Here is a 144,179-nt window from a genome sequence, read left to right on the forward strand (position 1 = left end):
GATATTCTCTACATACGTATATGTGTGTGTGTATATAAATACGTGCATATATACGCATATGTGTACGTATGTGTCTGTAGGTGTGTGTATATATATTTATGCATCTATATACATATACTAGAGAGCTGGACATACACACATGCTAACTGTATATAGACGCTCCTTTTTTTCTTTTTATGAAACTTAGATTTACCTCAGACCCATGCCACCAAACATCTCCCACTGTACTCGGTGGGATTTGCAGGGACTTCTCTGGGAGAACTTAGAGGCCCCACAGTTAACTGCGAACGAAGCAATATACCACTAACTGCAGAGACACAAAACCAGAAACAGTCTCCAGAAGTTGTGGCCTTCCAGAACAGTCTGCCCCTCAAGGAAGGGTGGGGCAGGCGGTACCCCCAAGCAGGCTGCTCCTAAAGGTGGGGGGACCCTTCATAGAAAACCCTCCATACACCCCCAGAGACCCTGCCCTGTCATCTGGAGGCCAAAGGTCAACCTAAAAGGCACAGGGGAGGTTGGTGTGAAGACCCTTGGGTTTGTATGCAGAATCCAGGTGGTGAGATGCTATGTCCCATTCTAGCACAGCATTACCTGTGGTTAGGGAAAAAAAGAACAACAAAAAACCCACAAAAACCAAACAGTAGTATGGAGTATTTCACACCCTAGACATACTGAAGGGATAAATCTGTGGTGACTATGGAAGTTTACTTCTCAATATTTCATGTTTTTCTTCTTCCTCTTTCTACTAATTATGCTATGTCAGGTTTGGAATGAAATGGGCGAGGAGGTGTTGAATCACATCATTTCTTTTGAAATTAGGCCACAGCACACTGTGCTTCCCACCAGAGCCTCCGGTGCCCAGTCAACCCTTGGCCTCCGTCCTAGGAGGGTTGTGCTAGGAAACACCATAGGGCAAGATTTTATGAAAGTGGAAGTGCTCTCCACCCTCCCTCCCTTCCCTCCTCTTCCTCCATTTCTTCTAAAGCAGTTAATGTAGACAAAACGTGGTGGTAGAATCAAGGTTTGTGATTGCAATAGGACAAAAAAGCCTTCTGCATGGCTCTTTTTTTTGTTCCATTTTACCTGCACTTTTGTTGTCTCCATTTTCCAGATAATTCCAGATTTTCTGGTAATGCATCACAGGCAAATCTAATCCTGATGGGACCATTTCTGCTCTTCCTCCTTATATCAAACCAAGGATCTCCCTGTTCTCTCTCTCTCTCTCTCTCTCTCTCTCTCTCTCTCTCTCTCTCTCTCTCTCTCTCTCTCTCTCACACACACACACACACACACACACACACACACACACATATACATGGACCCCTTCTGGATGGCTCTCTGCCTGTCTCAGTTTTACAGTACAAAACCCAGAATTTGAGTCACAGCTCCCACCAGATAGGATCTGTGTGACCCTTGAATACAGCACTCCTGTAAACTACAGACACTTTGAAATGTCATCCTTGGCTTTTCTTCCCATTGGGCTTGCTTCTACCATCTCTTGGGTCCTCCATTAAAAGGCAATTTGCCCTCTTTCCCAGGGAGGGAACCTAGTGTGTCACTGGTACTTGGGTGTGGGGAGAATCACTTTCTGCTTTGCCTGTAAGGTCAGCACTGGGTAGAATATGGAATCAAAAATGGGCACAAAATGAAAATGTCAGGGAGAGGCCAAGCCACCAAGCCTTCCTTCCCTCTCAACTATTGCTATAATGGGCCCTCTGTCTTTGAGCACATAAAGAACTCTCCATTTTATAGTTGAAGAGAGTAAGGCCTGGGGGTGGGCTGGAACCTGTGCAAGATATGTCAGATGGCTTAGTGGGCTTCATCAGGTCAGGTTCTGGAAGCCCTCATTTCCAAGTGTCTGCTATCTCTGCTATGCACCCAGGAGATAAGATGTCTCTTTTGTATCCCAGGGCTATCCCCAGATTTTTAAGTCCATTTACCTCCCAGGCAAAATGCAACATTGGCTGCCTGAATACTGGATAAAAGCAAAATTGAGTTTACAAATCTATTACCTGACACACCTAATGCCAGTTATGCTGTGCAGATTCGTCTCTGGGTTGACTTATTTCATTTTTCCTTGCTGCTTCTCCCCAAATGTCCCAAGAGCAGAGCCTCAGCTGTTTTCCTTAAGCATCTATTTTTCCCCCATCGGCAAGTGGCTGATGAGTTCACATTTAGGGAAGCGCACGCACAGATGGCAGACGAGTCCCCAACTCCTCCAACCCCCAACCTGAGCTTCGATGCAGAACAAATGGAAAAACACTGTCCACCCCCATCCCCGACACACACTTCATCTGGTCCCCTGCATGTCTCAGCCACCCCCAGGCCCCAACTCAGTCCCATCCGTGTCTATCGAGTGTGAGCATCTCCCTTCCAACTCCTGCCTGTTTTTAGTCCACTATATATTGCTGTATTTGTTAAATGCTGGAAAGTAACTGTTAAAATGTGAAACTGTAATTTTTTAAAAGAAGGCTACAATTGCATTATAGCCAATGCCACTCACCAAATCTTTGCACCTAGTAGATAGATCAATGTAAAAACAAATACCAGAAACCTAATTGTACAGTGATTGGGGTGGGGGGTGTAGTGACATAGTTAGTAGCCCTCAATATAGCCAAGCGTACGAGGGGAAGTGGTGTCTATCAATGTTCATCACCATTATTGAAAGCTGTGCTGATCAGTTAGTTGATAACGGGCATTTAAAAAAATTATTTTGGCTTCACAGAATGATTTCTTAACTTCCAACTCATCCGAGGTCAAGCCTTTTGTCTTTATGTATAACCGGTGTTCAGTCTGTTTTAGGAATGAACCAGCAAGATGTTCATTTAATTAAAACTGACCAAAGACAATTAATTCCTGGTCTAGTTTCCTGGGCACTGTGTGGCCCAGCTGCCACTAAAGACCTTTCTCCGATCAATTTGAGAACAAGCTGAGCTTCCGACCCCACTCGCCCTCCCTGCCCTCCCTTCCCTTTTCCTCATCGAGCTGCTCTGAGCTGTGGGATCCTGTGAACAAATGTCACCTTTCCTTGTTTTCAGTGCTAACTTTTCACCTTGAAGCGCCTTTTGAACCCCGCCGGACAGAGCACACAACTGGAGGGAATTGTGGGCTTGGGAGTTAAGACTAGAGAGTCTTTTCTCTGAAGTCACTAAACCAGGGGTCAGGAGGGAAATGGATTCCTAAGGAACAGAAAGGTTTATATCCAGTGAAGAAATCAAATCGGAGTGGGAAGAGACACAGGGAAATGGAGCCGTCCATTGGCTACTGGCTGGAACCAGCAGTTCAGAGATCTGCCTTATAAACACTTAAAACATTTGTGGTACACAAGGTGGGGAGCTGGTGGGAGAGAAACCTGTACATGGGGCTCCCTTCGTTGGCATCTCCTGGAGTGCCTTGTTGGGTGCATTCCTTTCTTATTCAGGAGTCATGGATGCAGAGGACATCTCGTGACCTGGTACCTGGTCATCGTTGAGTGGCCAGTGCACATACATTTGAAACAATTGATGGAAAACCCTGAGGACTCACACAATGGCCTCCCTCTTAAGCCTCTCTATTTCCAAATTCTCATCTTCCAGATGGCTCCACACTAGAGCGAAGGCCTCATTCTCTTGAGAAACCCAGAAAGGGGTGGAGGGGGCTGGTGCTTCTAGCTGTGGTAATGAGTCCTGCTGGGCTGGAAGGGAAAGGAGTGATGGAGGAAAGGCAGGAAGGGGTGAGCTGAGACATTGCTTAGCTGATTTTTTGCTATGCTAATGCGGACAGTGCAGGTCAACTTCCCTGGTTCTCTGGGGTCTCTTCTCCACTGAGCTGAATTGCAAGTGGAGACTTCCACATACTCAAAGCTGCCCAGGGAAACTGCCAGAAGGACTTCACTGTCAGTCTGAGACCTCCTGGCCTCTCTGAGGTTGATCTGCCAGCATTCTATTGTCCCATCATCTGGGACTGGCCAAAGGGCCATTGCTGCCCTTTGCTGACACCTCCTTTCTGTGCAAACTGTCCCGGGCAAATCAAAGCTGTTCCTTGAAGTGGAACTGCCAGAGTGCACTTTCCTTCCCTAGATGGAAGGGGGTTGAGGCTAGCTCTGCTGCCCAGGCCCTCATTCCAGGCAGTGTGACTGTTTACATGGTTTGGCAATAGGTTTGCTTCTGATTGCTTCAGAGTGGCTGGTCTATTTTGTTTTCTTTGCTTTTATTCTCCCCTCAAATTGTGACAGGAAAAACAAACTGAAACCACCCTAAGAAATTGCTGGTTGCCTGTCCCCATGTGATGCTGTGTTGCCCTCTTCTGGGTATCATTTCTCTACCTTATGACCAAATGCCCGTCCTATAGAGTGTCTGATTGGATCCTCTGTTGCGTATTCTGATGGTGCCTGCTGGTTTGATGTGGAGCTATCCTGTGAAATAAAACAGCTTAACTTTTTTCTCAAACCTACTCTGTGGTTGTTTGCAAGGGTAACTTGACCATTGTGGGTAGAGGGCCCAGCGTGGCATTTCTACCCTTCTGTCTATTCTGTCTGCGTGTTTCCTCCATCAGCGACCCTGAAATATGCTTTAGCTGAAAGTTAAAGTTGCAAGAAGGACTGAATGCTTCAAATGTAGAGAGCTAAGAACACAGCTAGAAACAGGATGAGGCAGTGGAAAACTAAGACCGGGGGTAGCAGGAGCTATTTGACATTTCAAGAAGTGTCCTAAAAATTTAAGGACAAATTTCCAGAGTTACAGAGCGCTGATGTCTAATATTAAGGCATATGCAAAATTTTAGCATTTGTAGTCTCTTGGACCTTTAAGATAGGTGTAGGTATGGATGTGTACATATATGTGTACCATTAACCACTAATTTCTATCCCAAACACTAGATTACGCCTCCCCCCCACCCGGAAATTTCTCATCTAATTTTTAAAACAGCCATTGCAGGTAGTTACTATCAGACTCTATCCTTCAAGAGGTAAAGCAGAGGCTCCTGGAGGCTAATTGGCTTGCCTAACCAAGGTTTGCATAGAAAGTGTGAAAGCAAGGATTTGAACCATCTGTTTACCAAGCCCTGTGCTTTCTCTATGTATTCGGCCCCAAACTGGGTCCAGGATCTTTAGAAAGTGTCTTGTAGCCACCTGCTGCAGTCAAGGAAGACTTCAGGGCTGGAAGCTCCCCTGGCTGGAGGGTTCCCCCGATCCCTCCCCGTCCCTGTGGGTCTTCATGTAACCGTCTCTGTGCCAAAGAGAATGGGTCTTTTCCACATTCCCAGAGCCTACCATACCTACTCATATCCCACTCTGCATGGTGGCCTCTTGCTGAGCCAGACTCTTTGGCTATGGAACATGTCTATATGCATTCCACAATCCATTTACTTGTCATAGCAACCGTGCTCATCCAGGAGCCCCAAATCAGAAGCCTTTCATCCGATGAGTATCTTTTTATGTGCCTGGCCCCAAGTTAGCTGTCAGGGACACAGATGGATGAGACCCGGTTTCTATCCTCCAGCTCTCAAGCTGCTCACAGCCTAATTGCACAAAACAATCACCCCAATCAATTCGGACTCAACAATTCACAGAACTGTGCCTGTAACTCTGAGACACAAAATTTGAACAAAGGGCAAAATTTAATTGTCCGGCTGCTTTGCCGCCAAGTACACACTTGGGAGCCGAAATATTTGCTTCCTGCTCAGATCTGCTGAAAAATTTTTGGTTTATGAATGACAAACTCCCCAACTCAAGCAACCTCAAGCAAGAGAGAATTGGCTACCACATTAGACACCCCAGACTGGAGCTGTCTTCAAGTTTGGGAGGAGACAAGGATGAAATGGGCAGCGTCTTGGGCTATTTCATTAGCACACCCCAGTCTGTCTCATATAGTGCCTACTCAGTGATGCTAAAAGCTTCTACTACCTCCACCTCTTCAGCCTCAGGAGAACAAACATCTTGGGCCTGATTCTCCATCCTTAGAACTGAGCCACAGGCCCACTCCTAAAGTAACTCAAGAGTGGGAATAGACCACTGTAAGCAGGAGTAGACAGTCCCCTAGATACAAGGGTACTGTCACCTCTATTCAGACTGTACCAACATAGAATAGCCTCCCATAGGAGATCCTGAGAGCTGCCTTATCCTGTAGGTGAGACAGTAATAAGAAACAGCAATGGTTTTCAGTCCCACTCAATGATACATTACAAAATGCTCAATCAAATATGCTAACGTTTCCATCTACCAATGATGATATCCATCAAGCATGTGTTCTATGCAGAGTGCTTCACATGCTGTCTTGGCAAGGGTTTTTATTGCTGTGAAGAGACACCATGATCATGGCAACTCCTATAAAGGAAAACATTTAATTGGGGCTGGCTTACAGTTTCAGAGGTTCAGTCCATTATCATTATGGAGGGGAGCATGACAGTGCGCAGGCAGACATGGTGCTGGCTACATCTTGATCAAAAGATAACAGGAAGTAGACCGGCACTGGATATGGCTTGAGCATATATGAGACCTTGAAGCTTGCCTCCACAGTGATACACCTCCTCCAACAAAGCCACACCTTGTAATAGTGCCACTCCCTTTGGGGGCCATTTTCTTTCAAACCACCACACATGCCTTCCCTCCTTGTGTCCATACAAGCACTCATGGAGGTAAATTCTGTATCCCTGCTTTACAACTGAGGAAACTGAATCTCACAGCTAGTACTCCACAGTGTCATTTCCGCTACCCTGCTTGCTGTAGGACATAGTTCCCAGGGTTCTGTGGTCACCAAGTGCCCGCTTGTTGGGAGGGTGGGTTACTCTGACAATCACTTACTGAGTTAAGTGTGCTGCAGCTTCTTCTGGGGAATAGATCGATCCTTTATTAATTTCCTTTAAATTCTGATATTAGGGATAATTCTAATTGATTCTCTGCATTTGTACCATGTTGGTCTTTACTATTATAAGAACACTTTCTGTTCTCTCTCTTTTTTGTCCACCTTAGCTCTCCACAGAGCATATATATGGGTTTGCATTAGGTAGGTTATTGAATATAAGAGAGGGGAAGCTGAAGACAGGAGAGGTTTCAGACCCAAGTCTCAAGTCCAGATGGAGGAAGTGGCCTAGCGCAACTACTTTTCTTCTAAAACCTAGGACCGTATCTCCCACAGTGCCCTGGGCCCTCCTACAACAACCATTAATCAAGAAATCAAGAAAATAACTCACAGACTTGCCGACGGGTCAACTCAGTTGACTTCCCTCTTCCCAAAGAACAGCAAATGCTGACAAACGTTGACCAAAACAAACAAACAAAAAACTAACTGGAACAGGGAGAAAAGAGGCCTCTGGTTATCCTGACAAAGCCTTGCTCCCCACCCCTCACCACTCTTCCACACACACCAAGCATTCCCACTCCAGTCTTCTATAGCTCCTGCATTCAGATTTGACAAGCTTCCATCATGAGTGTATATGCAAAGGTTCTGAGGTCACCCAGACCTGAATGCAGATCTCAGCTTTGATTGACATCAATAAATGACCTTGGCAAGTGTCACAACCCAAGGAGCCTCCCTTTGTTAGGATACATGAGGCTAAGAAGAGGCTGTGTCTTAACACAGTAGTTTTGAAAGGAAGACCTGTAACACACATATAGACCACCCAAGTCCTGCGGCCACAGGCCCTGGTGACACTGTCACTTGCTTCATCTCTGTGCTTTGTGGAAAGGAAGAGCAAGCTTTTGGGCTTCTAATGACTGCTTGTATCAAACTTGCTTCAAGGGAAAAGCTTTAGTTCAAATTCCACCATTCACTGGCCACTAACCGGAAGAAGTCTCTCTCACAGGCTAGCTGTCTCCTTATCTCTAAGAGAGGGGGCTAGGGAAGCTGATTTTATATCTTCCTGCTCTGAGTGCCTACTTGCCGTATGGTCAGAGTCTGCAGAATCATAGAGGGACTGTTCTTCATCCCTGCTCTGTCCACCGTGCTTGTTGAAGGAAGTAGCCTGATGCTCGATGACTTTAGAAAACACTGTTGGTACCAACTTTATCTCCTTGCTCCAGTGGACTGAGGCATAGATGGCCACTGACCCAACAGGAAGTGTGGTTAATAGTAGTAACTCTGGCCCTTAGTGAGTTGGGCCAATAGATGACTTTTTTTTTTTTTCAGGAAGTTTGAGCATAAGTTACAAAATGTTGTGTGGTTAGTGGGAGGAGCAAAAGACAAAAAGGCCACACTGATGAGGTTAGATGTGGAGAGAGGTGGTACTTATGAACAACAGGAAACTGAAGTTATGAGGGTGAGATGTAGTGAACAAAGCCAATGGTTGGTTGTAGGAAGGTCGTGAAGGAGACCCGAGCCTCCAAGAGCAAAGTCATATGGACCTGACATCAGAACAACCTGTGTGTATCCACCCCACTGCCATGAAATCACTGAGAGACCTCCCCTTCCCCTTGGTATAACTTGAGTAGTTCTTGTTATCTTGTAATTGGAAGGACGAAGAAGATCTAAAACAGTGGCTCATCAGGAGAAGATGATGGCACCCAAACCTGACGATGATGGCACCCAAACCTGACTACCTTAGTATGAGCCACAGGACCCGCATGGCAGAAAAAGAAAGTCATGACTCCCCAAAGTTGTCCTTTGACATCTAGGTACATACTGTGGCACACCAAGCCACACTCCAATACATAATTAAGTAATAATTAAAATGGCAAAGGAAAAAAGGAAGGGAATGGTTACAGCTGAGATTCTGAGCCTTACTGTGTTTTTTTAGTTCTCCTGTCTATCCAGTCAATGAATAAACAGCCTGGAGAGGTTCTAAGGCCTGCAATAGGGCCACTGCTAAGAAGAGCAGGGTTGGGGACTGATTCAGAGCATTACCCTGCAACCCAGTCTTTGCCCTTGTCCCTCAGAGCTGGGACCAAAATAGGGTCACGTAATCAGAATATAGTCGAGGGTACAACTCTCAGTTTTGCTTCTTGGACTAAAGATACATGTGTTGGATAGTTTTATGTCAACTTGACACACAATAGACTCATTTGGAAAGAGGGACCCTCGATTGAGAAGATGCCCCCACCAGATTGGCCTGTGGACAAGCCTATGGTGCATTTTCTTGATTCATGATTGATATGGGCAGTTCTATTCCTGGTCTGATTGATGGTCCTGGGTGTTGTAATAAAGCAGGCTGAACAAGCCACAGGGAGAAAGCCAGTCAGCAGCATGCTTCCATGGCCTCTGCATCAGGCTCTGCCTCTAGGTTCCTGCCATTAGTTCCTGCCTTGACTTCCCTCTATTTCCTCTCCAAGTTGCTTTTGGTCATGGCATTTATCACAGCAATAGAAACCCTAATCAAAACAGCCTATCTTTTTAGCCTCTCTGCCTCCTCCAGCCATTCTCCACTCCCTTGGCTACGTAAGTCTTTGTCCCTCTGAGCTCAGATAGCCTCTGTCCTGGCTCAGTCCTCTGTCTAGAACACTCTTTCCCAGGCTCTCTGCCTGCCTCCCCCTTCCTTCAGTCTCTAGTAACTGCCTCAGATAGCCTCAGTTGACTACTTTGCCTAGAGAGGGCCCTTCCCTAGTCACTACCAGATGACAGGCTCTATTCTCTTTCTCACAGTTACCATCAGAATTACTGTGTTTTTATTGTTTTTTCCTCCAAACTAGAAGCTAAGTTCTAGAAAGTGGGGATTTTCCTGTTTTTTTCCACACTGTCGCTGTTTCCAGGTAGTAATCTGTAGTAGTACTTTCTTGTTGGGCTTTTTTGTTTGTTTGGTTGGTTTTGGATCACTAGTCCCCAAATAATGACATGGAGACTTATTAATTATGAACAGTTGGCCTTTAGCTTAGGCTTATCATTTAAATTAACCTATTTCTATTAATCTATGTTCTACCATGTGGCATTTTTCTGATTTATCTGACTTCTTCAGTGTCTCACTGGCATCTCTTCCCATGCCAGAGTCTATCCCTGAGTTCTCTCTCTGCCTGGAAATCCCACCTATTCTCTCCTGTCTAGCTAGCTATTGGCTATTCAACTCTTTATTAAACCAATCAGGTGCCTAAGACAGGTGAGTCAAAACACAGACACATCTTCATACAGGGTAAACAAATATCCTGAAAAGGAAATCTGGTGCCCAGCACATAGGAGAGGCTTAATAAATGCTGAGGGATGAAGTATCTGTCCACTGTGAGGGACCAAATGCTGTTTCTGAATGGAGTCATGGTTGTTACTATTGATCACAGGTTTCGAAGATAGTTTCTGAGAGCCCATTGTATGCCAGATTAGTTTTCTTTCCTTGTTTCTGTGATAAAATACCCAGCAAAAGCCTATTGAAGGTTTATCTTTGCTCACAGTTGAAGGCTATAATCAATCATGGCAGGGAAATCATGGTGACAACAGTTTGAAGTCACATTGCCTCCATAGTCATGGGGTAGGCAGTGATGAATAGTAAAGCTCAGCTAGTTGTCAACTTTCTATTGCCCCAAGACCCAACTCTATAGGACAGTGATGCCCAAGTTAATGGACTATACACTTCAATTAATGGAATCTAAGTATTTCCTCACAGGTATACCCCAGTGGTTCATCTGTGTAATTCAAGATCTTGTCATGTTGACAATATTAACCACCATATGTTCCAGGCGTGCATGGGTTGGGGAACACAGCTATGAGCAAAGTGGATCAAAATGCCTATCCACTGGGCCAAATGCTGGTGGTCAAATGGTGCCATCAACAACAAGAAACAACAAAGGTGTAGGAGAAAGTTGACAACTAGCTGAGCTTTACTATTCATCACTGCCTACCCCATGACTATGGAGACAATGTGACTTCAAACTGTTGTCACCATGATTTCCCTGCCATGATTGATTATAGTCTTCAACTGTGAGCAAAGATAAACCTTCAATAGGCTTTTGCTGGGTATTTTATCACAGAAACAAGGAAAGAAAACTAATCTGGCAGATATTGAGCTCAGCTCTAAGCTGAGAGGTTGAGGCTGCCACTTTGAGAAGAGGAATCTTCTTTTGTTTGTTTGTTTGTTTGTTTGTTTGTTTGAGACAGGGTTTCTCCATGAAATAGTCCTAGCTGTCCTGCAACTCTCTGTGTAGACCAGGCTGGCTTTGAACTCACAGAGATCCACCTGCCTCTGCCTCCTGAGTGCTGGGATTAAAGTTGTTCGCCACCACTTCCTGGCCAGAGAAGAGGAATCTTAAGATGGGTGGGGCCACTGGAGGGATGCACAGGCGAGTGAATGTTAAAAGAGCCTACTGTGTGGAAAGAACGGAAAAAGCCAAAGAAGCTAGAGCAGAGGCAAAAAGATGCAACAGACTTGGAAGTGGGGGGCAGGGAGTGCCCGGGGCTTTCAAGCCAGGGTGAGGATTGTGAAATTATTCTGAAAGTGAGAAGTCCTTGGAAGGTTATAGTAAGAGTATTTATCCTCTTTATTGTTGTTAAAAGATTATTGGTAGGTGCTGAAGAGATGGCTCAGCAGTAAAGAGCACCTGTTGCTCTCAAAGAGGACCTGAGTTTGGTTCCCAACACCCACATGGTGGTTCACAACCATCTTTAACTCCAGTTCCAGGGACCCATCTTCTTCTCACCTCCATGGGTACCAGGAATGTAGGTAGTATATGTACATACATGCAGGCAAAATACATACACAATTGGAAAAAAAAAGCCCTAAAAGTAAAAACATTATTGCTAAGGCTGGGTGTGTCAGGCAATCTCAAGTTCAAGGACAGAGTGGTCTACATAGTGACCTTGTCTCAAAAAGACCCCAAACAGCCAGGCTTTGGTGGCGCTCGCCTTTAATCCCAGCCCTAGGGAGGCAGAGGCAGGCGGATCTCTGTGAGTTCCAGGCCAGCCTGGTCTACAGAGCGAGTGATAGGCTAGGCTCCAAAGCTACACAGAGAAACCCTATCTCAGAAAAAAACAAAACAAAACAAAAAGCAAATGAACAAACAAAAATCCCATCTTCTAGACCTCAGCTAATCTTTAGAAATGGAAGGAAAGTTGCTGAGGATTTGGGTGTAGCGTGAGGCGTGGATCCTGTATTACAAAGGAAGAGCTTCTTCTTAACTGAAGAATGAAGAAGGGAGTATCCAGGAGTGCTAGCTCACACTTGAAATTTGAGCACTTGAGAAACAGAGGGAGGAAAAGGATTCCCTCAAGCTCGAGGCCAGTGCTCTAGTCATGCCTAAACTGCGCAGAGAGACCCGGTCTCACACAGCTAACCAACCGACAACCAATAATCAAGAAAAACATACACTTATCACACACAATCACACACCACACACACACACACACACACACACACACACTGGGGGTGGGGATTATCTTCTAGTCTCTTAGTGTTGCTTCTCTGATGACTGTAGACATATCTTGCCCTCCAAGGAACTGATTCACCCTCCTCACTGTGGAAGCCAGTGGCTCTCTGAAAGGACTGGAGCTGGCACGGGACACACCAAGACTGGGTTCTCAACACAAAGGAGATTTGTTCACCCCAGAGGGACAAAGGGCAGGAATAAGTGACAAAGACAGGAGACAGAGGATGAATGAGGAGGGAAAAGGATCAAGGGAGAGGGGGAGGGATATTTGCCCTCGAGGGACAAAGGACTGTGTTGTTTTTATATAAATTGTTCTATTTACCATAAAGACTCAGGAGTCAGATGTTGGGGTGAAAACCTGCCTAGATCAGAGAAGCTGAGAAGCAACCAGATGACCTTCCTTTTTGTCAGGAGACCCAGCAAGAGAGCTTTTCTCCACTGGTCCCAAACCCAAAAGGCCTCAGAATGTCTAGGTCCCTTCCTGCTCCTTCCTGTGCTTCTCGCTATCCATATTCCTGGATTATGGGGCTATCCATATTCCTCCTTACTCTCTATGGCTAATTCTTGTCAAGTAGTCACTGGCTCCACCCCGATTCAAGATTAATTTTTATTAGCAGTCTTGGAGTTTCACAGTGTGATCAAATATACCACAACAGGACGACCTCTAGATAGAGAGGAGACAGATGTGACCCATAGGCAAATGGCAGTTCATAAAGAGAAAAGGGGAAACCCCATGTTAAGATGAGTTGGTTTGTTTTGATTGGCCATATTTATTAAGTGAGCCTAAGGGGGCTTTTTTTTTTTTGCTGGACTTCAATACTTTGATAGCTGGACCTTGGTGGTCAGCCTCAGGAGGAGAAAGTGAACAACTAAGGGAATAGGCCTTGGTGGACAGCGCTAGGAATGTAATCTAAGTGTTTGCAGCAATGCACACACCTACTAGAACCCTTCACCTACATGTGGCAAAGCTGCAGACCTTCTTTCAGATTCCCTGTCATATATGAAATAAGATTTTCTTTCCTCATTTTAAATTCTATCTGGACTGACATTCACAGGTCTTTCATCCACTGACAATAGCTTGGTCCTTGCTGCCTTAAAGCTGTTGAAAAATGCGTTAATTAGGACTCCAGTTCAAAGTGACAGAAGCCTCCATGGCCTGGCGTAAGCAAAAAAGGACATTTGGTGCCACCTCCCCCCACCCAATGCCAAGGGGTAGAAATGGATGGAGGATGGGAAGGTGAGATCCAAGATGTCAAGTTCCAGCTGTCTGTCTTTCAGATCTTCCTCTTTCTCACGGTCCACTTACCCATCCTCCTTATTCCCAAGTAGTGACAAAGATGGCCCCAAGGAATCCCTGCCTTAAACCTTAGCACTTAGCCACCTTAGCTGGAAAAAGTTTATTGCTTCCTCAACTCAAGAGTACAAGTCCCAGGATTGTCTCTGATTGGTCTATCTTGAGTCACATGCTTGTATGGACCAATCATTAAGTATGACTATTGCTAATTTAGTCAGATTACATGCCCAATCTGTCTTTCTTGGCCATACCAAGATAACTAGGGATAATTTTTCAAGAACGATAGTTTTTGTTGTTTTTTTGTTTTTTGGTCCTTGGAACTGTGATGCCAGGACAAACACCAAGGAGCCTACCAACAACTCCACCTACAGGGAGAGGACACACTTTGTCCCATAATTTTTTTCTATTGATTCTTTGTGAATTTAACAACATGTACCCCAATCCCACTCATTTCCATGTCCTTCCATATCCACTCCCACCAAAACAAAATAGAAAATAAAAATTTTAAAAAGTGTCACTGTAGAAGCTGTGGCATGTTACAGTGAGTCACACAGTATACCCCTTTGTCCAACCAGCTTTACTTGCAAATGTTCATTACAATGAGACGTTGGTTTGATTTGAGGCTTCGGGCTTCTGCTTCACCATCAATACTGGACCCTCACCAAGATTCCTCTCAGCTATCTTATGTCATGGAGATCCTGCAGCCTTGGTTTTGCAGGACGGGCTCCTTCACACACTCCAGCAGCTCATAGATAGGTGTAGGGGTAGGTGTTGGGGTGGGCCAGATAAAAGCCCTGGATCTGGACTTGGTTGGTAGATGAGTTGGTCAACCGGCCAGCTCTCCCATGCCAACACCACTGGGGGCCAGATCTCTCACCCTGCCCAAATGAGGAGTGGGGCCTGCTCTCCCACACCCATGCCCACGGCCAGCTCTCCCATGCTGCCCAGGCCAGCACACCTGCACCTCAAGCTCTTTTGCATCCACATCACCACTGGTGCCACTACTGAGTGGTCTCAGTACTCAGACAGGGCCTCAGATGGCAGCCCAGACGAAGGAGGCACATGGTCTTTGGTGGTGACATGGGCCATGGACATTGACACAGTCCCCTGCTGCAGAAAGGCCATGGACCCAGACATTGTTTTCCTTGGTGGCAGCACAGGTCTGGGTCAGATATCACCGTGGCCTCAGGTGACAGTGCAGGCCTCTCACACCAGACTGTTCTTCATCGCGTTTGAGTCTGCAATTCCACCTCGCTTCATAGTGCACAAACTATTATGCTTCTCTTTCTCTCCCATCTCTCCACCGCATCCTTGCTCATGCACACCTCAGCCCATGCTGGTGCAGCAGTGGGCTAGTCACCCTAGTGTATCTCTGAGGCCTGACTGCTTGTATTTAGGTCCTAGATTCCTTCCTTCCTGGGAAGCCACAAGGAAGTCTTTTTTTTTTTTTTTAAAGAATTTTTATTCTTTTAAGAATTTCATGCAGGCAGCCTAATGTAATCATATTCACACCCTCAGCCCTCCCCCTTACTCTTTCCAGATCCATCCCCCTCCTCACTACCCCCTTCCAACTTCCTGTCTTCTCTCTCTTTTAAAAAACAACCTACCAAGTCCAATTTGTGCTGTACTCATGGGTGGGACCATTCTCTGGAGGTTGATTGACCTACCAGAGGCTACATCCATAAATAAGACTTGCCTGTCCCTGCTCTCAAAGCTGTCTACTGTCTCTAGCTCCTCACTCGGGAGACCTCTCCAGACTGGAAGGCTGGCTGTCTTGATCTTGTGCAGCCAACTACAGCTGCTGCGCATTCCCTAGTACAATAGACATTTCCTCTTCAGAGGACTGTTTTGCTCCAATCTTTCCCAATCTCTGGCTCTTATAGTCTTTCTAGCCCCTCTTCGCCAGGAACTACCTCTGATGAGGAAAGGACTTAAATTTCCCAGGATCCTCATCTCTAAAGGAGGAACAGCAATAGTGCCTGCCTCATGGGCTTATCATTAGGTTAGTGGTGGCACAGAGAAAACCCTCAATGAATACAACAGTTACAATTATATCTTGCCTTTAAAGAAGCTTAATTCTAGGGTCCCACTCTTAAAGACCTGGGATCTTCTGTGGCTTGCTTCTGTCTCATAGCTCTAGGTGGGGACATTCAGAAATGTAAATGTTTCTCCGGAGGAAGCTACACCTGTTATAAGGAACGTGGGGGACCTTGGTGGATTCCATGGCAGGCGAGGGACAAACACACCAGGCAGACAGAGCTTAAGTGGAAGGTTTTGTTGGGAGGAAGAGAAGGAAATGGAGAAAGGGAAGGGAGAAGGGGGAGAGAAGAGAAAGGGGAGAGAGGAAGATAGGAGGAGGAGGAGGAGGAGGAGGAGGAGGAGGAGGAGGAGAGAAAGAAGAAGAAGAAGAGGAGGAGGAGAGGAAGAGAGACAGAAAAAGTCCTGTCTGCCCTTCAGAGGAACAGAGGGAAAGAGAAGGAGGTGATGGAAGTGGGTGGAGTTTTTTCTCTTAAAGGGTTCTTTATACCTTTGTGCAGACTACATGGTGATGTAGTAGCCATAGGACCCTGGCCAGGGTATTGCTTGAGTGCATCCTGCTAGGAGACGGGGCAAGCCAGCATAATGCCTGAATCCTAACAACCCCTGGTCAGGTACTGCTCCAAGATGGTGGGTTTGTTTGGTTTGGTTCCTTGTTTGAGATTGGATCTAGACTCACTATACTGGTGATGCCTAGTGCTATGGTGCTAGAGTTTGAAATCTGGGCTTTGTGCCTGCTAAATAGGCACTCCACCAACAGAGCTGAGCCAGGCTGTAGAGAGTCTTTCTCGGTCCTGTCAGCCAACTCCCAAATAACCACATGGAGAATTAATTACGAAAGCTCAGCCTATATCTCAGGCTTGTTTCTATTTCTACCTAGCTCTTAGAACTTACATTAGCCTATGTCTTTTAATTTATGTTCTTTTACATGGTTTGGTTACCTTTACTTTGTAATGCCCATGTTGCTTGCTCTGCACCCCTGGTGTCTCTCTTCCACTCTTCCCTTCTTCCTAGAATTCTCTGGGCCCAGAAATCCTGCCTAATTATTGGCCATTAAGCTTTTTATGAAACCAATCAGAATCACACATCTTCACAGTGTACAAAAAATACCAGGCACTTAAAATTTTATTGTTTATTTATTACTTATATTTTACTGCGTGCATGTATGTAAGTGCATTTTGTTAATGCCTTGTACCCTCGGGGGCCAGAGGAGGGCATCTGAGACTGGAGTTAGTGGGTGTTGTGGATTGAACCTGGGCCATCTCTCCAGATTCTGCAGGCACTGTTCTAAAAGTCTCATGGACTGTCTTGTTCTCACCCAAGGGGGAATCTATAAAGTCAAACTACTTTTAGCACCAGATTCAGAGAGGTAGGGTAACTTTCCTGAAACCATGCTTGATAAGCAGTAACCTGACATCAGGAGGTCCACTCACAGTGACCAGCTGTCTTTGCTTCTCAGAATAATTTGTTTCTTTCCAAAATGCCTGGCCATATCTCTATTCCAAACAGACACCAGTACTTCCACAAATCCAGGCCGAACCTCCTAGTAACAGCCCCCTTCCTGTCTTTCAGAAACTACACACAAGGCCTCAGAAAGGCAGGGGTGAGGCAGGGGGATCCTTATTTCATTTCTTTCTTCCCTTCCAATGATTCCCCCCCCTTTTTTTTTAATGCTTTCTTGACTGGGTCTCATTATGTAGCAGTAGCTTACTTGGACTCCTAGAGATCTGCCTGCTTCTGCCTCCTGGGGGCTGGGATTAAAGGTGATTGTCACCACGCCCTGATTCTTTTTCTTCTATAGGTTCAGGAAAGGATCCAGAACTTACTCAGAACTCGTTAAAATCAATAAAATGAAAAGACAATATATAAATGAATTGTGGATTAATGGGGAGATTGGCCATCTGTTTCAGCCTGTTTGAGCTCTGCTCTTGTATAGTACTCTGTGGCCCCCATGTGGCCACTTGTAAGATGACAGGCAATAAATTTAGTAATTTTGATGGAAAATTTCAAAACTTTAAAATAATGCGGGGAGTGATATAGTTAATTTTTTAGATCTATCACTCAGATTTTAAGATCATGTATGTTTTCTATGTTTGATTTTCATTTGAATTCCAAATATCTTTGCAATGCATTAGCATGCATCTTAAAAGTCCCATTCAAGCAAATTCTATGATCAGCTCGTTTTACAGATGAGAAAACTGAGGCACAGAGAGGCTCAACAACTTGCTCAAGTTAACATGCACTGAAATCCAGATACCTTGTGGAGGCCAGGAACTTCTCATCCTAGGTTTTAACATGGCTGCCTGTACCTTTTCCAAAATGATTCACTATGCACATGTTACCTTCTATAGGAGACTTTCCAGGTCATCTAATTCATGATGTCTTCCACTGGACCATCAGCTTTTGTTGTATTGACACCCGTTTTCCATGTTAGGAAATTCGTGTTCATTCACTGTTTTGTTTTGTTTTTTGTACTCCCTTGTCTATATTGTCTCCACTCCCATTCCCTGCTCCTCAAGATCAGGGACCACATCTGATTTGTCCTCTTCTGCAGTTCATGCCCTGGCAAAGATGCGGGAAAGGGGGCAGGGCTGGAAACATTTAGCAAAATGAATGGAGGGGCTGGGTCATGTAGTGTCCAACAGCTTGGAGTATTAGAAATTGAGAAGTAAAAGCAGATACTCTGGGTTTCATAGTTAGGCCTTGCCTTAAAAACCAAAAGGCTGAGGCTTGGAAAGATAACTCAGTGGTTAAGAGTATTTACTGCTCTTCCATAGGACCCAGATTCAAATTCCATCATCTATAGGGTAGTTCACAATCATCTATAACTCCAGATCCAGGGGATTCAGCGCCCTCTTTCAGCCTCTGTAAACACCAGATAGTCAAGTGATTCACAGACAGACCTGTTGGCAAAATACTCAAACACAAAATAACTAAACCTTCAAGGAGTGTGTGTTGGGGGCAGGGAGGAGGAACTGAGGATGTAGCACTGTGGTAGAGTGACTGCCTAGTTTACTCAAGGCCCTGTGTTTGATCACGAGTACCGCAAACAGACAGACAGACAGACAATAAAATCAAGAATGGAAGAAAGGAGGGGAGAGAGAAGGAAGATAGGAAGGAAGGGTTAGCTCTTTAAGAGAGTGAAAAGCAGGTCCTAGAAGGAGAGGGGAATGGAGGGCAGAGGGGAATGCAAGATTGGCAGGTGCTCAGGGCCATGAAACATTAAGGGTGAGTGGGTGAGTCCAAGACAGGCCCCCGCTTGGTGGGGAGGACTTTGCTCTGATTCGAGTTGTCAAATTTGGCAAATAAAAGCACAGGATGACCAGGTTAAAAATTAATTTCAGATACACAGGGAATACTTTTTAAACTATAAGTATGTTATGTGCAATGTTTATAACATACTATACTTTAAAATTATTTGCTGTGTATCTGAAATTCAAGTTTACTGGGCACTTGTCTTTTATGGAGCTATCCTATCTTGGCTCTTCGCTTGCTGCTAAGCGTTGAGGGTGTTCCTGCTGACTCTAGTCTGCAGTTTAAATTCAGAATATTTTATTTTGGTTTTGCTCCTGAATAAGAAGCACAAACTCTTGATTAATCTAAAAGAAGGACGAATTTCTCAGAGACAGATGGCAGCTTGTTACAGAAGAATGGTTCTTGAGGCTTAAGGGAGGGAAAGCTGGAGGCATCGATGTATTGTTCTGAGCCCATGGTGGCCTTCTGGAACCTGCTTGTCTCCTGGAACTTTCCTCCCCAGGTCCAGAGGTGACTTGGAGTAGTGCTTAGCTCCTGGTTGCTGCTAAAGAGGACAGGAGAGAAATACTCAGCTCAGGAAGAAAAGACAGCATAGGAAAGTGAGCTCCCTGGTGATTTGTCCATTGGTTCCAGCTCACCAAGTGGCTGGTAGCAAGGCTTCTGACATGAATGGCATGGGGCGTGGCCTTGAGGCTCTGCAGAGAAGGGAGTGCCACCTCACCCCCCACACCCTTTTCCTATCCTCCTCCCTTCCTTCCCCAGTCTTACCTCTTTTCTCATTTTTTTTTTTACATTTTTTTTACTTCCCCAGCCATTTGTCAACTTAATTACCCAGCATCCAAAGAGGACTCTAAAGGAATAACTGATGCACAGGTTTTAATGTATGGCCCTACCTTTGCACAGATATTTGCTCCTGATGCATTCACAACTATACAACAGCATCCAACTCAACCTAGTTTATTTGCACACTCTTCTCTGATTGGTTGGTACAAATCCACCAGGCACTTAAACCTCCACTTATCCTCTGTGTGCCGACTTGCTCAATCCAGTGTCCTGGGATTCTTAGACTTGGCGCTGCTCTGTGTGCCCTTGTCTGCTCAATATAGTGTCTCCGGTGATCTCTTTGGGTTGAAGTTAAAAATCTGGATCAAGCCTGAGTATTGCCGTTGACAAAATTATGTGACCGTGATGAATCATTTTGTTGTTCTGATACTCTGTTCTTACGTCTGTCAGTGAGAAGAATTGCTTTGACTGGATTTTTACAAGAATATTCTGTAGCAGTTAGTATATTTTCAAAAGCCAGACAGCCTGAGTTCAAACTCTGCTTCTACTTACCTGCAAAATGCCCTGCACCCAATGACCTATTTCTCTTTCATCTGAATAATAAATAAAGAAGCCAAATAAGTGCATGGATATAAGAACACTTACAATAGTGCTTTTGAACATAGACCGTCTAATATGTGTTAGCATGTTACTATGATAGATATAAACATCTATTGTCTAAATATTGTTCATGTCATTATTGCCCAATCCATATGTGAGTGTAGGCTAGGAAAAATTAATTGGCTCAGAGTACAGAGGTCCCTTGATGAAGAAAACTCAAAAGAACAAAGCCCTAACCTGTTGGGCCTCAGGACTCACATTTGTAAAGTGTCTATGACAATCTCTGCCCATTTCCCAGGAGACCTCACACGTCTGGCCCATTGTAAGCCTTCAAAACAAACATGTTGCATGAGTGAATGCATGGGGCCACATGGGTGTCAGTGACACGGCAAGTTGCAGCGTTCTGTCTTGGGTGGCAGCTGGACTAACTTGTGGCCCCTGCGACTTTTTGAAGAGGAGGCCCAAGGAAGACAGGGGATGAATACCAAGCTGGCTAGTCAGGGTGGTTATGTGCTGGTCAGCATCCCACATCTAGATGATGGGATTCTGGTTAAAGCAGCCTAAAGGGATTCTTGCTGGAGACAGGTCAGGATGGGAGATGGATGAGGATGAGGAACCAAGCCAGTAGTGGGAGTGATTTGATATGAGGAATGTAGGTTCCTGTTTAAACTGACTGAGCAATCCTCTTTACCAAAACTGGGCCTTATGAGTCGGATTAGCTAGGAGATGATGGTTCAAAAGCCAGACTGAAGTTTGGTCAAGGAGAAACTCTTCCTCAGACTGAATGGGAAACACAGTGGTTATCTCTGGAGAATAGAAGTAATTTTAAATTAAAACTTTAGAGGTGGTGTGTGTGTGTGTGTGTGTGTGTGTGTGTGTGTGTGTGTGTGTGTGTGTGTGTGTGTGTGTGTGTTGCGGGGGAGGTAGTTAAGTGGTAGAGTGCGTGCTTAGTGGGGATAAGACTGCTTTTGACTCTTCCCCCCTACTTAAAACAAGAGTTCCTATTTGGATCATGTAGCCTCTATGTGGCTCTGGTGGATGCCACTATCTCTCACAGAAAGCGGAGTTGAGACAGAAGTGTAACTTTAGATGTTTGCAAGGAAAAGGACAGATCTCTATAACAAGACAGTGCGACCTGAGGGGAAGACAAGAGCCTAGACTTTGAAAGATCTATCAAGGCTTAGGCTTCGTTTGATCACTGACTTTTTCCTAATAATCAGTCACCTTCGGGAATCTTTTGTTCATTCATTTTCTAAGACAGAGACAAACTGCCCTCCATCTTCCAATCATCCTCTTGTCTCCCGGGGTCTAAGGACTACACCGCTCCAGGTTGCGCCCTGGAATTCTCACTTTTCCTCTGCGGGCGTCCACAAACGCTGAAGCGTGACGCCTGCTAACTACAGCTCCCAGCATGCTGTGCGCTCGCCTCGAGCGCGTCGCGCATTGCTGACGTATGCTGTAGCGCGGGGAATTTCGAGTAAAGGAGCTTCGCGGCAGGCCGGTAGCTGGCGGGCTTGTCAGGTGCGACCATGGAGGCCCTGGCCGAACCGCGGTGGCCTCCGGGGCTGGCGATGATGAAGGTGAGTGTCCCGGGAAGGCCGGGGCGCGGACGGCAGTGGTGCGAGCGGGGCGGCCCTGGCCGCGCGCATCCGCCTCGGCCCTACCCTGGCCGGCCTCGAGACGCCGCGCCTCCGTTTCCAACTCCCGAGACGGTCCGGGACACGCTGCGGCCGTCCGTCGGGAGGCCAGGATGGCCGCCCTAACGAACTCGATGGTCTGGGTTTCCGTCACAACCACCTCGTCGTCAGCATAAAGTCACTGTAATGCAGTGTCAACAATGGTGACAGCTCATCCTCCGAGGATTTCCTGTGTTAACAGTGACATCACGCGTGGACGTTGCATCGATGACTTTTTTTTTTTTTTTTTTAAATTTTTATAATCCTGTAGCAAAGCAGGAGATCTGCTTACCATGGCTTTCCATTTCTCGCTAAGGCTCCTCGTTCTTGGCACGCTTGCAACCGGTTTCTCCCTGATGTGCCCTGCCTTACTCAATAACGGCACAGCTGTCTTTTATTTATTTATTTTATTAATTTATGAGACACCTTGCCTGGCCAGTAGTCCAGGTCAAAGAGCTACCTGCTCAAGCATCCTGAGCGCCGGGTTTAAAGTCATGGGTCACTTGCCATCCCCCGACACACATCTTTTTAAAACAGAGATCAGGACCTAGGCCCAGCACTTAGCCTTTTATTTTAAGGAATTATTGCACACTGAATTATTTCATTTAAGTAACATTTCCTTGGGTGGATATTTTTTGGTTTTGGTTTTTTGACTAAGAATCATTGGGTAGTCCTTCTGCCTCTGCCCTTGAGTGCAGGCTTTTTCTTACTTTTCCTAAGAACAATGCATTTTTCTTCGACAATTGATTATTCTTTGCAAGCAGGTTTTTTGTTTGTTTTGTTTTGTTTTGTTTTTGAGACAGGGTTTCTCCTGTGTATCCCTGGCTGTTCTGGAACTCCCTCTATAGACCAGGCTGGCCTTGAACTCAGCCTCCAAGCACTGGAATTAAAGGTGTGTGCCACCACTGCCCAACACAAGCAGGCTTTTAATAGCTACATAATATTTCACATACGGATTGTTAATGACAACTTTTTTTGTTTGTGTTTGATTTTGAGACAGGCTCCCTATGTAGTATAGGCAAGCTTAGAGCTTGCTACCTAGCCCAAGCTGGCATCTAGCTTTGGATCCTCCTGCTCCTGTCTCTGAAGTGCTAGGTGTAAAAGTATGTGCCACCATAATGGTATTTGCTTATGTTTAAATTGCTTATTCTAAATAATTACTTATTTTATTTTGTGCATTGAGTGTTTTGCCTGCATGTTATGTATGCTCTACATGCATACCTGGGGCTTGTAGAGGTCAGAAGAGGGTTGGAACTGGAATCATAGATGGTCGTGAGCCATGGTATGGGTGCCAGGAATCCAAACAAGGTCCTCTGTAAGAGCAACTGGTGCTCTTAACTGCTAAGACATCTCTTCAGTCTCTGCATTTATTTTTTTCCCTTGACAGGGTTCCTCTTGTCCTTGGCTGTCCTAGAGTTCTCTCTGTAGACCAGGCTAGCTGAGAACTCAAAGAGATCTGCCTGCCTCTGTCTCCTAAGTGCTGGGACTAAAGGCGTGCACCACCACTGCCAGGCCAGTCTCTACATTTTTAAAGTAATAGATTCATATGGTTTAGGAAATACATAAAATGAAACAGACCTCCTTCCTTCCAGTTCCCTCATTGTCCAGTTCCCTGATCTTAGTAACTATGATTTATCACTTGGTTGTATCTTTTCAGAAGTTTTTCATATATGGAATACATTCTACTTTTGCAGCTTTTTTTTTTTTTTTTTTTGAGTAGGTTCTCACTGCATAGTTCTGGCTGTCCTGAAACTATGTAGGTCAGACTGGTCTTGAACTCAGAGATCCTCCTGCCTCTGCCTCCCAAGTGTTGGGAAACACGTGCCACTATCCCTGATTATAGTCTACATTTTTAATTCAGTGTGTGTGTGTGTGTGTGTGTGTGTGTGTGTGTGTGTGTGTGTGTGTATATGTGTATAGCTCAGGGTGGCAGCCAGGGCCACTTCCATGTCAGACAAAGATTCTGCCCTTCAGGTACCCCTTTAGCTTCTCACACATAGATTTCTTGAGAATAAAGCAGCCTACCATAGTTACTATCAGTACCTTTCTTAAACAGATTAAAAGATTTTAAGTTGCAAAAATAAATCCTGCTCTGCTTAGCTTGTTGTCTGAGTTGACACTGACTGTAGTTAGCTATTTTGAAGGCTTCCTCATTCGGCTGCGCTGTGGTATATCATGCAGAAAGTATTGGACTACCATGAGGAGGATGGCGATTTCAGTCTCAGAATCCTACCTCAGCCTCCGAAGGCTAGGAATACAGGTGCATGTGACCATACACTACTAGAGACATTTTAATGGTTGGCTTTACTAGTCTCCAGCTTCCTTCTTAAGCTGTGTGGAGACTCATTGTTGATACTTTCCACCAAGTGGTGACCTTTTGCCAGAGGCTGGGGTCTGAAGAGCTGGAAACATGGGAGAAGAGTAGGAATGCGGGAGCCCTTTGTGAAGGGCTAACAACAGTATGGCAAAGGAACCTGCAGCATCAGCTGTCCAAAGCAACTGGGATAACCTAAAGTTTGAATTTTTTAATATTTATTTAATTTTGGTTTTTCAAGACTGGGTTTCTCTGTGTAACAGTTCTGGCTTTCCTGGCACTCACTCTGTAGACCAGGTTGGCCTCAGACTCTCAGAGATCCACCTGCCTCTGCCTCCTGAGTTCTAGGATTAAAGGTGTACACCACACACCCAGCAAATTTGAATAATTATCGGGGCATTTTTCTCTATTTGTCATGATACTTTGTTGTTTATCTGTAGTTAGATTTTTGAATATGTATAACTCACAAATAAGTGCTATGAAATTAATTTTAGGGGAATAAAGGGAAAGTTGTGTGCCAGGTATTGATTCTGCTGTTGCTGACACATGTTTTTATATTTCAGACAATAGATGATTTGCTTCGCTGTGGGATTTGCTTTGAGTATTTCAACATTGCAGTGATAATCCCCCAGTGCTCTCACAACTGTAAGTACGTTTTGCTTGTGTTAGTAAAAGCATAATGTAGTTTTCATTAATACAGAAGATTCATTCACATTTATTTTTATCTTTCATTCTTCTATCTTGTACTTTTAGGATCTATGCTATCACCTTATCTTGAGTATGGCAGTTTCTTACCAGGTTCTTATATTTTCTACCACCTCCCCCTTTGGATATTTTTATGTCTTTTGTAGAATTTACAGCACTAAAGATTTTGGTAACAGTATATGGTTATTTGCTGAGCCCTTTAATATGTTAAGCTTCTGGATGTTTTTAGCAGAACAACAAATAAATGGTTCAACCACTTGGTGTGGAATTATAAATCTTAAACTTCAAGACAATAGAAATACAGATGCTTTTCAATATGGGATTATATTCCAGTAAACCTGTCAGGAGTTGAAAATACTGTGAACATTTTGTTAATGCACCTAACCTATTTCCTGTTGTAGCACAGTACAGGTAGAATGAACTGACACTCCTGACCAACGGGCTGATGGGGAGCTGTGCCTACTACCTCTATCTGGCATTTAAAAGTGTCGTACTGTATATTGCTAGTGGAAGGTTGTGGGGAGCAGGACCGAGGAAATCAAAATGTAAAATATAGTTTCTATTCAGTGAATGCTGTTTTTGTATTCTGGTACAGTGGGAAAATTGTCAAACAATCATAATTCAAGGACCATCTGGATTCCCTCAGAATTCTCTCATTGAAGAGTATTGCAGATCATTTTATCACTTTGCAGCTGTGTGATACTGAAAAGAGTAATACAGTAGAATTGCTTATCCTCTATGAGAAGTATGTTTTAAGTGCTTAGTGGATAAGCTTATTCCTTTGATTACCTATTTGTTAGGTGATGTGGATTTAACCACGCCCTCATACTTAACTTAGGCAAGTGCTCTGCTATGCTCCTAAGTATTTTAATAGCTTTTGTTTTGGAGGTTAGTTAACCTGTCATTTAGCTTATTGAATGTTTAGATTTTATGATCCTTTTTTGTTCTCTGCTTTAAGTTGATATTTGTCTTGGAAAGTTAAAAGTCAGTTCAGTTTGGCTTAAATGATGGTTTTATTGGGAAAAAGCTTTGACAAAAAGTTCTGTGAAGTCATAATAAGATGTTGGCAAATGTCAGCTTTACAGATACACCTACGCTGACTGTTAAGTGCCACTTACCAAGTAGATGAGTTTGTAATTATTGACCAACATTCCTCTAAATGTAAAAGACTGTTGAGTAATTTTTACTTCAGATGATAGTTCTGAGAATTAATATACAGAACTTGAGGCTGTGGAGTATGGTTTAGTGGGTAAAGAGAGGATATGAGTTCTGCTCTCTACTACCCACAAAAAAGACAAGGGTCGTGTACATCTGTAACAATAAGTCTTTACTCCAAAACCGCCTAAGCCCTGCTTCCATGTGGGCACTTTCTGCTAGGCCGCCCAAGTTCTGCCTGCTGCCATGTTAAGGTTCCAGGTAACACATAGAGATGTATATTAGGTACAAATGCTACTTGGCCAATGACTAGGATTTCTCATTTGGTAGCTCAGTCTTAATTATCACAAATCTATATATTTTATAAGACTTATCGGACACCAGTGGAAGTGTTCTGTCTTCCCGGGGTTAAATGGTGACTCCACAGAGAGGAGAAGGAAGAGAGAAAAGGAGGACTTCCTTCTTGCCCTTGCTTATATATGAGTCTCCCTGCTATGTCATTTCCTGCCTGGATCACCACTTCTTTACTGCATTTCCCAGACTCCTCCTTGACTTCTAGTCCCGCCTAACTTGTTGCCTCATTGGCCAAACAGTACTTTATTTATCATCCAGTAAGACAAACATACACAGAAGCACTTCCCCCATCTTCTCCTCTTTTCTGTCTAAATAGCCTTAGTACTGTGGACAGAGATAGATGAATCCTGGGAGCTCACTCTAGTCAGCCTACTTGGAAAAACAATAGAAACAAGAGTGAATTTCAGGTTCAGTGAGAGACCTTGTCTCTAAAATACAATGGAGGGTGATTGGCTTCCATGTGTGCATATCCAGGCAAATGCTTCCACATATACCAAAACCAAAACAAAACAAAAAACCCCTCACTGCCTGGCAGTCTATGGAAGGAATCAAGTTGTGGAGAGGGAGGAGGGATGAGCAAAGGAGCCAAGACGGTGCTGCAGAAACCTGATCTAGTGAGAACTTGAGGACCCTAGTCATAAAGGTGCAGAAACAGCATTGGACCAAACCAAGCCCTCTGAATGTGGGTGCCAGCTAGGAGGCCAGGACAGTCTATGGAACCTCTAACAGTGGAGCCAGTCTTTAACCCTAGAGCACAAATGGACTTTGGGAGCCCATTCCCTATGGAGGGATACTATTGCAGCCCAGATACAACAAGGAGGGCCTAGGCTCTCCCCCAAATGATATGACAGATGTTGAAGGTCCCTGGTGGAGGGCCTCACTATCCTTGGGGAGGAGTTGGGGGATTGGTTGGAGGGGGTTGGTGGGGAACATGGGAGGATGGGAGGGTGAGGGAATGGGGGGGTGGATATGCAAATAGGAGTAGTAATTAAAGAATTTAAATAAAATTAAAAAAATGAGCATGTTCGCTGGGCGGTGGTGGCACACAACTTTAATCCCAGCACTTGGGAGGCAGAGGCAGGCGGATCTCTGTGAGTTCAGCCTGGTCTACAAGAGCTAGTTCCAGGACAGCCTCCAAAGCCACAAAGAAACCCTGTCTGGAAAAAAACCAAAAAAAAAAAAAAAAAAAAAAAAAAGAAATTGAGCATGTTCAATGAGGTCTGACAGATATGTCATGTAACAAGTACAGTTAAGAATCGTCAGATAAAATTCTTCCCATTTCAGTTAATGTGGTCTTTGGAATACACATAGATGTATCTATAGCTAGATTCATCATGTGTTATTGTCTTGGATTGATAGGATTGAGTCCTAGTTATTTATTGCTTGTTACTCCTTAACCATTTCAGGATTCATTGTTGTAAATCACTTGATTCGGTTTCACTCTGCTTGTTTGTTTGTTTGTAAACAAGCAATAAACATTATGTTTGCATTTAGTTATTAAAGTTAGAATGAGTTAAGAAGCAGGTTAGTTAAACTGGACCCCAAGTCATTGTGTTGTTATTCCAGATGAAGGTCACAAAGTTATGCAGAGCTGCACTCCTGGACATTCTGGAGTGCTTGTCCTTAGTTGGATGGATGGTGTTTTCTTTTTCTTTCTTTTTTATTTTTCATTTATTCTATCTATCTATCTATCTATCTATCTATCTATCTATCTATCTATCTATCTATCTATCTATCATTCTCTATTATTCTTTGGTTTTTCGAGGCAGGGTTTCTCTGTGTAACAGCTCTGGATGTCTTGGCACTCGCTCTGGAGACTAGGCTGGACTCATGGAGATCCACCTGCCTCTGCCTCCTGAGTGCTGGGATTAAAGGTGGGAGCTGCTACCACCACCCAGCCTAGTGCTTTCCTTTGTTTTTAGCAGGAGAAAATTCCTTAGGCATTGCTGAATGGGGTTTTGCTGTGAGTGCACCTCTCCCTATATTCTGTTGTATAACAGGTCTTTCTTTAATCTTCTCATCTCTTTCAGCACAGGCCTTGGCTCTGACATTAAATTTTCTGCTGTTCTTTTTCTCCTCAAACTCTATTTTGCATTCCTTTTTGCCCCACTTGTTCTTTTTCATTGTAGACCCACAGAAGAGTGATTGCTAAGAACCACTTGAGTGTCAGTGTTCAGCTGTCTTAAAATTTCCTTTACCAAGGAAATTAATCCATTGTTTTCAATTTAGGACAAGTGTGGAAAAGCAGCCACATTCTTTGCCAAAATATCACAAGAATGTTTTCTATTTCAGTGGCTAATATTGTTCCCTTCTGAAACCTTTTGAGCTGGGCCTTCATAGCCCACACTGCTCTTAGCATTGCTGTCGTCCACACTCCTACTAGGATGGCCTGTTAAGCCCCACTTCACCTGCTTTCCTAGTCCAAAGTCTCAGAGACTGCTGTATTCCTCCAAAAACCAGCATGGTCAGGCCTATCAGAGCAATATCCCATTCCTGGCACCAACTTGGCCATCTTTCAGGTGTTCTCTTTGGTGCTGGCTCCAGTACAGGTTTCTTTTCTGGCTCTTGAGGTGCTTTCTGATTGTGGGCTCTCCTCCCTATAGAGCTGCTTGTCTAGTTTTTTGGGGAGAGGGGTAGCAGTTTAGCCTGTGACCTTGTTTTTCTGAGGAGAGTTGTTGGTTTTTCAGCTAGTTCACAACTGAATGGCAACTTCCAGCTTCTTTGCAATACCCAAAAGAGCTCAACCTGTTTTTTTGCCTATCCTAAGCCATAATATGTCCCTTCCTTTTCCCCCTTGTGGTACTGTTGTTGGAGGTGACAATACTGTATTTGTGAATATTTCCACCATCAAAATAATACTGGTTTTGCTTCCTCAACTAAATGGATTGGTTTTTAATAAGGCTCCTTAATTCAGCTGAACTTAGGTTCATGTAAAGGAGCCACCAGTGAGGTGTTACACCAGATAGTTTTCTTTGGAAGTGCATCTTACTCTGCCTCAGCTATGAAGAATTTAGTGGACACTTTCTGCTTGAGTTGTAATGTAGTTAACCTGTACTTTGTTGGCTCTTTGTGGTTAAAAAAAACCAAACCAAAACAACAAAAAACTCCCTTAGCTCTGTGTGTTGTTTTGGCACCTGCCACCCAAGTACTTGTTAAGCATAGGGTGTAGGCATCACGGGGTAGGGTGTAGGTATCTGGCACATGTATAAATTAAGCCTAGGGCTTCTGTGTGTTTCTGTGGTTCATAAATGGAGAAAAGAGGGAGTGGCATGTGCTTAGAGTTGTGAGAACATAGAAATTCATTGTACTGGATGCATTTCCTTAACAGTGCTTTTAGTTGCACATGTAAATAACTTGTGGGGCAAGAAGGCACTAGAAAATTAAAATTAAAATTATAATGATACAATGATGGTAGTATTCTAGTCTTAGGCCAAAATTTTGTTAAAAGTCAGATTCCTGCATTACTAAATAGCATAACTTTCTGTGTTGCATTTTGTGTTTTTTTGCAGATTGTTCTCTCTGTATAAGAAAATTTTTGTCCTATAAAACTCAGTGCCCAACTTGTTGTGTGGTAAGTTTTTATTTTTCTTTTAAAAAATTTTGTTGAATGGGACAGCTTTTTTGCTTTCTGTATCCACAAAAATTCATGGGCTCATATGTAGTCACTGAATTAAACCACTTGACAGTTTCCAGGAAAGACTTATCAAGTACACGTAAGAGACTTGGGTTTTGTTCCATTTCTCATCAGGACTTTTGATGCCCTAAATGTATTTTGTAAAGTAAAAGGCTGTAGTACTCTTTGACTCAATTTATATTTTTATGGTTTCTAACTTTTTCTAATTTCTTACTCTGGATGAAAACTACTGGTGGGATTCTTTATGAAGGACTGGTGTTTGTATTTGTAGAGGAGGCAAGAGATCGATGGCAACTGGGCTCACCCAAGCCTCCCTGGTCTCTTACCGCCCTCCCAGACCAGCCCTTTAGAACAAACATCAGCAAGTGTGCTGGCCGTTCCTGAGACTTTGTCTTGAGGTGAAAACGGAGAAAGGGAGCTAGAATGGGAAATCAAACCTGTGTCCGGGTAAAGGAAGAAGAGACCTGGCTCTCTTGAACAGGTCACTGCAGGGAGTGGAGGGATGACTGCTCTGACTGGTACATTGGGTCAGGATGTCATTGAACTTGTCTAAACTGTTTCCCTGTGCCATAAACAATGCAGCTGCCTCCCATCTCAGAGGTCTTTGCCCTTGCTGTGCTGCCTTTGCTCAGATGGTAGCACCAAGACATACCAGACCACATCTGCGCTGCAGTGCTGGCTAGTGCTTCTGGAGTTTTGAGTTACTGTTTTTAACCTTTTTTGAACACTTAGTGCCTCTTGCAGTGTTATTACTTAGAAGCATCTCTCCTTTGTTTCTGAGTAATTTAGGGAAAGCTAGAGGTTGGTATTTTGAAGAAAAATCCTTTTTCATAATGGGTTTTGTCTTAGTTTGTGCAGAGAAAATAGCAGATAGTTTTAACATGCCTTTGAGAGCTGTTATCAGGCTCCAGTTAGCAGGTCCTGATTCACTGGCTAAAATTCTGAGTTAGTATGTGATGAATTCACTTTATTTTGAGGCTTTCCTGGAAGATGTGTGGGACAGAAGGCCCCAGGAGGAGAGGTCAGATATTTTCAAAAACTGACCTTTTCCATCTGTTGTTTTTCTTTTCTAGGCAGTAACAGAACCAGACCTGAGAAATAACCGTCTTTTAGATGAACTGGTAAAAAGCATGAATTTTGCACGGTATGATTCAGTTTTGTGACTAACTTCTAACTGCCTTTGCCTTTTATGTGTTCTTCCTCCCCATCTCCATTCAGTTAGGGAGTGCAGGCTTACATACTGGAGCAGAAGGGAAGTGATGAAAGCCACTGCACACATGATAAAGCTCTAATATGTAGTCATAGGATTTTCCCTATTTGATAGAAAGTCTCCTCTTTGGGACAGTTAAGGGTTAAAGTTTGGATTAATTGGCTCTTTATTTATAGTTGATGTTGTATTGCTACTGTGTTAGGCTTTGAGGCTTCTTAATGGACAGCTCTAAGGAATACATGTGTCTATGCAGTTGTGTATACTAACACTTTTGTGTACACATATCTGTAATTGGTTCTATTTGTATGTTTTAACCTATTAATTCTTAATCATATTTACTCAGCATGTGTAATATGGTATGCTGTGTGAGACATGTAACTAACTGCTTCTCTGCAAAGCTCTCATACATAGCTTTGATCCTTAACTGTCAAATGCATGAATGTGTGAATATGACTTTGGTCACCGAAAGATATAAGAAAGCATGTTTTACCAAACATATCTTGCATTGTTTTAATCATGTTATTAGTTCACATATTCATGTATAGGAGGACTTCTTGGCTTGTTGGAGCATTCTTTGAGATACCTTGCCTCTAAAAATGTCATCAGAGTGCTATTAGAATTGCACATTTATTCATAGGTTTGTGTACTAAAGATGATCACGTTTGGTACTCTGGACTCTCCTAATGTTCATTACAGTAACTACTTTCTTAGTGAGACCACATAAGGGTGGTGTGTTTTTCTAAAGAAACTATGTGGTTCTGATTCTCCCAGTGAAGTCATTGCTTTCTTACTGTAAAGTCTCTTGTCTATTAGGGCTTTTTTTTGGTGGGGGAATTTATGTGTGGGTGTGACGTGTTCTTGTTAATGTCTGTGCACTTTCATGTGTGTGAGGGTATGGAAGGTAGGGATCAGTACACATGTGTGTGAGGGTATGGAATCTAGGGATCAGTACACATGTGTGTGGGTACACTTTCATGTGTGTGAGGCTATGGAAGCTAGAGATCAGTATTGGGTGTCTTTGGGGAGTGTTTCTCACTGACTTGAAGTTTGAAAATTTGGATAGGTCAACTAGCTAATGAGTTTCAAGGGTCTGCCTATCTCTGCCTGGCTAGCCCCAGCTTTTTTTTTTTTAATAATTCATTTATTCTTTTAAATTTCATTTTACGTTCCAACCATAGTTCTCCCCCCCCCCCCCCAGTCTACCCACAGTCCATTCCTCCTCATGGGTAAAGGCTTCCGTGATGAGTGAATGAAGTCCGCCATAGTAGGTTGGGGTAGGTCCAAGCCCCACTTCCATGCATCAACAGTCTCAGCTTTTTATGGGGGTCCTGGGGCTTAAACTCGGGTCCTCTTGTTACCACCAAAGTCACTTTCGACTGAACCATCCCCTCAACTTGTTTTAGTTTTGTTTTATTTTGCTTTTTAAGATTTATTTTTATTTGTCTGTGTATTTCAAGATCCCCAGATAGATTTTGTCATTCTCTTGGTGCTTGCCTTCTTTGGCATTACCATTGTTAGCATCATCCTTGAAGTGCTCATTTCTTGGATGCTCACCTTGGGCTGTGCTAGTACTTCATCTGTAAAATTAGTAGGGATGAAATAGAAGTTAATCGATATCAATACTTGTTTGAACTCTGGTCTAAGATTGATGAGGGAAGAAGTTTAATCTTATGATTAAAATGTAAGGTATTTATGTTGCTTGTTGATTTTATTTCTTGTCTTTCTCATCTGCTATTACCATTTTATATGCCATTTTGATTTTTAAAAATTTAATATTCTAAATTGAATAATAACAAGATATGGGAAATAATTTAAGAAGTTTCAGATACAGGATGACGTGGATCTTTTACATTTTCTTTTGGCCTTTGGTGTTCATTTTCAAAGAGCATGCTTTTTCTTGACTTATTTATTTATATATTTAAATTTTTTCTGCATTTTTTAAATTTAAATTAGAAACAAGATTGTTTTACATGTCAATCCCAGTTCCTTCTCTTTCCCCTCTTCCCCTGCCTCCCCCCCAACTAACACCCTACCTGTCCCATAACCTTTCTGCTCCCCGGGGAGGGCGAGGCCTTCCATAGGGGGTCTTCAGAGTCTGTCTAATCCTTTGGGATAGGGCCTAGGCCCACCCGCTTGTGTCTAGGCTCAGGGAGTATCCCTCTATGTGGAATGGGCTCCCAAAGTCCATTCCTATGCTAGGGATAAGTACTGATCTACTATAAGAGGTCCCATAGATTTCTGAGGTCTTGGCTCATTTTAATTTAAAGTAATGTTCTTGCCAGGTGTGGTGGCTAACTTTCATCCTAGCATTTGGGAAGCTGAGGCTAGAGGATAATGAGTTTGAGGTTAGCTTGGGTTACATAACAAGACCCTGTGTTTTAGGGAAGAAATTCTTAATCTACTGTTTTGAACAAAAGTTTAGTTAGATTTTTTTATTGTTGTGTTTTGTAAGGAGAGCATTATTACTGCCTTAAGTGTTAAAGTATTATTTCTTCGTTTTTTAAATGGAGGTCAGTCTCCATCTATAGCATTGGTTTTATGAGTTCTTTGGGTTGGTCAAATTTGGGGTTTTCTTTAGATATTCCAAATGTAAGAATATAAATATTTTAGTCCCACCCCTCCCTAAGTTAGTTGATGGCTCTTAGGGGATGAGGAGTCATCTTCCTTCCTTCCTTCTACCCCTCCTCTTTTCCTCCTCTCACTTTCCCTCCCCCTTTTCTGAGACAGGTATTCTCTGTGTGGCACTTGCTCTGCAGACCAGGCTGGCCTTGAACTCAGAGCTCTGCTTGCCTCTGCCTCCCGAGTGTGCTGGGATTAAAGGTATGTAAACTGCCTCTGCTACCACTACATCTTTAGTGATGTAGCCATTTATAAGTTGACTCTGCTCTAGTAAGTAAACCCAGACCTTTTCTCATACAAGCAACCCTAAGTAAACTCAGTAGGGATTGAAGAGAGAGAGAGAGAGAGAGAGAGAGAGAGAGAGAGAGAGAGAGAGGGAGAGGATGAAAATAGGATGATAGGACCAGGGCTTTTTGGGAGAAGAGTTCTGATGGAGTGGGAGGGGGTAATAGAGGGCAAGGGAGGTGAATATGGTCAGAATACAGTTTTATATGTTTGAAATTGTCAGAGAATTTACCAAAACATCTTAGGTAACAATAATAGAGATAATGCTCTTAGTATCTCACAAATAGGATGTGAGTTCCCCTGTGATTGTGGTTGTGTCATTTATAGCAAGCTATAATTACTTACATTCAGGTGGCACTAGGCTCTAGTTGTGGTTCTCCTATTATGATTGCAATCAAGAGATTTACCCCTTTGACTCCTGTGTCTTCATCTGAAAAGATAAATGGTGCTGTTTATGGGAGTACAGATGAGAGTTATGTAAAGGTCATTGTGATTACTTAGTACTTAGTACATTTACTTAGTACTTGGTACAGAGGAATTCGAAACCAGATTCTATTATTACTGTGCATTTCCATCTTACATACTGATGCTCTAAGGTGCTACTAAGAGTGTGCTGTAGGGGCTGGAGAAAGCACTCCAGAGGCCTGGGGTTTGATTTTTAGCACCCACATGGCAGCTTACAAAGGTCTCTAACTCCAGGCTCAGTGACTTCTTCTGGCCTCTGCAGGCACTGCATACATGCAGATAAAAACTCATACACATAAAATAAAAAGAAAAAAAAAAAGAATGTGCTTTAGTAGCCTCTGTCTTCATCAGATGATTCTAAACTGCTCTTTGCATGTTTCAGATCAGAGCAAATATTTGCAGGGGCTCTAGTAGTGTAGCTAAATTTATTATATGGCTCAATGACTTATGCACCTAGATGCATAGTGTGAGTTTTGATTCTTGGCCACAGGTGGGGCTGGCAGGCAGGCAGAGAGAATATATAGAAGGAGAGCAAGAGAGAAAGGATAGAGAAGGAGAAAAGGAGAGGAGGACATCAGGGGCCAGCCACTCATCTACTAGCCAGAAACAGAATAAGAAGGAAAGAAAAGATACACAGAAATAGAGAAAGGTAAAAGCCCGGAGGCAAAAGGTATATGGGATAATTTAAGAAAAGCTGGCTAGAAATAAGTCAAGCTAAGGCCCGGTATTCATAAGAAAGAATAAGTCTCTGTGTGATTATTTGGGAGTAAAACAAAAAAGCAAAAAACCAACCACATGAAGATCATAGGACAGTCACCAAGTATCATTCTTTGCTTTTCCACTTTGTTTGAGATGGGATCTCTTTGTGTGGCCCCTGAGCATCTGGAGTTTGTCTTATTTCTGTCTCCCCTCTCTCCACGGGGTTACTCTAGAATTACAGATGCTTGTGCTGCTACATCTGGCTTGTACATGACTTCTGGGGACCCAAACTCGGGTTGTGGAGCTTGTATGGTAAGCACTTTTACCTACTGTCTCCTCAGCCCCACACTGGAACTATCCTTTTAACTACTCTAGCAAAAGACTGGCGTCTTCCTGAACTCCGTTTTATTACCACTTAATTTGTTGATCCATTGAGTCCTACTTGTTCTGTGTTGACAATGCTTCCCAAGGCTGAGTCTGTCATCTCTTTATTGTCTAGAATCTGGTCCAAGTCATTGCTGTCCTACTAGACCTTGACCATTGCTAATTGTATTCTTATGTTTACTTTGGCTTTCCTAAAATCTGTCCTGATGCTGATAACTAAAGTGATTCCTTTAAAGCAGAGTCAGGTTATGTGTAAAAGCCCATTAGTGGCAGTTCTTTGTGTTAGGCAGGCTTATGGTGCTATAATAAAGTGCCCAAGCTGTGTACCTTATAAAGAGAAAAGATGTCTTTGTTCCTTCTAGAGCTTCCAGTCCAAGATTGGGCCTTATGGGCTTACACCTTTTGTGACGATGGCACATTATAGTAAAAGGATTCCTGCATTCCAGGAAGGGGACAAAGGACAAAGAATGTGCCCACAATCCTGTGTTATGACATGCTCCAGTGGCCTAAGGACCTCCCATAGTGACCCATTTTTAAAATTAGATCCACAGCAACTCCTAAACATGCCATTTTAGCACTTAAGCCTTCAGGGAACATTTAACATCCAAACATTTGAGTTCTCCATCTCACTGGAGCAGGAGCCCAAGTCCTTTCTGAGTTAGTCCTCTGGTTGCCCTGCCATCTTGCTCCCTCTTAGACTTCTTGTTTGCCCTTTATTATTCAGTTGCCTGCCTTCTTGTTTCTCCTCTACGTGCTTGCTGTAGTTTGTAGGTGAAGCAGTGTTTTCCCAGGTGACCACTTTCCTACTTTCTCTGAACTCTGTTCTCATAGGTTACCTTCTATGAGGCTTTCTGACCAGCTATAAAGAATACTTACCTCATCTTCTCATGCTTGGCCGCAGTTTATTTTATTTTATTTTTTCTTGTGTGGGACTGGTACCCTGAGCCTTCCTCATGCTAGGGAATCTCTCTTATCGTTGAGCTGTTTTCTTAGCCCTTTGGCTGCATTGTATTTGGCTTCAATATATATATATATGTACAATAAGCCTGTTTTACCCCTTATTTCATGAGTAGAGGCTTTGCTTTCTATTGTGCTTCTCTGGCAAGAGTAGGTGGTACTGGAATAGGTTAATGGATTTTAATTTTAGCTTCGAGAATAGTTTATTGTGTGACCTTGCTGCTACTGTCTGCTGTAGTCTTTATTGACATGCCTTGAAATAAGAGAGCCAATTGGAATTCAGTTCATCTGAATTGTGGAATAAAGGGAAATTATCACTAGTGTGCTGAAAGGATCAGTGGTGTCTCATCTGTGGTTGAATACCGACTGTCTTCTCTCCTTTGTCATTATGAGAGGAAAGCTTTTCTCAGAACCTTCTTTGTACTAAATCAGAGACTGGAAGGAAAAGAGACTATTGAAGATGATGGTTCTCTCTCTCTATTTTTAAAAATTTGTTTCCTCTCTAAGACCAAGGTCCCTAGGTATTTCTTTTAACCTTCCTATGTTTCTCTCCTTCTGACTTCCTCTTCTTCCCTTCTTCCTTCCCCCCATCTCCCTCTTTCCTTTTCTTGATTTTTGTTAGACATGGCATCACTATGTATCTGAAATTGGACTTGAATTAGAACCTTCTGCTTCAGCCTCCTGAATGTTGAGATTCTAGGCATGTGCCACCACCTTAGCTTACTTTATTTTTAATCTTTTCTTAAATTGTGGAAGAATCTAAATATATATAAAAGTAGGGAAGATAGTATAATGAACCCCCCCTTGTATCTAACTTTTCCTGTGAAAGTGAAAATTTTTTTGCCTTTAGAAAAATTTATTGTTTTTGTTTTTACCTTTAGCTCAGGATATTTTCTGCAGTTTTAAGAGAAATGGCGGTGGTGGACATCTGTGTCTTGGTCAGTCTTGGGGGATGTCTCATTTGTTATCACCAATGATTGATTCTAGTTGTGTTTTTTTTTTTTTTTAAGTAACATTTTATCAGATTGATGAGTTCTCGGCCTGCCAGGGCTGCATAATGAGACCTGTACAGAAAGAAAAGAAGAGAAAAGAAAGGAAGGAGGGAGGTAAAGAAAGAAGAGAGTCTTGATAAATGCAGACGGGCAGGAAAGGAAAACTACTCCAATAATCTTTCACAAGCAGTCACAAAAATCATTGTTGAAACAGTAAAACCTAGGCATAAAAATTTAAGATACATTGAAAAATCAGCAAATGTAACTATATTAACAAAGTAGAAAAATATATATAATCATAATGAATGCAGAAAATGCATTTGATACAATTCAGTACTAATTCATAATAAAAATAAAGTTCTCATCTGTTTCTTTTGAGTATTTTATGGCTTGATTAGTAGCTATTTTCTTTCTTCTTTATGAACATTGTAGACCAAATGTTGTAGAAGCTGCAAAATCTTTCTTTGAAAGATAGTGTATTTGTTCTGACAAACAATTAAATTACCAGCTCTTTGTTTTTGACCCACTAAGGGTTGGTGCAATGTATTATTAGATTCAATATTAGTTTTACACACACATATGTATACACATGAGTTTTATACATATAGAAGTAAAAACACACACGCATGAATAAATATTTGTGTGAACATACACACTGTGCACCTAATGGTCCCCTTTCCTAAGGTACAGCCTCTATGACATCTCACCTCTATCCTTATGGTCTTCATGAGGGTATTTCCACTTTGGCTGGGCTAAGCTAACGATCTTTCCACCATTGGCCTTTGGCATCTCTTTACCAATGTCTGTTTCCTACTAGACCCCCATGTGTTTTTTGTCCTTGTGTACCCTGGAGGTGATTGCAGATGGGTAAGAGGTTTCCTTCTTATGACTCCCACATGCCAAGCACCCTGTGTCCCTAGTCCTCATCACCTCTGCCCAGAATTGTGCTCTCTTCTCTCTAGACAGATTACTTTTCCTGCTTAGATGTCAGTTCAACATACAAATCCTAGAAAATGCTTCCAAGTGAAGGAAGATCTTGGGGCAGTGTTGGGTACTTCATATATCTCTCTTCTCCCAAGTATCAAACTTCTGTGTCGATTGTGTGGTAGTGATACTAACTGTTGCTTCATGTATTTCTCCAGATTTTACTTAGCCATTGTAGAGTAAGTCTCATATCAGCAGCTAGAACCTAATATACTTGAAGTCTTAAAAACTGCCTCTTAATTCTGATTTAGTCCTCTGTTTTTGTGATTGTGGCATAAATTCTGTGTTTTAGAGAAACAAGTGTTAATTGGGAAGATCCCAGTTTACATAATAAATGCAATGAATTACATAATAAATGTCTAATTTGACATCTTAATTTCCTGTCTTCCCCCCCCCCTTTTTTTGTATGTTTTTCAAGGACTCGCCTGTTGCAGTTTGCCTTAGAGTCACCACCCATATCTCCTGTGTCTTCCACCTCAAAGAATGTTGCTGTTAAAGTACATAATGCTGAAGCCATTAAACATCCTGTTAAACAGGGGAACAGGTTAATGGACAAGTTCCTGGTTAGAGAAACTGGTGGTTGTGTATCAGAGTTGTTGGGAAAAGAAAATGACAGGAAATTCAGCCCTCAAAAGGAGATAAATACCTCTGCTGAGATTAAAGAGACAAGTCTCATAGGAAAGACTGTACTTGGTCTTTCAGATGCTAATGGTCCTGTGACACCCTCTACATCCACCATGAAACTGGACTCTAAAGGTAGGAAGTGATTTTTATATATGCCTCTTTATACTTAAGGAAATTTCATCCATGTGGTATAAGATTAATAGACAGCACTTTTGGCGGGCGGGTAAGAAGGAATAGACATTGTCTTAGATATTGACGTTTTCAGTGCTTACAGGTAGGTTCCTTGTATTTATCATAGACTTGGAATCAGGATGATTCTTGCAGAAGTGAAACAGTTAATGCTTTTCGAGGTAGCTTTCTATTTTTAGATTGGAACACTCTCACATTATCTGGTTCCAGTGAGAGGCCTCCATTTTATACCACTGGTTGGGCACTTCCTTGATCTTCTGCCTGTGGCTTAATGCCCTTTGGCATATGACATGAACTTCAGTAACCCTGCCTTATTTCCTAGCTCTCCCTCCCAAATATCTCTTCCTACAATGTACCCATAGACTGACAGTAACTGGAAACCAGAGCTGGCATGCACCTGTATGGTAAATACAGGTTTACTGGAACATACACTTCTCCTTTGTTTACGTGTTATCTCTGATGTTTTCATGCTGCAGTGGTGCAGAGTGGCCTAATGGTGACAGAGCCAGGATTATGGCAGGGAAGGTGATTTGGAAAGCCCAAAACCAATCTCTGTGTCCTCATATTTTACTAGGACTGTGTGTGTCTTTAGCAAACCTATACAAACCCACAGTTGAAGGCCAGTAATGGGAAGGTTTTTTGTTTGTTTACTTAGTTTTTGGTTATGTGCATCTCCTACCACATCTCAACCTGCATCATTCCTTCTATGGTTTCTGCTGTTGTGTTTTTAGTTTCATAGGGAGATGTTTTCAACTCTTGTAGAACTTTTTTCCCCCCCAAATGAAATCTTAGGATGAAGCATGACATAAAGAGTAGATATAATTCTCTGTGTCCTATTAAAAAATAGGAGCAAAGAGCCTGGAGATTGTGGTGCCACAAGTCTCCCTTGCTTGGCCACTGCTTTTTACCCATGGTGGGTTCTGGTACCTTCACATTCACTGCAACTCCACAAAGATGCAGCTGTAATAAGGCATACCTGGCCCTCTGGGGAGCCGGGAGCTCAGGAGGTTCTTCCAGATTAAACCAAGCCAGCCAAGCCTTGCTTTCACTCATAGTTTTAACTTCATTACAGAGTTGTTGGGATTGCTTCTGTCCTGTGTAAGATGGTCCTAGGGCCTGGGAAAACTCATTGTTATAGTTTGCTGGTACCTTGGTAGAAAAGTTATAACTGAAGATTTTCTGATTAGCTAACTTCCAAACTTACTTGCAGTCTCTAGACCTAGGATTCTGATTATGTAACTTCCCACAAAGTAGCCAGTTACTAGTAACCGGTTTGCCTACTCTCCTTGTTCTGTGGGCTTTTCTAAGAGCAGATTAGCTGGAGTTCTCTCTTTTCTCTTAATTACTCAAAGATACCAGCTTGTTAATTTTTCTCCTTTCTTTGGCTAATAAAGTCTCTCTCTCTCTTTTTTAATGCAGTGTCTTGTCCTGTTTGTGGGGTCAACATTCCAGAAAATCACATCAACAAGCATTTAGACAGTTGCTTGTCACGTGAAGAGAAGAAGGAGAGCCTTAGAAGGTAAGAAAGCTGGGCTTAGTTGCTGACCTTCTTTGGCTGAGTCCTTTTGTGCTTTATAGCCATGAATTAAAACCAGGACTCCTTTTGCCCTGGTGACTCGTACTCCTGTTTTCTTTCCTGCTTGATTTTTCCTTCAACACTGGCTACCTTTCCATTCCCCCACTCTTGTTCTTCTTTAGCTCACACTCTGCCAAATGTCAGTAGTGGATCAGTGCTTGCTCATAGTATGACTTAGAAAAAATACTGACTTAGAATTACTTGTCTTTTTGTTGTTGTTGTTTGTTTTGAGACAGGATTTCTTTGTGTATCCCTGGCTGTCCTGGAACTTGATCTGTAGACCAGGCTGACCTCAAACTCACAGAGATCTGCCTAGGATGCACCACTACCACCAGGCTAATTCACTTATCTTTTAAATGTACTTTCTTTTTAGAATTCTCAAACTATCATGCAAAGGTCTTGCCCCAAAGAAATCAAGGACAGCTTGAATTTGGAACATGTAAAATCTTTCATAATTCTTAGGATGTTTTAATATTTTAAATAAATCTTTAAAGAATTAAAAATTTAATATTTTAAATATTAAATCAAACTTACTGTATATGTGTCTGTCTGTATTTAAATGGTGCTGAGAATTAATTCAAAGCCTACTACCTAGTGAGCTTCTTCAAAAATTAGTTTTTGAATAGGCTGTTGTATTAACATAAATGAAAATGATGCAGAAGAATATTTTTATCAGGGTATAGTGGTGTATGCCTGCAATCCTAGCATTCAGGAGGCTGAGACAGGAGAATCAAGGGCAGCATAGACTACTGAAAAGTAGGTCAGCCTAGGCTACACAGTTACATTCCAGCCCCATGTCTCTATTTTCTCCTTCCTTGCCAGAGAGTATGTATGGAATATAAAAAACTTCTCCAAAACACTGAGAGATGACACTACTAATAAGTTGTGAGATTAGTATTTGTACTCAAACTACTGTGCTACTTTGCTTCCTTTGTGTATCAAAGTCACCAAATCTAAAACTGGTCCACTTGTGTGTTCATGGAGTGATGTTTTAATTGAAGTTAATTTCAGGGCTTCAGGAATCTGGCTGGTAGAGACAATAAGGAAGAAGAAGTATCCTGTTTGAGGCTGGTGATGGTAGAGAGACGTAGTTGGAAGAGGCATGGTCAGCAAGGGAAGATTTTATTTTTAAAAGTAGGGTACAGACCTCAATCTTCTTGCCATTGTCAGATAAGTACAATAATGGTGAGCACAGGGAATGAAGCTGGGGAAAGTTGGAGAGAATAGGTTGGACTACAGAGAGCTGTGTAAGAGAGAAGGAGGCTGACAATATATATTAGAGATGCCTGGAAAGTGGGAGGAAGAGAATGATTGGCTCATGTTTCATCTGTTGTGAAGGGCATTTTCCCAAAAGCTTTCTCTCCAAAGATAGGACCATCTTACTGATTTGATTATTAAAATTAAAATGGTGCCACTCAATTCTTTGAGTAAGTTTGGAGTGAATGCAGGTTTCAAGGAATAGGCTATACTGCTGTAACTTACTAAGGCTGATGTTGAAGTGTTGCTAACTCACAGCACAAGCTGTACTTGACTCCAAGCCTGGGCAGTCCTGTGCTCACAAGGACTGCCTTCTTGTACCCACAAGTTTGTTGATGGGAATAGAATTTAGATGTTTATGTTGCTTAGTTAGGGGGAATTTGGAATACAAATCAGTAGCTCCCAGGATAACTTCTAAGCCATTAGTATCGCATGACTTGCTTTTTTACTTCTGTTTCTCCCAAGAGAATGAGTTAGAAGTAGAAAATCTGAATATTTTCTCCCTGAAGAGTAAGAAATTGGCACTGATTATCTTGTTTAGATTATTCTCTTTCTAGGCATATCTGTTGTATTTTTCTAATGCTTTTAACTCTGTCTAATGGTATTCCAAATCTGGTTGCACAGGGAGTCCTGCCAGTTGGTTCCCAGTGCAACTTAGAACTTAGAACTGTGTATCTCTTAGTAGACTGAAGGTCCTGAGAAGTCCTACACTCAAGATAACTGCTGGAGTTTGTTTTGTTTGATAATTCCTAAATTTGCTTTACTCCAAGGTTTTTCTTTTTCTTCTCACAAGTCATTTGTTTACAAAATTATTCAGTCACACTTAGGGAAACAAGGAGCTGAATATTTTAGTTATATCCTCACCTGGGGTTTGGTCACATAAGAGTCCCTATGCTTTACAGTTTCCCCCCCCTCTGTCTCTCTCTCTCTCTCTCTCTCTCCCTCTCTCTCTCTCTCTCTCTCTCTTTTCGAGACAGGGTTTCTGTGGCTTTGGAGACTGTCCTGGAACTAGCTCTTGTAGACCAGGCTGGTCTCGAACTCACAGAGATCCTCCTGCTTCTGCCTCCCGAGTGCTGGGACTAAAGGCGTGCACCACCACTGTCCTGCTTACAGTCTCTTTTTACAATACTAAAAGGTCAACTGCTGGGTGTGACTAATAACCCTTACCCAACCCTATGTGGAACTGTCAGTTGGTTCAGAGATTGATGTCCTGGTTCTGGGACCCCTGTCATGTGATTTAGGTTCACTGAGTCAGCATAGAAAAAACTCAGTGTCATGCCATGCTTGGGGAAATGCTTCTCTGGCTTCATAATCTCAAATTCTTACTTATTTTTATTTTGTAATAATTGGTATTTTGCCTGTATGTATGTCTGTGTAAGGGTGTCAGAAACTCTGGAACTGGAGTTACAGACAGGTGTGAGCTGTTATGTGGGCACTGGGAATTAAACCTGGGTCCTCTGGAAGAACAGCCAGCCAGTGCTCTTAGCTCCTGAGTCATCTCTCCAGTCCCCATAGTTTCAAATTCTTGACAGAGATGGTTGATGTCTGGTGTTGCTTTCATTGTGAATGCCAGTGGACACTACAGATCTTTATTAGAATTTCATAGTTGTAAATGTAATTGTCTGTCCTTGATAAAATAAATGTTTTAGTTAGAGACTTAATAAATTGCTCCTCTCTTTGTGCTTGTCATAAACACTGCAGAATGATTCAGTTGATACTACCTACTGTGATTTTATTTTACCGTAATGTCATCAATCTTGTAGAGCCCAATTGGATGCCATTATAAGAAGAACAATTTTGGAAACATATACTCTGTTAAGTTTTCCAGGTCCTTTTTTAACTAAGTAGTTATTTCTGGCTTTCAGGCTTTACTAACAGAGCATAAAGAGATAATTCAGCCAGAAAACGATCCTTGTGTGAGTAGAATTGTTTTAGCTATTCTACTGTAGTAGTGCTCTCAATGTGACCTTAGGACCACTGTATCAAATTTACCTTAGGAAACTGGAAAATAAATATTTTCGGTTTCTGCTTCTGGCCTGCACCATGTGGATGGGTCCTGTAGAGAAAGTAACTGAGCATCTGCATTTAAAACATGCTCTCCTGGTAGTTCTGTGGTCCCTGGAGTTTGGAAAGCACAGTCTTTTTGAAGTCTCCTTGCTTATCTTTTTAAAAGCTTTATTTTAAACCCTGTTACTTTTAGGATCTTATTAATTTGCTGTTGTTATTTTGAAATGATTGCAATTGTAAAGACCACTTTGAAAACTGCTTATTATGCGCCTAATAGTCCACAGAGCTGAAACCTCTACTCGGAGTGCATATGGTGCCCCCATCTATCTAGCTTTGTGTGGGTATGCATGTTCATGTGTAAGGGGTGCATGTGTATATTAGCATGTGTGTGAAAGACAGGTCAACCGTGGATATCATACTCAGGGGTATATTCTACCTTCTTTGAGACAGAGCCTCTCACTGTGACCTGGTCTTGCTGGTTTGTTAGGCTATCTGACCAGTAAGCTCTAGAGATGCCTTTGTTTTCACCTTCCCAACTTTTTAAATGGATGCCAGAGGTCAAACTCATGTTTGTGAGGCAAGCACTTCATTGACTAAACTATCTCCTTATCCTCTTCTTTTTTTATCTTAATGGCATAACTAATTTTCTAATCATTCAGTTGTTGGGAAGGTAAGTCGGTATTTTATTGAGAGTATTTGGTAATTCACAGTAATCCTCAGATCACCCTCTCTTTTTTCTCCATTTTAGTTCTGCTCACAAAAGGAAGCCGCTGCCCAAAACTGTATATAACTTGCTCTCTGATCGTGATTTAAAGAAAAAGATGAAACAGCATGGCTTATCTACTCACGGAAACAAACAGCAGCTTATCAAAAGGCACCAAGAATTTGTACACATGTACAATGCCCAGTGTGACGCTTTGCATCCTAAATCAGGTAAAGTAATACTTCTTTGCTCATCTTTGGATAAAGCAAGTGTGTAGCTCAGAGATAATCAAGCACAGGAAGAATTTTAATAAGTACCTATTTGGCAGTAAGTAAGGTATATAAATGAATCCCTTCAAGAGTTACCTAGAGAACACTATGCCAAGGCCATCTTCCTCTCAGGCTATCTCATAGCCCCAGTTCCTCTGCAGAGTAGTCATCGTTGCCAATTTTTTGAGTATCTTTACAGAGATGGCATGGTGGTAAAGAGTGATCTAGAGTCCTACAGTCCTCCTACTTTATGTTGAGTGACAATGAACAAGTCATGTCCCTGTACTTTAGTTTTCTCATCCATAAAATGAGGATTATAATCCTACATCTGTCTAATGTCTTTGAGGTGAATAGGATGCATCTAAACCATCTAGTGCAGTACAGTACCTCAGCAAGTACTTAGAACTTCATGGATGTTTCCATTATGATTATTATACATAAACAAGCATCCTTAGTTGGGACTGACTCATGAAAATGTCAGTATTCTCCACATAATTTTCACTTGCCCATGCATACATTTTCAAATTCTTTATAGGTAAGAACATTAAGAATTGCCTTATGTCTAAAAAATATGAAGTGATATAAAAACTGAAAAGTTCATGTGTGGTAATTTTTCGTAACATGAAAATGCCCCATGAGATTACTGTCAGTACCCTGGAATCCCCCTCCCACATATGCTTGTCTCCATACATCTGACCACTGTGTTTTTCACTCTGCCTCCTTGAGCTAAATGAGTTGGGTAGCACAAGTTCATTCCTGGTTTCACTGCCTTCATGGTTAACGCTCTTTTCTGCTATACTGCTTTTCTGTCTACTACTTCGTCCAGGCTCAGGCTCCTTTTCTTTTCAAATTACACATTTTTAATATTTTCCTGCTCTTGTTTTCTGTGAATTAGGGTAAGTACATTGAGCATTAGCATGCCATAGCCTGAATGTTGTATTATTGTAAGATTTCCTCAACCAAACATATTAGTCCATTATTTTTTAATTTAGCCTCACTGACATAGTCAGGACATGGGCAGAATGCAGTCATATTCTTTGTGAGAGTATAACACAAATGGCCTTGCTATAGTTCTTTGTAGAGCTCTTGCTGCCCTTTGAAACCCATTGAGTACAATCTTCGTTGTCCACATTTCAGCTTTCTGGTCTTCCTCTTTCCCACCACACTGGCCTGTCAAGCTGCACTTAGAGTATTCTAGGACTCTAGCCTGCAGCCTCACACTCTTCCACAGTTACTTGCATGTTACTTTAAAGGCCTGGGAACCACATGACCAGGCTTGTCACAATGACTCCATTTTCTGTACTGATTTGTTTGTTTGTTTTTGTTTTTCAACACAGGGTTTCTCTGTGTAGCCCTGGCTATCCTGGAACTCACTCTGTAGACCAGGCTGGCCTTGAACTCTGCCAGAGATCCATCTGCCTCTGCCTCCCAAGAGCTGGCATTAAAGGCATGTGCTACCAAGGCCAGCTTGTTTTGTATTAATTTTTTTGTATCCCAGTTACTTTTCTTATTGGTGTGATCAAATGCCTGAGAAGAAGCAACTTGAAGAAGGGACGATTTATTTTGACTCATTGATTGAGTTGATACATGAGTGGAAAGGCATGGCAGAGTCTATGATGCTGAGTGTGCAGCTGAGACTCCTACTATCTCAGAGTGCTAGGAAGCAGAAAAATGAAAGTACTGGCATTCTGTAGAAATAGCTTGCAATTGATGTTCTGGTGTGTGTGAGCTTCTCAGTTGTGTTTTTTGTTGTCGTTTTGTTTTTATGGTTTCTTGGTAGCCGCCCTTGGCCTTTTGCAATCTTACCAAAAAGTTTAGCTGTGATCTTACTCAGATGAAGGGTCATTGTAGACTAGCTCTTGGACATTGCTTTTTGTCACCTGATACTCATGATTTCTTTCAAGCTTGCTACCTGTCTTTTGGGTTTTATGACATGTAGTTGCTGTTTGACTTTAACTCTGATAGAGTCAAGAAAAAAATTACAGTTGGATAGATTGTCTAGTTTTTCTTTGTCATTATAGTGAGGGTGATGCTGTTGTTAGCTCTCTACACCCTAAACACAATTAGAAGTCTTTCTTTGAAATAGCTTAAACCCTTAACTTGTACCCACCCTAATATAATTTTCTAACTACTGTGGAGTGTGCCAGATGTCTTGAATGGCACTTGTGTTAATGCATTGGATAGAATGTAAATGCTATTTCCTTCTATTATACCATGACTCAGTAAGTAAGCTCACAAGGAGATAAACAGTTCTTGTCACAGATGTTACTGTTTACATTGTTTCTACCAGCTTTACAATATTAAGGAGGCAGATACATCTCAGTGCCTGGAAAAGAAAATCTTCTGTTTAAGTGAAACAGTTGCTTTGAATTTAAAAACATAAATAGTAGGATTATTTGAAGTAGATGTGAAGGGGAGATTGAGGTGGGTATAGAGTGGAGACTGACCAAGAAGTATTCTCATTTCCCCCATGTATCTACCTTACAGTGAAACCAATTATCAAGCCATGTGAGTTTTTCATCTACCATTAAAAGCCTCACCATAGAATATTTTCAAGTAAATTACAGACTTAGTACCTTTTATTTATAAACGAGTATAAATGATTGTCAGTTCTTATTCTATACCTCACACACTTAAAGAGATTGACTTTTGATACCAAAAGACAGCATTTGCAAAATCTTCACAGTTTATGTTTAAAGAAAGGCATTTAATGTGTGACAGAGCATTCCCTTGATCTCCCTGCTGTGGGTGGTTTGAAACTGTCTACAGATACTGGTTTTGGAGGCAAGGGCATTTTCCTTCGTATTTGTAGATCTTTTTCTCTCCTTGGCAAGTTTCACTACATTTAATGTATCAGAGTTTGAGTGGATATCCTCTAAGAATGTAACTCATAGTAGTAAATTAGTTCTCATATTTCATTGGAATTGCTGCTTATATATTCAAGAGAGAAGGCAAAAATGACATGGTATTTCTTACAGTTTTATTTTGATACATAGAAGAGTTGAATGTTAAAATCCACATTTCTTCTTGTAATGTATTATGTTGAAATATTGTTAGACTTACTGTTTTAATTACTGTTCTGTTGTTGTGATGAAACACCAAGACCCAGGCAACTTTAAGGAAACACTTAATTGGAGGTTTGCTTATAGTTTCAGAGGGTGAGTCCATGACCATTATGGAAAGGGGTGGGTAGGTGTGGCAGGCCAGTAGCTTGGCATTGGAGTAGTACCTGAGAGCTCAAATCTGATGTCTAGGTTTCAGGCAAAGAGAGGGAGGAGGGAGAGAGGAGACTAAGTCTAAGTGGGCTTTTGAAACCTTAAAGCCAGCTCCAGTGACACACCTCTTCCAACAAAGCCACACCTCCATTAATTAGGGACCTAGCATTCAAATTTGTGAGTCAGTGGAGGCCATTCTCCTTCAAACCACCACACTTATTTTTGAAAAGTTGCAAAAAAGAGACAGGAATCCACATGTATATACACTTGTCTTTCTTTATCTTAAAACTTCATATAGGCATAGAGTAATGATCAAGCACTATAATTGAGTTTTTTTTTTTCCTTATTTTAATAGCTGCTGAAATCGTCCAAGAAATTGAAAACATGGAGAAGACCAGGATGCGCCTTGAAGCGAGTAAACTCAATGAAAATGTATGTTGAATCTTCCAGTGTCTGTGTAGTAGTTCAGGAAGGAAAGGTTGAGTTGAATTTTTAAAATTAAAAGCCAGTCTTTGTAAGTTCTTTTCAGTAGAAAATGTAATGGAACACATTGCTGTTTAGAGTATTAAGATTGCCTTACAGCTCATGTTTCTGGACAGTATTTGTGTTTAACAGACTTACAACATAAAGTACAGCCCCAAGTAGAGTTTTCTTATCAATTGGAGTCTCGTAGACAGAGCCCTTGTAGCTGATTCCTGTCTGCCATGCAGTAAAGACACTTCTCACCTCTTACTCCTGCCACTGTGGTGTTCTGCTCAGGTTCCTGGGGTCAAACAGCCATGGTCTGGACACTGAACCACCATGTGAACTAACAATTAGGAAGATGAGTATGTCACTAGGACACATTGGAAAAAAGAAACAGCTAAAGAAAAATAAAATTCTGGGGTGTGGTGGCATATACCTTTAGTCCTAGCCCTTGGGAAACAGGGGCAGGTGAGTTCAAGTCCAGCCTGGTCTACAAATTGAGTTCTAGGACAAAACAAAAAAACAAAAAAGAAAAATAAGAATATTGGGATTTGTAATCTGTGCATAAGTGTTAAACATCTTCATAAGTGTTTAGAATGAGTTGTGGGTTTACTCTGCTATCTTAGGAGAGATAATAGGACCAGGATTCACATTCAGCAGCAGTGTATTTTTTTTTATAGTTCCTTCCCCAAGCTTCTGTGAATCATGGTTCAATTTTTAATAATCTGATTTAAAGAAAATAGGGAGTTATATAGCTGTAACACAATTGCGTGCTATCAGTTTTTTTTTTTTTTTTTTTTTTTTTTTTTGATTTTTCGAGACAGGGTTTCTCTGTGTAGCTTTGGAGCCTATCCTGGCACTCGCTCTGGAGACCAGGCTGGCCTTAACTCACAGAGATCCTCCTGAGAGCTGGGATTAAGGCATGCGCCACCAACGCCCGGCTATCAGTTTTAATATATTCTTTTTTTACGATTATACTTTTATTACATGTGTATATCTTTATGAATATATGCCGTGTGTGTGTGTGTGTGTGTGTGTGTGTGTGTGTGTGTGTGTGTGTGTGTGTGTATGTGTGTGTGTGCTCGTGCTCATGCTCAAGTGTGTGCCTGTTGGAGTCCCTACAATGGTGTTGGATCCCCCGAAACTGGAGTTAGAGGCTTTTGTGAGCTGATAAGGGTGCTGGGAACTAAACTTAGATCTTCTGAGATAGGGTCTCACTTTGTAGCTTTGGCTGGCCCTGAACTCACTATATAGATCAGGCTGGCCTCTAACTCACAGGAATCTATTTACCTGCCTCTGCTTCCCAAGTACTGGGATTAAAGGTGTGTACCAGCACTCCCAGTTACTTTAATACTCTTGTTTTTTTTTTTTTTTAAATTATTTAAAAAATGTTTCTCATAGAATATAGTTTAATCATACTGTTTTTCCTCCCCCAACTCCTCCTACTTCTTAACCCACTCAGCTTCATGTTTTCTTTCTCCAATAACAACAAAAATTCCAAGAAACAACAACAAAAATTGGAAAAATAAAAGAATAAGACAAAAAAAAATAAGAAAATAGTGCACCAAAAGAAAAGAAACTACAAGGCATGAGTGGTGTTGATATACCCAGTGACACTCTATTGGTGAAAAATGGTATTCCCTTTGCCAGGAGGTATCAGTTACAAATAGCTTCTTGTTTAGGGGCAAGACTTTGTGTTCACTTCCCCTTCCCAATGTTGGGAATTTTGTCTGGTTTGAATTTGTGCAGGTCTTGTGCATGCTGTCACAGCCTCTGAATTCAAATGTGTATCAGTCCTGATGTGTCTGGAAGACCCTGTTTCCTTGGAGTCATCTACTACCACCTTCGGCTCCTGAAGTCTTTCCACTTTCTCTTCTATGTAGGGTTTGATAAAGACATCCCATTTAGGGCTGAGTGTTCCAAAGTCTCTCACTCTGTGGACATTGTCCAGATGTTATCTTTTGTTAATTACCATCTACTTCAAGAAGCTTCTCTGATGAAAGTCAATCAATGCTCTGATATATGGATATAGCAGTATGTCATTAGAAATCATTGTATTGCTGTTTTCCATGAACAGAATAATAGGTTTTTTCCTAGGCCTATGGCTAGCTAGTCTCAGGTTCTTGACACTTGAACAGTGTCAGGTGTGGGTTCTGGCTCATGGAGTGGGCTTTAAATCCAATAAAATAAAAGTAGTTGGTTATTCCTATAACATTGTGCCTCTATTGTACCAGTATATCATGTACGTAGGTGTCTGTTTGTAGGTTGCAGGGTTTGTATCTGAGTGATATTAATAATTGCTTTCTTACTTTAGTAGTATGCAAGAATATCATCCAGTACTATGAACACTCATTAATAGGGGTAAAGCTTCTAGTTGGACACCAGCTCAGTTTCTCCATGTTTGATGACATCAGTAATAGGGCCTTACCACCAGATTGTAGAGAATAGCCAATAGGCTTGGCAATAGGTTGCCAATGATTCAACAGATGTAGACTATTCCTGTCACTGGAGGTTTTACTTGGTGACATAAGATGTCTAATTAGGGCATTGACGCCATTTAAATTTCTTTCATATGTGTATATTTTAGGAAACTTCTGTAGTGGTAGATTTCCATATGGCTTTTCAAAAAGCCTTTAGTGTGAGGTTTCCCTCTCTCTAATCACACCTTTATTGTACCCTTTCATTCCCCTTCCCATTTAGTCTTCCTGATTTCTCCGTGTCCTATTTCCTTTTCTTTGGAATATCACACCCCTCCCTGGTCTCTTACTAGGTACCTAACCTCTGTGTTATTCGGGTCAAAATACGTATGTCTAAAGCTTAAAAGTTGACATCCATATACAAAAGACAACATGGAATACTTTTCTTTTAGGTCTAAGTTAACCTCACTCAGGATGATTGCTTCTAGCTCAATCTATTTACCTTCAAATTTCATTATTTCATTTATCTTAACAGCTGAATAATCCATTTATCAGTTGTTGGACATCTAGGCTATCTGCAATTTAAGGCCATTATGACTAGAACAGCAATGAACATTATTGCTGCCTGTGTGGCCAGCCTCCAGCAGTGCAGGTATAAATGGTGAATTACCAATATTTAACCAGATAAGATTAGAGTATATTTATTAGGGAATATGCCTTACTTACAGAACACCTAGCCAGCCGCTAGGAAACATAGTAAGCAGAGCACACTGATGAAGCAGTGAAAAAGAACTACTATGTGCATCCCCTAACTCTTAAAAACTCTCCCAAGTCACCCTGACATCACCTTGACCATGCCCCGATGGGTGTGGTCGGGCACACCTGTAGCCAGCCCCTACGAGGCATGGTTATGGTGTCCCCCTGCATGCAGGGCTTGAAAGGAATCCACAGCATGGCACATGATAGACTTTGCTATATGGGGGAGTTAGGGGAAAAGACATTCACACTCTCTCTTGATGGTTGCTTTATTTTCTCTTCTTCTGTATTCTTTCCATGTTCTTTTTACTGTATACTTTTTTTTTTTATCCTACAGCTTATATATCCCAACAAAGATGTTCAGGCAATATAGGAATTAAAATGTGGTTACATTCTATTTTTCAAGTGAATGATTATAATGAATACAGGTAAAACATGTTTTTTTTTTTCATTTCTTTCAGATGATTAGACATTTTACATATTAAGGTGAAAAACAAATTATCCCAAGAACCCACTTACAGTCATATCCAAGCAACTTGTTATAGATTAACTGTAGACAAGCAAGATATTCTTCTCAGTCAGGTCTTTTGCTGGCAGGCTGTGTTTCATAGTTACAGAGAAAGTACCAATTACTTTATTACTAATCTTGAAAGGTAATCTTATAAGGAATCTTTAAAGGAATGACAAACCTAAACTTTTTTTTTATGAAAAAGAATTAGTTAACTCTACTTTAAACCTTTAGGGTGTATACCCACTTATCAATAGTTTCTTATATCTGGAGATTGAGGGCAGATATTAACTATCACTTTTGGTCATCAACCAATCCTAGCAGGGAAGACACATCAGCTAATAATAATTGGACTGCTTTCTTCTTCTTTCCCAACATTAATGAGTTCCTCATTCAACTATGTGTCTTTACAAAACCTTAGATTATCTTCTTGTCTTTTTTACCTCAAAGCTATTTGACAAAAACACCTTAGTCTAACTTTAAGTTATTTTCAAAGCCTTCTTTTAGCTATGCACCCAGAAACCTGTGAACACATCTCCCAACATTAAGATGAAAAGAATTTAAGCTAGCTGGGCTACTGGAACTCAGTTGTTTTTCTTAACTTAAGCCACAGTCTATACTGCTCCTCAATAGAAACTCATGTATTCTAGCTGTGTGACACTTCCTTGTATAAATTTTTATTCACCAAAACTCTGCATAAACTAACATTATTATTAACAATCAGGTAGTATAGCTTAGGAAGGAGTCATCTTCATAATAATCCACAGGTAAAAATGCCCAGTAGAACGGGATGTTTCCATGAGATAAACACACTAAGTTACAGGCAGTAGGGATCTCCCCACATGCATTCACACCATGCCAAAGACCAGAGAAAGATAGCAGCAGCAAGAAGGCACAGCAGAAGCAAAAGACATCTCAGGGTCTGTGGTCTCGGGGCCTTGCATATCTGAGATTCCCCATCAGGGAGCTGCTTCCTGGTGAGATGACATCTTGAACTTCATTTGTCACCTGCTGCTCCTCTGACATAGCTGGCAGAACATGGATGAACAAGTTTCTCAGTAGTAGGATATGGAGTCTTTTGGATATATACTCAAGATGGGTATAGCTAGATCTTGAGATAAATTGATTTTTGGCTTCTTGAGGACCCACCACATTGATTTCCATAGTGACTGTACCAGTTTACACTCCCACCAGCAGTGAGTTAAGTATTCCCTTTCCCTGCATCCTCATCAGCATATGTTGTCATTTGTTTACTGATTTTGGCCATTCTGACCGGGGTGAGATGAAATGTCAAAGCAGTTTTAATTTCCTTGTTGTCTAAGGATATTGAACATTTTAAATATGTTTCTCAGCCAGTTGTGTTTCATCTTTTGAAAACTGTTTAATTCTGTACCCCATTTTAAAATTGGGTTATTTTGTTTTCTTTATATTCGGATTTTTTTATTCCTTATATATTGTAGATACTAACCCTCTATCAGATTTCCTATTCTGTAGGCTGACACTTTGCTTGAATGATGGTGTCCTTTGCTATACAGAAGCTTTTAGCTTTATGAGGTCCCATTTGTTAATTGTTAGTCTTATTGCCTGTGTTGTTGATGTCCTGTCTGGAAATTCCCTTTCTGGGTCAATGAATTCAAGCCTATTCTCTACTTTTTCTTCTATAAGATTCAGTATATCTAGTTGTACATTGAGGTCCTTGGTCCATCTAGAGTTGAGTTTTGAGCAGGGCGATGGCTCTGGATCTATTTTTATTCTTCTACATGCAGCTATCCAGTTTGACCAGCACCATTTGTTGGAGATACTGCATTACTCCAATGTGTATGTTTAGTTTCTTTGTCAAAAATTAGGTGTTATAGGTGTGTGGAATTATGTCTGGGTCTTAAGTTCTATTCCACTGATCAACATGTCTTCTTATGTCAATATCATGTTTTTTCAAATGATTGTAGCTCTATAATATAATTTGAAATCTGGGATGGTGGTACCTTCAGCAGTTCTTTTATAGCTCAGGAGTGTTTAGGCTATCTTGGGTTTTGTGTGTCTAACTTAATATTCTTAATATGGAAATAAACTTTAATTTACAAAATGTACTTCAAGAATTAGAAAAGAGGACGGGTGGTGGTGGTGGTGCATGCCTTTAATCCCAGCACTCAGGAGGCAGAAGCAGGTGGATCTCTCTGAGTTTGAGGCCAGACTGGTCTACATAGTGAGTTCCAGGACAGCCAGGACTACACAAAAAGAAACTCTGTCTCAAAAAGCAAAACAAACAAAAAAATTAGCAAAGAGATTCCTGCAAGTTTCAAAGCAGAAAGAGGAAATGACATCTACAACTAAAAAATCAGACTGGCTTAGAAATTTGTCTTTGTTTTCTTAATATATTTTAATTGCTTTTAGTAACCACAGAAACAGTGGATTTCTTTATGGTGTTTTCATACATTTATATAATTTTACTTTGCTCATATTGACCCCATCCATCCCTTGTATTGGCTCCCTTCCTTTACCAAATATTTCCCCATAATATTTTACTTGAAAAACCTTATATATGCAGAAAGATGGAGAAATGGTACTACCCTTTGCTGTCAAAGGTTTATTGCCTGACAGGATTTTCCTCCCTTGTTTGTCTTCTAGATACAGGTTTATATGTGTTTTGATTTTTGGTAATTTTTTTTCTCAACTACTTGGAGTTGGATACTGATAACTTTACACATTTTATTTGGATGTTTCTATTTATGGGAAGAACCAAAACTTTAAATCTCTTCACAAGTGAATCTCACCTTTGCCTAAAATCCATAACTACTGCCAAGCTACTTATTATACCATGAACATTTGTCAAATTATGTAAACAACTGGGGCTGTAGATGGCTCATCAGGTAAAATCAGTTGCTGTATTAGCATCAGAGCTTGAGTTCAGATCTCCAGCACTCTTGTAAAAAGTCAGGCATGGCTATGTATGCCTGTAACTCCATTGATGTGGGAGTGGGAACAGGAGGATTGCTAGGGCTTGCTGCTCATCAACCTTGCCCTAGGTTCAGTGAGAAGCCCTGTCTCAAGAAAATAAGACAGATGGTGTTCATATGTGCACAAGCATGCACATCCATGCATACTTGGACATATACCACATACACACTTGAGCACATACATAAAATTATGTAAACAACCTCTCAGATTTCACTGTGATATTGTTAAAGAAGAAAACAGTATTTAATCATGGTTCGATTTCCTTCTTGGATGCCATTTAGTTTGAGGGAAAAGTTGGTTTTCCTTTTCTGTTGATTAAAAAAAAATCTGTTGATGAGAGACAAATAATAAGACTATACTGTCTATGATAGTTGGAGGAAATGTGCAAGTTACTCAGAAAGCAGATTGTCTTGTTCTGTTTTAGCAGCCACATTTGAGACCTTGAAACTTCTGCACTGATTTCTATTTTTGTCATTTTGGATGGAATTCTAAAGACTTTTTAATTATTCTTTTAGGTCATGGTTTTTACAAAGGACCAAACAGAGAAGGAAATAGATGAAATTCACAGTAAATATCGTAAGTTGTACAACATGTCCTTATTGTAAAGAATCTTAGTTGCTGTTTTATGTCTTAAGTAATTAAAAAATGATATTAGTGTGCAAAATAATCTTGTTAATGTTGCTTCAGAGATTGGGATTTAGTGGGTGTCTGCGTTTTTAAGATCTGTGACTAACATTCTGCATTGAGCTCATCGTCACCAAGTACTGGCAATATGAATTTGTTCTCAGAAACCGTTCTGTGAGAAGATGGGGGGACATAGAAGCATTCAGGTCGCATCAAGTCTCAGGCTTTCAGTAACAGTTTTACTGTAAGGAGGTACAACACTTCTTTGGCTTGAGGTTTGTGTCAGAATTTGATTTCCTTCTCTTGTTAGCGTTCTTTCACACTTTATGATTTTCTTTTCTGTAAGTGGTCTGATGGGGATGTCCTTCTATATATATGTTTCTCATATTGGTTGATGAATAGAACACTGTCTGGCCAATAAGCTAGGAAGATAGGCGGGTCTAGGATTAGGAGAATTCTGGGACAGGTAGGCAGAGAGAACTCACCAAATACAGTCACCATGTAGGCCGCCAGAGGAGTAACAGGTCCAGGCATTCTCCAGTAAGCCAAGACCATGTGGAAATACATAGATTTATAGAAATGTGTTAATAATTAAGACAGAGCCAATAAGAGGCCCTGGTTATTGGCCAACAGTTTAATAACTAATATCACATCTGTGTGTTTATTTGGGGCTAACAGCTGCAGGACCAGGCTGGGGGAAAGAACTACCAGCAACAGTGGTCTGCTTATATATCTTTGCCAGATCACACCTTATTGTTTTTGTTAACTAGGTAGTTGTTATTTCTTATTTACTTAGCTAATTGGCTTTTCCCTCCCTCCCTCCCTCCTTCCCTCTTCTCTCTCTCTCTCTCTCTCTCTCTCTCTCTCTCTCTCTCTCTTTCTTTCTTTCTTTCTTTCTTTCTTTCTTTCTTTCTTTCTTTCTTTCTTTCTTTCTTTCGAGACAGGGTCTCTTTGTGTAGCCCTGGCTATTCTGGAGCTTGCTGTAGTCTTGGCTGGCTGGTTTTGAACCCACAGAGATCTGACTGCCTCTACTTTTTAATTTTAATTTTGTTTTATTTTTGAAGCACTGAGGATTGAATTCAAGGCCTTGCATACAGTAGACTAGCATTCTTGGAAGAGTTAAGTCTCTAGCCTCAAATTTAATGAGGACTGAAATCCTATTCTTCCTGGTTCTGGCTGAATCTCCTCATTCTCCCCATTCTTCCTCTCTCTCCTCCTCCCTCTTTCTCTCAGTCTCCCTCTCTTTCTCTGTCTCTCTTTGTTTATTGAATCTGGGTCTTGCCCAGTAGCCCAAGCTGTCCTCAGCCTTCCAAGTGCTGTGTATGTAAGTGAGCACCATTATACTAGTTAAGGGCCAGCAAGTAGCACATAATGAATGTTGGTTGAGTGTTCCAGTTATGGTATGATTTCATTGTGCTCAGATAAAGTTTTCTTTCTTCCTTCCATTCTTACTTTGGAGGGCAGATTCAGCAGCAGGGAAGGAGACTGAAACACTCACATAGTCCCAGTTTGGTTTTTATGCCCTGATACACACCATGACCAAAAGCAACTCAGGGAGGAAAGTGTACTATCTGTCATGGAGGGAAGTCAGGCAGGGGCCTGGAGGCAGGAACTGATGCAGACTCCAAGCAGAAACAGGCTTGCTCAGCCTGTTTGCTTATGCAACCCAGGACCTGCCCATGGGTAGCACTGCCCACAGTGGGCTGGGTCATCCCTTATCAATTATTAATCAAGAAAATGCCCCACAGGCTTGCCTACAGGTCAGAATGATGGGGCATTGTCTTACCTGAGGTTTCCTCTTCCCAAAAGACCCTAGCTTGTGTCAGCTGACAAAAAACTACCTTCCCCCAGGAGATGTAGTTACTACAGTATGTGTCTGGTGGAGTACATGTTTACGATGTATTTGATCAGATTAACCTACTCATTTTCTTCTTGTCTGTGTTCGTGTGCCTCAGTGAGTTGAATTAGAATTGTTCACAGCAGTGTGGGTGAGTGGTTATTTACAGGAGCACTGGCACCTTACTATTGTTTATACAACTGATGAAAACTATAACTACCTATTGATTCTCAGGGCTTGGGGGCTCATGAGGGCCCTGTCAGAATGTTAACAGGGCCTCTATTGTGCCATAATTGTAGCTGCTGTAAGTTCAAGGGTGCAGCCCTATATAAGGTTCAGAAGACAGCCTTCCAATGGTGTAGGTGTCTCTTTTACAGCTGCCCATTGAACAGTCACTCTCAATACTTTGAGCCAATTCTGAGTTTCTGCAGTAAATGCCACCACTGCAGAGAGTAGTTTCTCTCACCAAACTGGCAGCAAGCATGAACATAAATATTAGAAAGCATTTTAATGGTCATAGCATGTTCATTTGACAAAACAGCAGTAATAGCTTCCATGTATTCTACCGCCACTAGCTTACAGTAATGGGCACAGATACTGTCCTGTAGAGTGGGCCTCAAATCTTGGCAGGTCAGCAATGTAGCAAAATTTTCTCTCTATCCAATTTTCTCCCTCTCCAAAATGTAAAAATAAGTGTACAGTTCTACTTTGAGGCAGATGGAGTAATGGACTTGACTGACTTTCCTCCATCGTTCCCTCCCCAAATTTATCTGGTGAAATATATGTTAATGTTTGTCTTAGATGTTGGCAAACAGGTGGCACAGGACTGTGAGGGGAAAACAAGATGGAAAACACTGTAGTCTGGTAGCAGTTTTCAGGCAATACCATGCGAAACCTGTTGCTACCATTGAGCTGAGACAGACATCATAGTTCTTGGCAGCCAAGGTAGCCAGAATTTGTGGCATAGTACCAGTGAGAAGGCAACTGTGGAGAGAAGACAGCTCCAGACATCTGTGAAAGAAGCCAGTTAGTTACTCCTGGTTGTCTGAAAGGACAGGCAGAACAATTTCTGGAGTCCACACCAGAAGAGTGGCTTGCATCCCTATCAGACCAGGCAGGAAAGCCTCATAAAATACGGGACCTCAAGCAGAATCCCCAGATAATGCCTCAAAAGCAAAGCCAATTCACCTGCCAGTGTTAGGGCTTCTATTGCTGTACTAAATCCCATGACCAAAAGCAACCTGAGGAGGAAAGTGTATTTCATCTTACTGTGTGTAGTCTATGGTCTAGGAAAGTCTGGCAGGAACTCTAGGCAGGAGTTGATACAGGGACCACTGAGGAGTGTTACTTACTTCTTCTCATATCTTGCTCAGTCTGCTTTTTAAAAGCAATCAGGACCACCAGCCCAAGAGTGGCACCACCCTGAGTGATCTGGGCCCTCCCACATTAGTCATCGATCACAGGCCAATCTTGTGGTTGTCCCTTGCAATTCCCTCTCCCAAATGACTCTAGTTTGTGTCTAATTAACATAAAACTAGCTAGCACATCACCTCAGAGCCAGGGAATGAGCAATTTAGGCTCTTCAGGCTGCATGTGCTTTGCCACATCCTCTTTACTTTTTTATATTATTTTAATTGTTATATATGTACATGGCTATTTTGCCCATATGCATGTTTGTACATCATGTGCAGCCCTGGTCAGAAGAGGGTGGCTGACCCACTGGAACAGGAGTTACAGACAGGTCAGAGCCATCAGAAGAGGTAGGAATTAGGAAACTGTCACACTCACAGTGTCATATGTAATTTTCCTAACATTCTAATATCTATGTCCTAATTTTCTCCTGTCAGAAATACTTTTGTTCATCTTTTTTTGACATTCCTGTTCTGTCATCCATTTCTGAGAATATGTGTATCAGAATTCAAGATCGATTGGCTATACTTTTTGTGCTTTCACTTAAAAATGATATCTTAAGCCAGGTATGGTAGCAATCAGGAAGCTGAGGCAAGGGATTGTATGTTTGAGGTTAGCCTGATATATATTCCAGGACCTGTCTCCAAAAGAAAAGTCTTTGAAGGAAGAATTTCAGGAATCTTTAGCTGTGCTGTACTCTGAAATACCCTGTTTTAGAATATAGGGAAGAGGAGCCCACCTACAAAGAAAACTGCCATCGTATATACTTGAGGGAGAAGGAGAACTGAGAGTGTAGTTTGGGGTTTTGTAGACAGATGGAAGCATGAATTGTGCTCCACCTGTTGCTGGGAAATATGTGAAAAGCAGTGGGGGGGGGCAGTAGATTTTTGAGTTTGTATCAGCAAACCTTGACAGCGTGCTTTCTTCTAGAATGGTTTCATGGAAAGGAGGAGTCAGAAGTACTCAGTTGGTTGAGACCAAATTGGAAGAAGTGAGACCATTAAAAAAGTAGACAGTAATAAAAAAGGATAAAAACAAACAAAAGCCGTGTGGCAATGGTGAAGGCCTTTAATTCCAGCACTCAGGAGGCAGAGGTAGGCGGATCTCTGTGAGTGAGTTCGAGGCTAGCCTGGTCTACAAAGCTACACAGAGAAACTCTGTCTTGAAAAAAGAGAAAAAAAAGTAGATAGCTTGGGCAGGAAAGATGGCTCAGCCATTAAAGGCTAGGCTTACAACCAAAAAGTAGTCAGCTCTTTGGCGAAGTATTACTGTGTCAGGGAGAGTAGAAAAATGTGGTAGCTGGAGGTGAGTTTAAAGTTGAGTTGTTTTTTTTTTTGTAAAAGTTGAGAGGTACTTATCTCAGTATCTTTTAGGCTTTTGGAATGCAGCCCATAGCCAGAAATGCTTCTTATACCACCACTAACTATGTAGTAATGATGGAAGTTTCTGTCCTGTTCCATCCTACAGCCATTTAGTCCCAAATAAACACACAGAGGCTTATATTAATTATAAACTGTTTGGCCGATGGCTATTGGCTAACTCTCTCTTAATTATCAACCCATTTCTATTAAAGTATCTAATGCCATGAGGCTGTGGCTTACCCAATGCTCTGGCATGTTATTTCTTCGGCAGCTACATGGCATTTCCCTCGAGAGTCTCTCTGTTTTCCTCTTCTCAGTATTCCTAGTCTGGTAGCCCTGCCTATACTTCTTGTCTGTCTACCAGCCAATCAGCATTTATTCACCAACAAATAAGAGAAACATTCACAGCATACAGAAAGAAGGACATCCCCCATCAATGTACATGTTATAGAAACAAATTTCACAAAACCGTATTTCCCTTTACCATTCTTGTTGCATGTTGGTACCCTCCATTCTGCCCTCTGTTTCATTAAGAAATGAAAAGCCAGTCCCTGAGCTATACTAAGTTTTTATATTTTATAGGGGATTACAGTCAAGAAATTGCATGAAGCTCAGAAGAGACTTTGAACTTTGGACTTTTAAATAAGTGTCAGACTGTTATAGATTCTGGGGACTTTTGAATTTGGACTGAATACATTTTTGCTTTATGATAATGGCTACAAGCCTTTGGGGGCCAGAGAGTGGAGTGTGGTGGTTTGAAAGAAAATGGCCCCCAAAGGGAGTGTGTTGTTTGAAATGTTTTTGCTCTTTTTTTCTTTTGGCTTTTTTGAGGGGGCCACCACCCAGCTTCCAAATAACTCACACACAGAGGCTTATGCTTAGTTATGAATGTTTGGCCTTAGCTTGGCTTCTTTCTAGTCAGCTTTTCTTAAATTAACCCATCTACCTTTTCCCTCTGGGCTTTTATCTTTCTTACTTCTGTATGTCTTACTTTCCTTCTTTCTCCATGGGTGGCTGGGTGGCTGGCCCCTGACATCTTCCTCTCCTTGTTCTCTGGCTCCTCGCCCTCTCTTCCTCACTTCTTCTATTTATACTCTCTGCCTGCCAGCCCTGCCTATCCTTGCTCCTGACTCTGCATTGGGGGTTCAGCCAATTTGCCTCTTAATTAGACGTCAGGTGTTTTAGATAGGCAAAGAATCACAGCTTCACAGGGTTAAACAAATGCAAAATAAACAAAAGTCACACACCTTAAAATAATATTCTACCACAGGAGTGGCACTGTTAGGAAGTGTGACTTTGTTGGAGTAGGTGTGACCTTGTTGGAGGAAGTATGTTACTGTGGAGGTGGACTTTGAGGTCTTATATATGCTTAAGGCACACCCAGTGTCTCAGACCACTTCCTATTGCCTGTGCAAGATGTTGAACTCTCAGGTACCGCTCTAGCACCATGTCTACCTGCACACCACTATGTCCCACCGTGATGATGATGGACTAAACCTCTGAACGGTAAGCTACCTAATTAAATGTTTTCCTTTTTAAGAGTTGCCATTGTCCTGGTGTCTCTGCACAACAATAGAAACCCTAATTAAGACAGATGGTTTTAAAAAGATTCTATATATGAGGTCTTTGTGGTGAAGTCAAGAGCATGAGCTAGGGGTTGAGCTTTAATTAAACACATACAATTGTTTCATGATAATGGCTAGGATGATAGAGCATGTATACACAGACAAGGAGTAGTGGTGTATGGAAGAAGATAGTTTCTCTTAAAATAAATCCATATATATATTGGTCTTGTGGGGTTTACTTAAGAGGGTCCATAAAGAGGCTGTGATGGAGTTTGTTTGAAGAGCATAAAATGAGCCACAGTCATTTGAGTTGATGGACATGAACTTATTCATCAGCTTCCATAACTAGTCAAGGCACTTAATTTTTTTAAGGATCAGTTATATGTATGTGTGTTTTGCCTGCATGTATGTCTGTGCACCATACATATGTCTGGTACCCACAGAGGTCAGAAGAAGGGGTGGGACCTCCTGGAACTGTAGTTATGGATGGTTGTGAGCCACTGTGAGTTCTGGTAACCAAACCTGGATCCTCTGCAAGAGCAGCCAGTTCTGTTAATTGCTAAGCCACTTTTGCAGTCCCCAGAACCACTTAAAATTTTTAAGAGGAAAATTCAGGGCATATAACTCAAACTCATATTTTAGATTCTACAGTGCTCCTTGTCAAATAGCAGATCTTCTAAGATAAATGAAATGATGAGTGGGAACAATTTTATTAGTCATAATCTGTTGGCATTATTTATTTTCTTTGCAGCAATTTTGGACTTCTTGAATTAGAGCCAGAATGGTGGCTGCTATTTAGTTTTTGTTTCTGTGCTCACTGTGGAGTAACTAGATTCAACCAAGAAAAGACATTATAAATCTGAGCTCTTAATACTTTAGGAGTAAAGTCATTAAGCCTTTCTAACTGTTAATTTGATTACTTCAGGGGTTTTTGAGCAAACTTTCAGCAACAATGCTGTTTCCTGGTGGCTTAGAAAAAAAAAAAAAAAGGAAAATGGCTGTAGAGGTTTTCAACTTTAGAATCACTTGGGAGATGGACCTCTGGGAATGCCTGTGGGGATATCTTGAATGTTAAGACAGGAAGACCTGCCCACTGTGAGTGGCACCTGGTTAGAATACTAGATTTAATTTTTTAAAATGACTTATTTATTTTTATGTATATGAGTATTTTTGCCTGCATCTATGTCTGTGCACTATGTGTGTACAGTACCTTCAGAGGCCAGAGGTGGGTATCAGATCCCCTAGACCTGGAGTCACAGACAGTTGTTAGCCACCATGTCAGTGGTGGGAATTGAATCCAGGTCCTCTAGAAGTATAGCCCATTCTTTAACTCTGACCCATCTTTCCAGACCAATGGATCCTAGGCTTTTTTTTTTTTTTTTTTTTTTTTTTTTTTTTTTTTTTTATTATAAATGCTGGGCCAATAGCTCAGGTTTGTTACTAACTAGCTCTTACAACTCTTACAACTTAACCCATTTCCATTAATCTATTTGCTGCCCCAAGGCTGGTGGCTTTTACCTCTGTCCCATTTTGTGTGTCCAACTTGTTCTTTGAACCTTGCAGTTCAACTATAGATCAAGGCATTGAATGTCTAGAATCCCAGAAGGGTAGCCGTGGACACACCTATGTAGACATTCATTCCAATGCACCCCTTACTCCTGTATTGTGCTAAATGTAGAAGAAACCAGTGTTAGAAAGTATATTGTTGGCTATGTATGGGAAATTCTCAAAATTTTGTTTTCACCATTGTAGTATTAGTTTCCTAAAATTTGAGGGCATGTACAGACAATATTATTTTGAACCATGAACCATACTTACCGGTAAGTATGGTACAACTATAGCTGCTGGAACCATGGCTCAGACTCACAAGTAAGTGTCCTAACTTTTGTGCTCCAACACAGAGAGTTTTCCAGGAGTGTATTGTCAATCTCTGTAATGAGGACCTTGAAATCAGGGTTATGAAATTTTGTTTTGAGGTGAAGTGGTAGTAAAGATGGTGTTATGTATCTTAAAACAGGAGACATTGGTGATCTGAGGATGTAAAATGTCAAGAGGATTCTGCTGGGAAACAAATGTTAGGAAAACATTATTGTAAGCCTATTTTTCTAGAGCCTTCTGCTTTTGTGTTAGTAGTCTTGTGTATCTTGAAAGCCATTAGAAAGCCATCTTGTGGATGTATTTTGGAAGTGTCAATCATTGGGTGTAGTGGCACATGCCTGAAACTCCAGCATTTGGGAAGTTGAGGCAGGAGGATTATGAGTTTGAGTCCTGTCTACAAAGGCTACAAAGTAAATCCTTGTCTCACTGAAACAGAATGAGAAAGTACAGTGGCAGGGAGGAAGTTGTTATCAGTCTGTATTCCATGCTCTGTGGGAAGACTCCACATATTAGGGTTTGGGGAGGGGAGAAAAAAACCCAGAGTAGCAAATTATGTCATGTATCCATGTTTGCTCCTGGGGAAGGGAAAGACATGGAGATATCTGTCAGCTGCCCCTAAGTCTCTGTGGTCTTCTGTGTGGCAGCTTCTGCATTCAGTGGAGGTGATTCTGATAATGATGATACTGAGCAACTTTGCACCTGAAACTCGGTTTGTCCCTTTACTTGGTTCACCCATTCTCAGTTCTTTTGAATTTCAGGTAAAAAGCATCAAAATGAATTCCAGCTCCTGGTGGATCAGGCCAAAAAAGGATACAAGAAAACTGGCATAATGTCTAAAGCTATAGTAATAGGAAAAGATGGACCTGTGGAGAAGCTGTCGTCTGCAATCACAGGTAAGACTTACTAAAACAAAAGCATAGTGACCCAGGTCACAGTCTGTTATTGATGTCGGGACCAGGGACTTGAAGACAGGTCAGCTTGCTTGTTCCAAACAGCATGAGTTACAACTAAGAGACTCACCTCACAGTCAGAGAAGTACAGCAAGAACCATGCTTACTACTTGGCTCTCAGGCTAGTTTATATTCAGCCAGCTTTCTTATGTAGTTGAGTCCTGTCTATCCAGGAATGTTACTACCTATATTTAGTGAACTAGGTCCTCTTACATTAATTAGCAATCAAGACAGTCCTTCCACAGACATACTCACAGGCCAGTCTAGTCTAGGGAATTTCTCAACTGAGGTTTTCTTTCATATGGTTCTAGATTGTGTCAAATTGATAGTTAAGCTAGTTGAATTCCTATCCCCGTATCTGCCAGTTTGACGGCATTCTCCACCGACTATTGAGTGATTGAATGGTCTGGGTAGGTGGGGTTTCCTGGGTGATTGGTTCCCCTACTCATTCTATGCTACAAGCTGCAAGATCATACAGTAATTAAACAGCCTCATTTCACAGGTCAACCCATCAGAGTCAAGGATTTTGTATGGAGGATTTAAACTAAAACATAAGGAATGTTGGAGTTATAGCCTTGTGAATAAAGTGGCTATTTCTTACTGTAAGAATTCTTGTTGTAGCTTATTCCCATCTGTTACAGACTTGGGATTTATTTCCTGCAGTTCAGCACTATCTGGTCATTTATTGGGCACAGTTTCCCCTATGAAGTTAGGGTATATTGATACCATTCCTGAGCTATGTGTGAAACCTGTTTCCCAGCACCAGGCCTCTGTTCCCTTCTCCAGTGTAATCAGAGATCTGCCTTCCTGCAATTAGCTTTACTGGCAGACATTTGGTCTTTAAGACATTCCCAGATATTCAAGGACATAGAATTACTACATGCCTAAAACTGGTGATTCATAGCCACTTAGATAACATAGAAAATAAGCATGCCCTAGTTTTACCTCACTGGCATTTCTGGAAACTTAAAGAGAAGCAGTAACCTCAAGTAAACCTGAACTAATAGATTCTCAAACTTCTTCCATTTACCTTCATCCCAGTTTATTAACCCAAGATCTTACTTAGCTTAGAGATTTACTGCTCGTGTTTTCCCTGAGAAGATAACGACAAAGGTAATCAGCCCATTTGCTCATCTCAGAACTTTTCCTGAAGACCCGTGCCACAGCCATGGCCAGGTTCCATTTCTTGTGCAAATTAAACTTAAATACTCTCTGCTCTTTGATCCACAGCCTTAAAGCAGTAGGTGCTATCTTTAGATTTAAAAAGCTTCTTTTAGCAGCGAACCACAGTGAAGGTGCTACAACATGCTGCACGTATTTCCTCTGCTGTTTATGCAGATTGCCTAATTACTGTCCTTAGCTTACCTCTTCCATTGGAAAAATGGTGTGTAGAAAGTTTGGAAGGGTGCATGGAGAAAGGACAATTTTACGTTACTCATAAGATCTGCTGATCAATAAAATTTTAGCTTAAATACTTAGTCACACTAAAAGAATATAGTTAAGCATATGATTGCTTTCTGCCTTTAGACTCCCATCTTGATTTAATCCTTAGTTGACCCCACCAAGGAGCCTTCACTAGTCATGTCACTTCTAAATGAAAACTGACAGTTATTGCTCTGTGTGTAAATCTTATCTGTCTTGCTGACCCTGAGAAACTGAAACCTCACATTGTATTGTCAAAAAGAATTACTGTTGCAAACGTATATATACTGGTACCCCCCAAGAACTTGTGTTGGAATATTAAAGAGACATGGATAGAAAGATCATGTTGTGAATAGATTCTTTTTCCCTCAGATTTTAGTTCCTTCACTTATTGTAGCTTCTGTTTTGAACCCTGTGTGAAAGCTTTAGAAGCAGGCCTTCTGAAGTTTTCAATGGTTCTATGTTTGTAAGAGGAAGTTCTGAACCTTCTGGAAAGTCACTGGTTAATGCCCTTTATCTCTCCCTGATGAACGCCAGAGGGTGTGACTCTGACTTGGTCATATTAGTTTATTGGTACTTAGGAAACATTAGGAACTTACACTAGTGATGAATGCCATCCTTCTGCACAACCAACATTGAGGAAATACTGGGTATATGAATTTGGGAGGTGGTTTTGTTTTTAAAGAATTTGTCCTATTCAATAAATTTTCTCTGCTAACAGAAGTTTAGCAGTTGCTTTTAGTTATTTATTTATTCATTTTCTGAATTGTCAGGATAGCACAGATGAAAATCCCCACAGTATTGGCACACACTATAAAAGAGAGAGTCCTAGGTAGCAGACAATCTGGCACTTGCACTTTTATTTTCAAACATTTGGCTATGCCTGTATGTCATATTCTTTCAAACCACCCTTAGGTGTTCCTGTATCTATATCTTTATCTTTATAAAAAGAAACTTTGAAAACAGAATATGACAAAGGATGTACAGAAATGTGATGTGTCAGATCAAGTGGCAAGATTCCTATGTCTGAGTGGTTTTCCTTTTCCTTAAAGTGAATAGTTTATTTAACGGGTCCATAGATGTTTGATACCATGTTGTGACAAATAGTATGATTTCCTAATTAGTTGAGTCTGCTTTGTTAATTTGCCACAGTTCTTTGATTTTGGAATATGCAATTATTCCTTAGTAATCTGCTGATAGAAACTTCATTAGAATGGTGAGGCATTCCCATCTCTGGTTTTAAAGAAAACTTTACTTTTTTAGAGGGATGGAATTCAAGACAGGGTTTCTCTGCTTTGGAGGCTGTCCTGGAACTAGCTCTTGTAGACCAGGCTGGTCTTCAACTCAGAGAAATCCACCTGCCTCTGCAATGAATTAATCCTGGAAAACATAAATGAGATATAGTAGCAATAATTTGTCATTTCTTATTTTACAGGTTTAGAATCAGTATTCTTTTACTTCTATTTTTAAAGTAGAAATAGCAATATTAAAGAAATATAGGGGTATGCATTTTAAGGTCCTCTTTAATTTTTTAAAAAGTTTTATATTTCCTTGTTAGGACAAGAATATAATGTGAACTTCTCGGATACAGTCTCAGTAACAAACCACTTTCCTCAGTCCAAACTGGACTCCCCAGGGCAGTCGGAGCCTGAGAGACCGGATGATTCTTCTAGTTGTACTGATATTCTTCTCTCCTCAGAATCAGATTCATGCAATAGGTAAGAAAGACTGGCTCTTTTACATTTCTGCTTCTGTCATAGTCACTTTCCTGCCGCTGTGACAAGCTTCCTTGACAAAATCACCTTTAAGGAGAAAGGGTTTATTTTGGCTTACAGTTCTGAGGCACAGGCCCCTCTGGGAAGAAGATCATGGTGGCAGGAATTTGATGCAGCTGGTCACATGAACAGTTAGGAGAGGAGGGAGGACAAGTGCTGGTGCCCAGTCACTTTCTCCTTTTCATAGAGTCCACAGCCCGTGTACAGGGAATGGACCTGCCCACTCCTGGGATGGGTCTTCCAATCTTGATGAGCCTAATCAAGATGAACCCTCTTAGGTTTGCCCGGAGGCTTGTCTCCTAGGTAAGTCCAGATTTGTATCAAGTTGATGCTCAATACCTCTGGACCAATGGTCCTCTGCCTTCCTAATGCTGTGATCCTCGTGCTTTGATGATCCCCCGCCCCCTAGCTGTAACATTATTTTGTTTTGACTTCATAACTGTAATTTTTGCTACTCTTATGAATTATAATGCAAATACCTGCAGGACATCTGGTATGTAGTTTTCAAAGGGGTTGAGAGCTGCTAATCTAGAGGATAGTTTCATGGTCCATATCAGTTCTCTTTCCTTTCTGTTTATTTTTTGGGTCGTCTTCATAGTGATAGCAAGCTGGGATGTGGGAGGGTAGTGTAGTGATCATACTGTGATTTTGTTTTCTTTTTTCCCCTTAGAGTTGGTGGAGCAAACATGAGAGGCAGTGAGGTTTCTTTTATTTGTTTTGTTTTGTCAAGAAAACATATAAGGGGATGATCAGAAAGATAGTGCATACAGGAAAGAGAAATTTTTAAGTTACCTCAATGCATGGGATAGATTGGGAGGATTTAAAAGATTAGATATTTAATGAAGGGCAATTTTGAAAATGTTAAATATATAATTTTTATTTCATTACTGGGTATTATTTTATTACTGGGTATTGAGCCTACCTAGTGCCTTTGACCTAGGGTAGCCAGGAGAGGACACTGGATTCCTGAAACTGGAGTTAAAGATGGTTATGAGCCACCATATGCGTACTGGAAACCAAACCTGGGGCTTCGATCTAACTGCAGACCCGTCTCTCCAGTCTTCAAAAAGTTTTTTTAAAAATAATTTAAAAATAGGCAGACCTAAATTTATGCACATCATAATTGGTTATATGTGTGTGAGTATGTGTTTATACATATATCCACACCCATGGCCCACTAACAATAACTCTTACTGTGCAGCAGTGTGTAATGTGGTATTAATGAGGTGTATTCATCATTGCATAAATGGTAGTTCTATATTTTCATTAAAAATAAGTTTTTTTGCAGACTCTAGTTAAGAAAAATGCAACTACAGAGAGACTTACTACATTTTTGTTAGTGAACCATGTATCAGGGATTGCCTGTTACATATTTAGCTAAAGCAGGAAAAATAGTCACATCATGTACCTTAAAATAAATGGAAGAAATTTCTTTTCTTTGAGACAGGGTCTTTCTATATAGTTCTGGCACTTACTGTATAATCAGGCTGGCCTTGAACTCAGAGAGATCCGCCTGGGTCTGCCTCCTGAGTGCTGGGATTAATTTCATATTAAAATCGAAGCCCATCAAAGTATGGGACTATTTATTTATTTATTTATTTATTTATTTATTTATTTATTTATTTGTAGTGATATTCAGTCACTAAAGGGAACAAAGGGAAAGGAGATGGGATACTGGAGTATACTGTAGTGACTTCATTGAGATCTTCTGCAACCTTAAAATTGTGTCATCCTTTTACTTTTGGCAGTATGGTTGGTTGGCAAGTGAACAGAATGTTCCTCTACCACTTAGCCATTGGAGGTTATAAATAAACCTAGAATTTTATTTATTTCTTTTGTAGTGAAATGTTTCTATCTTTATGTTTTGCATTTTTATCAAAAATTTTAACCCTTTTTATGACCATTTTGTTGTATTATTATGTGCTTTTATTTTGAAGAATCTCTAGGTTATTATTTTGAAAAAGTGATTTTCGTTTTGTTTTGTTTTTCTTCAAGACAGGGTTTTTCTGTTTAGCCCTAGCCATTCTGGAACTTACTCTGTAGACCAGACTGGCCTTGAATTTAGAGATTTACCTGCCTCTGCCTCTTGAGTGCTAGGATTAAAGGCACTGCCTGGCTGAAAAAGTATTTTTTGACTTGAAAGAGACACTATCTTTTGGCATGATTGGAGAACTAGGAATAAGGTCTTTAGATTCTGGTACTGTAGCAGTATTCAACTTCTTGATTTTGATAGTTGTATGGTTCTGGTGGTTATTGTATGGACTGCTTCTTAAGAAAGGCACACTGACATATTAAAGAACATTTGCTGCAATGCCCTAAATTTAAAAAAATGCTTTTAAAATTACATTTTATGTATGTGTATTGTGAAAAATAGAAAAGTTGAATTAAAGGAATAAAGTTTCATAATTTAGTTAGCTTGAAATAACACTAGTACATTCATAAATATGCCTTCCACAGATAGGTGTATGTATGGGTAAATGGGTTCTTTCTTTTTTTTAGCAGTAGGACCATGGTATGTTTAATATTTTTCTTTGTCAGGGAAATGGCATGTTGTTGTGGGTCTAATGTGAGTGGAAACCTGTGAATTGTCTTTCTTTGCCAGAACTGAACATACTGAAGAGGTTAGTTTTCTTTGTGCTAGAGTGGTATTCAAATTTATATAACATGGAAGATAGACAACTAAGAACAATCTTAAGATTTGGTGTGTGTATCCCATCCAGAGAGTTGTTAAGATAAAGTGGTCTTATTGCTGGCATAGCTTGTAAATACTACTTTTAGCACACACTTTGTTAATACTGTATCGATCTTCTTTTGCCAGCTTGAAAACAGATGATAAGCGGATTAATAAGAATTTCAGATTGTTGTACAGTTCCTTGCTAGATGATTTCCCGGAGTTCAAGAGACTTGTCCAAATTTCTGTAAATTAATTTATTGTTCTCATTAATCAAGAAAAGAGTGCTTTTGTTTGCTGATTCTTGGCAAACCGTGGACACTGCATTTTTATTGAAGGCTAAATTAGAAGCAAAGATGCTGTTGATTAGGACCCTAGACAAGAGAGACACTATCTTCATGAAGAAATGATTTGTGAATTGTGTCATGCTTTTTCTTGGAAGAATCTTTAAATCATTATTTTGGAAAAATATTTTTTAATTTGAAAGAGACTGTCTTTTGGCATGAGTGGAGAAATACAAATAGGCTCTCTGGATTCTATTGCTGTACCAGTATTTAATTTTTTGATTTATTGTATGGATTCATTCTTAAGAAAGTCACTGATGAGTTAAAGAACAATGGCAGCAACTTGTTTCTATGGTTGAGCATTTTGTATATGTGTAGCAACACAGATAGATGTGATAGACTGTTAACATTTGGAAGATCTGGGGCTTGTAGGTTTAAAATCATTAAAATTCATGAAAAAATTCATCCATTGTGAAATAATTTTGGTTGTTACACTGTAAGTGAAATGGCTGATTTTTCTACATCTAAGACATGTTCTAAAAAGTAACGCAATTAACTTTAAAAGTAGTGTCCATGAGCTTACATAGGGGGATGGATACGGTTTCCATTTAATTTGGTCACCCTGGTCACAGCCTGCTGTGCATGGTTATCTGAGCCAGTGTATTAAGGTGCATGGGCACTTGTGGCTTTTGATGCTTATAAAGATTAGCTAATGTCATGATTCTTTGGTCAAGTTTGTAGTCTGCCCTAACTTAGGTAGGTGAGCCTTCCCACGGATACTGAGGGTAAGACATAAAAAGAATCCGAGTCATTAATATGTGAAGGAATAGCATTGTAACTTTCAAATCTGGTTAAAAAAAATGACTATTTTTCCGTATTAAGTTAGGAACAGCATCTTTATGACAGGAATTACTCACAAGTATAGGTACAGAATGCTGGACCCGTGGCAAATAGCATCTATCTATTGGCTTGTGTTTTCCAGCTTCATAGAACTTTTCTTCACTTTTATTCATTTCTGAAAGGGCTATCTGGAAAACTTGAGAGCCAGAGCAGAGGGAAAAAAACCAAAACTAAAAAAATTTACCACCTTTTAAAGAACATGTTAGTTATTAAATTCTAACCTCTTCTGAGGGAAATGGAAAATAATGGACATAGCTTAAGGAAAAAAATGACATTGGATCATTCATCTAAGGATGATGCTGTTCCCGTTGGCTCTGGGTAAGGGCAGACAAGTACATTGCTTAGTGAGGGGAATGGCTACCCTTCATAGCCAGAAGGGTACAGACGGGTTGTGGCTTGACAATATAAAGCGTTTGGCTTTACTCAGGCCAAGGCAAGGATTGGTTGGGTTTCCCACTAATTGGAGTTGCTTAATACAGGAGAGCATGATTTTGAGATGAAAAGATCAGAGTCCTGGAGTGTGTCCCTTGATGTTTCATACTGAAAAGCTAATGGGTCTTTCGGAAGTTTTATGATTGAAGAGTAATCCACAGCTTTTGTGTTCCTGGTGAGAGCCTGGTGAACAGTTCTGTTATATCAAAGAAGAATGGTGAAGCCTTGTTCAAGAGGCAGTGAGCTGTGTGTGCTTCAGCGGATGCTACTCGAGTACTGGTAGTGCTATAAGATGTGTAATCTTAGTTCCTTGGAGATGCAGAAATGAAATGGCCAGGAGTCAGGGTAGTCAGGAAGTGGCAAGTCAGATTTAACTCAACTGTTTGATTGTAGAGCCCTCAAAGAACCTAGCATTTTTCCTCTAAAGAGAAGTATGTACTTAGCCCTGAGGGAGCAGACCTAACAGGAGGACTTCTATACAGAGAGGGGACGTGAAGTAGGAAAGGGAAGACAGCATTTAGGGTTCATGCCATCAAACCAGATGCCATTGTCTGACGGGGCGGCGGGGACTGGGGTTTATTCTGGGGAAATTGAGTGCATTGCAACAGTGAGGTCAAGCCTGGCACACTAAAGGGATGGGGACAAGGTACAAGGAGATCTGCCAAGTCTAGGTAGTGATGTTAATTAAAGGTAGGAATAGGGTTTTGGCTTTTGTTACATTTTATGAGTACAGATGGGGCTCTTAAAGCCTTAGTCTCTGCCTACAAAAAGGGAATAGTAAATGTGGGGTTCCAGAGCTCCTTGTGCTCTGTAGCTATCTCCATGCACAGTTGCCTTTGCTGCTCAGAAGAGGAACCTGTGGGCTGTTGAAAAAAAATTATAGATGAAGTGTTGGGTGGCAAACAGACAGATTATCCAGAAAGTTCTGTGCCAAATAGACACATAGGTGGAAAGCAGAAAATGTGTTGATGAGAAACTGTGCTTTTTCATCTCATGTCATAATAAACCAAATACATAATAACCCATCATGGAACTGGAGTTACCAGTGTATGAATAGAACCCTTTCCACTGTAGGTAGATGAGCATCCATGTGGGACTAGGAGTTCTTTGATTGACTGGGAGTTGGGGTAGCTTTCCTTATTATCCTGCTTGCTTCCCTGAAGTATTCTTGTTTTGCTTAATGTGTATTGATGTGTGGAGCATAAATATTTCTAGTTTTTAACCCAATTTGTTATTTTGGGACTCTTTATTCTAATTATACTTGTCTGTAGTTCTGTGTATTGTTTTTTCAGCAATGCTAGTGTTTAAGATGGAACCAAATTCCCTTTTGGAAGGAGGATTACAAAGAAATATGGCTAAACATCCATGCAGTGCTGGACTGGAATTGGAGGTATTAAAATGAAAACTTGAGTTTGGCTTCCCAGAGATGGAAATGGATGGGAAGAAATACTTAATAATTTGGTTAAGTAGATGAGCTAGCATATGCACATATATTTGTTTGTCATGTCAGATGTGAGGCTCCTCAGAAGCATACTATAGTGGTAATCAGCATACCCAGTGTACTTGTGTTGATTTCTATGATAACACTATATTCCAGCAAAGGCATCAATGATCCTTGTAGAAATTTTGGTTTCTTGGACTAGTACTGGAATATGAAAGATAAGCCTAGAGCGTTTTAGTGTGTAAGAAAGCAAGGACGTTCAAAAAGAAGAAGGAACAGCAGGGCAACAGTGAGAGGAAAAATGAACAGGATATCAAAAACTTAGCAACTGATAACATGTGTAGGGGATATAGGAACTGATAGCAAGAATTCTCCAGTAGCCAAAAATAGGACAGTTTAGGCAATAATATATTTACCGTAGTATTGGGTTAACCCAAATCAGAAAATGGCTATGTATGCATTTTATAGTGTTTAAAAATATAGAAGAAAATAGAATATTGTAGGTAGAGAGATTGCAAGTGATTGACATGAATGCTTTCCATCAACAAGGTGCAATGTAACAACCCCTGTGCCTTCAGAGAGGGTTACTCCTAAGGGAACTTCTTCTAAAGAAGGGAGTTGTGTTCACAGTGGAGAAACCTGGAAAGCACCACCTGAGTCAAGTGATGTCAACACTAATAGTAGTGCAACATTGATAGCCGTGTTCTATGAAATATAAGGACCACTCTTATCTCTGTGTTTCCTCCTCAAAACCCAGCATCGCAAGTCACATTATATATATATATATATATATATATATATATATATATACACACATATATATACACACTCATACATATATATAACTATATATATATATATATATATAGTTATATAAATGAGTAAAATCTTGTCTGAACAGTCTATAAAAATGCATTTTTGTTTTAATTTATGACATAGAAAATAATTACACATTTAAAAATTACTTTTACTGTCTTTTGCTAGTACTCTGAATTTTCACTCAGTGATTGTAAGCATTACAGCTTGGATGGAAAGGTTTCCTGGCAGTCGGGAGCCAAGGAATACCACAAAGTCACACTGCATAACAAACTTCACACAAAGAGATTTATTGGGAGGCGAAGAAACCAGGAGGGTGGCTGCCTGTGCTCCTTGGAGACAAAGTTCAGAGATAGTGCTTTTGACTCTGTAGGGTCGGTCAGGGCCCAGCTGTTAGAGCAGTTAGAGTGCTCTGTGAGAGGAGGTTCTCTGGGGAGGGACTTATAATTATTTCACTCTATAAGGGATGTGGCCTGGCCTTTGTGTTTCACCCATGTTTAATGGAAAATATGCAGGCTTCACAGTGTGTTTCACCCTTTTCAGTTACCATCTTCTTTATTAGTGCGTATGTTCTTGTAACAGTTCTTTGACGGGTACTCTCAGGAACTGTGGGAAGTACAGAAGGTTTCGTGTTCTCCAGGGCCTTCTTGCCCAAGGATATGTCCAATAAATAAAAGAGGTTTTTTCTCTCAGGTAGTTCACATTGGTAACTTTTAAAGTTTAAAAAAAAATTACTATTGTTTTGTTTGGATAATCTGATTGTGCAAGGTAGTTTGATGTCAGCTTGACACAAGCTAAAGCCATTTGAGAAAAGGAACCCTGTTAAAATGCCTCCATGAGATTGGGTTGTAGGCAAGCATGTAGAGCATTTTCTTAATTAGTATTTGATGGGGTGGGCCTAGCCTGTGGTTGGTGGTGCTATGCCTGGGCTGGTGGTTCTGGGTTCTGTAAGAAAGCAGGCTGGTAACTGGAAGCAGCCTAGATGCCCCTCAACCGAAGAATGGATAGAGAAAATGTGGTACATTTACACAATGGAGTACTACTCAGCGGAAAAAAAACAATGGAATCTTGAAATTTGCAGGAAAATGGATGGAACTAGAAGAAACCATTCTGAGCGAGGTAACCCAATCACAAAAAGACAAACATGATATGTACTCGCTCATATATGGATTTTAGACATAGAGCAAAGGTTTACCAGCCTACAATCCACACTGCCAGAGAAGCTAGTAAACAAGGAGGACCCTTAGTGAGACATACTTGGCCCCCTGGAGAAGGGGAAAGGGTCAAGATCCCCTGAGCAAATTGAGAGCATGGGAGGAGGGGGGAGGGAGCTACAAGAGTGAGAAGGGAAGAAGAGGAAAGATGCAGAGGTTATGAGGGAGCAGAAAGGTCGAGTGGGGGGGGGGAATAGAAGAAAGAATAGGTAGGGTTTTAGTTGAGGGAGTGGTAGGGGAGGAAGGGAGGAGAAGGGAACTGGGATTGTCATGTAAAACAATCTTGCTTCTAATTCAAATAAAAAAAATCTGAAAAAGAAAAAGAAAGAAAGCTGGTTCTATAAGAAAGCCATTGGCAGCAAACCAGTAAGCAGCTCTCCTCCATGGTCTCTATATCAGCTCCTGCCTCTTGCTTGAGTTCCTGCCCTCACAAAACCAGAGATAGAGTGCTCCCCATGGGGAGCAACTGAGTAGGAGGAATAGGGAGGGTCTCAAAAGCCGGCAAAAGAGTCAAAGGCAGCACCTGCTCCCACAAGAAGACCAAACTACACAACTGTAACATACATGCAGAGGGCCTAGGTCAGTCCCATGCAGGCTCCATGGTTGTTGGTTCAGTCTCTGTGAGACCCTTTGAGCCCAGGTTAGTTGATTCTGTGGCTTCTCCTGTCATGTCCTTGATGGCCCCTGGTAACTGTAATCCTTCTTCCTCCTCTTCCTCAGGATTCTTCAAGCCCCACCTAATGTTTGGCTGTGTGTCTCTGCATCTGTTCCATTAGTTGTTGGATGAAGCCTCTCTGGTGACAATTGGGCTAGGCACCAATCTATGAGTATAATAGAATATCATTAGGCATCATAACATTGGCTTTTTTTTTTTTTTTTTTTTTTTTTTTGGTTCTATCTTAGGTCTCTAGGCTATCCAAGAGGCTGAACTTTTAAAAGCATTTGTAAAACAGAAGGGCTTTTTAAGTTTGTAAAATGTTTTATATTGTGATGCTCCTATTAATGTGTGGTCTTAGGGATAAACAGAAAAAAGGAAAGGTCATGGCTTTACAGTGATGTGTTTGTAGTGTTTGTATATCAAATTGACAAAGAGTTAATTGTGTTGGATAGTTTTATGTCAACTTGATAGCAGCTAAAGTCATCTGAGAGAAGGGAACTTCAATTAAGAATGCTTCCATAGATTAGGCTGTAGGCAAGACTGTAGGGCATTTTCTTAGCTAGGGTTTTATAAGAAAGCAGGCTGAGCAAGCATTGGGGTGTAAGCCTCCATGGCCTGTGCATCAGCCTCCATGTTCCTTCCCTGCTTGGGTTCCTGCTCTCACTGCTTTTGATGATGAACTGTTACATGGAAGTGTGAGTGAAGTGAAATAAACCCTTTCCTCCCCAACTTGCTTTTGGTTGTTTTCATCACAGAAATGAAACCCTAAACGAAGACATTAATGAACTTGTTATAATAGTTTTGTTGATTTTTATAATAAATTATTAACTTACTTGCTTTCTCATTAATCCCAGGTAGCAGAATTTAATGCTTGTTCAAATCCATGAATTGCCATGTCATAATGATCCTCTGTGAAGTTGTTGTCAGCCCATTGGTTTCATTGCTCAGGAGACTTTAAAAGTTACATATTTTTAGTCATATATATATATAGTTGACATGGTAATGATTGCATAAAGTTGATCTTTTTAAAATTTTTTTTGTGTGTGGTATGTATGTGTGCGAGTGTGTGCAAATGAGCACATTGGTCCAAGTACACTCGTGTGTTTGTTCTTTGGAGACCAGAGATTGATATCCAGTGTCATCCTTTATGACTCTTAACCTTATATTTTAAGACAGGATCTCCCACTGAACTTGGAGCTTATTGATTTGGCTAAGCATGCTGGTCCAGCGAGCTCTAAGTATCTGTCTGTCTCTCCTTTCCCAGTCCTGGGATTACAGACTATGCTGCCATACCTGGCTTTTACTCTGGTGCTTGGGATTTCAATTCAGCTCTGCATGCTTGCACAACAAATGCTTCAGTCACTGAGCCATCTTCCAGTGCCCTGCTTTTTTTTTTTTTTTTTTTCAACCATCTTTTTCTTTGAAACAAGGTCTTAATGAGTAGTCCAGGCTTTTCTGTAATTCATGGTCATCCTTCTGCTTCAGTCTCTTGAGTGCTCTGGGGTTACAGATGCGAATCATCACTCCCCAGTCAACTTTTTTGAACCAAGTGGGAGTCTAGGTTATTATTACTATCACTAATGTCTTGTTCACATAGCTAGAGTTTGACCTTTAGAGTAAGATACGATCTGGCAGAAGAGTTAATTCATTCAGAGACTCAGTCGACAATTATGTAAGTACTTGTTATGGGCCTACCCCACCACTTGTGCATTCGAAGTGTGGGTCAAAGTTTACAAGAACAGACATTCTCCCAGACTAAGAAAAAGATAATTGGATAACTGTAATAAAATGTGATTGGTGTTTTCATAGAAGAGATACAGGATATTAGGAGAAGGGCAGCTGATCTATCTGTAGGGACCTGACTGGAATACCGAAAGTTGAGAATGAATGTTTTACCAAGCAAAGCAGTGCTTTGGAGGCAAGAATGGAGACAACTATAATTTCCAGTGAGATGGGGGAGCAGGTAGGGACTGAAGCCACAATTAGTGGTGGTGTGTGTGATGATGCAGTGAGCAGTGCAAGGTATCATAGTGAGACTCCTGCCGGTGAGGCCTGAGGCTGCTGCCCACCAGCTGCATAAGTTGACCTTTTTAAAGTACATTGCTGTTTATCAGACACTTACTTGGAAAATTCTTGATCCAAGATACTATCTTCATATGCTTAGCTTGATTCATAAAAATGAGATCAATTTTCAACTGTTGCAGAATTTAATTATTCATTGAGAAAAATGAAGAACAAAAAAGAGTAGCTAAGAGTGTGTTTTTCAGAACACTGAGAAAGCTGTAGAGACTGAAGGAACTCCTAGTTCCTTCTGTTAGATATGCAATAACTGTTTGAGTCAATATTCCTAGGTCCCTAAGGTGGTGGCCAGTTAACAACTAATTCTAGGTTACTTTAAAAAAAATTAAAATAATAATCTCTTTGTCCTTGTACTGGCATATAAAATTGGATGGGGTAAAAATAATATGTAACCATATACTGTTGGAATTTTGTGTTTTTAACTGGCTTTTGAGATTTTGTTGTTACAGTCACTGTCACACTCGTTTTCTTTTAAATCAGAGGAACAGGTATGTATTACCCCGAGAACCCGAGGAAAGAGTGAGATAGGGTAGAATGCAAGTGCATCTGAAGTAGGAAGTATGTTGAGAAATCATAAATACAGTAACATTGATGAGGATGAAGGTCTAGGAGCTGATGCTGCTTCTCTGTAGGGATCCCTAAGCCACTCATTCACTCCAGCCTGGGCATTCCCCTATTTCAGTGTGACGATTTTCATCTGGCTACATTTTAGACCACTACTGCTTCCTGGGTTTGTAAGAACTGAATGTTAAAGTTAGGTGAAGAGCAGCCAGGTGAGTTCTGCTTCCCTGCAGTAGGCTGGTTTTCAGTTCTTAATCTTAGCCTAATGATGACTAGATAACACTCTATTATCTCTTCCTAGAATAAATAGGTAAGACAGAATTAGTTTGAACAGTTGTCTCTGTTCTTTTTCCCTCTCACCAAGATACATTCTGGAGCATGGGTACATAGTAAACTGCTGATTTTGCTCTCTTCTATTGATTTTACCAAGTAAGCAAAACATACTGCTCTTCTATCTGAAGAATTCAAGCATTACAGATGATGGATTTTGTTTGCAGAGGATTTTTTTTTTAGTTGATTCCACAGAAGCTAATTTTAGAAGCCTTAAAGATGTCATTATATGCTTTTCTTGTTATACAACTAATTCTAGGTTACTTTAAAAAAATTAAAATAATAATCTCTTTGTCCTTGTACTGGCAACTGTGATTTTGTCATTTTTTGTTGTTATCTGCGTGAGATGTTCAATCCCCTGATCCATTAAAAAAAAAAAAAAAAAGAAAGAAAAAAGTAACACCTTATGGTTTTGATCCTGTGCCCATTTAACTAGAGAGGTTTGATACCTATTTGAAATAGTCAGTACTTTGATAATTTAAAATGATTTCCCTTACACTAGGTAATTGACATCTCAGAGATACTGCTTTTAAGTTTCAAACTAAACAAGCACAAATACTTAATTTTGTTTCAAACTTGAATTCTTCCAGAAAGCCAAAAGAACTCCAGTATTTAGCAACAATGTCTTCTGATTTCCTTAAGAAGTACTTTTGTAAGAGTCACTTCTCCCCTTAATTCAGTGTTTCAAACTCTTTCTTTCAGCAGACTTAGAAAATGGTAGTAGTTTGGTAGCATGCCAGGATTAAAGTAAAGTGATGCTGGAACCTGGAGGTGTCTGCTATGGCTTTCAGCTACCCAAACCTCATTGGGTGCTAAGTATTAGTGCCTGGTGTCCCGCCCGCGTGGGCTAGGGAGAGCACGGTGCTTAGGAGCTGGGCTGTTACATGCTACCCTGACATGTTGTTGAGTAATGGAGGGAGAATGTCTGTGTAGTCAGATAGACTCCTACTGCCTTGGGTAGGATTGCAGCAGCATTTGAAGTCTCCCCAGTTTCTGGCAGGTAAGGGTCCATTCAAAGAGGAAGGAAGTTACTTAATCTCACAAACTCTGTTGAAATAGTAAAGCTCTTAGTTTTTCAGTTCTCCAAATCCTCAGAAAGCATCAAGGCCAGATTAATAAAGTTTTGGGAGTTGTACAAACAGTTGAAATGTTAAAACTGGCAAGTTCATGAGTTTCCCCAGTCCATTTGTGTAGTAGCAGAACTTTAGAGGAAGCACAGAGTGAAAGATGTAGTGTTTTAAAGAAGAATAACCAGTCCGTGTATTAAACATTTGGTTTTCTAACAACGAGAATGTCAACTCTTCCCTCGTTAGAAACCCTGGTTCAGGATACAGAGAAAGTTGTGCCCCATATGGCTGAGAGATCACATCGTTTGCATACGAAAAGGGGCAGGGCCACAGATTTCGGAATCAGAAGAGGGAGATTTCGCTGTTGCAGGAGGCAACTTTATTAAATTACTATATCAGTTAGGGTAGCTGGGCCAGAAATAGTTCTTACTCTAGGAATTGTGGTATAATTTGGTAGGAATGCTTTGGACATAAAAGAAGAGATGGTAATTTTTTTTATTTATAGAGATTTAATCTTTTTGAAAACATTCAAACATAGACATGCTTTCTGAGTATTTGGAAACTGGGAAGGAAGGGATCTGGAAACAGAAGAGTGGACAGAAGCCAAAAGAGAAGGGCAGATTGAAAGCATTTCTCATCTGTAAGGTTAGCAAGTATCTTAATGTTTGAGGGCTCAACTGTAGGGACAGTTATACTGTTGCACACTGTTACTGTACAGCTATAGGGACAGTACTGGTAGAATGCTGTACAGAACAACCAATGGGGAAGAGACTCTGAGGAGATCAACTGAAAATACAGCTGCTTTAGCTTTACTAGTTATGTGGATGAGTGTCCTACCAATATACCTTACCCTCATACAACAGGGTCTACCCAGGTTTAGCCACTACCCATTATATCATTGCTTCACCTATCTCCACCTCAAACCCCAAAATCAGGCTCTCCTGTAGTCTACGCTGGCTTTAAATCATATACTGAAGATGTTCTTGAGCTCCTGGTCCTCCTGCCTCTACTTCCCAAGACTTAGGGTTACAGGTCTGCTCAACTCTGCCTGGCTCCATTGCATTATTAAGAATTGAACACTGGCCAAGCCTGGTGGCATGCACCTTTAATCTCAGCACTGCAGAGGCAAGCAGGTCAGGCCTCTGACCTCTGTGGGCACTTGCACTGAGAGACAAACCACCCATACATATAATTAAAGCTAAAAGAACGGAACACTGGGCATTACTCAAGAACACTGGGATGCTCTCAGGTTTTCATCCTTGGAGGCTAGTTGATTAAGTAGTGCATCCGCCTACTGGAGTACCATGTGATTGTTAATGGGATATCTCTAAGTGTTAAGAGATTGCTAGAATACGTTAATTATCTAAAAGACTAAAATTTGGAACAGCAAATGTAGCCTACTGCTTTTATTCTAAATGGAGGAATATAGTGAGTGCTTTTATTTGATTTAGCACAGAACAAACTAAAAAAATAAGAAATGCACTGTTGAGGAATAAGTAAGTTTAAAAATAAGAAAAGCTAATAAAAGTTGTTACATGTCAGATACTGGGACCAGGATAGATGGGAACAAGGATTTAAGACTCTGTGTGTGTGTGTGTGGGGGGGGGGGGATTTCATGTAGCCTAGTTAGATTGGAACAGGGATTCAAGTCTCTCTCTCTCTCTCTCTCTCTCTCTCTCTCTCTCTCTCATTTCACCCTTTGAAATAAAATTTCAAAGTCATTGTATCTTAGGTGTTAATATGTTGACTAATAAAAGCTGGTGGTGTTGACACTGAGGTAAGACAGATGTATTGATGAGGTTTTATAATTTGTGTATTTTATAAATTAATATTGGCATTGAATTTTTAAAAATGCTTTTTATACTTGGAAAGTTTGGCATCACATTCAGCTTTTAGCTGTTACTAATGTGACATTTTATGAATTTAATATGGCCACAGTTTTTTTTTTAATAACATACTTTATTGTTTGATGTTTTGCTATATCAGTTTTGAGGGAAACAGTTCATTTATTCACCTAGCAAATTTGGTTGTTTGAACATTTCTAGAAAATAAAAATAGGAATGTGGAATAATTCTCTAGTACCATTTGCACTTTCAAAAGTGCTTACATTGGGTGGTAACTAAGTTAGACTGTCTTTTAGTTTGGAGACCGTGGATTTCTTTTACTACCATGAAGTCAGTTGTCTTTGTTCCATTATAGCAGTTAGCTCAGTCATTGGTTCTGTGCATGTACAAAGATGTGTCGTATAGAAGGTGGTGTTTCTCTTACTTGTTGATTAAATGAAATCTGATTTTGCTTTGCCAGCCTTTCTAGGTTACTTGGTCATGTATTGGGACTACTTTGTAAAGTAAATGTGAATTTCATTGCTGTTGTTTTGTAAGATTGGATAAACACATTCCTTTTATTACCTGTCATCTAAGACCTTGTCGTCTTAGTTTTCTAGATCTCCTGGAGCTCAACCAAGCTCTTCTTAACCATGCTTTATCTATGAAGCTTGCAATTGGTTGTCTGGTAAAACCTTGCTGATAGGAATGTTGGGGAGGTATTAGAGTATTTGAGTTTCTGCTTCCACTGGCTATAGCAGCATGGGTGACAGAAAGAAGATGATCTCTGAATTCCTTTTTTTTTTTTTTTTTTTTAATTTTCTGCTTTAATCTTTCTGTCCATCTTGTAAATGGTAAGCAATCTAGAGCAGGTCTCACTTAAAGTTAGTGTGTGTAAGGTAATTATCACAGTGGTTGGTGTTATTCAGAACAATGGTAACCTTTGTCATCATCCAGTGATTTTTGTAAAAAGTCTATGAATGTTGACTATTTTATGTCACTGTTAGCTCACCACTATAGTATTTAGCATATAAGCTATTGGCTCACCCTACAGAACAGATTACTGGAAATCAAGCTGTGAGGAAGGATTCATGGTAGTGGATTCATGCTAGGGTTTACCAATGACCATTGTTTGCCAGGTTTTATATCCTTTTAATGAACACTCTGGTGATTTGTGCTGACGGAGGTTGTGCTGCATATCCCCAAACACATTCAAATTATTGCCACAAGGAAGACACTTGGAAGCAGGTAGCTATTAGATAATAGAAAATTCCACTTGTAAGTAATCTTTAATCCACAGGATTTTTATAGCAAACATTTGGGTTTTTTCCTACTGTGCTGTACTCTGCGTACCTGCCAAGCCGGATAAATAACAGGCTCTGATGATTTTGCACCTGGTGTCATAGAAACAGTGGGAATCAAAGATTAAAGTAGTGCATATAGTTATCAGGTTTCCTGGGGCAAATTGAAGCAGTGCTGTGACAGTTATTTGGAAAATCTAGGCTCAAACCTGTTTTATGAAAGTGGAGGCAACATTGATTGAGCACTTACTATGTGCCAACCTCTGTACTAAACATTTAGTGTGCTGTATTGATTCATCTTAAAAATATCCCTGGAAAATATGTGTCCTGACTAGAGATAGGGGCTTTGAGGTTTAGAAAGGTTCTAGAACTTGCCTGAGGTTGAACATTTAGTGACAGAATGGAAGTCCTTCTTAGCAATGCTGACAGTGAAATCTGTGCACGTCTCCCCCCAACCCAACTTTACATCATTGCTTTGCAGGAGTATTTGACATCTTGTCAGCTTTGGTAGTAAAATCTTTAATGCTAGATGAAATTGTGTGCTAGAAAGGGAATATGCAAATAGCTTTTTCTTTAGAAGTAATGTTCAGAGAGCAAGGATGAACCCAGTTGGGAATTCAGAATTTAAGATTCATATAATTGCAGTGAGACTTTCTCACATGTAATTTATATAATAATGTCCACAATAGCTGGACAGATGGCCACATCAGAGAACACAATCTCAATACTCTTCCATAGTTATGTTGTACTTTTCATGTGACAGACCTCCTGCTTATCTAGCTTCTTAAATTACAGTCTTCTAAATGTTACAAACCTAGCTAGTAGAGATGCCAAAGTTTATTTAGAAGTTCCTTGCTCTAGATGTAAAAGTTATGTTTGTTTAGGATTGCACATGCTCTGACCCGGGTATATCAGACTGAGCAATTAAATTAATCCTAAGATTTTTTTTAGATGTCTTAATGGTATTTAGAATTTTTTATCTTAAAAGCATATTAAAATGAACAAAATTTCAAAAATATTAATTGCTTCTGTCTACAGGAATGAAATCTTCAAGTGATAATTTTAGTAACATTAACTTATGTGTGGTAGTCCCTTTGTAAAGTCCTAATTATGAGATTGTATGCTTAATTTCTGACATCTGACTTTTGAGAAGGACATGGTGAATACATTACTTTAGACAGGTTTGAACAGTTTTGTCTGGTATTGATTGCCATGTGTTCCTGCCAACTTTTAGTATTGAGTGGTGACAGAAATTGAAGTAGTAGATGTACCATAGACCCCGAAGCTTCATAGCTAGTCAGCTTGATGCTTCCTTGACTTTGTACCAATCAGTTTGTGATCATTCTCATGAGGGTCTAAGATGTATATGATGTAGTGGGAAGAAATGAAAGTTGAGGACATCCAGTAGCTGCCAGCATGGCTGGGCATCAGTATGGAAGACAGGAGAAAGCAACTTGGTGTGTGCTTTGTGAATCTACAGTCTGTTTCCACTGAGGAGTTACTTCAGGAGCCTCTCAAATGAATGCCATGTGCACCGCACATATTCCCTTTAACAAACTGGTGACTGTGCTGGTTGATTTGAAAGCACCTAGGAAAACCAATCACAGACTACCAGCTTTTGGACAGGACTGAAACTGGAATTTGCTTTGTAGACCAGGCTAGCCTCCAACTTGGAGATCTCAAAGGTTCACCTGTGTCTGCCTTGACAGTGCTGGGATTAAAGTTGTGTGCCATCATGCCTGGCCCTTACCTTTTTTTTTAAATTAATGTTGTTTAAATATTTTTGGTGGTGGGTGAGGGTCCTGGACAAAAAGCAGACTTTACTCTTTCTTCTGACCACGTGACACTGTTCAGAAACATAGTTAAGTATCTCTCCAACTCCCAGAAATATTGTCAGACACATTGCCAGGGAACATGAAAGAGTAAATAACTGCAGGTTTCATCTGCAATTAGAACAGTTATTGCATAATAAGGAGGCACCAGAGTTGAGAGTTTGTGACCAAAAAGGTTTAAAACTGCTTCTGTGGGAATGGCAGTGGCAGTGGGCTTGAGCCCTCCCCAGTGAGGTGCTGTGTACTGGTCTGCCTCCCAGAGAGTCAAGTTAGTGAACTCAGCTGACCGACCTGCAGGGTTTTCTGCCATGCTGCTGCTTCTTCTAGTAAAAGCTCCATTTCAGTAGTTGTTTAATAGGAAAGGTTTGTTACAAACCAGCGTTGGATGAAATTGACTAATGAAGAAGTGTTCATTGTTCCAGGGGACACCTAGCTTTTGAGAGGGACCATTTCTCAGTGGGAAATAGTAGCACATACTTGGGTACTATGGCAGGCTATGTCAGGGGTCTGCAATACAGGGACCTAAAGGAATAATTGCCGTGCATATATAGATAAGTCGAAATTGGCTGTGGACAAGATAGTGCCCTACTACTTTAAAAAATCATATGTGTGTACTGCTATATGAGTAAACACAACTAAAGTATTATTGAATTTACATCTGCTCCTTATTGTTATGGATATTTTTCAAGCCACGGACCAGAAATTATTAATACCAGTGAGCTCCTTGTTTTCAGATGCGCAGGGAATGAACTAAAAGTATGGGGGTTACATATGTACTATGACTGGATAACCTCTCCACCCAGACCTTGCATGAGGCTCCTTGAGAATCTAGAGGACTTGGGGAAATACATTGAGTGAAACCTTTGGTGCATAGCTGTTTGATGATCTCTGTGGCCTTTTGTCTAGGCATCATAGGCAAATGCTGCTTCAGTATGATTTGTCAGAAATGGTTGAAAGTGCTTCATTGACACTTTAAATCTCCATAATTTAAAGCTTTTGTTGTTTATTAGTATATCATTAGAGACATTATTCACATTTAATATTTTCAACCCAGTTTTTTCTCACCTTACCGTTACTCTTTCTCTAGGTGACATTTGTTTTTGAGTGTCCCGTATGTTTCCCATGACATTCCATGTAGAATGTCTAGAGAAGTGTGTTGATCCTGTGGACACATGGCCTTTCTAAAGTAGTTTTCATTGATTATGTGAGAACAAAATATTCTAAAGCTCTCAAATAGTTTTCTCTTTAAGAGGAGTAATTCATGCTCCCTATGACCTCGTTTTCCACGCACCACTAGAGAGTGTGACATTTTAAGCTAGATCACATTTTTATAACACATTTCCATTAGTAGCACTGCTCACATGCATTGTGCTACTTCATGTTGGTTACCAAGAGACTAAAAGCCACTAAAAGCCAGTTACATCCCATCACTAGAATTTAGTTTTTAAAATACAATCTCTTTCTCTTTTCCTTTTTGATAGTGCTGGGGACCGACTAAATTGTAATTTGATCTCTGATTGACATAACAGATTAAAAAGCCTCATGTCATTGCTCTGTCTAGACTCAGGTTTTATGTTGAGGGATTTATTTAAGCTTTCCTCATTGTTTTTATCATTGCTAACTCACTAAAGATTGTATGGCTTTTTGGAATGGTTGGAATATATAATAAATTATAAATATTTAAGGGATCAAATTTGATGAGGTTCTACATAGGTATTTGCTACAAAACCATCTTCACAGTGTGGATGGTGAACATGCCTACCCTTATGTATCTCGTTGTGCCACCTGGTCCTCCACTGACTGTAGCTCCCCAGTACTCATGTTTGGGCCAGAACAGACCTCACAGTGTGGCATTGCTGATACATGTCCTTTTAGTTCCAGTTCGGACATCATAAGAGACCTTCTGGAAGAAGAGGAAGCCTGGGAAGCATCTCACAGGTGAGTTCTCATAGTCAGCAAGTGTGTGAGCTTGGGTCTGAGAGATGAGAATGCTGTGCAGCTGATTCTATATAAGACATGTGTGCTTTCTGATGGATGGAAGAGACTAACTAGTCCAGGGGGACAGCAAAGATTTGTGTTGTGTGTGTTTCTTGTCTGGTTTCACTGTGGAACTGGAGTCCTGGTGCAATATCTAGTTACTTGTAGATCTTGCTTCTGTGGCCACAATATTTTTTGGATGGTATGATAATTTGCTAAGCACAGGCTCAGAGTAAATAAAGAAATATCTTCCTTGTGTCTGAGGTGAATTTCTCCTTCTGCCTCCTTCTTACTCCCTTGTCTGGAGCCACCTCCCTTTGTCCTTCTTTCTCTTACACAGGCAACCTGTCCCTTTTTAGCCTGCTCTTTCTCATTTTGTTCTTGGTGTGCAGTGGCAGCCTCTGCAGCCACAGGTGTTCCTCATTTCCGCTTCCTTAGTAGTGATGTCATCCTGCAGTTTCTGTTTCTCTCTTTCTTTTTTTTCTTTTTTTGTTTTTTTTGTTTTGTTTTGTTTTGGTTTGGTTTTTTTTGTTTTCAGGTTTATTGGAAATCTGACAGAACAGATTCAAACGGCTCCACGTGGTGTTTTGAAATTCATCCCAACTGTAGGCTGAGTGACTTGCAGGTTGGAGAGACTGCCGAAGTTCAGAAGCTTCAGCATTTCCTTGGTGTCAGGATCCACCTCAGTGATCTCCTGGTTTAGGGCTGAGACCTCAGGAACATAATTATCTCTCCTCTCTCTCTCTTCCTCCTGCAACTTGATAGAGAGGCCTCTCACAGGACCTCTCTGAATCCTCATGAGATCCATGACATAGCCGGCTATCTTGTTGTGGAGTTTCTTGCTGGGAATAATGGCGATCTCCTCGCACATGTGCTTGCTTGTTGGTGTGGTAGTCATTGCCCAGGCGCGTGTAGTACTTCTCGATGATAACTCGGGCCGCCTTCTTCACAGTCTTGGTGCAAATGTGGCCCATCTTGATGGGTCCCGGTAAAAGAGCAGTTTCTGTTTCTTAATCTTCCATTTCCAGCCTTCTTTGAAGACCTCCATACCTCTAAATTCAAAGGCCATTTTCAGAATTCACTTTCCTTGCCTCATCAACAGTGTTTTTTACTAAGCAAAAGATCAGAAGTTCAAGGACATCCTCAGCTTTGTATCAAGTTTGATGCCAGCTTGGGCTACATGAGACCTTATGTTCAAAATAAAAAATAATGATGTGATGATGATGGTTTAAGATAATAGACAAATTCAAAGTGGATTAAAATGCTACAATAGAAGATATCTGGATAACACCAAAGAAGACAGAGATGGTGGAATAGAAAAATGACAATAAAAAAAGTGACACACAAATTCTGCTTTATGAATGATTGTAGGATTGGGTTATATACATCCCAATCAGAATATAGACACTGCAGAATGGATTAGAATAAAAAAAAAAGATGTACTATGTCCTGTGCTTTGTCTACAAAGGACAACTTTTTTATTTCAAGACACCAATATACTGAAAGCAAAAGAACAAGGCTAACATTGTAATTGGTATTAATAATTAAAAACTCAGAGCCAACTATCAAGGGATGAAAGCTGAAATATCAGAGAAGCAAAGCGGCCACTAGAGATTTCTTACCTCTACCACTATTCAGACCTGTCCTCAAATTGTCATGAGCCTCTGTCTCCTCCCACCTTATATTCCTCTCTCTGTCCAGCCATATCATTCCTGTCTCCACCTCCTTAGTGCTGGGATTACAGGCATGTCATTCCAAGTGCTGGGATCACCTTTGTGTGAGCTCTGTTTCTCTTTTAGACTGGATCAATTTCGTGTAGGCCAGGGTGGCCTTGAACTAACAGAGATCCATCTGCCTCTGTCTCCCGAGTGCTGGGATTAAAGGTGTATTCCAACACTGCCTGGCCTCTATGGCTAACTGGTGTTACTGCTGGGATTAAAGGTCTGTGCCACCACTGCCACACTGTCTGCTAGCTTTGCACTCTGATTTTCAGGCAAGCTTTATTTGTTAGATCATAAACAAAATATCACCATATAGCATAAAGATAGTGTGGACAAGATAGACTTAATGGTAAAAAGTATAACAGAGTCAAAGACATTTATAATGCTTGAAAAGGTCCATCTATCAAGAAGACAAAATGATTGAGAACATATATAAATGTACCAAAAGTCCCAGAGTACATGAAGCAAAAGATGGAATGGAAAGCTACCACAGGCAATAAGGAGTAAAATTTCACCCCCCTCCAAAAACAAGACAAAACATTGCCACAGACACAGACTCATTTTCATAACAGCCCTTTGTGGATAGAGGGCCATGCAGGTTACAGTGGGTCTGCAGATTGTATGCCAATGGTGCACCACTCATCAATGGCCTCCTTCCTTCCTCAGAGAATAATTTCCTAAAGCAAAAGAGTGTGGGAATCCTCTGGCTTGTGTGTTTTTCATGTTCTCCACACACTAGCCCGTCTCTGCTCTTTTAAAGTGCTATATCAGGAACAGTGTTTAGACCCACTAAAACGCCAAGCTTGGGGGGAAGGTGGGGGGTCCTCATTCTCATCTTTTCTGTATTTATTTGCCTTTTTGTTTTCTTGGTGCTGTTTCTCAAAGTACAGCTTTTAATTTTGAAGAAATGTAGTATGTCTATTTTGTCCTACCTAGGAAACTTATAATCCAAAATCACCAAGATTTCTCTTTTATGGCTTACAGGTATTAGGTTTTACATTAAGGTTTGTAACTTCTTTCAAGTACATTTTTATAAGTGTCAGAAGGTGTTGCGATGACTGATTCCATGGTTCTTTTTTTGCATAAGGCTTTCTCATTGCTGTAGCATTGGGTATTAAAGAGATGACCCATGTCTATTTCATAAGTGTGTATAGATTTGTTTCTGGAATCACTCTTGTATTTATTGATTGTTTAGATGTCGTTTTAACACTTAATAATTGGTGTTTGATAATGCTTTAAATTCGGTAATGTGAGACTTCTTTTTTAATAAATGTAATGGTTTATATTAGGGTTCATTTGTTGTGGTGGTGGTATTACTTTTGATAAACGTGTAAGGTGACAGAGGAAGGAATAAAATGTTTCTTGTAGTGTAGCTACTATGGCCTGGTATAAAGCTGAGATGATCCTTGGGTCAGACTGACTGTACTCTTCTGTGTGTCATTTCCATTTGACATGTAGGTTCTGCCAAGCTCTTCTGATCTTTGAATCTATGATAACCTACTGCAAAATGAGACAGTACTGGTAGAGAGTGGGTGGTTGCATCATGCATTAAACAATAGAAATGCATTTCCGACAGCTCTAGAGGCTGAAAGTTGAGGATCAAGGTGTTGATAGACTTAATCATTAAATACTACTGTCCTCAGAAAGATATCTTTTCTTTGTTGGACACTTTCTGGTTAGTGATTTTAAAAATGGTGTTGGAGTTATGCTGTTTCAAAACCTCAGAATTCTGGGACCAGCAAGATGACTCAGTGGGCAAAAATGCTTGCAGTTGAGCCAGATGACTTGAGTTTGGCCTTCCAGGCTCCTGTAAATCATCTTCATACACAATTCCCTCCCTTCCTCCCTTCCTCCTCCCTCCCTCCCTCCCTCCCCTTCCTTTCTCCCTCCCTCCTTCCCCCCCTTCCAAATAGCATCCTTGGATTGGCTATATTGGTATACTCTCTGGGTGGGAGTTTGGCTAAAGTTAAACTTTATTTTATTGGGTTGTTGTAGCCCTAGGTTGGCAAATGTTGGCCCATAAGCCAAATCTGTCCACTGTCTGATTTTGTTAATAAAGTTTTGTTAGAAATAGCCATACATTCCTTTGTCTGTTGGTTCACATTGCTTCTTTGGTGTTTCATGTTACGACAGTCAGGTAGTTGCAGCAGAGTCGGCAAAGTCCAAAATATTTGGACCATTGTAGAAAATTTGCTAGCCTTTGTTCTAAATCAGAAGAATCTAAACCATTTGGTTGAGTACATTATTTGTTGAGAAGACCTGCCTTGACCCACCCTGGCGAAAGTGTGGAGAATAAAATGTCCTTATCCCTCCTGCATCTGATCCATTTGAGTAAAAAGACTGAATGAATGTGGTATATCATTTAAACAGGTGACATTCTAACTAACTTTTGTAGAGGGGAAGGAGTACTGATAACACTGGCATCTGAAAGAGGAACTTCTAGGCTTTGGCAGTTGTAGACAGAAAGAGGCACTGAGGTTCAGAGCAATCTGTAGAAGACTCTTCACACTGGAAAAATGTCATTGTGAGATTCTCCCAATGGCTGCAAGTGCCTTAGGTTTTCCTGTCGGCTGTCCTCTGTCAGATGACTTGGAACATAATTTGGCCTTCATTCACCATAGCCTTTTTGTGAACTGTTCAGCAGATCCTTGCCCTTTCTCATACAGAACCATGTTATTGCCTACAGATGTCTTTGTTTTCTCCATTCTCAAATTGTTGCTCAGTTGTCCCACCCTGCTGGTGGCATGTACAGATGAGATTGGGTTGTATTAGCAGTCTCTTCAAAAACCAGGAGTGAATTCAGTTATTTGAACTGAGTAAGAAACTATCCTGATGTTTTACTAACTGACCAGACAGTCTCTTAGGAAGTGTAGTCGAGTACCCCACTTGATGCTGATGCCATTTCTGGGAAACCAACAGTTATGAGTACTACTTTCTTTCCAGGAGCACTTTTGTGGGGAGTGCCCTAGACTATGCTGCTTGTATGGAAGCCAGGTATTAATTTTTCCTTCCTCTCAGAAACGTGACTAACACACAAGTGACGATCATTATCAATTTTTAAGAATTCAAAGAAACACCACTGGTGGATTAGGAAGCCCTCAAACACCTGTGAAGAGCCCTTTAGATAGAAGCTGCCTTTTGTTACCGGGGAGGGCTGTGAATGTACATACCCTGCTAGTCCTACAATAAGAACCATTCAATTGTCTGTCCTTGACTTTAGCTGAGGTGACTGATTGCCTCTGGAAGGTATTTATGAGTATGTTGAGTCACTGCCAAGATTCTATGTGGCTTTTTAAGGTAGTCACTGAAGGTTTATAGAATTGTTCTGCTTGCTGGGTCTGGGGTTCTGGCCTCATACTTGGGTTTACTATTGCAAATTCACTTCATTCTACTGCTAGTAATTTTAATTAAACTCTCTACGAGACAAATAGAATGAACTAATGCCAGTTCCTGTCAGTTGGTCACAATGGCTGATGAAGTGGTATATTTCAGTTCTCTAGAAGTCACTCTGATGTAGAAACAGGGTCGGTATTGATGTGAGACATGTATCTAAGAGTCTTGCTTTTTTCTCTTTGTTCTGAAAAGCCAGGCAGTGACTGCTCTTTGTGTACATGCTTCTTCTATGTATTCAGGGTGTTTGCATTGGAAAGACCCCCTGTCCAGAAACAGGAGACACAATACTGACCATTAAAAAGAGTTTTCCGACATGAGCTGCTTGCCCATATTGGTGTCATCTGGCCTTTCTGTGTCACCCTGTGGGAACTGGGTCTTGAGCAGTTCAGATGCCTGTTTTCTGGCTCTGCCCATGCTGTGAAAAATAAACTGTACTTTCTGCAGAATCCTATTGCCCTAATGCCTCTTCCTTCCCTTTTCTCCTATCTGAACCCATTTTCCATCAATAGGCAATGACATGTGATTTCATTTTATGTCCAATATTGGCTTATTATTGTTGTACCTTTTTTTGTTGTTTTTGTTTTTTCTAGACAGGGTTTTTCTCTATTGCTTTGGAGGCTGTCCTGGAACTTGCTCTGTAGACCAGGGTGGCTTTGAACTCACAGAGATCTGCCTGCTTCTGCCTCCCGAGTGCTGGTATCAAAGGCGTGCACCACCAACACCCAGCTTTTTACCTTTATTTTTAAATAGTTGCTTGTCCTGAGGTTTGTGACATGCATATTTATCACAGTGAGCCTTCACATATGTCCCTTGGTGTATGAGAACCTATATTCATGGTCTTGTTGTCATATATTTACTCCTGTGCATGGTAAATAGACCCAGATTTACAGCTGGTGATCGAGCTTGTTTGATGTAAAAAGCTTCCTTTAATATTTCTTACATTGTTTCTTAAATGTATTAGCCATCAATCCTCTTAGCTTTTGTCTGAGATGTCTTTCCTTAGCTTTCATGTTTGAAAGATATTTTGCTGGGGGTGGATTCTGGGCTGACAGGTTTTCCTCTGGCACTTTCAAGTTATTACTGTATCACCATGAGGTCTGTTTGGTTCCTTATGAGAAGCCTGCTGTAAATCTTACTCATCCCTCTGTGGAATGTTCCTTTTTCTCTGCCCGCCTCCAGAGGTTTTTCAGCACTTTGAATATGTATCTAGGTGCTTTCTGTTTGTTGTTTGTTAAATGGTGGTGAGTTGACCACCTTTAGTCTTTGTTTGATGTCTTTAATTATTTTTAGAAAACTGACAGCTATGTAATTAATTTTCCACAGTTGTTTCTTCTACAGGGATTCTAGTCATGCATGCACACACGTGAGAACACACACTTTTTTCTTTGTGTTTCTATTTGGATTTCTAAAAAAAGATTTTTATGTATATGTGTATGTGTGTGTGTGGGAGAGAGAGGGAGGGGGGAGGAAGGAGAGAGAGAGAGAGAGAGAGAGAGAGAGAGAGAGAGAGAGAGAGAGAGAGAGAGAGTGAGTTGCGCCTGTGCAGGAGCAAGTGAAGAGGGCATTGAATCCCCTGGACCTGGTTTTAAAGGTGGTTAAGAGCTATCTTGCTCTGGAGCAAGCACTCTTAACCACCAAGCAGCCTTCTCTCCTGCCCCCCAGTTAGGATTTTTTTGTTGATACATCCGAGTCATTTATCAGTTCTATACCTTACATTTGACAGTCCTTTGAAGAAATACTTCTTCTCTGTTGCCTTAGAACTGTCCCAATATTTCCAAGTGATTTCTTCATATCATCTCCAGGTTTGCTGAAATTCTCTGGATGTTTCCTACCTTTTTTATTAGAGCCCTTGGTGTATTGGTCACAGTTATTTTGAAGTTCCATGGTCTGGTGGGTCCAGTATGTGGGCTGCCTCTGCACCAGCTGTTTGTGCATGATAGTGGGGTCTCTTTCTTCTTTTATATCTTCATTTTAGCCTAAGATTGGACATACTGTATAGGATGCCAGAGACTGAGCTAAACAGTGTTTGTGCCTAGAGAAGAGCTTACTTCTGTGTGGCCATTAATTTGGGAAGTTGAGCCAGGAGATTCCAGAGTTGGCCTGGTTGGATTATAGTGCTTGTTCTGGCTGCCATGACCAAAGCATCTGTGAGATCTTCAGGTCCCGTTTTTTCCACACTGAGACTCAGAGATGTTTGTCTGAGCCCAGAGACCAGAGTTTTCCTGCTCTTCACAGAAGAGAAGCACCCGGGAGGCAGAGTGCTTTCTGCCTGCCTCAGGGACTATCTCTGTAGGTGCTCCTGTTCTGGCCCATCCTAGACTTCTCATGAGCGAGCACCCAGTCCAGGAATGAGGCTTCCAAGTGTGTATAGACTCACATGATCGTCTCAGACTGCTACCTTGTGCTTAAGAATTCATGCTAGCCTGGCCTAAGTTGTTTGCTTTAGGGCAGTCAGAGCTACACAGTAAGACTCTTTCTCAACAAAACAAACACCAACAACAAGAATTCATGGTGAAAATGTTCGAGGCCTAGGGTTTGATTACCAACATCAGAATAAACAAAACAAAGAAAGAAAGAGAAAGGAGGGTTCTTGAGAAGTTTCATTGATTACATAGCAGCTCTCTCTCTTTCATTATCTGATGCTCTGCCCAAAGTGAGGGAATTTGTGTGAGGGACTTGTTTTTTCTTTGGGTTTTGTTTGGGTCATGTGTGTGAGAGAGAGGGAAGACGGAGGGAGATAGAAAGAGATAGACAGGACTCCTCAGTGGCTGGGAGCTTACTAGGTAAGTTAAGCCAGCTGTCACTGAACCTCAGCCCAGGGATCTAGCCACCTAGCTACCTTCCCAGTACTGGGGTTACAAGCACAGGCCATTGTGCTTGGCTTTTACATTTTCACTATCAATTACATTTTTTTATTTTATTATTTCACATTAGGAACAAGCTTGCTTCAGATGTCAATCCCTTCTCCATCTCCCTCCCCTCCCCCCCAACATCCCACCTGCCCCTAGCCATCCCCCTTCCACTCCCCAGGCAGGGTAAGGCCCTAAAAAGGGGCTCCTCAAAGTCTACCACATCATCCTAGGCCAGGCCTAGGCCCTTCCCCATGTGACCAGGTCAAGAGAGCTTCCCTTCACAAGGGATGGGCTCTCAAAATCCCCCCCCCTTTTTTTTAACACCTTACATATTTAATACAGTGTGTTACCCTTGTACAAATGGAAAAAAAATTAAGTTCAACATTTCTAGACCAATATGGCTGTTAATTTTTGTACAATGCCAACTCAACATGGTAAATTGGGGTACTTTTTCCAAAGTTGACAGCACAGCTAAAGTTTCCAAAAATTCAAATTACATCTATATCTATATATCTATATCTATATCTATATCTATATCTATATCTATATCTATATCTATATCTATAAAGACCAATAATGGCAGTATGTTATGCATCAATAGCAGCAGTCATTTGAACAAAATTGTAGACATCCAGCACTTTCCATTTAAAAAAAAAAAAGTAAAAAACAACATCTCAGAAAAACAGCACAGTTCTGTTACTCTTAGTTAGGGTTTCTACTGCTGTGAAGAGACACCATGACCATGGCTACTCTTATAAAAGAACACATTTAATTGAGGCTTGCTTGCAGTTTCAGAGGTTTAATCTTTTACGGCTGGAAGCATGGCAGTACTCAAGCAGACTTGATGCTGGAGAAGTAGCTGAGAGTTCTACATCCAGATCTGATGGAAACAAGAAGAGAGCAGCACTGGGCCTGGCTTAGGCTTTTGAAACCTCCAAGCCCCCCTCCCCAGTGACATATGTCCTCCAGCAAGGCCACAGCTACTCAAATAAGGCAACACCCCTAGTCCTTCTCAAGTAGTGCCACTACCTGATGACTTGGTATTCAAATACCAAGCCTGTGGGGACCATTCTTATTCGGATCACCACAGGGCTCTAGGGATGGAACTCAGGACAAGATTTTAGTGGCTGAGCCATCTCCCCAGCTCTGTTTGTTGAGATCAGGTCTGGATATAGAATTCATGCCTATTTCCAGTATGGCCTGGAACTCAGAATGTAGACCAGGCTGTCCTCAAAATCAGATCTTCCTTCTTCTGCCTCCCGAGTGCTGGGATTGCAGGTTTACCACTGTACATAGCTTTTCAAAGCTATTGGATTTTGATCAAGGGAAAGACTCTTTTTTTGGTCTTTGAAAATTCATTGTTCTCATACTTATAAAATGGGAATGCTAATTATAGTGATAATAAAAGCTATAGCTGTGTCTCTAGAAGAGGGGGCAGTTGAAGGCTTTGTTGAAATCCTGCATGTGAGAATACTTAGTATACAGGAGAACCAACGGAACAATGACCATTACTTTCTGATGTGTTATCTCTATTTTTCTTGTTTGCAGAAACGATCAGAACAGAGAAATAAACCCACAACAGAATCACCGCACTAGAGCCATCGAAAGTGCTGAGATTGAACCAAGAAACAAGCGGAATAGGAACTAGTATGGGCTTTTGTCAGCTTTTCCATATGGTGACCAGAATATGATGTTTTTTATTGCCATGTGTGCTTTCATATTTAGCAATGCCCAGGGAAGATGTTTAATGCTAAATATAATAATTTATTTTCATTCTTCTTTGCCTTTCTAGAAAAAAAAAAAAAAAGAAAAGTTGTGAAATGAACCTTGACCCTTCTTGGTCAGTTGCTTCTTTCCTTTAAGATGTTTCTCCCCTAAAACCACATTGACCTGTTTTGCCCAACGCACACATTCCTTAGTGGGGATGTTTGCCTCGGCTTGACTTCTCTATTTCAGGATATTTTAAAGTCGTTTTTCACTTTTTTCCATTGGGGAACCAACCCCGGCAACAGCTTCTTTTTGTCCTCTTGATGGTAACAAGCTGGTAAGAGTATATATGCTTTTGTCACAATTCACCCTCTTCATATGCGTGCCTGATGCCAGGCCACCAGCAGTTACTGGTTAGTACCTAAGTTAAATGTTTTTGGTTGTTAGACATACCTGTGTTTTACATATAGAGTAGGTTTATAATATAAAGTCACAAAGTTAGTTTTATAATTTTTGAAAAGTCAGGAAAGGAAGTACTGTAAGGTAAGGTAACAGTCATAGTAACTCTGAAACATATGTATATGCTTCTGAAATGGCATCTAACAATTATTTCTGTTAGTATTTTTCCACTGGGGTCAGGCAGATCTCTAACACTTTGAATCCCAGCTGTTAAACAAACAAACAAAAAAAATGAAATAAATGGATTTTATCAATGAATACACAGTTTGTAATTTCCTTGAAATAGTGTCTTGAGAGTATTTGAATAAAGGCTATAAATCTTTATATTGCATTTGTCATAAAATTTGTTATTGTGTGCAAAATGCCTTCAATTCCCAGTTTTTCCCTGCCTTTGTTTGGCATTTCAAAGCTAGCTTGTCCCCTGTCGACCCCTCAGCCACTGCCCAGCCCAGACACACAAGCTTTCACACACAGCAGCACATATGGCCAGGCTATAGCAATGAGTCTGTTGCTGGGGAAACCATTTATGGCTTCTCCTTTGCATAGACTATCTCTGTGGACACTGACTTTTTGCTGTGCTTTGAGGCTACTGACAATGTGTGTATGTGTTGTGGGGGGTGGATCTTCATTATGGCAAGAGTTGAATGTTTTCACACTGGCACTGCCATTGATGTTCCTTCTGAGTTCCCTGAGTTTGGGAAACGGACGCCAGAACCACTCACTGAATCTATTGGTGGGTTTGCTATGAGATAAGTGAGCAGAGGTTAACACTGACATGTTTATATCGCTGAGTTACCAGGATTAGGCTATAGTAAAAGCCATGTTTCATTTAAAATGTCATAATCTGCCATACATTAAATTGGAAGCAATTACTGTTAATATTTGCAGCAAAAGCAGTTTGCAAAGGAGAGATGAAACACAAGCTGGAAACCAGGCACATGGATTCAGATAGTAACTTACCAGTCACTGTACTGAATACTTGGAATGTAATGATGGCCAACAGTTGGTGCATTCTAAAACTGGTTCTCAGTGGGACAGACAGGAGAGTTTGTTCCTAAGGACAGTTGAACAGAGTATGGAGATGGTTTTACTTATTAGGACTTGAGGGGGTTAGAGGAACATTACCATATGGGCAGGGGCCCAGGCCTCTGTCAAACCTTGTCTCCACCGTGAGCATTGATTTTCCTCACAGTTCCAGGGCCTGGAAGGCTAGATCAATAGGGAGTCTTCTGAGGCCTCCTTTGCTCACAGATGCTGCCTTTTCAGAGTGTCCTTACATGGTCTTCTCTCTGTGTACATCTGTCTGTGTCTCATCTCCCTATGAGGACACCTGTCATGCTGGACCCTTTTACATGACCTCACTTTACTATACCTCTTGAATGAGTCTCTGCAAATAGTCTTTCTGTTAAGACTGCCTACATTTATGTCTGGGAGGGGCACAGTTTAGCCTGCAAGATTCTACAGTAATTGTGCTGTCCAGTAGTTCTTTTTTTTCTGGGGGAGGGTGGTTTGAGACAGGGTTTCTCTGTGGCTTTGGAGGCTGTCCTGGAACTAGCTCTTATAGACCAGGCTGGTCTCAAACTCACAGAGATCCGCCTGCCTCTGCCTCCCAAGTGCTGGCATTAAAGGTGTGTGTCACCAACGCCCGGCTGGCCAATAGTTCTTAACCTTCCTAATGCTGTGACCCTTTAATACAGTTCTTCATGTTGTGATGACCCCCAACCATAAAATTATTTTTTTTGCTACTTCATAACTGTAAATTTTGCTACTGTTATGGTTGTAATTGTAAATATCTATTTTCTGATGGCCTTAGGCGATCCTGTGAAAGGGTCGTTCAACTCCCAAATGGATTGGGACCCACGGGTTAAGAACCACTGATCTAGGTTAAAATCTCAGTGGTACCAAGATTAAGAATAACATAAAGGAGGCCTGTGCTGACCTGAAAAGCAAAACTTAATGGGCATTGCATTTATGATCTCTGTATGTGCACTGAAGAAGTGTGTACCTACTTGACCAAGACTGGGGAACCCATTGTACATGTTTGATCTAGAACTGGATGTGATAAGTTCCTAATTATAAAATTTACTTAGTTAAAATTCCAGTCTTTACCCAACTTCTGCCATTCACTAGCCATTGATTTTTTTTTCTTCCTTATTGTCTTCCAGGGCATAGTGACTGCCATCAGTTATACTGGGTCATGGTAGAAGTGACACATAACGTTTGGGTAAATGGGTGAATGGGTGAATGGGTGAATGGGTGAATGGGTGGACTACTTAAGGGAGTTTGTTCTTCATTATGTGAGTCCTAGAATCAAATTCAGGTCATCAGGTTTGCCAGTGAGTGCCTTTATCCTGTGAGCTATCTCACTGGCCTCCACTCGTATATAGGGACATGTCCTTTCCCTAGTATTTTCAGTATTTTCTAACTAGCCACAGACCAGTTAGAATTCAGACACTGGTGTGATGGAGGATGTCATTCTGTATGCTGTGAATATATGTTTTTTTAATTGGTTGATGAATAAATGCTGATTGACAAGTAGCCAGGCAGGATTTATAGGTGGGGCTACCAGACAAGGAGAATTTTGGGAAGAGAAAAGGCAGGGAAGCAGTTGCCAGCGAAAGATGCCATGTAGCCACCAGGAAGTTAGGGTGTCCGGGGCATTCTCCCTGGTAAGCCAAGACTACATGAAAATACATACATTAATAGAAATGGGCTAATAATTAAGAGAGAGCTAGCCAAATATAACTCTGAGCCATCTGCCAAACAGTTTATAATTAATATAAGCCTCTGTGTATTGTATTTGGGACTAAACAGCTGCAGGGACCAGGCGAGACATCTGCCCCACTTCCAACCTCTCCTCTGTCATAACTACAACAGGTCCAGAGAGAGCCTGTCTTGCTTAGAATGTTGTCCCTGCTGCATCTACTTCTGGCCTTCCTGGTCTTTCTGTGTTCTAAGTGGAAATGATGAGGATAGGCCCTTTTTAGTTTGATAGTTCAGTTTTGACTGGGACCCTTTGTGTCCCTCGTCAAAATTTACGTCTTGTATCTCCTTCCTCCAACTGTTAGGACTGAGTGTTAAGTGTTGTGGTGTACAAAACTAAGAGACTCTGCTGTAGACCAGAAGGAGAGAGATGTATTTATACACAAATTAACAGAGCTGTAAGTGCAGCAAAGGAAAGGATGTAGCATTGTGAAAGAAACTGGCTTCTCCAGGAAGACTATCCCCAAATATCCATACATACTCAAGCACAAATAAGCACAAATACACGTGCATATGTACACAGTGCTTTCTTCTTAAATTCCACAGTGCATTGTAAGTAGTCTTTATTTTTCTGGAGTATATGCTGTATTTTGTACAAACAATTCTTTTTTCAGACATTTTGGTTACTTCTGGGTTTTCTGGTGCAGTTCAGGTCAGGGCACTGCTTTGTCACATGTGACCACTTTCCTAGTGTCCAAGCCATGCAATGACTAGAATAGCTTCCAGTAACGCATGGCCAGGTTTTCAGAACAGGAAGCGCCGAAGTCTTGAAATTCTATACAAGTTTTCTCTGTGCATTTTAAAATAATGAGTATTAAGGAACAGATTTTAGTACCCAGATGGGGATTTCAGCAAGTACATGAGGTTTTCTCTGTGCTTCTGTTAACTGTCAAAGTGGAGGACCTAAAACTGAAGGAAAGAATTCCGTGGAGTTACAAGCAAAAAGATCCAAAAGACTTAGTGTTCTACTATGATAGCTTTTATATTTAGGTCTCTGTCAGGAACGGCTAGGAAACTCTTGTTTTGCACCCAGGCTTTGGGTAGCAGCTGGGTGCACAGCACCTGAATATACTGACGTTCTGGAGCTGTTGCCATTCTAACACTAAGCAAAGAGATCCAGCTGGTTTAGATGCTGGGTGAACAGGCAGCAAGCAAGGCTGGCATTCTGCTATGAATGCCTCTGCTTGAATGGGAGCCCAGATGGAGAGCAGGGGATTTTTGTGTGTGTGTGCCTGTATTCTAACCTTGGAACTCAAAAGTGTCCACTTGAACTCGTAGGAGTCCACATAGCATTGTTCATTTCTGTTTGGATCACGTAAGCAATGCATCACAAATCTTTCATGTGGCCCCTGTTTTTGAGCAGCCTTAAAATTATATGGCTGTTAACAGTTTTCTCTGTTAAATGTATTTTTAGGTCACTTTGGATTCATTGTTAAGTAGAGACACTTTGAAATGGAATAATTAATTAGTTTTCAGTGCCGAGAAGGCAGTTTGCAGGCTCATGTATACTAAACTGCAGCCTCAGACCCTGGGACATTTCTTCAAACTATTTGAATCCTAAGACTATCTGTAGATTTTTTTTTTTTAAATTTGAACAGTTTTATAAAGTTTCTAAAAGTGTGGTATCTGTAAAGAGCCATTTAATTACGCTTTTATTATTTGACACTGATTTACCTTTGTTGAATACTTGAGGGGATTTAATCCCAGCACTCAGGAGGCAGAGGCAGGTGGATATCTGTGAGTTCAAGGCCAGCCTGATCTACCGATTGAATCTTGGTAATCGGCAGAACAACAACATAGTGAGACTCGGTCTCAGACAAACATAACCACAAAGGCAACCAACCAAACATAAACAGTAACACAATTTGACGGGCTATAGGACGAGAGCATGATGGAACACTGACATCTGGTCTGTGAAGAGGCTCTTCTTATCCACTTAGTCACAGAGTTCTAGAAGCAGAGGCTCTGAAGGGGCATGCCTATCTAGATCTGTCTGAAGATATAGAAAATTTGACCATTGCTGGTTAGATTGAAAGTGGATGAATACATTTCCCTCCAAATCTCTTGTCCAGAGCTGTTTCTGGTTTTGTTTTTCTTGTGAGTTGTGAGCTTGTTTTATCTGAATCTGCTTACTCTCCATGCCAGGCAGTGTATTGAGAGAGGCAGGCTTTTCAAGGTACAGTCGAAGTTCTAGTGAAACTGAAATGGAATGGAGACCCAAAGAGAAGTAGGGTGCTAAAGGAACTTGTGAGCCATGAAGTCGGTCAGGGAACAAATGTAGGTGGGTAGAACAGAATGCCTAAAACAAGGTAGAAATCAAATGCTAGACCATGATGTGAGCTTGGGCAAAGGGGACTGGACTATGAAGGCATCCTGGTGTCCTTGACATTACCTGAGTGGCATTGATTTACTTCACAGCCTAAGACAATGGACCCATATATTCATATAATCCTAAGAATTACCACTAAGAATACAAGCTCCGAGTGTCCCAAGCCTGAAAATGGAAATAAGGGGAAAAGGGAGGGAAGTGTCGTTTATAAATAACAGAACAATATAAGTCTGATATATCAATAATGTGTATGTAGATTACTTCACTCAAGCTTTTTGTTTGGTGTTGGTTTTTAGGCAGGGTCTTGTTTTGTAGCCCAGGCTGTTTGTTATCAAATTCATCATCCCTCTGCCTCATCCTTCAGAATGCTAGGATAATAGGTGTAAGCCATGGTGGCTGGTGGCTTTATGATCGTTAGGAGACATGCAGAAAGTAAAACATAGGAGACGCTACCAGCCAGATTCAGTGTGGCAGTGATTGTGTCTCTCTAGCTCTGTGGATTCTTTCCACTTCTCTCTACTGGGTTTTGTTTCCTTCTTGTTGTCTGTGATACTGAGGTTCAAGCCCGAGGCCTCATATGCCCTCTACCATTACACCACATTCCCGATCCTTACTTCACTTTGAATTAGTGAGAACTTGATGAGAGGAGGAGCTTGGACTAGCATTTACAGAAGGATGCATTTTGCATTAGGAAGGAGCTGAGGGCACTAGAAGCATGGCATGATCAAGACTTAATTCTGTCTCTGGGGCAGGCTGGCAGCGGATGGTTGTCCCTGGAGAGGCACGTGCTAGCATTGTTAGAATTTGCCTTGGTGTTATTTCACTTCCCTTATTGCCTCCTCCTCAGTGACTCTTCACCAAACCCTGCCGGTCAATTGCCTTCCTTTAATGTGATTTTACCTCACTTCCTGATGGGAAAAAAAAAGGTGATGAGATGAATAGTCACGTGATGAACACTGTAGTAAGAACATGGTGACAACAAATGGGCAGAAAGAAGCATTCTACTACCCAAGTAGCCTGGGCTAGCACGTTCTGTGTCAAGTTGACATAGAGTCAGCTGAAAGGAGCAGCCTCAATTGGGAAAATGTCTCCATAAGATCCCCTGTAAAGTATTGTTTTTTTTATTAGTGGTTGATGGGAGAGGGCTGGATCCATTGTAGGTACTGCCAACCCTGGCGGTCCTAGTGGTTCTATAAGAAAGCAGGTTGAGCAAGCCAGTAAGCAGCACTCCTCCATAACCTCTGCATGAGCTCCTGCCTCCAGGTTCCTGCCCTGTTTGAGTTCCTGTCCTGACTTCCTTTGATGATGACCAGTGATGTATGGAGGTGTAAGCCAAATTAACCCAAGTTGCTTTGGTTATGGTATTTCATCGCAACAATGGTGTCCCAAACTAAAATACAGTCTACTGTGTGATCAGTCCAGCCTAGGAATGGATCTCTTTCTCCTGGGCCTCTGCTGCTGCTTCAGTGGAATAGGGCATTTGAGTCGAGAATGTCTTATCTGAAAGGGTTTGTTATCATCCAGCTCAGCCCCCTCCTGAAGCTAGTTTCTGTGAGGGTTTATATTTAAAGGTTTCTGGCTATATCATTCCAAATGTTTCCTAGATAGAGCCTCTGGCTGAGATGGTCTTGGAGTTTGGTAGAAAGAAGGAGTGGCCCTATTGGGATATTCTTCCTGTGATTAAGAACCTCATTTTAAGATGGGCAGTGGTGGTGCACACCTTAATCCCAGCACTTGGGAGGCAGAGGCAGGTAGATCTATGAGTTTGCGGCCAGCCTGCTCTACAGAGCAAGTTCCAGGACAGCCAGGACTACATAAAGAAACCCTATCTCGAAAGCAAAACAAAAACAAGAAAAAAAAGAAAAAGAAAGGAAGAAAGAGAAAGAAAGAAAGAAAGAAAAAGAAAAGAAGAAAGAAAGAGAAAGAAAGAAACTTCGTTTTGAGGGCAGCACTGAAAGCAGTGTTGAACACTCAGCCCTCCATCTAGGGAACAGGAAGAAAATGCTTTCTATGTCTTGGCCTTCAGTATCACTGAGAAACCAAGGATCTGAGTGGTCTGGCAGTTCCTGGCTGGTGGTTCTGTAGGCTCCTGAATTGAGGGTCTGAGGTTCTATCAGCAACGTCACCGTTGTATGGCTGCTTGTGTTTCTAAGGAGATCATTTGGCCTTAAGTTACGGAAGTTGTTTATGGTGAGGACAACTGACTAACTTTAAACTTCCCAGTCCCCTTCAGTAAGCAAGGATAATCCTGATGGGTAAATTTGTGTTTCCATACCTCTATCCTGTCCACTCTTAAGCTATTGGCTACCATATAGTGTCAGACCACATTGCTTCCTCCGTCTGCCTCTGCCTGCAGCTCTTGCAGCCTGCTCTTGATATCGCTAAACTGTTCACCAATTCTCTGACCTCTCCCAATACCTTCATTTCTTTGACCTTCCCACACTTTTTGCTGTCTGTCATCCAAAATCTAATGTGCCCTTACTCTCTATAAAACAGTTAGATTCCCTGGCCCAGCATGGCCATTCCCTGGTCTCTTCCCTCCACCAAACTTGCTTGGTTCTCTATGATTGACCTTCTGATCAATCAGTTTTCCTATCAGTATTCTTTGCTGGAGCCTTATTTTCTACCTGATTTATTATTTCTGTGTTTGTCTGCTTTCCACCACCAAAGCAAATACCTGAGATAGTCAACTTACAATAAAGGTTGATCTGGGCTTCTACTTCCCTGCTTTGGGGCCTGTGGCAAGATGATGTATTATGGTAGGGAGCATGTGACAATACAAAGGGACTGGTGTCCCACAACCCCTTTCAAGGCCATGAATGACCCAATGACTGGAAGACCTTCTAGGCTCCACCTCTTACATTCCTGCAACTGCCTAGTAGCACCGTGATAGAAAGGAAGCCATTAGTACATAGCCTTTGGGCAACATTCAAAATCCAATCCTTAGAAACTTCAAACCTTGAGAATCAAAAACTCCAGAGCCTAACCTGTAGTTCCATGCTTAAATTTTTAAATTTTTATTTGTGTTTCTCTGTATATATGTATCATGTATACACACATGCCACTGGAGAACAGAATGGGCATTTGATCCCCTGGACCTGGAGCTACAGGCAGTTGTGAGCCTCCAGATGCTGGTGCTGGGAACCAAACCTGGGTCTTCTGCAAGAACAGCCTGGTCTCTGAACTGTTGAGCCAACCCTGCAATCAGATAGTGATCCTACTGGGTGTGAGGTGATACTTCACTGTGAGTATCATTTGCATTTCTTTAATGACTGTGATGCTCAGCATCTCCCAATAGGCTTCTTGGCCAGTTATGTGCGGAGTGGTATTCTCCTAAATCTCTTGCTTATTTTTAAATCAGATTATCTGTTGTTTTGATTAGAGCTCCTGTTTGTTCTTTTACCTTTAATCACCACCCCTATGGGTTAATTGGCTTAGAAGTAACAATTTACCTTCAGCCTTCCACTGCTACCACATAAAGGCACCACTGTCTGTCAGGGAAGCCACCATTCTAACCTCCTAACCAGTGTTTTTCTACCCACACTAAGCCCACTCAATCCCTTCTCTTTGATTGTTTTCATTCTCCTCCAAGGCTTATTGCACCACAGCTGCACAAATCTTTGAGTAGTTTCTATGGACCATAAGGGCTTTGGTTTCACTGTTTCTTCCTTGTGGAATTCTCTACCCTGGCTGGCTATTTCTCTTGAGTGTCACTCTTTGCTTGGAGACTTTCCTTGGTTTCTGTCTTTCTATACATGAATGATTGGTTCAGCTGAATGAAAAGAATGCCATTATAACATGTATGTAAACCACTCCACATCTTCATAGATTGGTAACCGCTTTAGGTACATGGGTGATCTTTATTATAAGCTTATAGACACTAAATGTTTTTCTGTCTCTATGACATTTGATATCTTTCTAGAATTTATACCTCTGAATCAACTAAAACTGGTTACAAGGTCCCTTAGTGAAGACCTACTCTATAGAAAGTACTTTACACTTTTAGAGAAGACATTTTGTGTCTTGGATTTAAATACTGACTATTTAACCTGTAGTCTTATTTTTATGGGCTCTGCACTTGTTTTTGCTTTGAACCCTTGTGTTCACCTACACATCAGATACAGAAATATTCATCTTTGAAGATGACTAAGAAACTCCTGGTGCTAAAAGTGATTTCTCCATCTTCCTGGGTGCCTTCAAGGATTTTGTTAATTGCTCCCTTTTTGTTAAACAGATTATCAGACTGCCTCTGTCACATTGTAATGCTCTGCACTGATGTCCCTTTCTCTGGGGGTTTTCAGGGGACAGACAAGGGGTCGTCTGAAGGATTAGGGTGACTGTGATTGTGGATCTGGAAAAGGAGGTTTGGCTTTCTTGATCATAAGTTCAAGTTGTCATAGAACATTGGAGCTTGAAATCAGCCATAAAGCCTCCCTTGTCCAGGGCTGTTATTTCACAGGTGTGGCCATTCAGTTCAGAGGTAAGATGGTTCTTGTAAGGGTATGCAGTTGAGAAACAAACTCAGAATGACCTGACATTACATCTGGACATGGGTTAGTTACTGAAGTACTGTTGAATTGTTAAAAAGCTTCATTGCAGGGTGTTTCTGATTTATAGAATGCCCATCTATTTCTCTGTTGCAGAGAAAAGTCCAGGTGAACCTGGTAACGGTCAGATTGTTATCATTGAGCTTCCAATTGTGCATAGAATAGTGCTAGTCCTTTTAGAGGACAAATAGTAATATCCTAACTGCATTAGTTAATTTAAATTTTAAAATATTTTTTTTTGCTTATAGTACTGTGGCAATGCAATATTATGTTCAAAAATACTTCTTCTGTTCTAAGAGGCTGAAACTTTGTTGGACCTCAGAGAGCAAGAGTTAACAATCACTTAAGACTTAAGACTGATGTCCCGCTATGTACTCTGTTCATTTAACCACACATATTTACATTATGACTCACAACAGTAGAAAAATTACAGTTATGAAGTAGCAACAAAAATAATCTTATAATTGGAGGGTCACCACAACATGAGCACTGTCACAACATTAGGAAGGTTGAGAACTACTGCTTTAACAGAACAATGTAGCTGGGTGGTGGTGGCACATGCTTTAATTTCAGCATTCAAGAGGCAAAGACAGGAAGAACTCTGAGTTCAAGACCCACCTTGTCTACAGAGTGAGTCTCAGGACTACACAGAGAAATCTGGTCTGGAAAAACTAAAGAGAGACACTGCGTGACAGTGTACAGTGTAACAGTTGGCTTTATTTGCCTTGGATTTCCCATGTAATCATCCAAGCTAATGCATAGCTATAATCTTAAATTATATACTCTTCTATACCTCTGGCCCAGAGTAATATGTATGTGTTATAATCATCATCTTCTGGAAACAGCCAATAGAGGCTGAAAATGGTCTTAAAAATGAATATCTAATGTAAATGTTGAACACAATATATGGATATTGCTTGATAAGCAATGATGTTTTTAATACTGTGTTATCTGGGTCAGTGACTTAACTGTTGGCAAAACTATTAAAGTACCCTTTATTTCTTCCCCTGTGTGATGCTTTCTGTGCTGTTCTGTAAAGACAAAGCAAGGCTATTTGTTAGCGAGACACACACACACACACACACACACACACACACACACACACACACACATGCAGATACAACAACACACAAGGACAGACACGGAAACAGAGTCACAAGATGGCCTTCAGACAGGCATAGATTCAGACTCATACAACAGACAAACAGGACAGAAGACATGAAGAATAAAGTAGAGAATTCAAATCTAGTCTCTCTCCAGGCTAAATGACACCAAGGAGGGGTGTTTTGATTTCTTTATTTAATGTGACTCCAATACATTAGTGAGTGACTCTTGAGTCACTCACTAATACATTAAATCTACACACAGAATATTATTATTCATAAAACATGAAGTCTTTCTCCCTGCTGCCACTGTTTTTTAGCCATTGGGTTCCCATCTTTGGGGATAGCCAGTGACTCTCAGTTCTTAGTGGGTATTTTTAGAGCTATTTTATATCTTGTGTTTAAGTGTGCGTTTCGGTTTTTCTCCCCACTGGCTCCATCTTGTTGAATGGCAACTTCAAATCTGCTGCTAAAAAAATGGATATGAAGACAATCTGCAGAATAAAGGTACCAAACAGAGTTCCAAAACCACAACTCAATCCCCTAGAAGAGAGTGGGTATGAGTTTGCTTGGAATTTTCCTGACAGCTAAGACTGTCACTGTGGACAGCATCTTTTTCAGGGTGCCCGCTTCCCAAGCAGAGACTTGGCAAACCCCAGAGAACTCCCCACAAACCCAACCTGAACTGTAAAACCCTTGAATGTCTTAGTAAGTACCAGAACAGAATATGGCAAGTTAGTACTAAAAGTAAATGTTGGATAAATGAGTGTATGAACTAACCTCATGGTAGAATCTGGGGGCCTAGATAAATCCCTCAAGAGCCTCTTGCCCAACCATGTGAGTAACTGTGGCTGCTCCAGCCCTTACATATAGCATTGGAAATGTTTAATATTGTCTCTAAAATGTATTTATGTGGAATTATGGTTTGATCAGGAGTGCCACATCTTAAAGGATGCATAGGGAGGGAGAAAGGACTGTTAGCGTGAGCACCAGCTGAACTTTTAAGAGAAGAAAAGAAATGTCAGATATACATGGTGCAAATTAAACATTCTAAGAATGTCTAACTAGAGCCGGTGAATAGAAATTGTGGCAGTCAATTAAGCTTAGAATGGAGACCTTTCTACCAACCAGCTACAAGAGCCATCCACTCAGTGAGTCAGCATACCAGTGGTGCCAATGTTTAAACAGTGGGTGACCAGTGAAAGGTGGTGACATTGAAAGGAAGGTTGTGGGGGAGGCTGTCTACTAGAATGAGGTGGGATGAACTCCCTTTGATCACTACCCACTCAGATTCCATTCCAAAGGAGCTTTGCCTTTAGGATGGCTTTTCCTTGTTAAACTTCATCAAATCTATTGGCTGTGTTCTTAGACTCACATCCTTTGTTCCTATTAGAAATATTTAGGTACCTTATGTTTATTGCCTACATTCTCTGTTGCTTCTATGACAAATCGTCACCAACTAACTTAGTGTTATAAAACTACACAGCTATACTGTCCTCAGTCTGAGTTACACTGGATTAAACTCAGGGTTTTATCAGGATGTGATCCCTTCCTGAGGCCTTAGGGGAGAATGTTACCCTGTCCATGACTCACATGGACGCTTCTCACATTACTGGGCTTGCAGCTGCCCCCTTCATCCTTAAAGCCTGAAGTAGCCAGTTGGGTTCACACTACCTCACTCTAACTTCTTCAGCCTCCCCATTTCCACTTTTTTAGGATCCTTATTTATTGCATTTGGGTCCACCTAGGACATCCAGAATAGTCTCTCTATTTTAAGGTCAATTCTATTCATATGCAACCTCAATCCTCCTTTGCCCTGGTCCTAAAGGACTCTCGACTTATGTGAGATTTGGATGTAATATCATTGGGTGGCCATTATTCTGCCTACTTGGTTATGCAACAGATGTGCTATTTTCCTTCCCAGAGATGTATAGGAACATCATTTGCATTTGATTGTCCTTCTTATTGGTTTGCCATTGGCCATGATCATTTGTGAAGCTGGGCTGGCCTATTCCATAGTCTCTCTGGGGTACTATGTTGACACATTTTTTTTAAACCTCAGACTTCTACTGTTTCTGGGCTCAGTCTCTCTCTGTGTCTCTGTCTCTGTCTGTCTGTCTGTTGTCTGTCTCGCTGTGTGTGTGTGTGTGTGTGTGTGTGTGTGTGTGTGTGTGTGTACACTGCTTAGTACCTACTTCCTTGACATCTGGGTCAATGTAAACCTTACCTGGACCTGCCCAGGCCAGCCCTTGGAGCAGCTTATCCCACCAGAAAGAGGGTGGCTCAAATGGGCTTTGCTCTATGGTCTTATGTTGATCAACCTACACCAAAGAAATTGACTTCTCCATCACTGTCCCATGTCCACTGCAAAAAGTGTAAATTTTTCTGTGTGGAAATTAAACCCAGACTTAAACACAAATCATAAAAGCAAACCTGCCATGTATATTATTGATGGTTGCTGCTGAACTCTATTTCACACCCTGTTCTGTCCAGGAGTGGAGGTAGGTGCTGAGCTACAGCCCAACCCTGACCTTGGCAGAGAATGAACACTGAAATACAGCAATGGAAAAGTAAGGGCGGAATTGTTAGAGGGACAGGAGCAACTGTTGTCAGAGCCACTGAAACTCCTCTAGGCAAAATCGAGATCGTGTTGGAATGTGCTGTTCCCACTGACCACTTCCCAGCTGCTTGTTTTTTAACTTCACCATTCCTTATGGCAAATCATATTTTAGACAGAGCTGTAGCACTTGATGGTCATAATGAGAGGCACTGTCTTTGATCTCAGTTCCTCCCACATGTCACCTATCAGAGAAGAGCAAAGATAGGCAGGTGTCCCTGGACAGGATATGCATGTGTGCATGTCACTGCCTTAGCCTTTCGGGTCACTCCTTCAAGTCCCATCACTGGCCTTGTCTGGCAGCTGGGTTGTCTTCCCTGGCTCTGCTGCCATCCACTCAGGTGTGAGGCTAAAGTTTCATTGCTGAGGCCTCTTTATGCAGGAAGAACTCGAGTTGGAATGACACAGCAGTCATCTTGATTCAGTCTCAACATTCACTTCTCCTTGAGGGCCTGACTTCCATCTGGACATGGTTAGCAGCTTTTGGGACTGATTAAACACCACATGGCAATGTCAACTTGAGTATCTACTATCACCCAACAGCCCTGGAAGAAGTGTGCTGTTCAGGGTGTGAATGACCAGGCAGCACTTACTTGTAGCACTCTCTGGTTGGCCAGTCAGAACCAGTTTCATTCTTTGATAATGCAACTTGCTATAAAACTCAATCGAGATCTTACACTTTCTAATCACATCAAACTGACATGGAAGCCAAGCAGCCTTTTTTTTGGCTTCTTTTGACAGACAGGGATGCAACACTTAGGTCCATCAGTGCAGACTCTTTGCTCCCTGCTCACTTACCAATAACCCCAGCCATTCTCTTTCATCCCCAGTCACCCTCTGTCCATCTGGAGAGCAAAACATAGACAAAATAGGACAGCCCAGAGATTAATGAGGGAATGTCTGTGAAGGACAAAGTGGGGGCATGGTGGCGTATGCCTATAATACTAGCCCTTCGAAGGTAGTGTATTAGGGCCAGCTCACACTACCTGGTACTCTGTCCCAAAGAACCAAAATAGAGGGATCAGAAAGAGCCTTAAGGCATAGCATGGACCATGAGGACCCAATCTTTACAGGGAGACCTGCAAGTAGGTGGTTTTACCAGATGTGGTAGCACATGCTTTTGATCTGAGTGCTGGAAGGCAGAGGCAGGGGGATCTTTCTGAGTTCCAGGCCAGCCTGATAGACATAGTGAGTTCTCGGGCTACACAGCGAGATCTTGCTTCAGAAACAAACAAGAAAGCAGAAGCAAAAAAAGAAAAAGAAAAAAGAAAAAAAATAAAACAAAGGAAGAAAGAAAGAAAGAAAGAAAGAAAGGAAGGAAGAAAGAAACCACTTTGTAGTGAATAGCAGGAGAGAAATATGGTTAGGATATTGATGAGCATGGGAGTCCAGATGTTTACCAAGGATGTTTGGTGGGTATTTAGTTACTTTGCTCATTACTGACAAAAGCAACTAAGGGATGAGGCATTTATTTAGACTCATAGTCTCAGGATTCTTTCAATGGGTAGGACACATATCCTGTTGGGTCAGCTCCATCTGTGGGGCTGGGGACACGTAGCCATGGCTATTTCACATGGCCCCAGATCATGGGGCAGAGACAGAGGTCCCAATCAGAGGCAAATATAACCTTCGTGGCCCGCTCCTAGTGCCCCACCTTTGCCAGCTAAGTCCTGTATCCCAAAGCTAACACAACCTTCTCAAACAGTGCCACCAGCTGGGAACACATAAGGCTTTTGGGACATTTCACATCCAAACCACAGCAGCATTTCTGTGTACACTCACTATGGCATGAACATACCCTTAGCTCTTATTTCCCATTAAATGAAAACAGGCTCTCAAATTAAGCAAAACGTACTCAGCACTTGACACCAAAGGCAAAGGAGAGGCTACTTAAGGGACTTCCTTTGCTCATCCTTCAAGACTTTCTTTGCTCACCCTTCTAACCTAAGGGTACCTAGTGGGAGCCTCCACTGGCCAATGTAGGCATCTGGAGGCACCGACAGAGACTGACTGCTCCTTAATGTGTTGTTCTTGCCTTCCTGATCTTGGGGTCTCTGCTTGTTCTGTAGGGGACTATAAATGGATGTTTCTCTTCCCGCCTTCCAGGTCCCAAATAACCACTCTAAGGCTTAATATTAATTATAATTGTTTGACCAATGGCTCAGGCATAGTACTGACTAGCTCTCACAATTAAATGAACCCATTTCTATTATTCTATATTTTACCACGAGGCTAATGGCTTGCTACCTCACATCTTGCTGCTTGGGACACCTCCATTTATAGGGGATTAGGAAGGAAATGACATTTTTCTCATAGAGAACCCTAGAAATTGGCCCGTGAAGGTCTATGAGGGAGATAGGGGGCAGCTCCTCTGAGTACCTTATATTCACATTAGTGGTATAGCTGTTCCAAGCCCAGAAACCCAGAAATTAGATTGTCTGTTTATACCCCCAAGGGGTTGGCTAACCCTTAGGATGGACAGGAAGTTGCCCTTTGGAAAGTTCCTGTATGTTATGGAAGCCAATTTACTTAGGACCTTAAGTGACAGGAACTCAAGACCTCAGCTTCCTCAATGGTCAAAGAAGGATTGAGCTGGAGGCTCTCTGGATTTCTTCTACCTTGACATCTGATGTCCCCCTTGGTCTGACACTTTGGGGTACACAACCAGGCATGATCTTGCTCTTATTAGAGGCCAGAAATTGGAGGTTCAGTCAGGGTGATGTTCAGGGTTCGCAGGGGCCTCCTGAACTGGATGCCATCATAAGGTAGGAATGCCGTTTCCTAGTGCATCTCCTGCTTGGTATGAAAGCTGACGTACAGCGCATCTGCCAAGAGTATAACCTAACACTCAGCCAGAAAAAGGTGTTTCCTTCCACTCAGCTCTCAGTAGAAAGAAGGCCCATCTCCAGATGCTGTTTGAGGCTGGGTTCCGCCAAGGTAAATGAGACTCAGGACCTCCCAAGGGCTTAAACAGCAGCGATGGGTGGCTCAGTGCCAATGGATTGATTTTCACATCACATGTGGCATTTTCTTGATTCCTCGATTGCATGGTAATTTCTTATTTACACGTCAGGTCTTGGGAACTTTACCTTGTCAGATGCCAAATACATTTTATTCCTATAATCTTGATCTTTGTTCTAAGACACAGTGCATCTTTTGGGTCTTGCTTTTAGTGTGTGAGTGTGTGTGTGTGTGTGTGCGCGCGTGGTGTCTGGAAGAGAACTCAGTTTGGAGCTTATTTCTCACCACCACTGAGTAAGGCTTACCTTTCTACTTGACTGAATGGCTGGGATGAATTTGGAGTGTTTTTCAGTCTTCCTTGGGAACAGGCTGTGTTCAGCTGTGGAAATATCCAGTTTCTCGCTCCACAAATTCAGGCTCTGTTATCTCTAATCATTGAAAATGGTTCTTTCCCCAGCATCCTGATTAACATTCTCCTAAAGACACACAAAAGATTCTGTTTCTCTTGGCAAATTTCAGCTGCATTCGTCTCCCTGTACTCTAGCCCTGTCTTCTTAAGTCAGGGGCTGTAGCTGGAATTTTCTTAGGGCTGTCAACCAGCTCCCAAACAAAGACATGGAGACTTATTATTAATTATGAATGCTTGGCCTTAGCTTAGGCTTGTCCCACTAGCTTTTTAACTTATTTTAACCTGTTTCCATTCATCTACATTTTGCTTGGGGCTTTTTACCTTTTTTTCATTCTATATGTTCTGCTTTCCTGCTTCCTCCATGTCTGCCTGTCTGTCTGGCCCCTGTCATATCCCTATAGTCTCTTTTTCTTTCTTCCCTGAGCTCTCTGCCTGGAAGTCCCACCTTTATCCCCTCCCTTGCTATTGGCTGGTCAGCTTTTTCTTTCTTTCTTTCTTTCTTTCTTTCTTCTTCCTTTCTTCCTTCCTTTCTCTTTTTAACTTGGGAAGCTTTATTGGGGAAGGGAAAAGAGTGGGAAAGGGAAGGAAGAGAGGGGAGAGAGAAAGAAAGAAAAAGAGAGGAGAGAGAGAGAAACACACACACACACACACACACACACAGAGAGAGAGAGAGAGAGAGAGAGAGAGAGAGAGAGAGAGAGAGAGAGAGAGAGAAACAGAGACAGAGAAACCTGCCTCCTCAGAGAAAGAACAGAAAGAGAACCAGCTTTTTCTTAGACTAGTCAGGTGCCTTAGGCAGGCAAGGTAAAACAGCAACACAAAATTAAACAAATGCAACACATCTTTAAGGAGTTTAACAAATACTCTGCAGCATAAACAAATGGAACACATCTTTATATAGTTATACAAATTTAACATATCTTGGCATAGTTAAACAAATATTCTGTATCAGGGGACCTTTTCAAACTCCACCTGTGGCTTCCCTAGCCTTAGGCCAACCTGGAATCTCAAAACTGAGCAGGAGCTATTAGTAGTTTGCTTATTTTGTTGGTTTCTCATCGCCTACCTCCTTTATTGACTGATAGTCAATTTCTTTAAAATTTCCATAACATGTTTTTAAAACTTTTTTTCCAGGGAGAATTTATTAGAGTTCTCTGGGACGCAAAGAGCCAGGAGGATGTATGCCTCCACTATCATATCAGCTCCATATTGAGAAAAAAAACAAACAAACAAAACAAAACAAAAAAAAAACAGCAAGATCATTCTGTCAAACATGATATAGCTATCCTAAATACAATGAACATTCCACTAATCCTTTTCCCAGAAAAGAAGACATAATAATTTATATCCTCTCTAACTTAATAATTGATAATACTTCAATGTTATGAAACAAAGTTAACAATACTTAGAAACATGTTGCATAAGAGGAAAGAAGACAAACATATTTGTTTAATATAACAAACAATAAACGTAAATAGGATATAAATGAGTTCATAACAAAACAAGGAAATGTTTGTGACAAATAAGCTTTTGTAGCTGCCCACATACTCATAAATGTTATTTGCAACTGCCTTTTACCCATTTACCTTCTGGAAATGCCATGGTAGGCTGCCATGGTTCCTAACCTGATGGTGTGACCCAAACCTTCATTCCTGGGCCAACAGTGTTTTCCCACTGATCTTTTTAAAAAATTCTTTCTAATATTTAATTAATTATTTTACATCCCATCTACAGTTTCCCCTCCTATCCATCCTATCCTTCCATTCTCTCCCCTTTCCTCCCCTCTGTGCCACCCACCAAACCCACCCCTCCTCTGTTTCTGTTCAGAAAAGGGTAAGTCTCCCGTGGGTATCAACAAAGCATGGCATATCAAGTTGCAGTAAGTCTAAGCACCTCCCCTTGTAATTAGGCTGGGCAATGCAATCCAGTATGAGGGATAGGTTCCCAAGAGCCTCCCAAAGCATTAGGGACAGTCCCTGCTCCCATTGTTAGGAGTCCTACAAATAGCAAGCTACACAGCTGTCACATATATGTAGATAGCTTAGGTCAGTCTCATGGAGACTCTGCTTGTTGGTTCAGTCTCTGTGAACTCCTATGAGCCTGGTTAGTTGTTTCTGTGGGTTTTCTGTGATGTCCTTGACCCCTCTGGCTCCTACAATCCTTCCTCCCTCTCTTCAGCAAGTTTCGCTAAGCTTGGCCTAATGCTCGACTGTAGGTCTCTGTATCTATTTCCATCAGTTACTGGATGAAGCGTCTCTGATGACAATTGGGGTAGTCACCAATCTGATCACAGGAGATGGCCACTTCACTAGATCCCTGCTGCATCCCCCCCTTTGGCCCTCCTTGTTACCTAGCCTCTCAGGGTCTGTTTCCACTGATCTTAATCACAGGACATGATAATGCTAAGAGATGCCCTTAGGGCTCTTGAGTGTTCCAGTTGTACTCAACCCTCTTTTCAGAGGAGTCATCCAACTGCCCCCAGCCTAGCCACCACAGTAACTTCTTTCTTTGCCTGGTGACTCAGGGGCATGAAAAGTGGCTGTGTGGCAGTTCTGACTCCCAATTCAATGGAATCATTGTGCATCTTATGAAAACATTCCTTCCTATGGAATGAAGAGCTCTAGGCCAGGAGAGAGGTCGCATCAAAGGTTAAGGAACCCAAACAAAACAACAAAAAAAAAACTTCTTTATCTTTTTTTGGTTTAATATTAGAAATTAATATATATAGCAATGAGCTTTGTTGTGGAATGTTTTATGCATGTGTATAATGTATTATGACACATATTCACCCATTTGTGTTCTCTTGACCCCTCCCACTCCTGTGGTTTCCCTGTCTTTCCAACTGGATGCCCTTCTACTGTCATGTCCATTTTGAATTTTTGAAATGGATTCAATGGGTTTCACTAGAGTTGCTTACAGAAACATGGGTGAAACTGTTACTTATAGGAGTGTGGATACCTTGCCAGTATCTACACCACTGAAGAAAATGCCTCCCCACTCCCCAGCAACCAGCAATTGCCTACGTTTTTTCAAGGAAGGACGGGGCCTCATGGACTTCTGCCCTAATTAATTGCCTGTAAATCATCAGGGGTGGGTATGATCTTGTAAGTCCCCACTCCCTTCATAACAAGGATATTGATAGGCCCAATTGTGTGCAGGTAATCACAGCTGTAAGTTCAGGGATGCAATGGCCATGCCATGTCTAGAAGACATTCTATAATAGTCTATCCTTCCTTCAGCTCTCACATTCTTTCCAGCCCCACTTCTAGAATGTTCCCATAGCTTGCCATAGGATGATACAGGTGCCCCATTTACGACTGAGCATTCATAGTCATTATTCTTAGACTTAAAACATCTTTAAGTCTATTGTACCACTGTCCACAGCAAAAGAAGCTTCTCTGACCAAAACTTGTAGCAGCACTAACCCATAGGCATAAACATACTTATTTAGAAGGCAGACACGTTGTGCCCATTTAGTGAAAACAAAGCAAAACACAGCGGTTTCCCTACTAAGGGTTATAACCTCCTTTACCATGCGTTTTTAAACAAAGATTTATTATTTTATGTGTGCAGGTATTTTGCCTACATGCATATCCAAGTATCACATGCATGTACACAGTGCCCAAAGGGGCTAGAAGAGGCCAGAAGCTTTCAGATCTCCTGAAACTGCAGTTACAGATGGTTGTGAGTTTCCATGTGGGTGCTGGGAATTCAAACCAGGTCCCCCAGGAGCACAGACTCTTAACCACAGAGTTATCTCTCCAGCCCCTAGCCATGGACTTTTGATCAGTTTTACAGTACCAGGAATGAATTCACTCCTCAAATCCAATCAGAAAATATCTGACTACTCCCATAACAGGTATGTCATGATTGCACCAATGGACACATTTTGCCTGGCAGATCAGAGTGGTATGGCACACAGGGTCCACAGCTGGCTCAGCATCCTGAGTAGCACTTTCTGGCACTAGGGGCTACCCAGCAAGGGGGAAGGAAACCAACATCTTGCTCATAGGTTGCTAAGAGCACCAGTGTGTGGTGATGTTTCCACTCCTACTTTCGATTGCTGGACTCATGAATTCTGGCTGTCGGAGAAGCAGCTCCATATATTGGATGCTAACTGGGAGGATGTGCAGCCTTCTAGGGACTCTTGCCTTAGTCTTACATATGTTGCCCTTTAGGTGGTGCTTTAATCAGCCTGGAAAGGCCATTCTGTTCTGTCAAGCTAGCTGCTACAGAATAATGGGGTTCATGGGAAGACCAGTGTCTTCCATGAGCACATGCCTATTGCTGCATGTCAAAGTCCGGAAATTGTCTTTAGGGGTGAGTCTAGACATCTGTTTACTTGAGCTAGAAGCTTTGTGCCTATACTGCTCAAGTAAGAATTTGGTAGACTTCTTATCAATTCAGTTTTAGGCATGTGGTCTGATGCTGGCATATTACTTATGTGTGCACACACACAGTAAGAAATGGAATAAGGAGAAAAATGGAAGGTTGATTTTATTGCATAAGACAAAGGGGACTTGACTATGTGATTTTGGGGCCAAACACTTCCTGTGTTTGGGCCTCTTGTTTTCTCTAGAAGCCCCTCCTGCAGGGACACTCGTGGCCATTCAAAAGTCAGTATACAGAGGTAAGGGACATCTTCAGAGGAGCAATGAGAAGGGGCGGGTTGGGGTCAAGGTCCACATCTGGATGGCAACAGATCCGGATCTGAGCCCCCGATCTCCCTGGCAGCTCACCAGCTGGTGCCATCTCCCCTCTCACTTCCAGAAAGCTGCTGTCAGCCTCTCAGGTATCCTGCCTGAGGTATCCTGCCATATGCCAAAGCACTGCTTGCCCCTCAGGCTCCACCCTCCAGCCTCCTCATCCACAGAGCCTCTGGGGTTAGTGATCCCTGCATTAGAGGATGACTTCAGGGACTGACAAAGATAGGACAGGCAACTGGCAAGGGAGGCCCCATCAAATAGTGATGGGCAGCTCACAGCACGGTCAGCATTTAGAATCAGGAGGGTGAGGGTCAGAGACCTTGTCGCCACTGGGGAGATTTAATGACATTGCCTCCCTTTCTAGAGAGGGTTGTTTGTTTGAGCAATAAAAGCTAATATTTGCAGAGTTCTGCATGTGTGTTGTTAGGCACTATGCTGGATTCACTTCATGTCTTTTTTTTATTTTCCTTTAAAAAAATTCCCACCTCTTCTGCTTTGTAGATGTGGAAACTGACAGATACAATGTTGTGAGGTATCTCCCAGAGAAGACCACTCAGACACAGACTCAAGCAGATACAAGCTGGCTGACTACACTGGGTGTTCAGGATCCAAGTGCAGTCCCAAGTCTTCCTCAGGGTGAGCTTCCAAGCACAAAAAACACATCCTGGGTTGACACGCCTCAGTTAGTGAGATCAGTTAGCCAGAAGTGGCAATACAGAAGCCAAAAAGCAAGGTTAGCACAGGTAGGAACTTTCCTAGCACTCTGGACTTTGATGGGTTAGGTATTGGATTTCATTTTGGCAGGTCTTGCTGCCTACGTGCTGGGTTCCCAGACCTGAATGGAATACTTCCATCATGGTGTCAGTTGTGCTGAGGTCTTGGGGTCCGTTATACACAGAAACAGAAAAATCACTGTTGTTCTTTCATGGTTTTGATCCCCAAAGACAAGATCCACCAGTGGATGTTAAAATGCATGGGCAAAGACAAGATGAGAATTGATATCAGTTTCTACAGTACTCACTGCCACTCGTGAGAAATTATATTTTTCCCCTAAGACATGTAACCTATCGTTAAAGTGTGACCAACACATTGAAGCCACAGCCACCTCATAACATCATAGCTCTACATAAGTAGTATCTTTCTGTTTCTACTATCTACAGACTAACTAAACCACTTTGACAGTTGCCCAGTTCACCATCAAAGGTTGTAAATAAACCAAACATTTGATGGAGCTAACACAGCGGAGTTCTGTGCAAAGGTCAAACAAAAGCTCAGGATCACAGAGTGACATCTTCAGGTCATTTTGAAAACTCTGCAGTGGGAGATGGAGGAGGAAGGTATTAAGAGTGGCATCTAGGATCTGAGTGCTACACACCAAGCTGTGATTGCTGGAACACTGTCAGAGATGATGGTGTAAAGTGGGAGCAGGTGGGGAGAGAGCAAGTTTGGGACTGAGATCTTAAGGAGATAACCCCCCCCCAAAAAAACATATCAAAGAAACCTTATATCTAAATCCCAACCCTTTCCCTGTGACTTTTTTTTTTTTTAAGTTACCAGGATGAGTGGTTTGAACTAAACCAACTTAGCCAGCCAAGAATTGTATTTCCCACAATTCCCTTCCCTGTGCAGTTCAAGTTAGGGTTGGTTTGCAAAAGACATCTACTTAAGATTTGGAAGATCTGAAGATGGCGCCCACTGAGCACTCAGGACCCTTGTCAGCTTGCTGGCCCACCTTGTCAGCATAGGGCAGCGTCTGAGACCAGGGCCCTCATGGCCCCTGCACCCCCTCTCCTTAGCGCTATGCAGTTCTGTGTGTGCAGCAGCACAGTTTCCTACTTTGCTCGCACCAACAAGCCCCACACCCTGAGGTGGGGCATTGAAGGGCAGGTGTGGCCTTCTCTCTGAGGGCTCACAGATTGTTCATCCTCCTGGATTCTGGTTCATCCATGTGGGTTCTCCCTTGCCCTTGTTCTCCCTAATTCATACCCAACTTTCCCTCCTGGCTAGCAGCCTGGCTGAACTATGTTGTCTCCACACCTGACACCAGAAACAGACCACAGCTTTGTACAGTTTTCACAATGACTGCCATAGTTTGGATCTGGGATGTTTCCCGAAGGCTCGTGATTAGATGCTTAGTTGTCAGTGTGGCGCTGTTGAGGGGCAGTGCACACTCTGAGAGGTGGGCCTGGTGGGAGGAAGTTAGGTCACAGAGGGTGTGCCTGTGAAGTGGACATTGGGACCCTGGACCCTTCTCTATCTCTTGACCACTGTGAAGTCAGTAGTTCTGTTGTATCACATAATTCCTGCCCCAAAGTCTGACTCCGCTGATCACAGACTGGCAACTCCGAACCTGAGCCCGAACGACCCTTCTCTCTTGAGCTGATCAACTCAGGTTGTCACAGCAGTAGAAGGCTGGCAGAGCTGCTTAAGGCTCGAGTGTGCTTTCTGTACCACTGATGCTTCCACTTTCTGATTGAACCTCTTCCCAAGTTACAAGTTCATCTTCCTCTAGAGCAGCGGCTTCCAGCCTGTGGGTCTAGATCCCTTTGGGGGGGTCACATAGCAGATGTCCCGCATATCAGATACTTACATTAGAATTCATGACAGTAGCAAGATTACAGTTATGAAGTAGCAACAAAATTTTATGGTTGGGGGGTCACCACAGCATGAAGAACTGTATTAAGGGTTGAGGACCACTGACTGCTGCTCTAAAGACTGCCAAATCCTGGTTATTCTATTCTAGAATCTAACAGATTCAACAGTGTGCCATCATTGCCCCAAGGCAAGTCTAGACCCATATGGGGGCTACTCAAATCCCTCTGCCCATCTCAGTAAAGCCTTCCTTTTGTGTTGCCCTGCCGTATAAATTGCTTGCAAAGAGCCCCTGGTCTGAATCCAGCCCTCATCTTACTATCTCATTAGTTTTCACTGAACAACACCTTCCCTGTCTATGAATGGGTTCCTTCATGACAGACAGGCTGTCCCCATCATACCAGTTGTTCTCTGCCTGTGTCCACTCTGATTGGCTTGTGCTAATACAAGGCTGGCTCCTAAATGTTTTAACTGTAACGCTGTATTAGTTTTCTACTCCTGTGTATCAAATTCATTCAAATACAGTGACTCTGCACTGATAATTTCAGAGTCTCCTTAGGTCACAAGTCAGGGCATACACAGCTGGGTTTCCTGCCAGAAGTGTCTGGAAGAGCTGCATACTGATCTGTAGCTCAGAGTCCTGGTCCAAGCTCATTCAGATGGTAGTCAGGCATGACTGTAGGGCTGAGGTCCTTATTTTCCATTATTGCTAGATATCAGCTCTTCTCCATGTGACCTCACAACATTGCAGCTCCCTTCTCCTAAGCCAGCAAGAGAATTCTTTGTCAATCACTGCCTACCATGACCTAACCAAGGAGGTGATACCCCATAGTAAACATGAGGTCTTCCCATATATGAAGAAAGGAAGCTTTACCAAAGGAAAACCAGCCTACAGGCTCCAACCCCAGAGAACAAAGAGGATCCTAGGAGAGACAGACATTGAGAGCATGGTGGGAGGCAGGGAGAAGCATGGAAGGGAAGAGGGGAGGAGGGAAGGAGAGTGGAGAAAAATGTAAAAAAAAAAAAAAAAAGGAAAAAAGAACAGATCATTTTAAAAAAGGAAGCTTTACAAAGTTTATATCTCAGAGTGGAGATATTGGGGCTAATTTGGAACTCTGTCTGCCACAAAGCTCTCCTAACTCACAACGAGAAAAGTAAACATGGATGTAGCTAGCACAGGGCCTGGAACTTTGTTGGATTTTCGTATATGAAGATCCCACCTCGGTGTTCTCACTCATCTCCAGCATTGGGCACATGGCACACCTATGTTGTCCCCCTTTGAATAGAAGTCAGTCTACAAGTCGAGCTGCACATTGGTAATGTGCTCTGGGAGGAACAGAAACAAGGTAAACATAGTCTGGTATAAGCAAGCAGAGTATCTGGGGTCACTTTTGTTAAGCTCTGGGTGAAATCTAGCCAAGAGACTGTGAAAGAAAATATCTCATGTATGCATACTAAAAATCTTACACACACACACACACACACACACACACACACACACACACACACACACACACACACACACACACACACGGAGGGGGGGAGCGAGACAGAAAGAGAGACAGAGAAAGACAGAGAGAGACAGAGAGAGACAGGGGGGAACAGACAGACACATACACACACACTTGTTTTTACAAGGGCATTTGCTTAGCAGCTCTGTCTAGGCTCAGAGCAGTACCATCCTTGTTACTAATACTGTGGTCAAAGGCTGTTGTTTTAAAATATCTTACATAATCCTCTCTATTTCACCTTTAAAACTGTCCCTTTGCCTCATCTGTGCACATCCAGTTCACTGTGGCACACGTATCCCCATGGCAGGGCTGTGCTATTACAAATATCTGTTATTATTTAGAGAAGCTCGGATTGTTATTTCAGTTGACACCACCAAGGACAGTCTTTGTTCTATCGCCTCCTTCAGGTCCAGTGGGCACTGCTCCTTGTCTTTAGTTGCTGCTAATAAACAAGCTATTTGTGTCACCCCACCCCCAGCACAGACCTCTGGAGAAGATCCTGGAAGAGCTGCTCCACAGCGGGGGAGGTGCTGGGCACCTGCCCACTTAGCTAGGTGACCTCTCTGGTACAGAGGCTATGTCCTTTCATCCCACGCTTTGCCCAGCCTGGCCCAGAAAGTGCAGTTCAGAAATCCTTGCAGAGCTTGAGCAAGATAAAGACTTGTACCAAGGCAATGGAAAGAAACAGCATCTCCAGGGTGAGAACCTGGGTGCCTAGGGGAACCTGGTGCGAGGGAGATCAGAGCTTTTGTCTGTGCTGGTGTCTTCCCCTAGGTTCATCCATGTTGATGAGCTTTCCTTGGCACCCTGAAATGAACCTAGAAACAGCCAGCTTGTCTTGTTAGTGGGCAGTCGGACCACAGGGTTCAGGACTCCTGGACTCTGCTTTGACAGCTTACATGCTTGTCATTTACTTCATAGGGAATCAGATTTTTTTACCTTTTAAATTTAGAGGCTACAGCCCGGGATCTCTGAGACCCCGTCAGCGTGAACAATTGGAGATTTCAGCTTGCTCTCTTGCTCTTGGCTCTTCCACTGACCATTACCTTAGGTGCTGTGTGGGCCTGGTGCTTCCACTTGGGCTAGACCAGCTAGAGCTTGTACCATAAATACTTGCCAAACAAGTATCTTACTGGCACCATGGGTTCTACTTGTGGGACTACACCTAATTCTTAGCCAGACTGTAAGCTGCCTGAAGTTAAGTGGTAGTGGGTACCCAGCCTAAAATCCAGAGTTGGCCCAAGGAAGGACCTAGAGGGGGACCAGCAATACCCCCCCCCCCGTTAGCATTAAGGGAAGAAAAGGACTCAAAGAGCCAGTCATGCTTCCCCAAAGACTAGGCTGACAACTCAGCCAATTGGTGACATCTTCTGTGCTATGCTGCTAAGATCCAGTCAGCAATAGTACCACTGGGGCTCTGAGCCAATCAGCAATGGTACCATTGGAGCTCTACTGCCAACGTAGGGGGAGAGAATCTTTGGCAGCTGCTCATATAGCCATGTTTTGCCCTTTAAGACCAACCTGTTCCTAAAGACTCCTACTTCTGAATGCCACAGACTCTCTTAGACTCTGCTTCTGATTTGAGCCACCATGTGTGGCAGCTCCTTCCTGTTGAATGGCTCTGGTAGGACAGTCACAGGAAGAAACACTTGCTGACTGGAGTGATGCCACTTTGAAGGCAGGTACCTAGTACCTGGTTTCCGGTTCATCTTCTCTTGCAAGCAGAGGCCCTGGCTCATCAGAAGTGCCCAGAAAATACCTCTTGAATGTTCTTTGAGCCCTCTGATCTATGCTGGGCTGAGGTAGGGGCCAAGGACACAGAGTGCTGTGATGTTAGGTGAGGAGCAGTCAGCAGAAGTACATAGTAACTTGGCCTTACTCCTGGGAGAACACCATGCACAGTGCCAGGGCAGGAAGAAAAACCCCAGCCTTTCTAAGCATTAAGTGTTACTTCTGGTATCCCCAGACCCTGTATCCTCTTCAGCTGAGATGCTCCTCCACCATTGTGCCCATCTCCTCCTGTCACAACCCTTTAAGGTCTTAACCTGTATGCAAAATAGAGGATTGGGTGAGGACACAAGAAACAAATCAATTAAGTGTGTGGGCTGGAAGAGACCTTGACATTGGCTGAAGAATCAAGGTCTTCTGATAGCTAAAAATCAAGACCAAATATGAAAAAAAATTAACAGCAAATCAACTCACCTTTCTGGGACTATTTCTTCTGCAAGGTGAGCAGAGTGGTCCAAACCAGTAGCTTCCCCACTCTGTGTTTTTAGAAAACATAGAGGCCCATTCTCTGGCTCTAGGGTGACTCATTTAATTGGTCTGTGCTTGGTCTGGAAGATAATGTTTTAAAAGCTCCCCTAGTGATTCTCTATGGTTGAGAACCTCTGGGCTAAGTTGACATTTGAGAGCCATTCTGCCTTTGATATTCTGTGGGTCTACATGCTCCAGCTGTATTTTTGGGATTGGACAGAAGACCAATGTGTAAGCATTACTCGAGGAATTCAGGTTCTACTCACACTATGGTACCCATTTACTGAGCTCAGAGGCTATGTGCAGTTCTTTATGGGCAATCCATTTTAGTTCAGTCTTCACAAACCTGTAAGTTATCAAGGTCATGCCAGGTGGTAGTAACACATGTTTTTAAACCCAGCACTCGGGAGGCAGAGTCAGGCAGATCTCTGAGCTGGAAGCCAGCCTGGTCTACAGGGTGAGTTCCAGGAGAGTCAGAGAAAAACAGAAAAGCCCTGTCTACAAAGACCAAATTTTTTTCTCAAGGTCATGTTGACATTTAAGGGATGAAGAAACTGAAGCTTAGTAAGATGTTTTGATCTGGTCAATGTCACTTAGCTATTGGTGGCAGAGCTGAGATTTGAACCTATGTCTGTCTGACTTCAAAGCCTATCCATGTTCTTTCCAAACTGGAAAGCAACAGGAGCAGTCATTTGGGTGGTTTTTTGGGGCAGTGTACATTTGGGGACCCTGAAGCATCTAACCATGTCAAGTACCCACCTTTTCAAACTGCTTTGGCCAGAAACCATTTCGTGTGTCAGGCTCTACTGTGTTACAACAAAAACTCTGCACTTGACCAGTCTTATGTCAGGCTATTCCGGGTCCTCTTCTCATCTAGGTCCTTTGGCTTTCTCTTTCCATAAAGCAGTTTCCTCTAGAACCCCATGAAGTCAGTTTAGTGAGAAACCTTGCCCCTTGGGATCTGCCCATTTCTTGTGTCTCATTGTGGTGGTTTGAAATAAAATGCCCCCCAAAGAGGGTATCACTATTAGGAGTTGTGGCCTTGTTGGAAGAAGTGTGTCACTGTGGGGCCAGGCTTTGAGGTCTCTTTTGCTCAAGCTTCCCTCAGTGTGACAGTCAGTTGACTTCCTGCTGCCTTTTGGTCAAGATGTAGGACTCTCAGCTCCAGGATCATGCGTGGCTGCCTGCATGCTGCCATGCTTCCAATTATGATGATAAGGGACTGAACCTCTGAACCTCTGAACCAATGAAATGTTTCCTTTATAAGCGTTGCTGTGATCATGGTGTCTCTTCACAGCAAGAGAAACTCTAAGACACTCAGCCTGGCCTGCTTTCAAGCAACAAGCATGTGAAGTCGGCCTAGCTGGGCCCACTGCTACCATCTCTGCTTCCTCCTAGTAACTTTCCAACTGCCCTCCCCCTCACATTTGTTTCTTGGCCGTAAATTTCCACTTGTTTAAAGTATGCTTTATGTTTATTTTCAAGGGTTCTCAGGTCTCTTGTCACCTACTGTAATAGTTCTCAAACAGTATCTGCTGTTGTTGTGCTGACAAATGTCAGTCTCTGGTTTTCAGTGGCATTCGTATGATATTTGGGGGATGTTACTAGCCATAGTGTTTGGGTGTGAGTTAGGTCTGCCAGGAGACTGAGAGGATGTTGTTTTCATGTGAAGAAACATGGAGGGTGTGCTGATCAGTTTATGTCAATTTGACACCAGCGAGAATTATTTTAGAAGAGGGAACCTCAGTTCAGAAGATGTGTCCACCAGATTGGCTTGTGGGCCAGCCTGTGGTGCATCTTCTTGATTGACAATTGATGTGGAAAGGTCTAGCTCACTGTGGGTGATGCCATCTGTGGGCTGCTGGTTCTCAGTGAAAGAAGAAAGCAGGCAGAGCAAGTTATGAAAAGCAAGCCAATAAGCAACACTTCCATGGTTCCTGCCTCCAGGTTCCTGCCCTGACTTTCCTGGATGATGGACTACAAGCTGTAAGATTAAACAGACCTTTAGTCACAATGTTTCATCACAACAATAGAAATCCCGATGAAGATAGAGCTGCAAAGGCAGAGGCATGGAAATGGGAAATTGTCACAGGCATTCAGGCTGTTGTTGCATGCATGAAGAGAGTAGAATTCTGAGACTCAAGTTTTGTGATCCCAAAGTCTGAAGCACCCAGAGGCCAGCTCTCCTCAAGGTCTGACATGAAGTCAGTTGTGACTGACCCATTTCCTGTATTGTCTTGTGCTTCTGAGACAGTTGCTATGGGATGACTTGGGCCCTGTGGGCTGGGGAAGAAGTTGCGGAGATGCTCACAGTGGCCCAACTCTGCTGCTCGGTAGAAAGCCCAAGAATGCAGGCTTTCACTAGGAGTGACACTTGAAGGCAAATAGAGTACACAGCCTCCCACCCAGCTTGTCACATGCTTCCTGCTCCCTTAGATGGTCTGTAACTAAGAACACAGACATTGGGCTTGAGTAGCAGTACTAGATGCACTAGACAGACATACCGTCAGAGCAGTGCCATTTGGTTGGCTTGTAACTGAGCAACAGAGCATGTACAGTGCGCCAGGAAGAGAGTTGATGCTGTAATAGGATCGTAAGCTGCACATCATGCTTGTTCCCTAGTTGGGGAAGATGGGTCACATGATCAGCTGAAGTAGAAGGTAGACAAAGGCAAGGGTGACAGAGATGTAAGACACAGAAGAGGAAGGGGTCTAGGTCAAAGGAGATGTTCACAGGAAACGCCATGGAAGTAGTCATGTTTTCTAAGTAATACATCTATCTCTAAGAAATGGATTTTCAGTACCTGGGTGGATTGGAAACCAAGCCAATAAAAGATGCTGTCATTCAGGTGAGGCAGGCACTTGGACACCTAAATATAGAAGAGATGAGAGATGTGGGGTTTTGTAGAAAAAGGTAATGCCCAGAGTATGGGGTCCTTAGACACGGTGACACTCTAATTAATCCTCTACTGCATTCCTTCTACCACTGTAATAGAATTCTGCTTCCTGTTTGCTGAATCCACTCCTCTTAAGGCCATGCCTTTCACTTCAAAAATATCCAGCTTGTCTCCTATGGCAACAATTAGTTTAGGCATAAGCATCTTGTGCACTTATTGTTAGAACTGTGAAAGGAAATATTCTGAACATTTCTGGAAAAGTCTCCCCTATTGTCATACATGGAGGCATAGCTGGAGATTGAACATTTTCCCCCTCGTCTGGACATTATTATGTCTGAGCATTATCCACAGTGGAGGCTGTTGTCTTCCTACCATGAGCACAAGAGCAAAGTTTCAGACTAAAGATGGCTGGGGGAAAGAATGCCCACCTCCTCTCAGACCTCACTGAGCACCTGGACTTGTATCTGTACCTGGCACTTAGGAAGACAGCAGGAAAACATAGCCAGTTTTTCTTCTGCCCTTGTAAAACATTGAAGCCTCTTGGTATGTGCCCTCCAGCCTATCGTTAGGGTTTCACCTTCACTCGGAATGCTGAGATCTGAGATTGTTGATTTCTGGCCTTAGCAAATAGTAATGTCATTAATCCCAGCACTTGGGAGGCAGAGCCAGCCAGATCTCTGTGAGTTTGAGGCTAGCTTGGTCTACATATTGAATTCCAAGCCAGCCAGGGCTACATATTGAGACCCTGTCTCAAAAACAAAACCCAACAACAACAAATCTGTCTTAGTTAGGATTACTATTGCTGTGATGAAACACCATGACCAAAAAGCAAGTTGGGAAGAAAGGGTTTATTTGGCTTTTGCTTCCACCTTGCTGTTAATCACTGAAGGAAGTCAGGACAGGTACTCAAACAGGACAGGAACCTGGAGGCAGGAGCTGATATAGAGGCTATGGAGGGGTATTACTTACTGGCTTGCTCATCATGATTGCTCAGCCTGCTTTCTTATAAAACCCAGGACCACCAAGCCCAGGATTGGCACCACTGACAATAGGCTGGTTCCTCTCCCCTTAATCACTAATTAAGAAAATGCCCTATTATATAGCTGGATCTTCTGGAGGCATTTTCTCAATTGAGGTTCCCTCCTTTTAGATATCTAGCTGTGTCAAGTTGATATAAAGCTAGTCAGCACAGTTTTCAATGTCATTTTGAAATGGGGTTGTCTGTATATGATGTGCTGACAGCAGCGTGCCTGAAACAAAGGCGATAGAGTAAGGACATTCTGAGAGGTGCTGACCATTGTGGTTTCTTTTGAATATGCATTCCTTCTGAAAGAAAACAATTGGTACTAGAAGAGTGAGCAACCACCTTCCAGTACCTGAAGCCTTTCCTAAGCGGGTATCCCAGGCAGTCAGTCTGGAGCCTGTTTTACCCAGGTCCTTTTTCTCCCCAAGACCATTGGGGCTGTGTCCAGGAAGAAGTATTAGCTGTCAGTGCCTAGAATATGCTGCTGTTCACCTTCAGATCGTGCTCCTTAGAACTGCGCAGGTGAGAAGCTCCACCCACCAACCATCCTTCAGGGAGAGTGTCCTCTACTGAGACTGTAGTTAGTACACTGGCTACTGAAACCCATTTGTCAGTTGAAATGCACACCTCTTGGTGTGGCTCTACACAATAACTGCCCCGAGTTTCCCAGTCCTCTCAGGCCTGCAGAGGTGACTTCTAGGTGGCCCAAAGAGGCCGTACGTAATGAGGGGCCAGCATTCCGAATGTACTCTTCACACTGAGTAAATCCATGAAGCACTTTTTTCCCACACAGTAGTTAAAACAGAAGGTAGGCTCCCATTCAGACAGGTGCCTCAGCGCTCCAAAGCCTTTACTCCCTCTGACACAGCAGCATTTCAGACTGTCTCTTAGCCCTGACCTCAGCCCCCCCCCACCTCAACTAGCAGCCTGTGAACTCTGCCATACTTAAATGCAGGGAAGAAGTCTGTTTTTAATTATCCAATATACCACATTGACGTGTTAAACACACTTAAGCATTACATTGCAGGATGTTTAGAAATTGAACAACAAAGCTATTCACAGTCTCTCCGTGTAACACACCAGTGAATTCACTTTATCCTGGCACTTGCTAATCCACTGAGGTCCACATTAGTGTACATGCATCTGTCTGTACACATACATTCTTGATTCCCCAGTCTTTTCTATCTTACTAAGCTAGACAAGTCTATCCATGCTGCCATATTGCTTTTGCAATAACTCTAATGTTTACCTAATGGGATCAGCAAGTGGAATCATTTAACTTTGTCAGAAACACTGTTGGGAGATTAAGAAATTGTTGTTTTTCTCCCCCCACCCCACTTTTATTCATTGTCCATCCCTAACCCTAACCCTAACCCTAACCGTAACCCTTAAGAATTCAGGAATATGTGAGCTCATTCTAACAAATCTTCATTGGTTGAATCCCATCACGATGGCCCTATTTTACTTGTAAGAGGCTGTTTTAGGCACTTGCATGTTGCTATCTGAAGGACATGGAGAGGAGGGAGGGGAGAGAGGAGAGGGAGGGTTGGAGGGGGAGAGAGAAAATTAAATTCCCTCCTATACTGGATGTTGTTATATTTGTACATGGTGCTTGTGAAAGTAGCAAGAAAACGACCAATTTTTCCTCTGCCCTTGAGAAACATTAGGTCCATTCTGGTATGTGGCCCTACTGCCTACTGTTTGGACTTAATTTTCCTGGACATTTAGGATTCAGCAACCTGAAACTATTCTCTAAATAATAGGTCTTCTTGTCTTAGCAAAATTTCTTACTCTGAGATTCTTCTCAAGGCTCTCAGAGAGACTGTCTCTTTGTCAGTGATGTGGAACACTGAGGGACAAATCAGCACCACCCAATTCTCTTCTTTTCTCTGTTCCCAGTGAGTCAGGGCACAAAGCTGTGTTGATCACTGAAATGACCAGACAAGTGTGACTCAGCCAGTGCTGGGGAGCCAGGAGGCAGGAGGTTGGACTTCTCAGGATTCCCTGGGGAGAGCCCATAAACAACAGTCCACACTGGTTTTTCAGGTGAATAGTTCTTGCTGAAGTCTAGCATGCAGGGTCTTGCTTTTCTTTGGTGGATCGAGGTTTTAGACAGTCTCCATGGATACTCGGTAGCTCCAAGGCTTTAGCTAGAATATAGGATTTCTAGTAAGACCTGGGTTCTGACTCGAATTCTAGTACCAGATCTGTATAAGGCTAACTGTGATTTGGGACATCATCTCTCCTTTCTGATTTCCAAGTTCTGTGGGTATGAAATGAAGTTGGTATCACTACTTCTATGGGGAGTATTAAGTGACTATTTAAATATATTATATAGAATGTCCATATATATTTAAATGTATATAAATATTAAACTTAAATATATAACAGTATATGGGGGTGCCTGTTCTGTTACAGCAGTCTCATGTAACTCCACTGGTGTCAGACTTGTAATGTAGCCAAGGATGACCTTTGACTTTGTTTTGTTTCCACCTCCCAAGCACTGGGATTATAGGAGTATGCCACCATGCCATTTGAGAATTTACTCATATCTTTAGCAAGCTTACAGCTAGTATGGTAAGTAACTTGTAAGGTATTACCTGTTATCACTACTATACACTATCCATATACCCAAGTGAGGTTTCAAGTTCCAAATGTGCCTGACTCATAGCTGTCACAATGCTGCTTCTGTGGCTCAGAATCTACTGCAAGGACTACCAGAGTGTTTTTGTCCAGCTCTTACCTCAAGTGACTCCCCCACCGTCTCTTAGAAATGGCCATAAGAGTCCAACATTACAGACTCAATCTTGCATTCACAAGAACACACTTTATTCCCACTTTCCCATTCACTTTTCTCTGTAACGCCTGAAATTAGCCTAATTCAAGTAAGCAGGTTTTTAGTACTACAATAGAGAAGGTAGAACTATAGACCCCCTCAGGTCCTGAGCCTACTTTTCATTTGCTATTACATTCGAAACTGCAGAGGTCCTATGTTGATGATAACACAGCAACTGTCTCAAGTTCTGAGATCTGCACAATACCATGCTTTATTTATTCATCTATGAAAAATTATAGAAGTGAGGCAAAAGATTGGAAGACTGTTCTCATGGAATAAAACATTTCCAGGCAGAGGAGATAGCCTAATGGTTAAAGTGCTTGCTGTACAAGTCTGAGAACCAGAGTTCAGATCTATGGAACCCACTTAAAAAGCCAAGAGGGCATGGTAGGTTGCCTGTAATTCCAGCACGTGAGAAACAGAGACAGAATTCTCAGAGCAAACTGGCTAGCCAGACTAGCTGAAATGATGACCTTTGAGCTCAGAGAGACACTGCCTCAATATATAACATGGAGAGTAATCAAGAAAGACACATAGATTCAACCTCAGGTTCATACAAGTACACCCACACATGCCCACTGTACATATGCAAATATACACACTACACAAACGTACATACACAGAATAATACATTCTTCTGGGCTTAATGGGAAAGCAAAAGTCTGTTTCCTAGAGTTCAAAAACATATTTTCAGAGTATATTTCTTGTGCACGTCAAAGTACAAGTCTACTGTATTATTATTGGAGAAAGAACCTCCTTGACAGACGTGAAATTGCTTTCATGAAAGTGCAAGCATGGGCAATTACAGTTATGGATGGCTGTGGCAGCTCCTTCCCTACATTATTAATCTGTAACACAGTCGACCTCCTTTCCATTCATATTTGATAGGAAAGCTCTGCAGTCAAGGGGGGATCTCAATGGTGTGGTGATGAAGTTGTTTATAACATTTCAGGTCTCTAGTGGTGCTGTTCCCACATCCAGGGGTTAGGTGACTATGCTGGTCATGGAAACCTGCCCGGACCTTGCCTTTAAGATAATGACCACTCCTTTGGAAGTAGGCAGCAGCCATGGTAAATAATCAGCAGGGCTTTATCAAAGGCAAGAGCGTGCTTGGGGTGTCCTCTGGAATTGGTCCCACTCCTCTGCAGTGGCAAAGTGCTTTGGTGTAGACCATTAGAAGGAAGGCGAGCCTCCGAGGAGGCCGGAGCACAGCTGCTATGTGCAGGGCCAGCGTTTGTACCAAGATTTAAGACTTGCAGAATGTCTGTAGATCATGACTACTTGTGAACCTGAGCTGATCCTGAAGGCAAGCAGGGCAGTCATGGTTACCAAATGGAAAAGGGACTATCAGAGAGACTGGCCTCCTTTACTTGCCTTTACAGTCACCTCTCCGCTACCTCCCTCGCTTTGGTCGATGGCCCCATCTTGCTTTTCTGCACACGGTATTGCATTGTTGCTGAGCCTTGCATGTTGCCTGCTGTTGCCTGGCCTTGTGACTCTGCAACTCTAACACTGCCCCAAGGTGCCAGGCTATTGTTGGGAATTCACAGGAGTCTAGAGCCTCATTCAAAATATTTGATATTTCTCTAATTCTATGTGAAAGAAATTGAGCATGATAGCATCATAGCTTTGAAAAGCTGGGTTTTCAATGTCTGCATGAGGAAAGCATCATTGAAAAAATCACCACAGAGCAGGAATTGGGGCGGGGGGGGGAGGGGAGGGGCGCGCGGGACGATGACGACGACGACGGTCAAGTCCAGACTGATGGTAAGGCTTGAGAAGTTGTGTGGTGCCCAGCAAGGACACATGGCTCTTTAGGGATTGTGATAACTCATAAACACCTTTTTCTTTGTAATTTCTGTAATTACTTATTTTCATATACTCAGGAAAAGAAATGGTTAGACACTTCTTTTAGCTTAGGGGCATTCTGGAACACTCTTTAGATGCTAACAGCACCACAAACCTCAAATGTTTGGAAGCCTCTGGTGTAACTAAAAAGCCTAAAAGTTGTTTCTTTTTTCCTCAGAAGACTCTCAAATTTGAAGTATTTGCATACCCAAACTGGACAGATTTTGCTGGTGTGACAAGATCTTAGGAAAGACCTTTTCAGGAGAGGTTTTCCTAGGCCTCTTGGCCACATCCTGTTGTTTGTGATGGGATCGGTCCCTGAACAGGCTGGCATGAACAATAGGATAATGAATTGCCCCAGAATGAGTAACAAGCAAACCCGGTGTTCATGATCTTCATGTGTCCAGTTACAGACTGGTGATTTGATGCCATCTGTCTCCAGCAAACACACAGAGAGCATCGTTTTAAAGTAATCCTTTTACTAAGGGATCTCATTCATACACTTCTCCTCAAAGAGGAGAGACAGCAGCCCTAGGGCAGTGAGGCTGTGTCAGATGCTTGCTAGACACCCACTGCTCACAACCCCTCCCTACTCCCTAGTCCAGCCCACTCCACAGCCCACCTTACCTTTTTCTTTACCGATTCTCACTCCAAGAAGAGAAGTGATGGATGTTGCCTGATATTAAAGATGGTTCTGTGGTTGAAATGCTTGGGATTCTTCCAAGTCTGCCATTTCTACCTGCTCATCGGGGAAGAAGCCCCAGGGACTGCTTTCCCATTGATGTCCAGGCTCTAAGTGGTGACTCATCTTGGTATCTTAGAGACTCTGCAGCCAGCATCCCAAGGAGTAAGGCATGGAGAATCTGTCCCCTCATGACTTCACTGTCATGGTCTTGTTAATATCAGCCGGGAACAGCTGCCGAAGGTTTTGTGGGGTGTGGGGGAGAGCTGTTTCCCATCAGTTTCCAGCGGCTGTGACTCAATGCAGAGATGTTCTGTCTATATCCCACCTAGCAGAACCGGCTATGAGTTCATCTCTAACTTGTCCTATTCTCGCATCCCATCCCATTGGAAGGGAGTGTGCAACCTGTTGGGATCTTCCTAGTTTTGTTGTGTAACACACTTGTCTTAAACTCAGATGCTTAAAGAACAGTGGTTTATTGTTCCTCGCAGTTGTGTGGACGGTTGGATTGGGTAGTCCTCAGTAGACTCACATGGGTCTGTTGCGTGATATTTTGTTTGTGTTCTAACAAACAAAGCTTGCTTGGCGATCAGAGGGTGGAACTAGCCACTAGTTAGCCATAGAAGCTGGGTGGTGGTGGCTCATGCCTTTAATTTCAGCACTCCGGAGGTGGAAGTGCTAAAGTGGGGTGGGGACAGGATCTCTGCCCTTTTGGATGGAGGAATGGTGACAGGGAGGGATGGCAACAGGTAGGTAGCAACTGGCAGCTGCTCCAGACTCTCTGATCTTCCAGGATTTTACCCCTATATCTGGCTCCTGATTTTTTTTATTGATTAAGATTAATTAGATTTATGCTTCATGGGTCCTCAGTGAGATCACGGGATTAACTATACCTTTTTATTTTCTGTTGATGCATTGAGGTATTGGGGCCTTGGGAACCCTAATGACTAACTCTTCTTTGAGTTAGTTCACTTCAATTTTTTATGTGGCACCCACACCGCAGGCTACATTCCCCTGCCTAAATCACCCCAGAGCCAGGTAGTCAGGGCAGACAGCCACAGCTGGAGTGAGCCACGACTGGAGCGACCCAAACTCCCCAATCCCGAGTTTGCTTTCTCTGCTGAACTGTTTTGTTCCCCTGGAAACCCTAAGAAGTCTTGCCCTTCCTTGTTTTCCCATCATTCTCTCTGTCTTCTGACTAGGGACTGTGTGGTCCCCTAGGTGTGAGATACTCTGGATTTTCAATGGCAGTTGACTTCTGATCTGCTAGCCTTACTCTCTGAACAATAATGGAACCAATATTAAAGCAAAAGAAAACAAAAACCATCACTACCACCACGAACAACAACACTGTAGCAGGATGGCTTGATGGTTCCTTCCACCGTCTTTCATCCCCCAGGAGGCTAGCCTGGGCTTCTTTCCAAATGTCCTTCATGTTCCTAGCAGCAAGAAGAGTCAAACCTTGATGCACAAGCACCTCTTTACTTGCTTTGTGCTGTGCTGGACAGATGTCCTACTTGGTCAGAGTCTTCTTTATGCCCAAGCCCATATTCAAACAGTAGAAAGTGAATATAACAGCTCTTAATAGAAAGGACATCAGATCAAAGTATAAAGGGTGGTGTATATAGGCACAGGAAGAGTTCACTACCATTAAAACAATCTTTTCAATGTTCTACTCTGTGTGGCTCTGGGCAAGTGACTTTTCTCTCTGCTAACCTCATTCTTGTCTCTTTATAGTGGAATGATAGTTCTGTTGCTCACAGAAGTGCCAAGGTTGTCAAAACATCAGAACTGTGGAGTGACATGATGCTATAAAGATGTGTTGTTCCCTGACATCCATACTCCAGCATCTTGTTAAAGAAAGTTCTGGGTGTTTGGATCTTAAGAAGGATTTTCTTATCTAAGAAATTATTTTGTTATCCTAGAACTTATTTTTCTATTATTTACATGGATCTTGTATTTGAAAATTGTTAACATTTATTTTGTGTGTGTTCATGCACAAGTATATGCACACGTGTGCATGGCGCATTGCCTATGTGCACATCAGAGGTTAACTTGTGTAAGTTGATTCTCTCCTCCCACCATTTAGGTCCTGGGGACTGAACTCAGATTGTCAAGCTTGATGGCAAGTGCCATACTTACTGAATTGTCTTGATGGCCCTAGATTGGTAATGTCTTCAGAAGTTCCTGACAAAATACTATACTTTCTTCTTGCATAAATTATGTTTTATTTAGAATGTTAGCTGGGATTCTTGATCCTATCTGTCAATGTCCTAATTCTAGATCCCGAGAGAAAAATCTAAAGGTTCCAGTTTGTATGAGGTAAACCTGTCCAAACATACTCTCAAAGGGGCATCTCAGTGTAGCAAATGCTGCGTATTTTGACCCCATTTGATTAAGCTAAATAGATACCATAATCATGATGCAATCTGAATATCATAAAAGCTAGCTGTGAATAGCAACTGAGCAGGTGTCTTGTCTTTTTTTTTTTTTTTTTTTTTTTTTTTTTTTTTTTTTTTGATTGCTCCTGACTTGTTCTGACTTCCTTGTGGTCCCTGTTTGACTCCTGGGTCTTGGTCCTTCTGCAGTTTTACAATATCTTGTTTTTGGGTCTTTACATTTGGTGCTTTCCTTTGGGAATTGCTAGACCCTGTTTATGACCTCTTCCAAAAGACCTTTGCTCACATACACCTTCTCAGAAATTCTGGGTTTGGTTGACACTTGTGGTACACACTAGCCATCCCTAACTGACACCTTTGGATTTAATCTGAAGTCTGCCGACTCCACTGTAAAATGTAGGAAGTTAGACAATTTATGTGCTTTTTCTCTAGCTAGTCCCTATCTTCCCTTCAGGGAAGATAGCATGTCTCCAAATAAACCAATATTATTTGTTGCTTTGTCCCTTCACATGGATCTAAGGAATAAAGTTGGATGCAGAAAAAAAGCTAGCACAGATTTGCACTAGATATCTGCAATAGACACATGTGGTTTTCTTCTTCTGGACTTTTTCATTAGTGACAGATCCAGTCCTTAAATATTAGGAAGGCCACAAATTCCCTCTCTTGGTCCCTGGCCTCTTGGGGTACTTACACTTGGCCATCTGGAAGCCCTTATCTTAAGTGAGGGCTCTCATCTTAAGCTTTGACTCTTAAGTGGATCCCACAGGCAGTGGTCACATCAGGAACAATCCATGCAGGATCTGCAGACAGTTTGGGAGTAGAGCCTCTGTGCTAGACAGAGTGCTATAACTCATAAACCTCAGTGGCCTCACCTGGATGCCCATCACCACCTGGACCCCCTTGTTTTCTATTTTTTGAGCTTGTTTCCTGTGGTGGTTTGGATAGGGATGGCCCCCATGGAATCATGTATTTGAATGCTTGACCCATGGGGAGAAGCACTATTAGAAGGTGTGGCCTTGTTAGAGTAGGTGTGGCCTTGTTGGAGGAAGTGTGTCACTGTGGGGGTGGGCTTTGCGGTCTCCTATGCTCAAGTTACATCCAGCGTGGTACACAGTCTCTTGCTGCCTGTGGACCAAGATGTAGAACTCTCAGCTCCTTTCCCAGCACCACATCTGCCTGCAGGCTGCCATGATGATAATGGACCCAACCTCTGGAACTGTAAGCCAGCCCCAATTAAATGTTTTCTTTATAAGAGTTGCCATGGTCATGGCGTCTCTTCACAGCAATAGACACCCTAACTAAGACAGTTCGTAATTTTTCTGATAGATCCAGAAAACAGCACAGTGATCTCTAAATAAACATCTTTTCCTGTATCATTGAATTGCAGTATGTTTTTTGTCACTTTTTTGTGTATTTTAGATTGGGGAATTTTTAAAATGTATTCAACAAACTGATTGATATAGGCCACAAAACACAGGTAGGTGTGTAATGGAATAACAGACTTATGAATAGTGTCTTCATTCATCAAGAGCAGACTAATTCACAGGTGGGACACTGAACCTTTTGTATAGATTTTGTTTCATTTTCATGCTCATGGGGGTAGTTACTGTCTTTTACTCTTTCCAGATTCGATTCTGAAAGGCTTTTTTTTTTTTAATTAAAAAAAATTCTCCCAGCACTTGGGAGGCAGAGGCAGGCAGATCTTTGTGAGTTTGAGACCAGCCTGGTCTACAAGAGCTAGTTCCAGGACAGCCTCCAAAGCCACAGACAGAAACCTTGTCTCAAGAAACAAAAACAAAACAAAACATAATTCTTATTATGTATAGTGTTCTGCCTGCAGGTATGTCTGCAGGCCTGAAGAGGGCACCAGATCTCATTATGAATGATTGTGAGCCACTGTGTGGTTGCTGGGAATTGAACTCAGGACCTCGAGAAGAGCAACCAGTGCTCTTAACCAATGAGCCATCTCTTCAGCCCCTTTGAGGGGCTTTTATGAGTGACACTGCTGTGCCATTCTTGCATATGTCTTCCCAGCATGTTTCTATGAGGTGTATACCTAGAATGGAACCACTGAGTCACAGCACACCAGTCATTCATCCCCACCCTTGTTCAACTGTAAATAGCTTTGGCAAATACCCATTTTTACTAACATTTCTGTGAGATTGCTGTTTTAGCGCATTAATGGATCTTGACCAGCGTTTGATATCTTAGCCTCCTGGCAGGCATTCAGTAGTCTCACTCTACAGTTTGTTTGCATTGCTGCCATGACCAATGAGTCTTAGCATCTTTAAAAATGCTTTTATTCTAAAAAACATTGAACTAACAGTGCTGAAATCTCTGAATTTTCCTTTCCCACCCTCCAACACAGGTCCTTCTAATTTCAGTATCTTGCACCAGTGTAGTGCGTCTTGAGAACAAATGGCCTCTGTTAATGACTTACTACTAACTACAGTCCATGCTTTATACTGTTTTGCTCTTGGTATGTGTATTTCTGTGGCTTTGAGCAGGTGTGTGATGGGCATATGACAGAGCAGAGATGCAGAGCCCTTTCATTGCCCTAGAAATCAATCCATCTTCACTTCTAAGTCCTTTAAAACACTGGCCTTCTTTTTTTATTTTCTCTGTCTCTGTGGTTTTTGTCTTTTCAGGGATGCCATGTAATTGGCCTCACACTGTAAAGCAGAACTTCAGATTGGCTTCTTTCATTAGAAATGAGTGGATTTCCTCTAGGTCTCCTTGTGGCCTTTTAAATTATGATTAGTGTTGCACTGTTCAGTTCTGTGTTCCACAGTTTATTCTTTCATATACTGAACAACACCTTAGCGGCTTCCACGTTAGGGCAATTATATATCTTTAAAGGCTGCTATAAACAGCACACGTGCAGGGTTTTGTGTGGCAGGATTTCTTAGCTCATTCAAGTGAACACCAGCGAGTGGGCTTTCTGGACCGTGTAATAAGAGCACACAGTGCTGTAAGAAGCTGCCAGATAACCTTCAGGAATGCTATGCTGCTTTCTCTTCTGTCCTCAGTGATGTGACCTCCTGTGCTTCACATCCTCATCAGCATTTGCCATTGTCGGGGTTTGGGTTTCAGCCATTCTAATATGCAGCCAGTGTATCTTGCTCTAATCTACAATTCTCCAGGGAACGTATGAATTTGAGAATCTTTTCATGTGCTTATTTGCCATCTGTATGTCTTTATTGATGAGTTGCTTGATTGGGACTTTGCCTGTTTTTAAACTGTTGTTTATTGCTGATTTTAAGGGCTTTTTGTGTATTTGGTTAGGAACATAACTTCTGCAAATATCTCCCCCATTCGGTGACTTGTTTCTTTCTATTCTTAACAATATCTAGATCAAAACTCTTAAGTCCAACTCATCAATGAAAAATACATTGTGTGTGTGTGTGTGTGTGTGTGTGTGTGTGTGTGTGTGTGTGTGTGTTGTATGCATGTGGAAATCAGAGGACAATTTGCAGAACTTGTTTCTCTCCTCTTCCTTGTGGGTCCCGGGGTCAATCTCAGGTAGTTAGGCTTGGCAGCAGACTCCAGGGGATCTGACTCCCTCTTCTGGCCACCATGAGCATCTGCATACATGTGGCATTAACACACACACACACACACACACACAGAGAGAGAGAGAGAGAGAGAGAGAGAGAGAGAGAGAGAGAGAGAGAGAGAGAGAGAGAGAGAGAACCTACACATGCACATACACATAAATAAAAAATAAGTCTTTTTGACAAAGAGATTTTAATGAGGGCACTATTTATAAAGGGGACAGGGCTAATGGAATCTGAAGAGTGGCCATGAAGTCTCCTGGGTTTGGTAGTAGCTGGGAACCCTGACCACCTCTACCTCTGTGGGTCAAGGGTCACAGGTGGATCCAGAGAGAAAACTGAAGAAGGTCATTGTGCAGAAGGGGGGCTTTCCCACAAAGGTGTGTATCGGTTGCCATGATCAGGAGAGGAGGCAGCTGGGGACTGAAGGTCCCACCGCCCCAGTTTCCTGCTAGCATGGAGCACACCAGAGTCCTGCCGGAAGCCAGAGGGCAGTGAGCTGCTTTGCTGAGGTCTTAAAGGTCAGCCCTTAGGGGTGAAGATGGGGAAAGAAACCATTGGCAACCGGTTGTGTTTTGAGTCTGTTTCCCTGAATGCATGGGACTGTGTAGGCTGTTTCCTTACAGGGCTCAGGGCTTGTCTGTCTGCAGCCCAGTCATGCCGCTTCAGTTCTGTACCTGTGAGGATGTATCTCCTCACCCTGTTTTCTTCAGGACTTTTGTTCTTCCATTCATATTTCAAATCAGCTTGCCAAAATCCATGGAAAACTCCTGGAACATTAATCACAATTGCACTGAAGAGAGTTGACAATAACAGCGTGAGCCTTCCTATCAAGAATACAGATTTTGTCTATATTCTTAGTCTTATCTAATACATCCCCTGATAAAATTTTATCATTTTTTCCCTATGGAGGGCTTCCTTTTTTTTTCATTAACCTTTTATTTTATAGTTTTGTTGCCGTGGTAAATACTTTCTGCCTGCCATTTTCGGCCTGGTGCTCATGTATAAGCGGGTAGGATTTACTCACCTGTAGGCCAAGCAATTTGGTGATCTTATGTTAATAATTTAAAAACTTACCAGGAGAACTGAGGAGATGTCTCAGTAGGTAAAGTGCATGCTGCACAAGCGTGAGGACCTGAATTCAGATACCCAGCATCTGCATCAAAGCTGGGTGTGGTGCTGAGTGTCTGCAGACCCAGAGCTGCAGGAGGTACTGACGCAGATTCCTGGAGGCTGCCAGCAGCCAGTTGAGCTGAAAGATACTGCTCCAGATTCAATGAGAGACTGTGTCTCAAGGAGCTCAAAGGTATTTTTTGGAGGATTTTTTTTCTCATATTGCTTTGTTTGGACACTTCCTGCCACACCGGATTTTTCTGCTTGTATGTCATGGTTTCTGATTTTGTGTTCTTATGTTTGCTGTTTGTTTGCGAGAGAACTCGAATATCAGGGGCTCTTTCTTTCTTTCTTTCTTTCTTTCTTTCTTTCTTTCTTTCTTTCTGTTTTATTCATGTTTGTTTATCTTTTTATTTGCCTGTTTGTTTTCTTAAGAGAGAGAGAGAAGGAAGGTAGGGAGTTGGAAGGGTGGAAAGGTGAGGCAGATCTAGAGAATTCCAGGGAGGGGAAACTGTGACTAGAAAATATGTGAAGAACACTCTATTTTCAGACTTAAAACAAGAAAGAAAAAGAGAGGAGGTCAGGTGGTGGCAGCAGAGGCAGGTGGATCTCTGAGCAAGTTTCAGGACAGGCTCCAAAGCTGCACAGAGAATCCTTGCCTCCAAACCCCCCCCCCAAAAAAAAAGAGAGAGAGAAAAGGAAACCAGAAGTTGATCTCCGGCCCTCATATGCACATGAATAGGTGAATGCACTTACACATATATGTGTACATATACCACACACACACACACACACACACACACACACACACACACACACCTCAATTTATCTCACAGTTCTTTGGAAATTCCTATGCAGATAAACATATCTATAACAATGGTTTGACTTTTTAAAAAAATACATACACTCTTATTTTTATTAATTTTAATGATGGGTAGTTATGTTTGTCTGCATGTGAATACAGGTGTGTACACGTGAGTGCAGATCCTGTAGAGGCTATAGGCATTGAATTCCCTGCACTATAATTACAGACAGCTGTGAGCCACCTGACGTGGGTGCTAGGAATTGAACTCAGGTCCTCTGGCAGATCAGAAAGTGCTGTTAATCTCTGGGCCATCTCTTCAGCATCCACCCACTTTTACTTTTAATCTTCTGCAGTGTCTAGAACTTCATAAGGTAACACTGGCACACACCCTCAACTTGTACCTGGTTTTAAAGGGAATGCTCTCAAGGTTCCAAGTTATGTGCTATGATATGATCTAAGTTCTTACAGAAGACCTTTGTCAACCCAGGGAAGTCCCTTTCTGTTCCTAAGTTATTAAGATGCTGTCCCCACCTCCACCTCTCAAAGATTTTATTATTATTATTTGTATCACAACCACAGTTTCTCCTCCTCCATCCTCTCCTTTTAGTCCCTCCTCCTTCTCCTTTCTGCCGCACCCCCCCCCACTCCTCCTCTGTTTCTCTTCAGAAAAGGGCAGGCCTCCTATGGAAATCAATCACACATGGCATATAAAGTTTCAGTAAGACTAGGCACCTCTCTGTGTTAAGGCTGGACAAGGCAACCTATTATAAAGAATAGAATCCCCAAAGCAGGTAACAGAGTCAGAGAAAGCCCCTGTTCCCACTGTTAGGAGACCCATAAGAAGATCAAGTTACACACACTAACATACATGAAGACGGTCTAGGTCAGCCCCATACAGGCTCCCTGATTGCTGCTCCAGTTTCTGTGAGCCCCTATGTGCCCAGGTTGGTTGATTTTGTGGGTTGTCTTGTGATGTCCTTGACCCTTCTGGCTCCTACAATCTTTCCTCCCTCCTTCTCAGGATTCCCCAAGCTTGGCCTAATGTTTGGTTGTGGGTCTCTGCATCTGTTTCCATCAGTTGCTGGATGAAGACTCTCTGATGACAATTGAGCCAGGCACTGGTCTATGAATATGACAAGAGTGTCAGGAATTATTTCATTGGCTTTTTTCTTTTTTGCTAGTCATGTTTGGTTCTATCCTAGGGCCTTGGGCTATCCAGTCTCTGGGTCCTGGTGCTCCAGGCACTGTCAGAGATGGACTCCCTCTTGAGGCATGGGTTTCAAGCTGGACCA

General features: G+C 41.9%; 2 protein-coding genes and 1 pseudogene across 7 annotated transcripts in view; 2 read left to right on the plus strand and 1 right to left on the minus strand.

The window, feature by feature from the left end:
- Srgap3 (SLIT-ROBO Rho GTPase activating protein 3) overlaps nt 1–4,431 on the plus strand; it is a 222,371-nt gene extending 217,940 nt beyond the window's left edge. For all 4 annotated transcript variants that reach the window (XM_035448412.1, XM_027429039.2, XM_035448410.1 and 1 more), the window contains one exon: nt 1–4,431. This exon is cut by the window's left edge and continues 742 nt beyond it. The gene's annotated coding sequence lies outside the window, so the exon portion shown is untranslated.
- A 17,224-nt stretch (nt 4,432–21,655) lies between these two features.
- Rad18 (RAD18 E3 ubiquitin protein ligase) lies at nt 21,656–98,260 on the plus strand. Of its 3 annotated transcripts, XR_003487612.2 has the most exons (14): nt 21,656–21,802; nt 24,776–24,857; nt 29,936–29,997; nt 31,134–31,204; nt 39,074–39,411; nt 40,888–40,987; nt 45,057–45,241; nt 48,851–48,927; nt 56,112–56,172; nt 65,030–65,164; nt 68,202–68,361; nt 68,606–68,721; nt 87,703–87,765; nt 97,319–97,376. XR_003487612.2 is itself a non-coding variant. In XM_027429037.2 (13 exons), exons 1-13 carry the CDS (start codon nt 21,752–21,754, stop codon nt 97,416–97,418), a joined length of 1,485 nt encoding a protein of 494 aa, XP_027284838.1. In that variant the 5' UTR covers nt 21,656–21,751; the 3' UTR covers nt 97,419–98,260. The 3 variants fall into 3 exon arrangements, 2 of the variants coding, with proteins under 2 accessions (XP_027284838.1, XP_027284839.1); XM_027429037.2 differs by lacking the exon at nt 68,606–68,721 and having other exon boundaries at nt 97,319–98,260; XM_027429038.2 differs by lacking the exons at nt 68,606–68,721; nt 87,703–87,765 and having other exon boundaries at nt 97,319–98,260.
- LOC100758027 lies at nt 88,335–88,778 on the minus strand (annotated as a pseudogene).
- Nucleotides 98,261–144,179: the final 45,919 nt, after the last annotated feature.

Source organism: Cricetulus griseus, chromosome 8 (assembly GCF_003668045.3).
Source record: "Cricetulus griseus strain 17A/GY chromosome 8, alternate assembly CriGri-PICRH-1.0, whole genome shotgun sequence".
NCBI classification, from domain to species: domain Eukaryota; kingdom Metazoa; phylum Chordata; class Mammalia; order Rodentia; family Cricetidae; genus Cricetulus; species Cricetulus griseus.

What these genes read in the sequence shown, in the direction of transcription:
- Rad18 (XM_027429037.2), top strand. Translation starts at nt 21,752, where the DNA reads ATGGAGGCCCTGGCCGAACCGCGGTGGCCTCCGGGGCTGGCGATGATG. An exon ending in CGCTTTGCATCCTAAATCAG is followed by an intron (nt 45,242 to 48,850) that starts GTAAAGTAATAC and finishes TTATTTTAATAG; the next exon opens with CTGCTGAAATCGTCCAAGAA. An exon ending in GCCTGGGAAGCATCTCACAG is followed by an intron (nt 87,766 to 97,318) that starts GTGAGTTCTCAT and finishes TCTTGTTTGCAG; the next exon opens with AAACGATCAGAACAGAGAAA.